General features: G+C 38.9%; 1 protein-coding gene across 1 annotated transcript; it reads right to left on the bottom strand.

The window, feature by feature from the left end:
* Nucleotides 1-45,990: 45,990 nt before the first annotated feature.
* On the bottom strand, nt 45,991-134,304 carry ENPP3 (ectonucleotide pyrophosphatase/phosphodiesterase 3). The gene is made up of 25 exons (XM_027551560.1): nt 134,150-134,304; nt 128,119-128,194; nt 113,404-113,526; nt 111,502-111,627; nt 107,803-107,863; nt 102,615-102,712; nt 96,836-96,915; nt 94,924-95,043; nt 94,273-94,382; nt 92,749-92,814; nt 92,038-92,110; nt 80,896-81,004; nt 79,442-79,570; nt 79,034-79,065; nt 77,837-77,964; nt 71,645-71,711; nt 70,459-70,546; nt 68,475-68,653; nt 66,531-66,582; nt 64,684-64,838; nt 57,939-58,074; nt 55,383-55,460; nt 54,618-54,750; nt 52,811-52,967; nt 45,991-46,327 (listed from the first exon to the last, which is right to left on the bottom strand). Exons 1-25 carry the CDS (start codon nt 134,225-134,227, stop codon nt 46,157-46,159), a joined length of 2,625 nt encoding a protein of 874 aa, XP_027407361.1. The 5' UTR covers nt 134,228-134,304; the 3' UTR covers nt 45,991-46,156.
* Between the last annotated feature and the right edge of the window lie 9,875 nt (nt 134,305-144,179).

The following is a 144,179-nucleotide window of genomic DNA, read 5'->3' as shown; positions in this document are numbered from 1 at the left end:
ACCGCCCCCAAATTAGTAGTGTAACTAAAAAGCTTGCTATACTGTGCTCACAATTCTTTAAGTTAGGAATTCAGAAACGTCAGAGCAAAAAGGCTAATCTTTGCTCCATAGTGTTTGAGGCCTCAGCTGGAAAGACATGAGGGCTGGGGTGACTAGACAGCTGGGGCCTGGAATCATCTGAAAATACTTTCATACATCAGTTATTAGCTGGCGGTTAGCTGGGACATCAGCTGAGCTACTGGCCAAAATGCATGTTTGTGCTCTGTCCACGTGGGGACCTGGGCTTCTTCAGAATACTGTGTCTGAGTTCTGAGAACAAACTTCCCGGAAAAGCCAGCTGGCAGTTACTGAATTGTATGACCTGGCTTCTAAATCATGTAATGTCACTTCGACATTAGGCACAAAGCCTACTCCATGTACTGCCTAAGAAGTCAGTACAAAGTTGCCCCTCTGTCTAATACAAAAGGTGCATTCCTAGAGGAAGCAACTCCCAAATGAAACAGGGAGTGGCAAAAACAGACCTTTGTAAAACTGTCAGTGTTCCAAAGCAGAATGAATGAAATCTAATGGATAATAATAATAAAAAAAAATAGCTTCAAGGAACAGAAACACAGACTTCACCTCAGAAGTAAGGTGTCAGTCACATTATACACACACACACACACAAACACACCTGCTCCCAGTTCCTAGTGATAAGAGCACTAAGAGTATCTCTTGTTTTAATATTTGGTCTTTGACCCTGGGCCAGAGACAGGGTTCCTAAAACCCTCGTAAATTCCAAAGGGATAAGAATACTAGGAGCGTCTTTTGTTCTAAACAGTTAACTCTGAGTGAGCTCCCGGATGGGGGCTTATCATCAGAAGGACCAAGCTGTGATTAGAAGCTCGAAATTTTCAGCCCTCCCCTCGTCACTTCTTCAGAAGGGAAAAGAGCTAGAGATGAAGTTAATAATTGATCAGGCCTAATGTGAGGAAGCTGCCATAAAAATCCCAATAGTACAAAGTTTAGGGAGCTTCTAGGTTAGTGAACTCATCCATTTTTCAGATGGCACCCCACCTCTGTGGGGACAGAAGTGCTCAGGATCCTCTCAGACCCTGCCTTATGTATTGCTTCATCTGGTTGGCTACCTGTACCTTTTATCCTATTTTTGATTAACTGGAAAACCTAAGTAAATATTTTCCCGAGTTCTGTGAACTGATGTAGCAAATTAATCTAACCCGAGGAGGGGGCCGTGGAATCTCCAGTTCATAGCTAAGTCAGACAGAGTTTGTGGATAACCTGGGGACCAATTACTTGCAATTGACATCAAAAGTGGGGGGATTGAGTCTTGTGGGACTCAGTCCTTAACCTGTGGGACCTGACATGGTCTCCAAATAGATAATGTCAAAAGTGAGTTAAATTGTAGGAGACCCAGCTGGTGTCACAGAATTGTATGATACAAGAAAACCCCATACACAACTGGTGTCATAAGTCTTGTAAGTGCAGCAGTGTGAGTGTAGAGGAAAACCCTAGGAGGATAAGTGTAGGCTTTTCCTACATGAACATACAACAGAGAAGAAGACACAGTGGGGAGACCATCATGTAAAGATGGAGGTTGGGGTTACACAACTGGAAGCCAAGAAACACCAGCAATTGCCAGGAGCCACCAGAAGGTTGGAAGAGGCAAGGAGCATCCTCCTTTAGAGCTTTCAAAGAGAGCATAGAGCTGCTGACACTGATTGCAGATTTATAGTCTCCCAGAGCCGCAAGACAGCACATTCTTATTGTTTTACATGCTAAGTAGCTTCAGTAGTCATGTCCAAGTCTTTGAAACCCCATGGACTATAACCTGTCAGGTGCCTCTGTCTATTGGATTCTCCAGGCAAAGAATACTGGAGTGGGTTGCCATTCCCTTCTCCAGATCTTCCAACCCAGGGATTGAACCCACATCTCTTATGCCTCCTGCATTGGCAGGTGGTATTCTTTACCACTAGTGCCACCTGGGAATCTCCCAAACTATCTAGTTTATGGAACTTGGTTACAGCAGCCCAGGAAACAAACACAGCAGTTTAGACCCTATATTTAGGTTTCTGAGCATTAAAGCTCACAACATCAGAGGAAAAATACAATTATTCATCCACCACCTTCAACTTTAGCTGGATCCTTAACATCAGTCAATGTACTTGAAGACATCTCTGGTGTATCAACTCCCTGCAGACCTCCTAAAGCAGCCCCCACTGCTCACTACCACATATAAACAGCAGCTGCAGTTGCAGTTATATAGTTATGACTTGTTTATGTTTGCAGTTGCCCAACCTCATCTGCCAGGCTCTTTCTGGCTTATGTAGGGGCCATCCTTTTAATTGGTCAGTAAATTAAATGTAGGCATGATAGAGACCACTACCTAGGAATCCTTTACGTCTTTAAGGGTCACACAAATTTCTGCCATTTCTCTAGCGATGTGAAATTGTTCTAGGTTCACTGTTTTGGCCAGCAGAGGCACTTTTAGAGGCTTGGACTGAGCCTTCCCACTATGCGATAGCTCTTACCAACGGGCCAAGGAATCCAAAGGAGCATTTGGATAAATGCCAAATCTGTCCACCCCAATTATACTTTCAGGGCCTGAGGGACTAAGCACTTGTCAATCCATGGGGTCCACACAAGACAGACATGAGCCAGAACTCTGTTTACCGCTAAGCCAACATGTGCCCCTAATTTAACTAGAGAGATCAGGATGAGGCCTCAGGTCTTTGACTTCAATATCAAGTCAGGTATTAGATTCAACAGTTCACAGAATGTCTGGGTGTATCCTTTTTCCAAGAGTATAATTACCTAGTAAATGGCTATAGACCCCTTTTGGAAAAGAACTGGAAAGAATCATCAATGCCTCTACCTGCTTTGGTATGGCAATGGTCCATCCTCATGGGGACACAGCCTGCCCTTGACTCAGTATGGTACAGGTCTGAAAACCAGCTCAGTTCTAGAAACTAGGTTAAGGATTGTGACATTTTATTGGGCTGTTGGCCCTCACCCTTCTAATTATCTATCCTGATTTTTTTTGTAGGTTACGTCGGACAATGCCCTTGTTGTCTGCCCAGCTGTCTTCCCCTAGGAACATCATGCTCCATTAACCTTCTTCATAGCTCTTGGTGGTTCAGGCTCTTCTACTTGCTACTCCTACAATGCTCTTCATTATGATAATCACATCTCCTTCGCTTCGGAAGGTTAAATTCCATCACATGGCTTCTGTTATCTCCATGACTTTCAGGGAGTCTAGTTCTGTAGAGCTACTCCTAACCTCTAGCCCTGGCCTTCAGAAGACAACATCACTGAGCCCCACAATAACACTGGTGCCCCCTCATCAAGTGCACCTATTGTGGGCTTGGTAAACTGCATTGTTTTGGGCCCTCCCACAGCTGGTAGGCTTTCTGGCCTTATATAGCATATCCATTCTGGCATGCCCTCTTCTGTGAGCCTCTTGACCCCCTGCTCAACCACTTACCAGGGAGTTTTGGAATTTCTACTTCAATAAGAGTGAGCCATTATTTCCCCAAAGTTTCTGAAGTCAATCCAGCAATATATTAGCATCATCCTCAGTGGACCCTCAGTTCAGTTCAGTTCAGTCGCTCAGTCGTGTCTGACCCTTTGTGACCCCATGAATTGCAGCACGCCAGACCTCCCTGTCCATCACCAATTCCCGGAGTCCACCCAAACCCATGTCCATTGAGTCAGTGATGCCATCCAGCCATCTCATCCTCTGTCATCCCCTTTTCCTCCTGCCCCCAATCCCTCCCAGCATCAGAGTCTTTTCCAATGAGTCAACTCTTTGCATGAGGTGGCCAAAGTACTGAAGTTTCAGCTTTAGCATCATTCCTTCCAAAGAACACCCAGGACTGATCTCCTTTAGGATGGACTGGTTGGATCTCCTGGCAGTCCAAGGGACTCTCAAGAGTCTTCTCCAACACCACAGTTCAAAAGCATCAATTCTTCAGCACTCAGCTTTCTTCACAGTCCAACTCTCACATCCATACATGACCACAGGAAAAACCATAGCCTTGACTAGACGGACCTTTGTTGGCAAAGTAATGTCTCTGCTTTTGAATATGCTATCTAAGTTGGTCATAACTTTCCTTCCAAGGAGTAAGCGTCTTTTAATTTCATGGCTGCAGTCACCATCTGCACTGATTTTGGACCAGCATTAAATCCTGTGTCAAGAGAGCGGGATCCCTGTATTGATAAACTTATATTTTATTATATCAAATATCATGCATTATATTCCATTTCACTTGATCTGGCATACTCCCAACAGTTCTCTCCTAGAGACTGCCTGCATACATTGACTAGATTCTATATTTCATCTGTTCAGTCCCTGTCCTTCCCTAGTGGGTCCAGCACCTCCCCAGCTGGATATCATGTCCCCAAGTCATGACTAGTTATCGGTCTTGCAGGCAGATAGCAGAGGAAGTGACTTCCTGGGGTGGACTTGTGTTTTCTCTCAAGGCCCTGATCAGCATCATCCTCAAGGTGGGAGTACTAGCCTTTAAAAAGAAAGAGTAAGGTGAATGTGATAGGGAGTTTGGGAAGGTCATGTGCACACTACTGTATTTAAAATGGATAACTAACAAGGACCTACTGGATAGCACATGGAACTCTACTCAATGTTATGTGCCAACCTGGAAGGACATAAGGTTTGAGGGGAGAAGGGATTCATGTATATGTATGGTCGAGTCACTTTCCTGTTCACCTGAAACTATCACAACATTGTTAACTGGCTATACCCCAATACAAAATAAAAAGTCCAAGGTTTGCCAAAAAAAAAGGAAGAGTGAGATCATTCTGTAGTCCTCTTTTCCATCAGAGAACAGGTAGTTTTGAAAGGTAGAAAGACAAATTCTTTTGGAGTGGCAGGCATGGACCCAAAGCAGAATGTAGACATATCATATCAAAAAATTGTTATTTAATCATTCTGATCATCTCTGCGAAGAGGATGAAACTACACATCACATTTTGAAGAAACAGAAGGAAAAGTCATTGCTGAGTCAGGATGCTTGTACTGTTGTCTAATTGCTAAGTCTCCTTAGCTGTTGTCTGACTCTTTTGCAACCCCATGGACAGCCCACCAGGCTCCTCTGTCCATGGAATTTTCCAGGCAAGAATACTGGAGTGGGTTGCCATTTCCTTCTCCAGGGGATCTTCCTGACCCAGAGATTGAACACCGGTCTCCTGCATTGGCAGGCAGACTCTTTACCACTGAGTCACCAGAGAAGCCCATGCCTATATTACTGCTTCAGTATTTCACATACTTTTTCATGATACCATTTCTACAATATGCTAAAGACATGCTAAGTACTTAGTTGTCCATCTGTTTATGTGGAGCCCAGAGTAGACACAAAAGCTATTAAAAATAATTGTTTCTCAGGATTTAACCTGTTTGGAAAATCTGCTTCCTGAATATATTTACTCATACAACTTCCTCTGTTAGTTGCAGATATTTTATTAAAAGATTTTTGTCTAGAGAAAGGGAAGGGGACATGTATGATTAGGTTGTGCCCAATATCCATGGATCTCAAGCAGACTGCACTCAAATATGATTGTTTTGAAGAGTCTGCAGCTGTTTTTAAAGGTGGTTAACATCATTTCGTGGTGAGAAAAGGCTTTGGAAATCAGAATATCTTTGTTGAAGTCCTCATTTCTCTAATGACTGGATGACCCTAGCGAAGTTATTTAACTTCTATCTGTTCTGGCTTCCACATTTTAAGAATGAGGGTAATAATACTATCTGATAACCTCAAAAAATGCTGTTTGAAATGTTAATTAAGATTCTGAACCTGAAACACTTTGTAAATTTTAAGGGACCTCTAGGGCCAGTGATACTGTTTCTGTTGTAATTACTATGGAGTAGTTACAAACCAAAGGTGAACTATTTATTCCTAAAGGGTGAATTTGTCTCTTTAGGGTTGGCAGTTTGTATCCTCTAAAATTCCTAAGATTTTACTTTTTTAGTTTCAAACTAAATAAGTATTGGCAAACATAACTTGTAAATATTGTATGTTTTAAATTAATGTTCATTTCTAATTTCATACCATGACTGTTTGAAAACAGCCTTTTTTTACTCTGAAAAAATATCTATGGGTTATAACCCCAGAGAAGGCAAACTGGTTTTTCTTAATTGTTTCAAAGGGCATTCTATCCCGAGGTGATAAAGTGTAAATTTGTAGACATGTTTGAGGATCCAAAGTAAATTTCTAAATATATAGAACTCTATGCAAAAAAACTATCCTTTTATTTCAAAGTAAAATTTGAGTTTAAATGTAAAAGTCACTGTGATTTAAAAAAAATAAAGTCTGTAGTGAGATAAATAGACATGCCTTTCCTCTGCCCTCCCCCAATTATAAAGAACTTCACTTCTAAAGACTTGTTTGCTGGTTAATATTACTTCTTTTTGACCCATCATGGACTATTCTTACTCCCTTGAGTCTGTAATTCCAAGATGACAGCAGTTTTCAGGTAATAAGCAACATGCAAATATCCTTTCATAAGGAAGATTGTGGATATTCCCTGATCCTCTTTCCCCTAACTTGATATCCCTTGTTGCCTTCTTTCCAAGGATGTTTTATTATTTAATTATATATATATATATATATATATATATATAAAATTAGACATAATAATACAAAGATATTATTATCATGAAAACCTAAAGATTTTGCTGACTTTCAGCTATTCTTTGGCTGAAAGAAGTAGTAGAAAAAAGTCTCTGAGAGCTAGCATCCTGTTAAAGAAACAGCATTTTGAAATGATTCTCCTACGTGTATAATCAGCTTACAATGGGAAATAAGCTCATTAAAAAATAATCACCTGGCTTGCAAAGCGTTCTGTTTCTAAATTTTCCACCAGTATTAGAACCGATCTATGCACAAGCTTCAAATTTGGAAACCATCCACTTTATTCCATAAATAGCAGGCAAACTAGAATGGAAGAAAGAAAATATGCTTATCAAATGGAATTATTCCAATTGACTGTTCCCCTTAATCAAGTCATTGGGATAACTGCCAAATTCATTCCCTTGGATGGATCTCACACACTCCTAATAGAACCAAAATGTCAGGAGGTTTTATAAAGTTGAACCCTCTGTAGAGAAGGAAAGTGGACAATTCCAGTAAGTCTCTACCTGCCAATCCCCACCTCCAAGCCTCAGGATAACCCCTGGCAAGATCACCCATACTTCAGACCAGAAATCTTCCATGGATTATATAAGACTACTTAAATATAATTTTACACTTGGAAAATCAAATAAAAATGATTATTCTGAAATTTTAAGTTATGTTTTGTTCATTTTATTCATTGGAAGGACTGATGCTGAAGCTGAAGCTCCGATACTTTGGCCACCTGATGTGAACAGACTCATAGGAAAAGACCCTGACGCTAGGAAGGATTGAAGGCAGAAGGAGAAGGGAATGACAGAGGATGAGTTGGTTGGATGGCATCACCGACTCAATGGACATGACTTTGAGCAAACTCCAGGAGATGGTGATGGACAGGGAAGCCTGGTGTGCTGCAGTCCATGGGGTCTCAAAGAGTCAGACATGACTGAGTGACTGAACAACAACAGTTGTTTACTTAAGGGTTTCCCTGGTGTCTCAGTGGTAAAGTATCTGCCTGCCAATAAATGCAAGAGACACAGTTTCGATCCCTGGAGTAGGAAATGGCAGTGCACTCCAGTATACTTGACTGGGAAATCCCATGCATGATAAGTCTGGAAAGCTACAGTCCATGGAGTCACAAAAGAGTCAGACCACTTAGCGACTAAACAACGACAACTTTGTTCATTTGTTTTTCAAGGGGGGCACAAATTTTAAAATGTTGGAACACTGTCCAGACATTTTCCTCTTTTCTGCTCTTTGTGAAAACTTGCATGACTCTCATGCCGGAGCTAAGATTTGTACTGACAGTAGGTGTCAAGGAGACCACTAGCTTCCCAGAGGGCAAAAAAGAGAAATCCAGCCTCCACCACTGCCCTAGCCCAAGGCACAAATGCCTGTGTCTGTTCTCAGCCTCACCTTCCTCAGTCAGCCTTCCTGTAGAAACTGTAAACCCAGTACCCAAGGATCACAGATGAAGCTTGAGTTGTGTGCCTGGAGAGTGAGCTGATGGAGCTCTGTGTGAGAGTTTGAACACAAGGAAGGTTGCTATCCCGGGTAGAGCAATTTTCTCCACACCAGTCTCCTGGGAGAGAAGTAGGGTGGAAGAAGAGAAGGGGAAGCCTGCCCCACATTTATCAATATAGGCTTGCTTATTGCTTTTTGCTAAGTAACCAAAGAAACCAGACTTCATTACTACAACTGGAAAGTATTTTTCATGATTAATGCTTGTTAGTCTCCAACTCTTGGAATACAGCTTTGTTGGTGAGAGTGCACTAATAGTTCTCAGAAAAGCCATGAGCAAATTTGAAATCACACGTACTGGAACAATCAAGAAATGTTGTGATGCTTACATTTTCTTATGGAGAAATAAAGATGAAAGTCAGAAAAAAAAAAAAAGAAAGTTTACCAGAGTAACCAATGGGAACTGGCCCCCAAAATGATGAATTGGCTAGCTTTCTATACCTAAGATTTACTAAATATTTATATTTCTTCTTGATCAGTGGTAATTCCAGAAAAGTGAAATCTCAAGCTTGTATGGTCTCTATATTCTCTAATTAAAAGTGTAATACCTACTCTACATGGATCAATCTTTCCAGGACCCTGAGGGTCCTCAGCCTTAGGAAGCAAAGATCTGGAGGTGTAAGCAAGGCTGACTGCATCTTATCTTTGTGTTCACTGACAAAGACTCTGATTTCAGAAACCAAAGCCTCCAGGTGCCAGCATCCACTACCAACCAGAAATGCTGAAATTACATATCGTGTTAGGAATGCCTTTGATTGGTTTTTATTTACCTATGTGTGCGCATGCATGCATGCATAGTCGCTTCATTCATATCCAACTCGTTGAGACCCTATGAACTGTAGCCTGTCAGGCTCGTCTGTCCATGGAATTTTCCAAGCAAGAATGCTGGAATGTGTTGCCATGCCCTCCTCCAGGGGATCTTACTGACCCAGGGATCGAACCTGCACCTCCTGTGTCTCCTGTATTCCAGCTCAGTTCAGTTCAGTTCAGTCGCTCAGTTGTGTCCAACTCTGTGACCCCGTGAACCGGGAAGTCCTTATTTACCTATATCTGTACTTTATTTATCAAAATGAAAATATAATTGAGAAGGATAAAAGAATATGTTTTATTTAGCTTTTATATCTTAATGGAGAAAGATCTATGACACTTCGGGAACTAGTTCTGATAGAAAAGGAAGCAAAAGAAGATGAGGGCTGCTGCCTCTAAGTTGCTTCAGTCATGTCTGACTCTGCGACCCCATGGACTGCAGCCTACCAGGCTCCTCCGTCCATGGGATTTTCCAGGCAAGAGTACTGGAGTGGGGTGCCATTGCCTTCTCCAAGATGAGGGCACTGAGCATCTAAAATTACTGTGGCAAATGAGGGTGCACACAGAGGGCACTATGGCCTCTGAAATCAGTGTGTGTATTTATTTGCAAGCCTCATTCTATTGAACCTATCCCTGCCAGCATTCTCCCTTTAGGATAGCATTATCCTAGATATCCAGATATTATCTGGATAAAAAAAAGACAGAAACTAGTAAGTAGATAAACCAAATTCCTGCATCTGATGAGGCAAGTGGAACAATTTCAAACATCCCTAGGTCAACAGGAACAAAAAACTCCAGGGTAAGTAGCCAGGCACCCCTGGAAAAGGTGTTACGGAGTGCACACATGGAAAAGCTCTAAGAATACACACAGCTTTGGCTTAAAATGATGATTATAATACGAAAGTACACAGGTTGCCCTGGTTTCTGCTGCCTTTTGATGTTCTCTCTGCTCTCCCGAGGGCTTCCCTGGTGGCTCAGATGGTAAAGTGTCTGTCTGCAATGCCGGAGACCGGGGTTCGATCCTTGGGTTGGGAAGATCCCCTGAAGAAGGAAATGGCAGCCCACTCCAGTATTCTTGCCTAGAAAATCCCATGAACGGCAGAGCCTGGTAGACTACTGTCCATGGGGTCACAAAGAGTCGGACACGACTGAGCGACTTCACTTCACTTCTGCTCTCCTACCATCCTAGGTTATCATGTCCACACTCTGACAGCCTGTCATATCCTCCAACCCCATGACCCTTGGGTTCCTGGATTGTTTTCAGGGTTCTGTTTTCAAAAAACTGTTCTCTTACTTAATATCAGTGACAAGTTGGCCCAGGAGTTGTCAGTAGACATCTAATCTACTTCTAATGTAGAGTTAGGAGGTCAGAAATGTGTTTAATCTCACCAGGCCCATCAGATCATCTCAGGCCCTTATTCTTCCCACCTCATGGTCAATCTTCCCACTTTGCTACCTATTTGAATCTCTCTGAATCTCTACTTTTACCATCACCACCACGATCAAGATCCTTACACCCTTTTTTATGGACACCCATCTATGTATAAGAGATATTGGGGGCCTGCTACATGGCCGGCACTGGGAATGTAGCAGTGACTTTAAGTGAGACAAATCCCTGCCTTCCTGTCACTTACAGTTTCATGGGGGGAGGCAGGCAGCACAGAAAATAAATACAATATCTAGTATACTAGTAAGTGGTCAAAACTATAGATAAAAATAAGCAAGGAGAGAGATGTGGCTGAAGTTTTAACCATAGTGGCCAGGAAAGTCCACACAGAGAAGGTGACAATTCAGTAAAGACTTGAAGGAGGAGAGGAAGAATACTTGGGGATGATTGTTGCAGGAAGCCACATGGCTACAGAAGTTGGTGGGGATTTGTTTGCTGTGGAGTTTTTAGTCAATTAATTCAAGATCAAAGGAAGTATACCGGAGGGCTCACAATCAGAGGCAGAGGCATTTTTCAGCCATGTCACTAAGAATATTGAGGTGAGATAATGACCCACAGAATATGGGAAAGGCAATGATGAATTCTGAAAGGACACAACCGGCTCTCATCCACTGCGAGGTGTCCCCAGTGTCTAAATCCCATCACAGTAATATTGCATACAATTTCTCTGTATTAAAAGCAACTATTTAGAATACTTCCTCTTTAATGAGATGCTGTGACAAGTATATATTCTTTATATGTATTACTCCATAAAAATGTCTGATATAATCTAGTATTATGCCATTTATAGATGAAAAAATTGATGCTTAGAAAGTTTCACTGTGTTGTTATGTGTCACTGCCAAAGGCACACATTTTCACTCACTCTGCAGAGGAAAGCATGGAGAACTAGTAAAATATACTCAGATCTTAGGAAGCAATATGTAGACTAGTGTCATTAGATCTATCTGTGATATTTAATCTAGTTTATTCCCTGATAGATATCTCTGAAGGATGAGGGATATACTCCTTTAAGAGCTGGGTGTAGCTCAGGAAAACTTAGGAAATCTTGGGCTGTTCAAATTTTACAGCCCCACTGATTGGCCTGAAATCCTTTAAAAATAGATACAGACAGGCTATCTCACTTTTTCCATATCTGACTCCAGTTTCAACCAAGAATGTCAGAATGGTGTGCTCCAGGAAAAATCATGGAAATAAGCTAAACGAACTGGGATACTCCCAGGTACCCCGTTGTCCTGCTGGAGCTCACGCAGCCCTGCTCCTCTGGGATTTAACTTCATCTTCCTCATCTAAGGATGAGAAATCCAGAAAGGTCTCCAAGAGATGGGGCAACTAGGAGAAATTCCTTTCTGCAACCTCAACAGAGAGAAGAGTGGCTCTGAGACTCCAGAAAAAGCTCCCCCGAGGACACTGGTGAATCCAAGGACACATTGTTTACTTTCCTCATGGCTGGGTCCCTCAGGAGCACAGAGTGCCAAGTATCCAAACTCCCATGGTTTCTGCATAAAGATTCTCCACCTATTTCTCCCCTACTGTTTCCCTATTCTCTTATTTCACGGCCAACTACTTGAATCCATCACATTTACATAAAGTAAATCTTTACAAGCTTGTACATTCTAGAATACTTCTGATTTACTTATTTGCAATTTCTGTGAATCTTATTAATGTTTTTCCTTGAAATACACTGTCATTTCAGACATGTCATCTCACTTGAAGAGAACAATTGATCATATACATGTATTTTTTAAATTATATACTTAGATATGTAAGCATTTAATATACATGTATTATTGTATAAACTATAATAGTCACATAGCCTGATGCCTCAAACTGTTTGAAATCTCACATTTAAGACAAATACAGTTTCTGATAAGATTATTTTTTTATTCTTGAATGAAAGTTGTAGATACAGCTAGTAAAATAGCACAGTAGTAAGATTTGAAATTTTTTTTTAATTTTTTTTCTCTTATTTCCAAATATTTGCAGATCAAAATCCCTCTCCTAAATTCATTCTTTTAACAAATATCAATTCATTCAACAAATACTTACTGGGTGGTTGAAATTTGCCTTGAAACCTATCACGTGCCAGGCACTAGGCTAAGCTATGGAAATAGCATGACTAAATGAGCATCAACAAAGGTGATCCCTGCCCTCCTGGAGTTTAGAGTCTAACGAAGGTGCTAATCAATTAATCACACCAATGGCATAAGTAAAAGCACATAAGGATTATGAGGGAAAGATCCAGAGTTCACCAACAATTCAAATCATTTATGTGGTAAATAACTTTTATCAATGAACTGTGCTGTGATGTGTATAAAGTGACTGAGAAGTACCCAAAGAGTTACTCGACTACTGCGTTTAGCTGTCTAATCAACGTCTGAAACTCTAGGTCAAAACTAGGCTCCTGTTTACTCCCTAACCTTTTCTGTTTTAGTTAATGTCAACTTTATCCTTTCAGTTGCTTGGGACAAATACTTTGGTGTCGTCTTGACTTTTCTTTCTACTTCAATCCTTGTGTCTAACCCTTTAGCAGATCTGTGCCTCTATTTTCAGAATATTAATACATGCAAAATCTGACCACTTATTCCCTCAACTGATCCCACTGACATCTGGACTGTCAGAATACAAGTGATAGTAAATCCAGCAACACCTCCTAAATGGCCTGCCTTCTATGTTTTCCCCATAAACAGTCTATTCTCAATATGGATGATGTAATGACCCTGATCAAAGTTAAGGCAGAATGTACCCTGCTTCTGCTTAAAACATTCCAGTGCCTCCTACTCACCCATTAAATTCACAGCCCTACATGGATCCTTGTCTCCCCTCTGACCTAACCTCCTGTGCCTCTGTTCCTCACTCCCTACACTTGAACATCCTGACCTCCTCGCCAGTCCTCAGATGGCCAGACTCATCCCTCTTCTCTCACTGCTCCCTCTGCCTGGAAATCCTCTCCTTGGAGATTTGCATGGCTCCCTCATCCCTCACCTTCAAATCTTGGCTCAAATGCAACCTTTCCAGTGAGATTCACTCTCTATTCACTCTCTGTTTTACATGGCAACCTGCCCTGGCCCACACTGCCTGGAATTCCTGATTCCTCTGACTCTGACTCCTTTTTTTTTTTGTCCCAGATCTTAGCACTTGTTAACATGGATATAACTTTATTTGAAATTAATACTGTTTCTTTTGTCTGTCTCTCCCATTAGAATCCAAAACTCAAAAGGGAAGGAAGTTTTGTCTTTTTTCACTGATATATCCTGAGTGGGGCTTCCCAGGTAAGCTCAGTGGTAAAGAAACCTCTAATGCAAGAGACTTAAGAGACATGGGTTCCATCCTGGGTCAGGAAGATCCCCTGGAGGAGGGCATGGCAATTCACTCCAGTATTTTTGCCTGGAGAATCCCATGAACGGAGGAGCCTGGCAGGCTACAGTCCATAGGGTCGCAAAGAGTTGGATGCGACTGAGTGACTGAGCATACACATATCCTAAGCATTTAGAACTGTGCCTGGCATTTGGTATACACACTCAATAAATATTTTTCAAATAGATAAATGGAAGTCAGTAGGCAAGGTCATGTAGTTGAAGAGTGGAGGCACTGAGGAAGCAAATCTGAGTTCTAACGCTGACTACATTTCCTGGTTAGATGAGTTACTACTTACTCTGAAGTTTCAGTTCCTCTTACTATAATAATGTAAAAATAGTGTCAATATAAAAATTATGTATGAGGCACTCAGTGTGACATGGGTTTTATAGGTATAGTAATGACCCAGATGTTCAAGCTAGATTTAGAAAAGGCAGAGGAACCAGAGATCAAATTGCCAACATCTGTGGATCATTGAAAAAGCAGGAGTTCTAGAAAAATATCTACTTCTGCTTTATTGACTAAGCCAAAGCCTTTGACTGTGTGGATCACAATAAACTGTGGAAAATTCTTAAAGAGATGAGAATACCAAACCACCTGACCTGCCTCTTGAGAAATCTGTATGCAGGTCAGGAAGCAACAGTTAGAACTGGACATGGAACAACAGACTGTTCAACAGTCTGTTGAACAACAGACAATAGGTTCCAAACAACGACAACAGGTTCCAAATAGGGAAAGGAGTACGTCAAGGCTGTATATTGTCACCCTGCTTATTTAACTTCTATGCAGAATACATCATGAGAACATTGGGCTGGAGGAAGCACAAACTGGAGTCAAGATTGCTGGGAGAAGTATCAATAACCTCAGACATGCAGATGACACCACCCTTATATCAGAAAGTGAAGAACTAGAAAGCCTCTTGATGAAAGAGGAGAGTGAAAAAGTTGGCTTAAAACTCAACGTTCAGAAAACTAAGATCATGGCATCTGGCCCCATCTCTTCAGGGCAAATAGATGGGGAAACAGTGGAGAAACAATGACAGACTTTATTTTGGGGGGCTTCAAAATCACTGCAGATGGTGACTGCAGCCATGAAATTAAAAGACATTTAGTCCTTGGAAGAAAAGTTATGACCAACCTAGACAATACACTAAAAAAGCAGAGACATTACTTTGCCAACAAAGGTCCATCTATGGTCAAAGCTATGGTTTTTCCTGTGGTCATGTATGGATGTGAGAGTTGGACTGTGAAGAAAGCTGAGTGCCGAAGAATTGATGCTTTTGAACTGTGGTGTTGGAGAAGACTCTTGAAAGTCCCTTGCACTGCAAGGAGATCCAACCAGTCCATCCTAAAGGAAATCAGTTCTGAATATTCATTGGAAGGACTGATGCTGAAGCTGAAACTCCAATACTTTTGCCACCTGATGCGAAGAGCTGACTCATTTGAAAAGACCCTGATGCTGGGAAAGATTGAAGGCAAGAGGAGAAGGGGATGCCAGAGGATGAGATGGTTGGATGGCATCACTGACTTGATGGACATGAGTTTGAGCAAACTCCAGGAGTTGGTGATGCACAGGGAGGCCTGGTGTGCTGCAGTCCATGAGGTAGCAAAGAGTTGGACACAACTGAGTAACTGAACTGACTGACTGAATGAATGACTGATTACAATATTTTTATTTGAAAACAATCAAGGCCCAAAAGACTTAGGAAAAAACTCTGACTTTCCCCCAACTGCCTAATGTAGCTAGAGGACCTACTCCAGGAAGGGGGCTGTCACCATGGTAATACTGTAGTCTGAACCAGGTGTGGTAGACATGGAAGATGTAATGAAGATGTAATGAAGCCTGTTTGTTAAATCTCTCTCTGTGGCTTATTGTCTCTGTAGGCCCAGCAAACATTTGTTTACCAAACATTTACTTCTCTATCTCCATGTGAATTTCCTTCTTCCCCTTTAAGGCCCCAAAACACTATCCCAGTATCCTCTTTTGTCTTTAGCTGAAGGCTTTCCTGGTGGCTCAGATGGCAAAGAATCTACCTATAATGCAGAAGACCTGGGTTCAATCCCTGGGTCGGGAAGATCCCTTGGAGAAGGAAGTGGCAACCCACTTCAGTATTCTTACCTGGAGAATTCCATGGACAGAGGAGCCTGATGGGTTACAGTCCATGGGGTCACAAAGAGTTGGACACAACTGAGTGACTAACACACACACATTTATTACGGGGATTTACCATTCTGGCAAACAAATTTGGTGGGTTTTTTTTTTGTTTTGTCTCTCCCAATATGCATGTTATTAAACTTTTGTTTGATTTTCTCCTGTTAATCTGTCTCATATCAATTTAATTCTTAGAGCAGCCAGAAGAAACTAGAAGGGTAGAGGAAGGTTTTTTCCATCCCAACCTAGGTAACAGCAGCAGAAAGACACACAGTATTTCTTAAGCCATAGGCACCTAAGGACAATATAATAGTCTCATGAATAGTATTCAAAGTTAAAAAACTAGAGAAAACACGCTTGTTTCTCATGGCACATAGTGAAATGTTAACGAATTATAGAGAGAAAGCAGGAACAAAAATTTTTTTGATTTTGTTTTTTGGCTTTTTTTTGGCCGGCGGGGGGAAAGAATGAAATTCAGACCAAGTTGTGGAACAGTGGGAAGACATAGACGCCTAAGACACGTGAGATTGTGAGATAAAAAGGAATGGTGCCCTGAACCAGTTTATCCCCAAAGTAAAGTTTCTCCAGGGAAACTGCTTTTAAGATTTCTGAGCCACTTCAAACAAGTTGAAATATATTTTCTGAGAGACAGAAGAGGACAATAAAGCTGCTTTAGTTGTGTGCATGCTCAGTTGCTCTGTTGTGTCTAAATTTGTGACCCCTTGGACTATAGCCTGCCAGGCTCCTCTCTCCATGGGATTCTCCAGGCAAGAATACTGGAATGGGTTGCCATTTCCTTCTCCAGGGGATCTTCCCAATCCAGGAATTGAACCCGTGTCTCCTGCACTGGCAGGCAAATTCTTTACCACTGTGCCACCTGGGAGTAAATCGCATAAGTTTGACTTGAAAACATATACGTTAAAAATCAGTCTGAAGGAGTAACAGAAGCCAAAATAATTCACGAAGTGCAAATTCATTAATTCATTCTAAAGTCACTTACTGAGTGTTTATCATGGTCTGGGCACTCAATAAATGTCTTTTTTTTTTTTCAGGTTTAAAAGTTATTTCATTTATTTGAAAAAGAGTTAAATTTTACTTACTAACAGACTTTAGGTAATCACTTATGGGTTTGGTTCATAGATCTATGAACTAAATGATCATCTATCTGTAAGAAATGAGTAGAGATGGAAGTTCATGTGTATATCAGAAAATCAACTTAAAGGCAAAGTCGGGATGAAGCGTTTCTATAGCACCCAAACCCATAAGTGAATAAATGTCTTTTGAATGAAAAAAAGAAAAATCCCCACCCTCATAAAAAACACTATTCTTTTTTTGGAAGCTGCTGAGTAAAGGCAATGCCATAATCAGAGCACAGCTGGATCTCCAAAAAGCATTTGACAAAGTCTTGCACAGGACACTAATAGTGGACTGAAGGGTGGAGTGTGTAGGGAGACTGTGACATGATGCAGTTCAGTAGCACCCTGAGTGAACCAGGAAACTGACTTTGATCTGTCTTGTGAGAGAAATCGTGCTCAGAGAGGATAGAAAGGCCACCTCCTGTGGAGGTCACCTCAGCTGGGTACTGAGTTCATTTTAAGCCACCACAACTGAAATGGAAGGAAATTGTTAATCCAAGGAAACTACAAAGATACTGAGGCAGGGGTGTGTGTGCTGTGCTTAGTCACTCAGTCACGTTCAACTCTTTGAGACCCCATGGATTATAGCCCGCCAGGCTCCCTTGTCCATGGGGATTCTCCAGGCAAGAATACTGGAGAGGATTGCCATGCCCTCCTCCAGGGGATCTTCTCGAGCCAGGGATCTAACCCAGGTTTCCTGCATTTCAGGCGGATTCTTTACTGTCTGAGCCACCAGGAAAGCCCCAAAATACTGGAGTGCCTAGCCTGTCCCTTCTCCAGGGGAACTTCCTGACCCAGGAATCCAACCGGGGCCTCCTGCTTTGCAGGTGGATTCTTTACCAGCTGAGCTACCAGGGCACAGCAACTCATATCTATAGGAGCAATTGAAAAGAAAATTTCAGGTGTTTGCCCTGAGAGAAAAGAGTGTTCAGGCACACATAATAGCTGCTTTATACTAGGGAGGGTGCTGCAGGGTGAATGGAATTGGAGGGGAAAAGCAGAACATTTGTGGCCCATCTCTGAGTCAGGCATTTCCCCGGGGCCTTATTCACTTAATCTTCATATTTAGCATTAAAGTGCCTGATCCCCGAGGCACACATGCAACTAACATCTCTTCCCAAGCATGTTGGGAATACTGAAAGTCATCACTTCTGTACATCCAGTCTCATCTTCCAGGGCTTTGAGTTACTGCTTTTGTAGTAACAGATTCTCATCGTCTGTAAAAGTTCCAAGCAGCTAAAGTCAGTGAAGATTCTAAACAGGGAAAAAAAGCAAACAAAAATAGCATTTTAGCCTGAAGGGCAAATGCTTAACCGAGAAGAGCTTCCCTGGTGGCTCAGTGGTAAAGAATCTGCTTGCCAAAGCAGGAGACCTAGGTGTGATCCCCAGGTGGGGAAGATCCCCTGGAGTAGGTAATGGCAACCCACTCCAGTATTTTTGCCTGGGAAATCCCATGGACAGAGGAGCTTGGTGGGCTACAGTCCATGGGGTAGCAAAGAATTGGACATGACTGAGCTATTAAACAAAACCAACAAAGGTAGAGAAACCACTCCAGCCATCAGAAGTGACTTTGGAATCTGAAAGGACAGAGCTTTTGTGTGCAGCCTAAAACATAACAGTAGCAGCCCAATCTCACAGAAAACTATAGACAGGTAGCCATGAGCCTGTGCCCAAGGAACTGTTGGCAGATTTCCTAAATGGGACTTTAAAACATGGAATCTGCTTTGAAAATGAGAAAAATCAGTATGCCTGGATGGGAAAGTCAGCTGAATTTCTCCAGTTCAATAAATATTTATTTCTCAATCAGGCTTCTATTCCTTTAAAAACCTTGCTTACCTTCAAATTCATTTTTGTTTATAGAAACCCTCCTAAATAGCAATGTTCACAGAAAAAGGAATCCTTTCAGGGAAAGCTCAAAATATATGAAAAGGTTCTTTGAAAGCTATCACATTTTGAAACTGACTTGCAATGAACTGCTGCCAGCTGCAGCGATCAGTTTAAGTAAATTCAATGGTTTTTCTTTATTTTTAGTATTTAATAGCTCATTTTTTCCTGCTATCTCAAATAACCTAAATATTCTGAGCTTTCTGGTATTCCCTTTACCAGGAAACTGACAGCATTAGAAGAAATATTCTTTTTCTCTGGTAATGTTCCCAGCAGATTTCTGCACCTCTGAAGTTCTGTGGTTAAAGAACATAGATTTATAAGCATACATTTTAAGAACTAGTCAAGAAAACAGACACCCAAAACATCACCTTCAGGCAATAGTAGTGCTGTTTGAAAGAGGATGCTTTGGGAATTTGGGGTTTGGGAATAGAAAGAAGTACTTTTACCTGAAGAAATAACTGCCTAGAAGGCTCCACCGGAGGAGGTGGGATGGTCACGTTCCCCAGTGGGAAGGATTCCGGTCATAAACTCACTCCAGTCTGACCTTCTATCACCTCTCAAACCAGAATCAGGACAATCCTGAACTCCCTCACAGCTATTCTTTGCTAATGCTGAGTTTATTAAATCCTCATTATATGCCAGGCATTTAAGGACACAATTAAATTTAATCCTCTTGGTCTTCCCTGGTGGCTCAGATGGTAAAGAATCTGTCTGCATTGCAGGAGACCCTGGTAGGATTCCTGGATCAGGAAGATCCCCTGAAGAAGGGATAGGCTACCCACTCCAGTATTCTTGGGCTTCCCTGGTGGTTCAGATGGTAAAGAATTTGCCTGCAATGTGGAAGACCTGGGTTCGATCCCTGGGTTGGGAAGATCCCCTGGAGAAGGGCATGGCAACTCACTCCAGTATTCTTGCATGGAGAATCCCCGTGGACAGAGGAGCCTGGTGGGTTCGACAGTGCATGAGGTCGAAAAGAGTCCAACTGAGTGACTAAGTACAGCACAGTGACCTCTTGAAATAAGTTCTGTTTTTACTCCCATTTCACAGAGAATGAGGCTTTGAAACTCTGCTTAAACAACTGGCTGGTCAGTGGTAACAGGCTCAGAGCCCTAATCCTTGACTGTTGCCCTAAAATGCCTCTCTCTGCCTAGTTTCTTCCACGTAGGCTGGGTCTTTGGACGCCTGAATCTAATCAGCAGTGTACTAATGAAAAGGAAAATTCCAGCCAGGCAGTGAGTTAGTGGAGCCTAGAATCTCTGACCATTAGAATCAAAAAGAACCCCTTGGCAAGAGGACCAGAGAATATCACATGTATGATCAGTCATTCCAGTGGGTTCACCCCCAGCCTTGGCTTGGGAGAAGAGTTCCAGGCTGGCTGCCTAAGCCCCGAGAAAAAGAATCAAATCTTCTTCTGTTCATTTTTATTTTTACTTTTTAGGTTTCTAGGCTTTGGGAATCTGCCAGAAAAAGCCTGTGAACAGCCTTAGGAGACCTGTTTGCAGCTCCCCCTGGGAGTTGTTAGCCAAGTTTCCAAATCCGCTCCTCATCAGTGAGACCTGTCCATTGGGAGTAGCTCAAAGATACTCTTTCAACCAAGATAATTAGCTTAGCAAAAGGGAGGCATTGTGGCTTGGAGAGCTCACCATTGATTACAGGTTGAGATAAAGATTGTTCTTTCCTTTTTCCCTCCTGAGACCTTGGATGGTAAAGCACTTTTGACCTTGTGCAGTAGAGATCATCTTTCCCATTGAGAATACTGTGGGGAGGAATGAGAGGGAGGTGGGGAGGAGTGCGTGTCCATTGTACCACTTCTTGGCTCTCCTGTTTTCCCCATCAGCCTTCACATAACCCACAGGCATGTGACGCTCAACGGTCACATCAGGGGAAAAACATGGCCTTCCTAAGGCCAATGACGGCCCTGAAGGGGTTCAGAATATGCCACCTCAAGGTATGCCTCTTTGACATACTGATGATTTTGAGTTGAAAGAGAAGCAGCAGGTACAGATGAGGCCCTCTGATCTTCTCTTTCTGTCTAAAAGCACAGCATAAAATTTCCCATGATGGAGGTGCCCACCCTGCACCAGGAGGAGAACATGCTCATCATCAGAGACTGATGTATCAACCAAACCTACTGAATTTTCTATTACAGGCTTCCTTGGTGACTCAGACAGCAAAGAATCTGCCTGCAGTGCAGGAGACCCGGGTATGCCCTCCGGGTCGGGAAGATCCCCTGAAGAAGGAAATGGCAACTTTACTCCAGTATTATTGCCTGGGGAATCCCATGGACAGAAGAGCCTAGTGGGCTACAGTCCATAGGGTCACAGAGTCAGACACAACTGTGTGAATAACACTTTCACTTCCATATTTTTTAACGGTCTCACAATTTGATGCCCTCCCCCAAATCCCTTTGTCTTATCACATTCCCACAATTTATCATTATTTATTTATTTTTTTGGCCATACCCCAAAGCATGAAACATTTTACTTCCCTGATCAGGGATTGAACCTGCATCTCCTGCTGTAGAAGTGCAGAGTCTTAACTGCTGGACTGCCAGGGAAGTCCCTGTCATTTTCCTTTTGAAGACACTCATGAACACATGAAAATATTAAATAAAATTTTTCTGCTTTTCTCCTGTGACTCTTTTATCAGTTTCAGTCCACAGACCCTAGGATGATAGAATAAAGCTTTTCTTCCCCTATAGCCCTCATGGAATGCATGGAAACATTTTCCCCCAAATAATTTGATGATATAAGCTAATCAAAGTGATAAAATGCCTCTTTGAAGTATTTTTATCCTTTTTTGCCTTTATGCATTCTATTTGTGATCAGTGAAGAAAGTTTAGATATATAGGTCAACAAAAAGAAAATAAGTAAAGTAACTCAAAATACCACTATCCAGAGATAATTATCATTAATAATTTTGTGCTGATTCTTCCAAGCCTTTTCTATTCAATATAGACATATATAAGTTAACTTTTTAAGAAAAGTGCGTCAAATTCTGCACATGGTTTTATAACTTGCTTTTAATTTAGCAATAGATCATTTCATATAAAAATTAAAATTTCTCTTATTTTACTGTCCTCCATATAGTTGAATAGACTTCCCAGGTGGCTCAGTGGTAAAGAATCTGCCTGCCAGTGCAAGAGACTCAGGAGACACAGGTTTGATCCCTGAGTTGGGAAGAACCCCTGGAGGAGGAAATACTCCAGTATTCTTGCCTGGAGAATCCCATGGACAGAGGAGCCTGGTGGGCTACAGTCCATGGAGTCGCAAAGAGTCTGATGTGACTAAGCAACTAACACTTTCACACTTCACAGTCCCAAGACAACCCCTTAGGAAGGTGCTGAGGCTTAGAAAGGCTAAGTGGCTTTTTGTGGGTACTCAGCTAGATAAACAGCAGAGGCAGGGCATAGTGCATGACTTCTACTTTCCTCCTCCATCCTAGCCATGTGCCCCCAGACACTGGCAGCAGACATTGAATCTAAGGAAGATGTAAGGGAGTGTGCTGCTACGTTAAAAGTTACAGATTGTTATATAGATATATAAACATTTAGATACACACAAACACAGGCACATACCACAATATTTAATGTATTTTTAATTCAACCATCTGGTGAACTCACCTTTGAAACTCAAAACCTGCCTCCCTATGTGTCTATCTATCCATCTATTTGGTCTCTGCCACTCAGATCTATTTTTTAAATTTCACCACATCACAAATCTTCTGGCTTCTTTTCTCTCTGTAGCTGACAGCGAAAGCTAAGGCCACCTTTCATTCATTTATATGTATATTCACCTATGTAAGTGAACCCGCTTGATGCCTTATACATGACTTACCAAAACGCCCGCAGTCTCTCAGCAGAAACACACACATACATAGGTGCACGTGTGCATACAGGCACACACCTGCACTCTGAGATCGTTTTCATTCCCTCTGGCTTCTCCAGCTTACAGAGGATATCTCAATTTTTTCACTTATTCACTAACACATTATATTAAGACATTTCAAGCATACACCAGGCCCCATATCCTAACCACCTAGCTTTCACAAATCTTAACAACTTTACCTTATTTTTTTCACTTTATTAAAGAAATACAACACTAAAAATACCATGGAAGCTCTCACATACCTCTCCTTGACCCTTTCTCTCTCCCTCACTAGAAGTAACCACTAACATGGACTACATTAAATGTGAATTACTGCTTTTATTACTTATATCAATGCTCTTTAATCTTTTGTATTCTTAAAATTTCCTTTAAATGGAATTCTGGAGTATTATTCTGAAGCATTCTTTGTTCTTTCAACATTGCTTTTGAGATTTTTCTATGCTGATCATGTAGTCATAGCTCACTGTAACTGCATTTTAGTAGGATTGTTGTATCATACACACGTTACTATTTGTTTATACTTGCCTTTTTATGAATATCCATGTCATTTAAAAAAATTTTAACTACAAGATCTCATCTCCTGCTCCTTCAGGAAAGCTAAGCCCCTCAGTCTAAGATGGGTAAACCCACCCAGGGCTGCTGCAGCACAGCTCACACCTTCACCACTCAGGTGTTGAGTTGTCTCTTACGTTTGGGCCCTAGGGACACACCGCTTAATTTTTGCAAGTTTGGCTACATATTTAAAGCATGTTTAGGGAATTTCCTGGCAATCCAGTGGCTAGGAGTCCACGCTTTCACTGCTTAGAGCCAAGGTTCAATCACTGGTCAAGGAACTAAGAACATGCAAGCTTCACGGCATGACTAAAAAAAAACAGACTAAAACAAAGCATGCTTGTTGTAACTTATTCAACATATCTAGGTGTTACTTAGCAATGATGTTGTCTGGTTAGCTTGTCCTTCTTATTGCCTAAAAGGAGAAGTCACATTTTTTCTCTTTAAAGTTCCCTTCTCTTTGATTCTCCACATTCTATTGCATGTCTTCCTCTCTGCTCCTCTTCCCCTTAAATATTCTGACCCCTTTATCACTCTAATGCGTGATCATTTCCACAGATAAAATTGAAAACAATGGGCTGATGACTCACAAATCAGGAACCTAGAGTTCTCTTCTTGAGTTACAGATCTTTATATCCAGTTTTGCTTTTGTTCATTCACTCAGTCGTGTCCAACTCTTTGCAACCCCATGGACTGCAGCAAGCCAGGCTTCCCTATCCATAGAATTCCATGTCCCATGTACATTTTGTAAAGAAACGCTTCAAGTATGATTGTGTGTGTTAGTTGCTCAGTCATGTCCGATTCTCTTTGCCACCCCATGGACTGTAGCCCGCCAGGCTTCTCCGTCTATAGAATTCTCCAGGCCATAAAACTGGAGTGGGTAGCCATTCCCTTCTTCTTCAGGGGATCTTCCTGACCCAGGGATCCAATTCAGGTCTCCTGCATTGCAGGCAGATTCTTAACTGTCTGAGGCACCAGGGAAGCCCTTCAGGTATGGTTCAGTTCAGTTCAGTCGCTCATTCGTGTCCAACTCTTTGCGACCCCATGAATCGCAGCACGCCAGGCCTCCCTGTCCATCACCAACTCCCGGAGTTCACTCAGACTCACGTCCATCGAGTCAGTGATGCCATCCAACCATCTCATCCTCTGTCATCCTCTTCTCCTCCTGCCCCCAATCCCTCCCAGCATCAGAGTCTTTTCCAATGAGTCAACTCTTCACATGAGGTGGCCAAAGTACTGGAGTTTCAGCTTTAGCATCATTCCTTCCAAAGAAATCCCAGATCTCCTTCAGAATGGACTGGTTGGATCTCCTTGCAGTCCAAGGGACTCTCAAGAGTCTTCTCCAACACCACAGTTCAAAAGCATCAATCCTGTATGGTTAAGTGGTTTTAAATAGTGCTTCTTAAAGGCAAACTTCCAGGCACCTGAAAAGAAAAAATTAGCCACATAAAAAGATTCAGCCCCTCAGTGATCCCACTGTTTTTGATAACCTCCATCTCAAAGTAAATTATCACAGATCATAGAGCAGAAATGAAAAAAAGCAAAATATTTTAAAAATGGGTGAAGATACCAAGAATATACATTCAGAGGAGAAACCCATATGTGTAAAATAAGACCCATTCTACTCTTTAATTATTATTCTTGCTCTTAGCTTCTCTTTTTTGCCACCCACCTTCTAGAACATCTGCTTGAATATCCTGGAAGAGTGAATCACCACGTGTATAGAAACCCAGGAGTGTTAGTTTCTTGGAAGTCTGGAAGGTGACTCATATTTCATAGAGTTTGCTTTAACAATTTCATTTGCAAAAAAGTTTTCATGTTTACCCAATGTACAGACTGTTTGTTATGAAATTTAAACATAGTAAAAGAATGCATTGCTTGCTAAAGCTAAAAAGTGTTATATACTTTTTGTAGCATGAGATATTTTCCCATCATCATGTTATCTCTATATTCATCATGAAGTTGTCGCTATGTTCATTTCTTAACCATAACTATCTCAGCATTGATTATGGCAATGCTGTGTTAACAAATATCTCGAAACATACAAGGTTCAAACACACAGACTTGAGTATTTGGGATGGACACGACTGAGCGACTTCACTTTCACTTTTCACTTTTATGTGTTGGAGAAGGAAATGGCAACCCACTCCAGTGTTCTTGCCTGGAGAATCCCAGGGACCGGGGAGCCTGGTGGGCTGCCGTCTGTGGGGTCGCACAGAGTCAGACACGACTGAAGTGACTTAGCAGCAGCAGCAAGCTCCTCCTTTGGAAATTCTAACACTTTCATATTTGAAAATGAATCAAGTATGAGGCAAGGAGATATAAAAAAGCCCTCCTCAGTGTTCAATGCAAAGAAATAGAGGAAAACAATAGAATGGGAAAGACTAGAGATCTTGTCAAGAAAATTAGAGATACCAAGGGAACATTTCATGCAAAGATGGGCTCAATAAAGGACAGAAATGGTAGGGACCCAACAGAAGCAGAAGATATTAAGAAGAGGGGGCAAGAATACAGAGAAGAACTGTACAAAAAAGATCTTCATGACCCAGATAATCACAATGGTGTGATCATTCACCTAGAGCCAGACATCCTGGAATGTGAAGTCAAGTGGGCCTTAGGAAGCATCATTATGAACAAAGCTAGTGGAGGTGATGAAATTCCAGCTGAGCTATTTCAAATCCTGAAAGATGATGCCGTGAAAGTGCTACACTCAATATGCCAGCAAATTTGGAAAACTCAGCAGTGGCCACAGGACTGGAAAAGGTCAGTTTTCATTCCAATCCCAAAGAAAGGCAATGCCGAAGAATGCTCAAACTACCGCACAATTGCACTCATCTCACGCGCTAGTAAAGTAATGCTCAAAATTCTCCAAGCCAGGCTTCAGCAATATGTGAACCGTGAACTTCCTGATGTTCAAGCTGGTTTTAGAAAAGGCAGAGGAACCAGAGATCAAATTGCCAACATCCGCTGGATCATGAAAAAAGCAAGAGAGTTCCAGAAAAACATCTATTTCTGCTTTATTGACTATGCCAAAGCCTTTGACTGTGTGGATCACAAGAAACTGTGGAAAATTGTGGAAGAGATGGGAATACCAGACCACCTGACCTGCCTCTTGAGAAACATGTATGCAGGTCAGGAAGCAACAGTTATTACTGGACATGGAACAACAGACTGGTTCCAAATAGGAAAAGGAGTTCATCAAGGCTGTATATTGTCACCCTGCTTATTTAACTTCTATGCAGAGTACATCATGAGAAACACTGGGCTGGAGGGAGCACAAGCTGGAATCAAGATTGCTGGGAGAAATATCAATAACCTCAGATATGCAGATGACACCACCCTATGGCAGAAAGTGAAGAAGAACTAGAGAGCCTCTTGATGAAAGTGAAAGAGGAGAGTGAAAAAGTTGGCTTAAAACTCAACAGTCAGAAAACGAAGATCATGGCAACTGGTCCCATCACTTCATGGCAAATAGGTGGGGAAACAGTGGAAATAGTGGCAGACTTTATTTTGGGGGGCTCCAAAATCACTGCAGATGGTGATTGCAGACATGAAGTTGAAAGACACTTACTCCTTGGAAGGAAAGTTATGACCAACCTAGAAAGCATATTGAAAGGCAGAGACATTACTTTGCCAACAAAAGTCCATCTAGTCAAGGCTATGGTTTTTCCAGTAGTCATGTATGGATGTGAGAGTTGGACTGTGAAGAAAGCTGAGCACCAAAGAATTGATGCTTTTGAACTGTGGTGTTTAAGAAGACTCTTGAGAGTCCCTTGGACTACAAGGAGATCCAACCATTCCATCCTAAAGGAAATCAGTCCTGGGTGTTCATTGGTAGGACTGATGTTGAAGCTGAAACTCCAGTACTTTGGCCACCTGATGCGAAGAGCTGACTCATTTGAAAAGATCCTGATGCTGGGAAAGTTTGAGGGCAGGAGGAGAAGGAGATGATAGAGGATGAGATGGTTGGATGGCATCACTGACTCAATGGACATGGGTTTGGGTGGTCTCCGGGAGTTGGTGATGGACAGGGAGACCTGGCGTGCTATAGTTCATGGGGTCACAAAGAGTCGGACACGACTGAGTGACTGAACTGAATGAAGATATTATCATATATTACAGTCCCAATTAACAAAGAGAGAATTCTTTGTATGTTGAATACTCCTGAATTCTCAGTGAATTAGGAGGTTTGGTTTTGTCTGAATTTCTTTGTATTCCTGAAGTCTCCTAGTGGAATTCTTCGACTTAGGCCATTTTCTGGGCAGCGAGGGTTATGGTGAGCACTACAACACAAGTGACAAGTAAGCTTACCTATTTAGTGTGCCATAGGCCATAAATAGGAGAAGGCAATGGCACCCCACTCCAGTACTCTTGCCTGGCAAATCCCATGACGGAGGAGCCTGGTAGGCTGCAGTCCATGGGGTCGCTAAGAGTTGGACACGACTGAGTGACTTCACTTTCACTTTTCACTTTCATGCATTGGAGAAGGAAGTGGCAACCCACTCCAGTGTTCTTGCCTGGAGAATCCCAGGGACGGGGGAGCCTGGTAGGCTGCCGTCTATGTGGTCGCACAGAGTCGAACACGACTGAAGCAACACAGCAACAGCAGAAGCAGCAGACCATAAAGAATTAGACTGCTCTTTGGAAAACTTCCAAAAGGGTTGCTTTCTACCCCTGAGAAGAGTCAAATGTTTCCACTTGTGTAAAATCACATTTATTTCATAGTATAGAAAGAGAAGTAATAAAACATTGTATGTAGAGCACTCAGCTCACATACAATAGGAGACAAATAATAATCAATATACAGAATACAGCCTAATACAAGCAGCACTAGAAGGATATGCAACCAGATATTAGCAGCCATTTGCTCTGCTTGGTAAAATTGCATGTATTATCTCTTTTACAGTGTTTATTTTGTATTGGAGTATAGCTGATTAACAATGTTGTGATAGTTTCAGGTGAACAGCAAAGGGACTCAGCCCTACATATACATGGATCCACTCTCCCCCAAACTTCCCTCGCATCCAAGCTGCCACATAACACTGAGCAGAGTTCCCTGTGCTATACGTAGGTTCTTGTTGGTTATCTTTTCTAAATATGGCAGTATCATGCATTATTTCTTTTGCTTGTCTGTATTTCTTTGTTTACATTTATAGATTTATAGACTTATAGGAGAAGGCAATGGCACCCCACTCCAGTACTCTTGCCTGGAAAATCCTATGGACGGAAGAGCCTGGTAGGCTGCAGTCCATGGGGTCGCTAAGAGTCGGACACGACTGAAGTGACTTAGCATTAGACATAACATTTATAGCATTTATAGATTTATAACAAGTAAAATTAAAGTCATTTTTAGTTTTTAAGATAATATTAAATTCAATGAAAGTGTTTATTAATTCATGTCCCTTTACACCTGGGGTTGCACAGAGTCAGACACGACTGAAGTGACTTAGCACCAGCAGCAGCAGCATTACACCTGAAGTTTCCCTGTTAACTGGATGGTCCAAAATACCCATTTGCAAAATGGCTCCTAATTCTCCACTCAGAGTTTAACAAGTGTTTACATTTTTATTAGCAACATGCAGATAGATTCATAAAGCATATATGAAAGAATGTACTTTCTCACCTAAGAAAGTAGTCCTTCTTTGCTTCAATATTTTAAGTTTAAGGAAAAGTATTAATAGCAGATAACCTAATAGTCATAATAACATTTTCAATAAAGAGATGAATCACTGCCTGAAAGTCTAAGTAACCCAGATATGCCTCAAATTCTGTGGTGGCTTCTGTTCTTACCCTGGGCCTACTCTGAAACTAAACTCAACTCTTTACTGCATTCCCCCAAAAATTCAACACTAAATTTCAATCATAAGTAATATTAATTTTACTGAAGATTTCTAGGGGAAATGAAGAAAGGAAATCACATATCAAAAAAAACTTGGCAAAATTTCATCTTCATTCCTTGCCCCCAACACTCCCTTCGGTTGTCTGTCAGTCAAAAAATCTACTCTACTGTCTTAAATCCAGCTTTTGGGTTGTTCCAAGCAATATCCTCCACCATCAAAAGCCCTTCCCACTGAAATAAAAAAACAGAACAATAACTACTTAGCACCAATTAAGTCCAGTTTGTGAGTGTTTTACGTTCCATTTCAGGCAGTTTATCAAAATATTCACCCAATAAACAGGTATGTATGTGTAGTGGTGATGAAGGTAGTGAAATTTTGTAGCTAAGAGAATATTTCCACCAGATGGATAAATATACAAAATCTTCATATATTCATAAACATATATGAGTAAATATACAATATGAAAGTCGATTCATATCGACTGCTCTCAGTCTGTCCTTGTCAGGCTTCTGACAAGAAAGAGCCAGCCAACCCTGGAGCCCTTGGTGACAGGACTGGGGCCCCTTGACTTAAGTTCCCTCTACGTGAGAGCCTTCTGTGTACCCTCTCAGAAAGCACATTCCAGTGGTTTCTGAGAACACATGGAGTCTCCCAATGTGAAGTGTTTTGTAAGAAAACTATCTTAGAAACCTAAAAAAGTTTTTTTGTCTATACTTGTACAACACACTTGGCTAATCAAGATGCATTTTTCATTGGAAAAACACAGCAAACTTTGACTTTCCTTTGACATTCACGTGTCCTATTAGTGTATAAACTATATATAACATGAAGTTAGGCCAACGTACCTTGATAGCTGCCATAAATCCAAATTCAAACTTTTTCCAACTATTTACACCATCACTCAGCAACCATTTAGTAATCGCCCAGTTACTGTTTCCAAGTATGTGGGCTCTGGCTTGTAAAGTCAGAGTGGGGAAAGAGGAAAACGCAGCCTACGAAGTTTCCATCAAAGAAGTCTAAACTCCAGACATGTCTTGAGTCACTCTGACTCTACTTAGTTAATGAAATTCTATGGAAACATTTTCTACTCGTTGGCAATACTAAAACCTCCAGACCACTGGTTTCCAGCCTTATGGTACGCTGTGCTGTTTTTCCCTAATTGCTTTTTGAAACATAAGCTTGTAATTCTTCCACTTTGATCCTTGCTGTTTTGGGTGGTTTCAAGTTTTATGCTCACATATTATGTAAGTTATTCTTATTTTCAAATAAAGACAATTACAATTTTAGATTTTAATAGCTGACTTTATCATTTGCTGCTGAGTCTCAAAATCTATGTTACTCACCCTGTCTGTGGTGGCCACAGTCCATGGTTACTCCAGACATACCTAATGAATATAACTTTCCTGTAACATATCTGTGAAGGAGGAGAGTATCTTAGCCCTGGATAGCCCCCAACTCCCTCTTTGCTTGTCCTCCCCCATCCCTGTTATCATCAACATCTTATCCTCCAAACTTTACCCACATCTCAATCATCTATCATTTCTTGAGAGCCTAGAAAAAATAAAGAATTGAGTGAGCTAATCTCTTAAGAATACATACAATTCAAAAGGGGCACAAAGATTCAGGTGAATTTAGCAAACCTCTGATTGGACTAGTTCAGATTCCAGAAGGAAAACATTTCCGGGCAGGGCCCTTAAAACCAGTTGGTTTCATCCTGTTGGCTACCATAGGCTCTTCCGAGGGGACATCACACTGGACTGAGGGCAGCATCTAAATTCTCTGAACCTCACTTGCTTCATCTGCACCTTCTCTCAGGGTTAAATAGAAGAATGGGATTGTGTAAACATAAATAAGTAATGTTTTAAGAATACATGTGAGAACTGGTGAAATCTGAATAAGATTGGGCTAGTTAACAGTATCATACAATGGCATTTCCTGGTTTTGATATTTCACCCTAGTCGTATAAGATGTTACCACTGGGAGAAGCTGGGTAAAGAATATACTGGACTCCTGTACTATTTTTTTAACTTCTTGTGAGTCTATAATTATTTCAAAATTAGTTTTTTTGTCTGTGAAAAAAAGTGAGAAAAGATTTTAAAGTCTTCCTAGAAAGGTACAATACATTCAAGGAATATTTAACTTTTACTTGTCTCATTTCCAGTATCTTTTATGTCCCTAAGTGCTGTGTGCATCATTTTAAAGTAATAACTACCTCCCCCATAAAACTCATTTAACAAGAAATATCTTTAATTCCCCCCAAATTTTTTTTTTTAACAACCATGTGATTTTTCTCTTTTGCTTATTCTGAGCACAAGCCATGATCCTGATTTGCCCAAATGTGGATACAGATGAAGTGGAGAAACCAATGTTTTGCATTCTTTTATCAAATACCAAAAGAAAGACTGATGTTTCGATGTTCAAATATAGGACTTTGCACAAAGACAACTAAACTTTTACCACAGGTTATTATTTGAGGAAACAATTATCTAAATTCCTTGATCTCCCCTTTAACATATTCAGGGACTGCTTTGACTGCCAAAACATAGAGTTTTCACTGAGGAAGTTTCAAAAGGAGAGAAGATGCTCCTTCTTGGTCTCAGTGGAATGCAGAAAGGAGGAGAAAAAGAAAGAGTGGAAGGAGCAGATGTATCAGTTTTTATATCTCTGACAGCCCAAAACGTATTAGGTTCATGAGGAAATAACATGGGGTAAAGGGGGATGGTCTTGCATTTGGAACTTGGGGAGGAAGCTATCCTGAGCCAATGCGGGGCTCAGTATAGACACTGAGCAGAGTGGTAGGCAGAGGGAACCCCTGAACTTAGCTTTTCTGAACTACTCAGATTCCCCGTGGCCTGAATCCTGAGCTCAGGGCTAGCCATGTAGGAGAGGAAATCCCACAATGGGGTAGAAGACGATTTCAGGGCCAGCCAGATAGAAGGAGGATGTGGTGAGAGACTCAGAGGCTGAGGTGGCTAAGCCAAATGAATGGACCTTGAGTTCACCACTGGTAGATTTCAAGTTTGGAGATGAATAGGTCAGTTTCGTGAAAGGCAGAAAAGAATTTACTGCCAAGGCCAGAAGTTGCCAGGCAGCATACACTCTTACAGAAATAGGAGGTCAGGAATCTCTTCCCATAAGGTCACAAACTCCACTTCTTCTTTCAAACCTGGACATCAACCAAGAGAGAAAAAGAGGGAAGATGCTATATGAGAGCTAAATATTTTCATCCTAGAGTTTCTGAACACTGTGTTTCCCAGATGGGCCTAGTGGTGAAGAATCTGCCTGCCAATGCAGGAGACACAAGGGACATAGGTTCGATCTCTGGGTAGGAAGATCCCCTGGAGTAGGAAAAGGCTACCCACTCCAGTATTTTTGTCTGGAAAATTTCATGGACAGAGGAGCCTGGCAGGTTACAGTCCATGGGACTGCAAAGAGCTGGACATTACTGAGCACACCGGCTTTAAACACGATTAGACTTTGGGTTACCCACTCCAGTGTTCTTGCCTGGAGAATTCCAGGGACGGGCAAGCCTGGTGGGCTGCCGTCTATGGGGTTGCACAGAGTCGGACACGACTGAAGCGACTTAGCAGCAGCAGCAGCAGACTTTGGGTTAATTTTTTTTCCCCCTATCAGCCAGGATATGATGACTCATCTGCACACCTGAATATAATATAGTTAGTTGTGAGTTAAATTTTTTTTAGTCTACTGTCCATGTCTCTTGTAAACTACAGACACTTTACAGGGTACCTGGGAAGCTAGAGAAAAGAAGAAAGATTAAAAGTGAGCAGAATTTGTTCTCTCTCAGATTCAAATATATGGCAGGACAAATCATATTATTACACCCTTACTTCTAAAGTCTAAGCATAGTTTAGTGTAGCCAAAGCTCTTAGCATTTTTCTAACACAAGCTTAAAAGGGCCAGAGAAGTTTAACTTAGCATTGATTGAGTCCTTATAAATAAAACATTGGTTGTTTGATGAGTAAGATTCATTTTCTTAAATTGCTAACAAGCATATAAGTAAATCATTGTGATAAATATATACACTAAAATTGCCTTAAAGACGATGCCAACAGAAGTTTTGAAGTTAAGATCCATCAGAACGGAACAAAGATCCTTTAGCCAGTCTTTCACCAACACTCTAGTTGACAGTGTAACTGAATCTTAATAATGTGTTTAATACTACCATCTATAGTGGTTAAAAGAATTATATTTTAAAATCTGCCATTGTTTTTCATGGTCATTAAAATGCATTTTTTTCCTACAGTCTCATTTTTAAGACTAAATTCTTTCACATTGGGATCCATAGGCTTGCTATAATTTTCAGAGCAAATATCAACCTATAAAAGAATCACTTTTCTAAGCATATTTCATGTGTTATATCATTTAATCCTTACAACAGGCATTAAATTATCCCATGTTATCAATAAAAATGAAGCACAGAGGTCTCACAATATGATACAAGAGTCCACTTTTAATGACTGTGCTGCACTTTTTCTTCCCTGTTCTTTTCCTAAAGCACTTGGCAGGTCTTTCCATGTAGTACCAGTTAATACAAATTGTCTTTGTTGTTCCACATTTACTAAAGTGTGTTCTTTAAAAAACTAGAACTATATGCATAGGCTGCTGGCACTTTTTATTTTAATTACAGTTAAAGTCTCTGTTTTAAATAAAACAAATCCTTGGAGCTTTGGTGTACTAATGGGAACTGTATATATTTCCAATGGACATAGCAGTGTTTAGTGCTTTCTAAACATATAGACCATGTTACAATGGAGCTTCCCAGGTCTATTAGTTTTCTCTAGAGAAATAGAACTATTGAGATATAAAATATATATATAATATATATGTAACATATATAATAAGATTTATTGATTTTAAGGATTCGGGTCACACAATTATAGAGGCTGGCAAGTCTAAAATCTGCAGAATGAGCCAATACCTGTGGAAGAACCAATATACAGTTCAAGTCTGAAGAGCTGATATTGTGGATGAAGTCTTAAGGCAGTCTTCTAAATTCCCTCTTGCTTGAGGACATCAGACTTTTGTACTATTCAGTCCATCAACTGATTGGATGAGGCCCACCACATTATGAAGAGTAGTCTGCTTTTCTCAAAGTCCATTGATTTAAATGGGTCAAAAACACCTTTACAGAAATACCCAGAATAGACTCAGGAAAGCTAATGCATAAAACTAACTGTCACACTTGCAGATTAGGATTCCACAGAAGTCACTTTAGAAAACATTGTCCTGGCTGGATTATCAACTCCTTAAAGGTAAGATGTGGGTCTTTAAATTTTTATAACCTTCAATTTCTTGATTAATTGATAGCAAAATATTGTAATAATGGTAAACGGAATGAACACTGTGCTTAGAATAAAAAAACACAGAGTCCAGTCTGACTCAGCATTCTAGTAACTGTGGTCTTGAGGAAACAATTCAACTTCTGCTCCCACCAGGCTTGTTATATGTGAACTGTAAGTAATCATAACTGTGAAAAGATATGTGAAAGGGTTTGGAACATACACTTATGAATTTAAAAATGTTTCATAAATTAAACAATTAAAACTCCATGACAAATGATAACTACATGACAATACCAAATTATATCTCTGAAAATCAATATACTTCATGGGTTTTTTTTTTGTTATTAATATTTATTCATCTTGCTTTTTAGCCAAAAATGAAACACTTCATGTTATTTTAGTGTTACCAAAAAGGGGTATGGGTTAAACCATATAAAATTGTCAATGTTTAGCAATTTTTGAGTTAAAAGAATGGCAATTTCCTTTGGTTTATCCTAATACCCAGGTGGGCTTCCCAGATGGCACTAGTGGCAAAGAACTGCCTGCCAATGTAAGAGACATACATCTTCCTGGGTTGGGAAGATCCCCTGGAAGAGGAAATGGCAACCCACTGCAGTATTCTTGCCTGGAAGAATTTCATAGACAAAGGAGCCTGGTGGGCTACTGTCCATGGCGTCGCAGTGAGTCAGACACCACTGAGCAACTCAGTATAGCACAGCACAATACTGTAATATGAATAGGTGGTAAATGCAGGTTATACTTGACGTTTGGCTCACAGACTTGTTATTGCTAACTGGAACTTGATAGACCCCATTCATTATTGTCTCTGCTTACAAGAAGGTTTTGTTCTGAGACAGAATGACTCAGATTATCAAAAAGAACCACAAGAAAAAAATTTTGATCACTTTTTTGAATTGGCTGCAACTTAAAAAAAAAAATCTCCTTTATCTAGTTTTTTATTCTTTTGTGTTATCTCAGAAAACAGTTTGAGAGGCCTGAGGGAACAAGAAACCTTTCTTAATAGTCATGCTGGCTTCCCATTGTTAATTGAAAAAGAAAAATTATTGGAGTATAGTTGCTTTACAATGTTGTGTTACCTACTGCTCCTTGAACACACCAGGCACATGACTTCACAGCTTCCCCCATCTATCTGCCTGCCTAATACCTCATCTCCCCCAAATCTCTATCAGATATCACTTTCTCAAGGAGGCTTACCCTAACCACCCTATTTATTACTTTTAGCAAACTATCCTCCACATTTTCACAACACATTGTCCTGGTCCTTTTTTATTCTGCTTTATTTTTTTCTTTTTATCTATAGCATTTATCTAACATATAATTTTTTTTCATTTAATTTTCTCATTTGTTGTATCTATTTTTTATTGTTTTTCTTCCTCTCTATAAACTTCTCAAGAGTAGGAATTTGTCGATTTTGTTCACTGATTATCTAAAGCCATGGAACAATGTCTGGAATCTAGCAGGAGCTCAATTAACATTAGTTGAATAAATAGGTTTGATGAGAAGACCCGAAATAGGCAGGACATGTGGTTAATGAATAGGAAAAAGTAGTTGTTTCCAGAATCAAGAGACAACAAGAGAGGAAGACATTTAGTATCAAAGTCATTGAATAAAGATTTGAGTCTAAATTTTTGTTCTTAATTTGTGGAAAACTCTGCTTACATGCTATAAGAGCATGAAGTCACAATCTGAGGGGATAATTGATAATGAAATCATCAGAATAAGCCCATTTTCTGAGATGAGATCCAGACAGATCAGGAGGTAATATATGAATCTATTGCCAAAGTCAGTTGACTGGAGTCACTGTGGACAATATTTCCGGTTTTTTCTGTATCCCAGAGTAACAGGATTAACCGTGCCATCTTCCTTTTCTTTTGCCCTTAAATTGCTAATGTGGCCATAACTTATAAAAATATTCTTGGGCCTAACCGGTGAATAAGGACTGTAATAGAGGCAGACCAAATTTAAAGATCAGGGCAACCACAAACCATGATGGAGATGCTATGAATGTGACTAACTCATTCTGGCAGGAAATATAGGAGTCAGCCCTCCAAATCACAGGGCAAAGGTCAATCTGGACACCAATTCACAAATTTGAGTCACTGAAATTGTACCTAACCCTAAGTGAAGCAGAAGCAATTGCCTGGTTCATTCAAAAAGAGTGTTTTCTGTACAATTGAGAGAGGGTGATGCTACCATGGTACAGCCTCAGTTGCATGTATTCTAGATCTGGAAACATATTAAACCCCTACAATGACTCTATGAGGTAGGTACTAAAAACTCCCCTTTTACAGAAGAGAAAACTAAGAAAGCTTTTCTTAGTTTAAGAAAGTTGTAGGTTTAAGAAAGCTGCTCCAGGCCACACAACTGGGAAACCAAAATTTAAACCTTGATGTCTGTAAATTAGGAACGCATGGTCTGTTATCAACTCAATACCACCTCATAACACAACGGAGAAGAGATTATTCCTTGGAAGACTATTATAAACAAACTTTGCAATAACACATTAAATAGAGAAGACACTGCAAATCATTAGGCAAAATATCTTAATTTTAGAAATAGGAAAAATTGTTTAAGGTCTTTGTTTATTCCTTGGAGATATAGAACATTATTTTTTATTGGGTCCCTGATGGTTCAGACAGTAAGGAATCTGCCTGCAATGCAGGAGACTCAGGTTCAATCCCTGGAGAAGGGAATGGCTACCCACTCAAGTATTCTTGCCTGGAGAACCCCATGGACAGAGGAGCCTGGTGGGCTACAGTCCACGGGATCACAAAAAGTCAGACACCACTAGCAAAGCACATACATTCTTTAGTGGAGTGAGCCATGTAAGATGGACTAGCTGGCCTCTTTAGATTTCTTCTACACCTATACATCTTTAATTTACACAGTGAGAAACATAGTATCCTAGAATAACAGAACCAGCCTAAGTCTGGTGTGGTAATTTACTAGTTGTTATTCAGCTATGTTTATAATGTGGATTTGGGACAATTCAGAATTACACGAATCTTCTGTCATTGGAAGGCTGAGGTTTGTTCCCGTCTGGAAGTTTGTGCGAGTGTGAGTCCACTGATTGAGGGAGTGATTGTGGTCTGCCAAGAGTCCTGTGTAAAAAGGAAGTAGTTTCTTCTAACAGCCTTGTTTGTGTTTTTGAAAACTGTTTCAGTTTATGTCCTGTCTCCATTCCCAGGCCCAGCCCTCTCAAAGTAAACAGATGACAAGCCCTGGTGGTAGAGAGTGGTGATGCAGGGGTGGGGATGGAGGTGGAGGAAGGAAAGAGATTTCCCTAGGGCAAGAAGATTTTAAAGGAACCCATATGTAGTTGGGAAATAACCTCAAGTGCCAAAACCAGATGGGATTTAAAAAATCAAGATCAGTCAAATCTGTAAGTGTAAATATAGGCTGCTAGAAACTTCATGTATTTATTCTAAATGATCAAACACCGGATATTCTTATACTAAACTCCAGCTAAACTAATGGCTAAAGATGAATTCTTGGCACATACATAGGTGCACCACCTCATCCTGTTTATCTCCACCCCTCTGTTTCTACTTGCCCAGAAAACTCACTTGTTTCTGATGTTGTATGGAAGAATAGACCCTGAGCTCCCTTAATTCAAACTATATCACTAAAAACTCTGAGAGGTTACAAAGAAGGAAAGAAAGAGAGAGAGAGGAAGGGAGAAAGAAAGAAATAAAAATAAGGAGGAAGAGAGAAAGGCATTGAGAAAATAAATTTCCAGAGTCTTAACTAAATCTGGAAAATTAGCCAAACTTTAAAATTTCCCTTCTTTCCAAGTCTGCTCCCAAGACCTTAGCTGACCCCACTTGAGTTAGAATGTTCTCTTCTGAAAACAAGAATTAATTGCAATCCTTGATTCAGTAACACTGGAACTCACAAAAAGGTCCCTCTTATATGCCTGTCTACCAAAATACATATAATTTAAAATAGCAGTAATATGAGGTTCCTCTATTTAAAAGCAAGCAATTCTGTAGTATTAAGGTATCAATTTTATACAAGGGACTTGTCAAAAATTTAGTTGTTCACGTTTCCATGTCAGTAGAATAAAAAGGGAAAGACAATTGCATCACCTGGGAGATGATATAGTTCTATTGTGCAAAAGTCAAAAAATAACTGGAAGACTTGGGGTGATAATTGGCCATGAATACTAACATGGATCCCGACTATATCCCCCTGCTGCTGCTGCTGCTGCTGCTGCTAAGTCGCCTCAGTCATGTCCGACTGTGCAACCCCATAGACGGCAGCCCACCAGGCTTTCCCGTCCCTGGGATTCTCCAGGCAAGAACACTGGAGTGGGTTGCCATTTCCTTCTCCAATGCATGAAAGTAAAAAGTGAAAGTGAAGTCGCTCAGTCGTGTCTGACTCTTAGCAACCACCTGGACTGCAGCCTACCAGGCTCCTCCGTCCATGGATTTTCCAGGCAAAAGTACTGGAGTGGGGTGCCATTGCCTTCTCCGCCTAAGGCTCCATTAATTCTCAGCTACACATTGTGGGTATCAATCTGTAAAATGTCAAGGCATTTATTGAAATACGAAGTAGCTATTTCCTGACTTACTCCAATCAGTTAAACTTTCTGTAGAAACTTTTAAAATCTTTAAAACCTAAGTATTTACCTGAAAGCTTTGAAATTCCCCTGAGGAAAAAAAATCTGATGCTGAACCAAAGTAATGTGGATTGACATTTCCCCAAATGCCATGTTCAAATACTACATTCAAAGGAAAGCTATGTCCAGGTGTCATGAATGAGTAGAGTTTGTTATAATCATTGGTTGATGTGACTATGTGTGATTTTAATGTATTTATAATATAGTTTATATGTAAATATAGTTTATATACAAAATAGTTATATATGTAGTTAAATAGTATATATATATATGCATGTAGTTTGGATAGTGTTACAATGAGTATGTGCTTTTTATGATTTAGAAAAAATAAATCTTTGCTTTTCTGATGGAGGAAAACTACATCTCTAAGTTCAGATTTTGATGTACCAATTTAGGAAATAAAGTTGTGCCAATATAGTACTTCTATTTAAAAAAAAAATAAAGCTGCCATATATATGCTTACCAACTTCGAGAAATTTTTACAGAAAGATACACTTTGAACAAAATTACATGTGGATTCTCTAATGGCTCCCCTGGTGGCTCAGGTGGTTAAGAACCTGCCTGCCATGCAGGAGACCCAGATTCAATCCCTGGGTCCATAACATCCCCTGGAGAACGGAATGGCAACCCACTCCAGTATTCTTGCCTGGAGAATCCCATGGACAGAGGAACCTGGCAAGCTACAGTCCAGAGGGTCGCAAAGAGTCAGACACTGACTGACTGTTAGTCAGACACTAACATATAACACATACTCGTGTGGATTAAGTTATTCACTGCAGTCTATTTGTAACTACAAAATATTGGAAACAATTAAAGGCTCTCACATTAAGGATTGACTTAATTAACTATGGTAGTCAACTGATCTTTGACAAAGGAGTGAATGCAATACAATGGAGCAAAGCTAGTGTTTTCAACAAATGGTGCTAGAACAAGTGAACATCCAAGTGCAAATAAAAAAAAAATTAATCTAGACAGAGACCTTACATCTTTCACAAAATCGGCTCCAGATAGATCATAGACATAAATGTAAAATACAAAATTATAAACTCCTAGCACAGAGCATAGCAGAAAACCGAGATGACCTTGGGTATGGTGTTCAGATACAACACCAAAGGCGTGATCCATGAAAGAATAATGTAACTATACTGAAGGGGGAAAAATTAATCCTAGTCATTTTGGGACACAGAATCTGATTATAAATTCTAAGTCTAGAGACACAAAGAACCGAAAACATTTCTTAAATTCTACTAAGTAGATTTTTTTCTCTCAATGGTATTGGTTAGCAATTCCTTTATTTCTTGTATCGTAAGATTGAGCAATGAATAAAAATACTGATGATGTTGGGAAACAAGTTTCTCACTATTGGAGAAGGAAGACACTATTATGAAATGAGGAGTTAGAAAGGACCATGTAGTACTGAATGGTTATTGAACTCATTGCATTTTATATGTATAATTATAATAAACATAAAGAAAGAGACACAGACAGAGATGTAGCTATAGATTGATTGTACTTTTGTTGACTAAAGAAGCCTAGATAAGTGATGCTCAAAAATTAATTAAGACACCAGCACTGAATAAATAGAACCAGAGCTCCTTGGAGAAATGGCTGATTTTAGAGTTAGCACAGGTCATACAAGATGAGCCTAAAACATTTATTTTTGCCAAAAAGTAAGGAGTTCTTGAAAAATAATGACGTGTTAAAAGGACATAAGAGCCTACTTATAGGCACTTACACAGGTCAAGTCTGAGGGCGATTTGAGCACCAAAATAAACAATGATTCAGTGTATTTTAATCAGTTGGAGTAAGAAAGAATCCATGAGTCTCTACAGATAAAAAAACAAATAAAAAATAAGAAGGGAACTCTTTTCCTTACAGTCAGATCAGATCAGATCAGTCACTCAGTCGTGTCCGACTCTTTGCGACCCCATGAATTGCAGCACGCCAGGCCTCCCTGTCCATCAACAACTCCCGGAATTCACTGACTCACTTCCATCGAGTCAGTGATGCCATCCAGCCATCTCATCCTCTGTCGTCCCCTTCTCTTCTTGCCCCTAATCCCTCCCAGCATCAGAGTCTTTTCCAGTGAATCAACTCTTCACATGAGGTGGCCAAAGTACTGGAGTTTCAGCTTTAGCATTCCTTCCAAAGAAATCCCAAGGCTGATCTCCTTCAGAATGGACTGGTTGGATCTCCTTGCAGTCCAAGAGACTCTCAACAGTCTTCTCCAACATCACAGTTCAAAAGTATCAATTCTTCGGCGCTCAGCCTTCTTCACAGTCCAACTCTCACATCCATACATGACCACAGGAAAAACCATAGCCTTGACTAGATGGACCTTTGTTGGCAAAGTAATGTCTCTGCTTTTGAATATGCTATCTAGGTTGGTCATAACTTTCCTTCCAAGGAGTGAGCGTCTTTTAATTTCATGGCTGCAGTCACCATCTGCACTGATTTGGGAGCCCAGAAAAATAAAGTCTGACACTGTTTCCACCGTTTCCCCATCTATTTCCCATGAAGTGATGGGACCAGATGCCGTGATCTTCGTTTTCTGAATGTTGAGCTTTAGGCCAACTTTTTCACTCTACACTTTTACCTTCATCAAGAGGCTTTTGAGTTCCTCTTCACCTTCTGCCATAAGGGTGGTGTCATCTGCATATCTGAGGTTATTGATATTTCTCCCGGCAATCTTGATTCCAGCTTGTGTTTCTTCCAGTCCAGCGTTTCTCATGATGTACTCTGCATAGAAGTTAAATAAGCAGGGTGACAATATACAGGCTTGATGTACTCCTTTTCCTATTTGTAACCAGTCTGTTGTTCCATGTCCAGTTCTAACTGTTGCTTCCTGACCTGCATACAAATTTCTCAAGAGGCAGATCAGGTGGTCTGGTATTCCCATCTCTTGAAGAATTTTCCACAGTCTATTGTGATCCACACAAAGGCTTTGGCATAGTCAATAAAGCAGAAATAGATGTTTTTCTGAAACTCTCTTGCTTTTTCCATGATCCAGCGGATGTTGGCAATTTGATCTCTGGTTCCTCTGCCTTTTCTAAAACCAGCTTGAACATCTGGAAGTTCACGGTTCACGTATTTCTGAAGCCTGGCTTGGAGAATTTGAGCATTACTTTACTAGCGTGTGAGATGAGTGCAATTGTGCCGTAGTCTGAGCATTCTTTGGCATTGCCTTTCTTTGGGATTGGAATGAAAATGGACCTTTTCCAGTCCTGTGGCCACTGCTGAGTTTTCCAAATTTGCTGGCATATTGAGTGTAGCACTTTCACAGCATCATCTTTCAGGATTTGGAATAGCTCAACTGGAATTCCATCACCTCCACTAGCTTTGTTCGTAGTGATGCTTTCTAAGGCCCACTTGACTTCACATTCTAGGATGTCTGGCTCTAGGTGAATGATCACACCATCGTGATTATTTGGGTCATGAAAGCCAATAAATATAGGTTGAATAATGGCAGTTTTTAAAATCACCCTTTGGAACTGTCATAGTAAAAACTGAATCAAGGAAGAATAATTATTGGATACTAAAGACAGGTAAAAATTTAATGAGAAACAGGATACTTCTGGTTCTCAACTATCTCACCACAAATAACTCCCAATTTACAAAGAGTAAACACTCTCTTTGCAGAAGGAAAACCTAGTGATCACCAACGTAACCACAGGACCAAATTTGGCCTGAGCAGTAATGGCAAAGTTGAACATCTTGTGCTCCCAGAAATGAAGCACTGAGCACGCTATCACTGAGGTAAAAAAAGTGAAAGTCACTCAGTCGTGTCCAACTCTCTGTGACTCCATACAGTCCATGGAATCTCCAGGCCAGAATACTAGAGTGGGTAGCCATTCCCTTTTCCAGGGGACTGTCCCAATCCAGGGATCGAACCCAGACCCAGGTCTCCCACATTGCAGGCAGATTCTTTACCTGCAGTTGAGCTACCAGGGAAGCCCACCACTGATGTAGCATTTGCCAAAAATACAAAACATTATGAGGAAATATAGACAAACCCAAATTGAGGAGCAGCCTACAAAATAAATCAACTCTCCAAAATGTTAACATTACTTGGTAGGGGCTGAGGAAATGTTGTACCAAAGAGGAAAGAAAACTTAATGCAATGCATGATTCTGTTTGGGGTGGGGGGAAGGGTGCGGTCACAGAAAATAAAATACTTTAAAGGACATAACTGAAGATGAGAAAAAAACTAGATTTGATCTGGAAATTAAAAAATGATATTGTATCATCATTAAACTTCCTGACTGTGGTTGTACGAATGTCCTTGATCTTAGGAGATAAACCCTGAACTTTTGCTGCATAAATGGGCATGATACTCCAATATACTCTCAGAAAGTTCAGGGGAAAAATTAAAGCTATCCATAAATATACATAGTGAGAATATTAACAATTAGTAAAGATGGGTGGAGGTTATACAGAGTTCTTTATGCTATTCTTACAACCTTTCTGTGTCTTTCAAATTCTTTCTAAATAAATATTTCTTTTAATGCAACTAACTGTTGCATTACAAACAAGTTCATTAGAAAAACTAGACTACACACTGAAAGTTATAAATTAGCAATTGTAAATATCCTGTAATTCCATAAATTGTTAACTCATTGTCTTTCTGTCAGAATGATTTTACACATACATGTATCTTTTTAATGATATAATGATACCAAAAAAAGTACATTACACAATCTCTGTGCAAAAATATGTGATTTTGTTTCTCTTTGTGAAATTTTTATTTCTGTGTTGAGTACCCATTTAATCTGATACCGAAAACAATTTGGTTACTTTAAGAGAAATTCAGAAGTAATGAGGGCATCCAGAGTTTAAATGCAGTTCAGCACTAAACTATCCTTCACTTGTCTTGCCGCAAAGTGGGGTCTAAATTCCAGGTGGTCTTATCTGGTTTACAGGCCACGGTGGGGCAGGGGACCACTGATTGGAGGAATTCTGTGTATATACAGGGCATCAACATTTTTGACTGACACTTAGCTGGAATAATTTCCATCTTTTTGTCTTGTCTTTCAGCCTCTCTATATTGTACATTTTAAATCCAACTCTTTATGTGGTGTTAATAAAAATCCAATGATCCTAAGCTAACATTTAACTTTTAGCTATAATTAATTCAGTTGAAGTCATAATAGTAATAGTCTGATTTTTTGAAGCTCAGGCCACAAGATTTTTTTGTCACCAACAAAGCCTGTGTCCCCTGGATGAACTGGTGTATATATATCAGAAATGAGTCTGGAACATTGCCAGTCTGCAAATCTTAAAATCTGACCAATACTATTACTTACCAAATGAATACTGGGATCTCTTTGCTTAATAATCACATTTAACAGCAAAATTCTGTAAAGTAATTATCCCCTTCAATGAAAAACAAATAAATTTTTAAAAATCACATTTTGAAAAATTAAAGACATACATATGTATAAAGTAAGTTTTTTTTTTTTAATTTTTGGCAATGTCAAAGGGCACAAAATAAAAATTTTATCTCCATCTCTCAGTATTAATTTGTGCCACCCTGGCTTAAGACATAAATCAAGGGTTGACAAATTGCAGTCCATGGACCAACTCTAGCCCCCATCTGTTTTTGTAAATAAAGTTTTAGTGAAACACAGTGACTCCAATTCCTTTTATGTATCATCTATGACCACTTCCTTGATGTATTAATAGAGTTGAGTAGTTGCAACATTCTGTATGGCCTAAAAACTTTTATTATCCAGCTCTTAAAGAGATTGGCTTAGACGGTAAAGAATCTGCCTGCAATGCAGGAGACACAAGTTCAACCCCTGGGTTGGGGAGATCCCCTGGAGAAGGAAATGGCAACCCACTCCAGTATTCTTGCCTGAAGAATCCCATGGACAGAGGAGCCTGGTGGGCTATAGTCCATGGGATCGCAAAGAGTTGGACACAACCAAGAGACTAACACTTTCACTTAAAGAGTTTTGCCAGTCCCTTAAAAATGATAGCATACTATACATTACTATTCTACCACTCTTTGCTCTTCATTTAACAACAGTCATACCGTCATCAATATATAGACCAACTTCTTTGTTTATAGCAGTGGAATCACATTCCATTGTTTGTTTAAATAAACTCCATAATTTGCTCACCTGGGCTTACCATTAGCTCACATGGTGCTAATGGTAAAATAAAGAACTCGCCTGTCAATGCAGGAAACATGAGATGCGAGTTCACTCCCTGGGTTGGGAAGATCCCCTGGAGTAGCAAATGGCAACCCATTCCAGTATTCATGCCTGGAGAATCCCATGGACAGAGGAGCCTGATGGGCTAGTCTATAGTGTCACAAACAGTCAGACACAACTGAAGCAACTTAGCATGCATGAACATAATTTGCTCAACAAGACTTTTAGGTTATTTTCTGGTCTTTGTATGGAGAAGGAAATGGCAAGCCACTCCAGTATTTTTGCTTGGGAAATCTCATGGACATAGGAGCCAGGAGGGCTACTGTCCATGAGGTCACAAGAGTTGGACATGACTTAACAACTTAACCATCACTACCACTTGGTCTTCGTAAAAGATGATACTTTCATGCATTTGTGCAAAGCATATCTGTTGGCACCACTTTTACAAATGAAATTATTGAATGAAGGCAATGTGTATTTTTTTATTTTAATACATACTGCCTGATTGCTAAGTGTAAAAAGTTTTATAACAAAACTGATGTAGAATTGATTTGGTTCGAAAGTGAGACCTACTTCTCGTACTCTGCTTTCTATTTAGATAATGTTGGGAAGAAAAAGATAGCCAAGGATTATAAATGAGATAATAAGGAAGGAATAATGTAGCACAGTGTGTGCAAACTGTGTAACTTTAAAACATTATATTTTTATAGAAATGAAAAAGAGACAGGAATAATTAAAATTACACAATACAGCTTTTAGTAGAGTTAAGGAAAATGGAACATTTTGTTTTATGGTCTTCAACGGGAAAAAAATCATTCACAATTTGCCCAAGTTGTTTTATATATTAAGTTAAATAACAGTTTCAAATACGGGCAAATACGTCTTTAGTTGCAAAATTTCAGAGACAGGCTGTGCTTTTTCCTGATAAAAGTCAAGTCCAGTAAGAAGTTCCACATCACGCACGCGGGCGGTATGTACATTGAATCTTTCTTCAACCCAAAGAGATTCTGATTTATTTTCCTGAAACAGAAAAGCGAAAGATTATTTCCCTGGAGCATGGATTTTCATTAACAGAAAATTCTTTTATTACTTAGAAGTTGTCCCTTTTTCCTGTGGTTTTTTTGTTTGCTTGTTTTTTTCTGAGGTATATTGACATGCATTATATTAGCTTAAAATGTCCAACTCATTGATTCGATATTTGTTATTATGGTTTTTATTGCCTTAAATCTTAATTTGATAGAGCTAAATTTTGGTGTATGTTAACATAAAAAGAAAAATGAAAGTACAAACTATACAATAGCAAATACAGACTGCCGTAAAGTAGAACCACTTTTATATTTACTTCAGATATAACTTTTTTAAAGAAATGAAACATTAAAGATGAAGTCAAGTCTTACTCAGAGGAAATCATTGTCATGAGTCAATGTGAATCCAGTCTGTGTTTTTTTAACTTTTACTGAACATCAATATAAAATATATAGCATTGATTTATGTTTTCAAACTTATATAAATGATATAAATGAGATTCTATATTTTTTCATTCAATTTTATGTTTGTAATCTATTCATAGTGAAATATCTAAATCTAGTTAAATCATCTATTTTTAGCTATGGTTTGTGGCAGCTCAGTTAATATTTTCATTGACATATTGATAGTATTTTTGGCATTATAAATAATAGTGTCATGAATAAATTGGCACATGTCTTCTATGTTTAAGAACATGAGTTTCTAGGATATATAAATGAAATTGCTGGGTCATAGAGTATATGCAACTTTAATTTTACTAAACAGTAAACCTAGCACTCCTCAAAGAGTCGGACACGACTGAGCGACTAAACTGAACTGAACTGAACACTCCTCAAAGTGCATATAACAATTTACACTTCCACTGACAGGGGAGGATAATCCCCATTTCTGCATATCCTTGCCAAACCATGTTGCAAAATAGTGCTTTATCCATATTTAAAGTTTATTACTCTGAGTATTATTGAGTGTCTTTTCAGATATTTCTTGGCCATTTGACTTTCAGTAGGTTTTTAACTAAATATAAAAAATAGCATATTGAAAAAATTATAAATAGCATAGTAAAAAAATTTTACCATAAATACTGTACATATATATATATATATATATATATATATGGGTTAGTTCAATAATTTGGAGCCATGGATTGCTATGAAATTCCTTATTCTTTATTTTTGACTTTGCTGACAGTCATATGAAGTTGCTAAATTTCTAGCTATTTTTTAAAGTAAGAAAGTTTACAGGTTCGCTAATTAGATGAGTCTGCATGGATAACTTTCAATTAACTTTAGCATACTTGTTCACTTGTTTTTTAAATATGCAAGTTTAAAATAGGCAGCTACTATTTGAGCCAGAGGAAGTATAAGAGGAAATCACTGTTTCAAAACTCTAAAGTATTTTTCCAGGTAAGATTCATGAGATGAGTTATTGTTTGTTAAATAATTATGTGATGTGCTAATTTTAACTTATATTTCTAATGGGAATCAAATTCAGTCTTTTCTTCCTGCCTTCACTCTTTAGGGCTTCCCCCATAGCTCAATTTGTAAAGAATCTGCCTGTAATGCAGGAGACCCTGGTTCGATTCCTAGATCAAGAAGATCCCCTGGAGAAGCGAAAGGCTACCCAGTCCAGTATTCTGGCCTGGAGAATTCATGGACTGTATAATCCATGGGGTGGCAAAGAGTCAGACATGACTGAACGAATTTCATTTCACTTTCTCACATTTTAGCGACATTGAATGGTTTTGATCACTTTTCCCATAAAGTTTTCTCCCATTTGGCTTTTATTGTTCTATTTTCTCCTGGCTTATTTGGTATCCATCTAACTGAATGTTTAGTGAACACGTGACAATCTTTTGTAAAACTGCAAAGAAATGATCTTAAAGAACAACCTAATTATATCTAGGCAGGGGTAATACTCAAGCTATTTCATATCAGATAGTTGACCAGCACCAACCAATCTGAACAGAATTCAGCTATAGACAACTGCTCTAGCTGTACCAATGCATCCCAAAGGAATAGAAGCCTGTGTATATTGAGTTTCTATGAACCATATTTAAATATATGCTTTTGATCATTTATATAATCCATTTATTAATCTGTATGTATTACACCTATTACATAAATAGAAATATTGTATACACCCCAAATAAAACTTAATTTGTAAGTTTTTTGAGGTGATATCAGTTTCAGTGTTTTTCTCCCCTAACTGCTTCCTTATTCACTTATAGTCTGGTCATTGCTGGCATCACACTAATGAAACCATCTACATGAGGATGACCTAATTTACTGGAATTTTTGTAGCCCTTTCGCTTAGCTGTTCTGAAAGTCCCTTCTTTATCTTTCATAGCTCGCTCCCTTATTCAATGACGCCTTCTGTTTCCTCAGCTTACTTCAGTTGTTTGCCCTCCTGGAAGAACAGACATCTGATCTTTGGGCCTCCTCTCTCTACTTCCTTCTATTTGGCAATTTCCTTTCACTCCTGTGATTTAATACAAAATCTATCTCTATAATTCTGATCTCCTCTAAGTTCCATACCTGTATTGTCTTATCCCCAATTCTATTTACAGTACAATTGTATACCCCCGATTACATTTCCAGGCTTCCCTGGTAGCTCAGATGGTAAAAAATCTGCCTACAATGCAGGAGACCTTGGTTCGATCCCTGGGTCAGAAAGATCCCCGAGAGAAGAGAATGGCAACCCACTCCAGTATTTGGCCTGGAGAAGTCCATGGACAGAGAAGCCTGGCAGGCTACAGTCCACAGGATTGTGAAGAGCTGGACATGCGTGAACTACTAAGCACACACACAATTACATTTCCAACATATACTAAGTTAAAACACAGATAGTCACGTGGACTTACAGCAACATTCTCATTTATCTGACAGGAATTTAATAATACAAAGTTAAGGGGAAAAAGAAAAAGAAGGAAGAGGGAAGAAATGACGGAAAAACAAAGGAAGAAAAGAAATAAGAATCAAGTTCTCTACATCAAGTGTGAGGTGGAATTGTGACTCTACCATTTCTACAAATGGTGTCAGTTGCCTCAAACCTCTTGCAGTGTGAGTACCTCCACAGACTCAGTGATTAGAATATTTTAAAATGCAGAATTTTCATATAGTATGACCCTTAAAGCAAGCTATTTCACAATTGCACAATTAAAGCACAATTACTTGTTCTAATACTAGTAGAAGTGTTGGCGAATTCTACATCACTCAAACAGTAAAGAATCTCTCTGCAATTCAGGAGACCCAGGTTCTATCCCTGGGTCAGGAAGATCCTCTGGAGAAGAGAATGGCAACCCACTCCAGTATTCTTGCCTGGAGAATTCCATGGACAGATGAACCTGGTGGGCAACAGTCTATGGGGTTACAAACAGTCAGACATAACTGAGTGACTAACACTTTAACTTTCTTTCCAAGGTATAGCTTGTGTAGGTACTCTACTTTCTTGGTGATTTGATTCTATGTGATTTTATCTGTATACAAGATTTCACTTTATATTGACTTTACAATGTAAGTCCTTCATGAAATGTGATTTATTTATAATGACCCCCATTTGCTTACTGTTTATTGAGAATTTTTAGGAGTCTATATGAAATATTTAATTTTCACAACAACTTCATTAGGGGGTGAATTGTTTCATACATTTGAGGAAAGTGACACTCAGCTGTTTCCCCAAAGAGGCCAAATCAGTAAATGAACTCAGATATTCAACTCCAAAACCCAGGCATTGGCATTCTATTCTCTACTGTAGCCTCTTAGGTATTCAACTAGTTTCTCGATTGAAGGACCACAAACAACAAATTTATCCCTCACAAAACAACTGATCATTTTCTGTATTTCTTGGCCAGTCACACCTAAATTTTCAGTTACCTGACTTTATCGTCCTGTCTCTTCCCTCCTTCATATCAAATTGACAGTCACATGTATCAATGTCACAGCCTCTCTTATAATCATAGCTTGTTTCATATTCATCATATTACGTCTCATAGTTCTGTTTATCCAACCTCATGCCCTGATTACTATCCTGTCAATTCTTTAAAATCTTGGAATATGTCCCGCTTAATGGTCTTCATGTCTTAGTCAATAGAAATGATGCCTTATTAATTTTGAGACCGTCTCCCCTGTGGATGCACAGGAAAAGCTTTGTACCATTTGTGCTTCACCTTGAAGTGTAGGTGGAATTTTTAGCAGATAGCGAAGAAAGGCATTCTAGAAGAGAGAAGCTCATGAGCAAGGACATGGAGGTAGGGAAACCTGAGCGCTGGTCAAGTAATTTCAAGAACTTCAGTTGGCCTGGAACTTGGGTCTGCAAAGTCAACTGAGGGTAAATTGGGAAAAGCCTTAAGTACAGGCTGAGGGATTTTTGCTGTTTTTGTACAGTACTTTTATTCAGGGTAGATAGATAAGCAAAGTTTGCGGATGAGAAAATACTCGTAATGAAAAGCTAAATTTTAAGATGAGGAACTTGGTCGTAGTATACAGAGGTAAAGGTGAAAAGGACAGGAGACAATGAAACTACTTAAAATTCATTTTCAAAAGGTCCTAATAGAAGGTAATAAGGGCCTAAATCAGGGATAGCAAATAATTTCTTCTTTGCACACCCATTATGAGTGGCTACCTGGAACCTCTATGATAAAGAACTATTTATTCCTGATTGAGTGGAAAAGAGTATCACACCAAGAGTATCAGTCACCAAAGTCTGCCACTAGAAGAGGAAGTGCATAATAGCAGCTTCCCCTTGTCTCAACTAAATAAACTTCTGACAAGACAAATAGGAAGAGTTTCAACTATACAACATCTCCTGATAGCTTCTTGTTTGGAAACTCTTCATGGTTCTAGGACTGTGAGTGATCCATTGCTTAGCCTCTGACCTTTGCCCTCCATTTCTAGTCAGTGAAAGCAACCATCAAACACTCAAGTTCAAATCCTATCTTCAAGACTCAACTAGAATGTTGCTTTCCTTACCAGAAAGTATTTTTCCTTTGAGATCCTACAACAATTTTACCTGTCCCTCTTTGTGCCACTTACTTTTCTTTTCTCTGTTTGACTAGGCTTCTCAGTGCTAGACTATGAGCCTTTTTTTTTTTTTTTTTGCTATAATTCATGTCTGATTTTTTTGTGTATTGCCCAGAGTACACAGCATGGTGAGGGCAGTTAACGTGCTCAATACCTGAAAGAATAGAGAGGAATCTCAACCTGGCTTAGAATTTAAGCTTTAATCCATCCGTAATAGCCCATGGGATTTTCCATGTGAACGCCCATTTCTACAAATCAGATGTGCCTACTCTTAATTATCCTACCTACCTGCCAAAATAGTTCTCATTCCTAACTTCCCTTTTTCCTAATTGTCTACATTTAAAATCTCGAATTCAGCTTTGACTCTCCATTTTCCTTTGGCTCTTGCATCCAGGCAGTTACCAAGTCCCTCCCTTCATTATCTCCATGGAAAAGTCTTTCTAATCTTTTCACTCTGTTCAAATGATGCCCATCTTTTAGGGCCTTACTTCCATCTCAGTTTATGTAACCATTATTGATTATTCCAGCTAGATGTGTTTCAAATTTGAAACATATAACAGTATTTGGCAATGAATCCTAACTTTGTAGTGTCTCTTACTTTCTAATTTTTAAAATAATTCTTATATGATCAAGTAACCCATTAGTGTGTCTGCATCTCATTTACATATATAATTTACATATCAAAGTTATATATGAACTCCTTGAGGGCAGAGACAATATATTCCTCCCTGGTGCATTCTAAAACGTATCTGTCATGATACTGTGCAGTTACAAGGTATTCAATATATTTGTTGAATGACTTCAGTAAAGACCAATTACCAGGATGGATATTTTTTCTATGAAGAACATATATGAAGTCAAAGTAAATATTTACATGTAATTTGCCTTGATCCACAAGATTTTGAAGTGGCCTAATACATGATATTAAACAAGGAATGTCATTTGAACCAACTTATTTTGTAAATATATGTATATATTTAGGAAAAAGTATATAAATACATAATATATATATATATTTTTGGACCTCACGTTTCAAGTTGATGGGATTTTTATATTTACATAGTCACTTGAGAAGCATTAATTTCGTGCCAACATTGGGACAGAACCTTAAGGTATGCATTCAGAATAAAAGATTAATAAGCTACAACCCTTCCCTTATTAGTGAATGTGAGTAAAATATATCTAAACAAAATATATATGACAAGCATAGATAAACACATGTTCATGTAAGCATATGAATGTTTACATTAATATTTAAATATTCATGTTTAAATTAATGTTAATTACATAGAGATCAGTAGTCTAAGGGAAAGTTCAAAAATGAGGTCACATTTAGTACAACTCTAACCTAGGAAACACCTAAAATATGTACGGTAGTCAGAACCACTTTCTGAAAGGCCAGGTGAGCTCTGATGAATCATTTTCTCTGGGCCCAGGGCCTCTCTGGGGGCATACTCACGGGACAACTTTCCACATTGGTAGGTCGATGAGGGATGACAAAGGGTAAGACGTCCAACCACCCAGTGCAGGCATCAGGGGTTTGGCTCTGGTTTTTACAACTAGTCAACACCACGAAGTAGTGCGTTGGGATGGGAACACTGGTGTTGACTGCATAGCTAAAAGCATAATTGAAAACATTTGATGTTATTATACTTTTGCTTCTGAAGATTATGTGTCTATATATATATATATATTTTTTTTTTTAAGAAACACCAAGGTAAAATTATAGCTAAAGAAAGTAAATAAATAGAAAATATAAAATCTTATCACACATTTTTAAGCCTTATTGAGCCAGAATCAAGATTTACAGAAGTCCAAGCTTGGTCATTCTATCATGGAAAATATTAGAACACAAAGAAAAGCAAGAGCATGATATTCTGCCTCCTAGTTTTGTTGACTTTATACTTTCTAGTGACATTTCCTAATAGAGCAGGGGCTGGGTATGAAGGATCTGGGATTCCAAGACTAGCTGCACACTTCTACTAGACATTAGATGTGTACTAATCCTCTAATATTCTATGACTTTCTAAGTTTCCTCAACTTTAACACGGAGGTGATCCTGTGGTACCATTTTCACAGCATAGACAGGGATAAATTCATACAGCTGATCTGACAGTCCTTTAGTCTCAGATAATAAATATAAAAGTGCCTTTAAAAGTTTCAAGTGCAAAATAAAGGTAAGCTATTAGTGTGAGTCCACTAAAAGGAAAATGAACTGGTATAAGTACAGTATAACTGGTATAACTATGTTACTGTGATTTAGAATCAGAGCTAGACTGCCTGGGTTCTGGCTTCACTACTTAGCTGTGGAACTTACACAAGTTTCTTAACCTCTCTGTGCTTCAGTTTCTTTTTCTAAATGGGAGCTAATGGAATCTAACATGAGGATCTTTCTCAGATTAAATAAAGTATCTGTAAATGCTTAGAAGCATACCTAGCATGGAGTAAAGTGCTATCAAAGCATTTGCTAGAATTATTAAATGGAGAAAGACAGGATCAATAAACACTGACATAAGGACAAGGCAAACAAAATTTAAAAGGTGACAAGCTTAATTAGTGGTCATAAATGTTATCTTATCAGAAGGTATAAGTAGAGATCATTGCTTTACATAGTCTAGGCTTAGACATTACCATAGCTTAGTACAGTCTATTTTGATAATAGAAAAATCATGGATGACACTTCAACTCCTGTTCCTGTGTCCTGGATTCAGGAGTAATTCCTAGCAATCTATATGACCAGGTTTAGTACAGAAATATACAGCTTAGTTTACAAAGATAGTTGTAAATATAAAGTTTATAAAGATAAACAGGACTAGTTTTCTACAGGACACCTATAATCTCTCCTGTGAGATACTTTCATGAATCATCCACTATTTGAACTATTGGGCAATATTTTGAATAGTCACTTCTTGATTGTTTTTATTTATTGCTTAACTGGTTCTCTACTTTCTGATAGCACAGTGAGCATTCCCTACTTCCTTAGCTGCGACAAAACTGTTTTCCTTTCTCATTAGTTTAGAAATTTTCCAAATAAAAAATTTGATAAACCTTTCCTGGACATTATTTTCTTTGCCTGTTGGTTTAAGTCTTTACCATATAAAATTTTGTGAAGTCTTTGATAGACTAGTTGAAAATAGTCAATAATTATATCTCTACATAAATATGTTATATAATAGAATACTGAGTTTTAATTTAAAATATTTAGGTTTCCCCTTATGATACCCTATTGCTAAATCAAAATGTCCATTTGGTTTCAAATTACTTACTCTGCAATTTCATCTGGAGCATCAAAATGGCCATCATAATCATAATCAAATACTGGTCCACTAACCACATTGACTCCATTTCTTTCCATGGCATATTTTACAAGAAGAACACTATGGAAGTAATTCCACATGGCTAAAAATAAAGGAATAAAGTGCTTAAAATATCTACCTTTATTGAACACGGAAATATTTTCTGTTATAAACAGGTACATTTAAATAGCATCCAATTCTACTTCGATACTTGTCAGTGGTCATTGAGGAATTCTGCAAACAGTCTGAGCAGAAAAACTAAACAGCCACATCCATGGTAGGTTTTGTTGTTGATATAGTTGCAGTCTTGAAATTATAGTTAAATATGTCTCCAAAGGACTTCCTAGGGCTGAATTGCTTTGGAGACAGTATTAAACAATAGTCAGAACGTATATACTGCTTTTTTAATTATGACTCAGGACGAACACATTTCATTTACTTATGGTGAGTATTAGAAAAATTTTATTTTGTATAGAAATAATACATTTGCATTATTACATACGATTGTATATATATAAATACAAATGTGTACAATTTTTTAAGGTTTTATTTTGTAATTATCTCTTTTAATTAATTCTTTTGTGAAAAGAATATAAGTTATATATCCTTCCTGTTTCTATATCTAAAACATAAGAACAAAATGACTAATAACAGAAACAAATTTCAGTTAAGGATGTGTCTAGTTCATAAGAGTTCGAAGAGTCACTAAAATTAATAATCTAAGTATATACTTACTTTTGAATGCTTCATACATAGGGACCAAATTACTTGTAATTAAAGCATCATATTGACTATTGGAAGTTCTATTATTTGCTGCAAAACAAATAAATCTTGTTAACTCCAGCTACAAAAGAAAATATAGCATTCTATATAATAGGCCTATTATTATTACATATTAATGTAACTTTATTAACACACAAAACACAGAGTCACAAAGCACTCTCTGGTAGACGTCATTCATAATTCAAGCAGTCTTATGCATCTGATACCTTGCAGACAGTTGGTGACCCTCAAGAAGATATGTCCATGTCCTATCGTCCCATCACCTCAGAAGGTGATAGGTAGGAAAATAGTGTCTTCACAAATGTAATTAAATTAAGGCTTCAAGATAAGATTATACTGAATTTACAAAGAAAGTGAACATTTTAGTTGCTCACTTGTGCCCAACTCTTTGGGACCCACGGATTGTAGCCCACCAGGCTCCTCTGTCCATGGAATTCCCCAGGCAATAGTACTGGAGTAGATTGCATTTCCTTCTCCAGGGGATCTTCCCGACCCAAGGATTGAACCCTGGTCTGCTGCCTTGCAGCCAGATTCTTTACCAGCTGAGCCACCAGAGAAGCCCTTTAGTGACTGGTATCCTTATAAAGAAAAGGAGGGTTGAAAAGAGGAGAGATTTGGAGGAGAAGGCCATGTGAAGATGGAGGCAGAGACTGACTGATTTAGCTCCAAGCCAAGTAACACCTGGAGCCCCCAGATGCTGGAAGACCTAAAGAAGGATCCTCCCCTAGATTCTCTCCCGGGAAGAGAATGTGGCCCTGTTGACACCCTGATTTCAGACTTCTGGCCTCTAGAACTTTGAAAGAATAAATAAAGCTCTGTTGCTTTAAGCCATTGAGTCTGTGGATAATTTGTTACACCAGTTTCTAAAGCAAATATAATACTGATAGGAAAGCATCATTATTGAATATACATAAGATAATAATGCTGTGATAAATAACTATTCCAAAATAAAATTTTCTTAAGAAAGAGAGTTTTAACTCAAGGAAGACTGCTGACAGCACCACAAATGATTGGCTTTGAAGACTCACGGACATGACGTCTAGCAGAGTGTGTGCTGGGTGTGTGTACTCTGGACCCAGACTCCTGGGGTTGGAATCCCAGCTCTGCTGCCCACAGCTGATCCACTTGGGCAATATGCTATGTCCCTCTGTGCTTCATTTGTCTCATAGCATCTCTCACTGAAATATTGAGAGGATTTAAATTCCTGCAAGCCTATGAGTGTTTCTTATAACACTATTTACATTTAAACTGCACTTGGCTACCTTAACTAATACTCTATTGAAAGGCCAATATATGGGCACCGAAAGGCAAAGAGAAGCAAGAGATTTTGGCTTTTTTCTTTAAGATTTCACATGCTGTTCACAGTCCTCAGATCCTCTATGACTTTTCTACTTTTTAAATTAAACTCTGAAAGTTGGAAAGTCAATAAACATTATCTTCTTTTCAGAGAAAAATAAGAATTTGCCCAGAATGGAACTGCTAACAGAATTTGTAATGGAAAATTAGAAGGGAGTTTCATTCTAGCCTTAATATTTTTTGAGACAAGCTGTTTAGCTTTTAATTTTATTTCCTTATCAAGGCAAACATTTATAAATCAACCAGTATCTTAAGGCTTAACAGACACTATTTTAAGGCTGAATTTAAAAATTTTTGTTGATCAAATGTTGCAACTATTTAAGATTTGTCCTAGGGTTTACATACATTTGATGAAGCTCTAATTGTCTCTAGAGATTGTAGTAAGATACATCAGTTTATTATCCTACTTCTGCTAGGAATTTTACATCAATGTGATACTTGCTTTCATTGAGCCTTTTCTCCTCCACTGTAAGCTTCAGAATCTCTGAATTATAAATCTCTAAAGTAACCTCTTTGGTTATGGCTTCCAGAAAACCGAAGCCAAATATCTGGAGAAAACCCTTTCCCAGAAGTTAAAATTGTTGAAAATCTCTTGAGTAAATTAAGGAAATGACAACCCTTGCTGAACAGAGAAGAGATTTGAGTTTTATAAAAATCACACTAGCTTTTGCATGTTCCCAAGAGAAAAGCTTTCTGAAAAAATATTTCAAGTTCATTCAGCTGCTTAATCCACAGTTTAAAGCTGTTGGGTATACAGCGTGAGCAAAAGGCCCAAATTCCAGGCTAATTTGTCTTCATACGCACAGCTGCATTCTCCATGCAAGCCTTAGCTTGGCCAGTCATCAGGAGAAAAAATTGTTTTTATAGATGCTTGTGTCCTTCTCCAAAGAGACTTCAGTTTTAAAATTAAACTTAAACCTGCCGAACTCTCTGAACATCTGGGCCAGATCAGAGCTGATGTGTGGTTCCCACTGCAAAATTTATTAGTTTTTATTATAGCTCCAGGCTGACCCACAACCACTGGAAGCCTCCTGGGCAGCTAGTTTAGCCCAAGCAGGTAGTTTTGGTGGGGAGCATATGTTTAAGGCACATGCCCACATCCAGCTGATGAGGGCTTTCTAAGCTGCTGCTCTAAAAAAGAGTTATACAAACCAGGAGGATAGAGGAAGCCGTGGGTGATATTCTTGTCTGCTAAAGAGAAGGAACAATTCTGGCTCTCAGAAGGAGCCACCCTGACATCAGCCCGCAGACAGTCTGAGACAGTGGGAGGAAGAGGCGATGTGTCTCCCTGTTGAAAGAAAGAAGAGAAGAAAAAAAATGACGCCCACGTGTGGCTCACCCATCCCCTTATATGGTTTGTAACTTCCCTAGAATGTTTTTCATTTAACCTTTTCCTATTTTCTTAGTGAATCAGGTCTACGCAAGCGATGGAAATGGATGTCTTCAGCAATGTTTTCTTCTGTGGTTCCCTTCTGGTTAGGGACACAGGGAGGGCAAATCAAATACACTTTGGAAAGGATTATTTGCAGAATAAAACCTGAACTGAGTACAGAGAAGTAATGAGAGCTACTGCTAAAAATCCAAATCCTTTTTGGGATCTAACTTTTAGGTGGTAATTTATATTGTGCTTGCAATTAAAAATTTAAAATAAATATAAACAATTTATTTTAAAAATATAGATAGAATTAAGAATAGTATTCTTCAATTGAACAAGAACTTCTAGTTAACCTAAGATTAACTTAAAGAAGCTATAGTTGTATGAATTTACTTAATTGGGAACTTTAATAAATTTGTAGCTATGCTTTATTGATTATGAAATATAAGAATTTTTTTAAATTTTCTTTGCAACTTTATTTAGAGAATAACACAATAATTTATTTACTAGCAGGTATCCTCTAAATGTGCCACCTAAGTACTTAAGGTGATATAGTATTATATAATCATATTTTTATTAGCAAAAAATTATGAGTATATAAACATTTTGCTATTCATTTAAATTTTTCAGAGATTTTTATTCATAAGCTCTCTATTGCCCACTGCATACTTATTTTTTAAAAAATTATTTTGCAATTTATAAAAGAGAAGATTAAATTAAATTAGAATGCTCTTCCTCTATTCACTATATTGTGTTAAAAGCAAAAATTAGCTATGGTGTCTAACGAGGGGGTTGCAAGAGGTGGACACAACTCAGTGACTAAATCACGACTACCTCTAAAACATATGTGGTGATTATTTTATAATATAGGCATATATCAAATCATCACATTGTACACATTGTAAACTTACACAATGTTATATGTCAATTATATCTCAATAAAGTTGGGGGGAAATAAATAAAATGCACAAGATCAGTTAACAAAGGAAAAGGCAAGTTACACTGTGTGCTATCCCCAAGATGAGATATAGAGCAGATAGGAGATGATGAGGGGAAGGACAGGTGGAGAACATACTGCAGTACTCCAGTTGGAAAAAACCATACAGAAGCTGAGTAATTTCTCAACTCGATTGTACACAAACATTTATCTTTGCTTCCTTCTGAAATCCTACTAAAAGAACAGTAATGATAAAGACACATAAGAGGTGATAAAATCTTTTCAGAAACAGGAAGTTAAAGAAACATATTTGTTTACTACTGTAACCTTGACTTGGTAAACCAGTGAACATTGAAAACCAAGAGCCTGTGGTTGGGGAAAGCCCAAAGAAGCTGATTCTTACTGTAGAACACCAGAAGCGTAGAGCTTGGGAGTCTCCTAACGACAGGGGATGTGTGTAAATTTGGAAAGAAGAGGATAGATTGAAAGTCTGTAAAAGAGGCCAGACAGAATGTTTGCTCACTGGAGAGGTTGAACCAGAAGGACAACCAGGCCAAAGCACACCTACACAGCAATGGAATTAAATTTAAAAATCTATGTACTGAACGGTAAGATTCCCTCCAGTCTCATCATCCCTGTATATGTTGATTCAGATTAGAAGTGTCCTTTCTTTGGAAAACAAACCAGCCTGAAAATAAAGTTAGATACAATTGAGAGTCTCCAACAAGATGTCTGGTCCTTCTAATTAATCTATAATGAAGCCTATCAGCTGGCAAGCCCCAGCCCTGTAGCTTGGTGTCTCACCATTAAAATGTGAGCTGACAGCCAAGGACAATCAGATATATTCAATGGGGTTGGGAAGAGAAACCAAGAAGAAAAACAGACAATGCTGAGAGTAGAAGAAAACTCTCTTCTTAGATAGATGAGTGTATATATGTTATCATAAAGAAAGAGCAGAAAGCATTTTAAAAGGAAAGAGATAACAGAAAGAGCTCTTGGGATTTAAAAATATGACAGCAGAAATAAAATTTTCAGTAAGCTCTAGAAAATGAAATTGCAGCTATTTCTCAAAAAGTGAATTAAAAACAAGAGATAGAAGAAAGGGAGAAGCATATAAAAACATTAGAAGTCTAATATCTTATTAATTTTGAAGAAAACATATTTCTAAAATTCTAAAGCTATTCCATAATTATGCATATTATTTAGAATAAAAACATTTTGAGATGCACATTTGAGATGAAGCCTCAAATATATTTCTTCCTTTATTAGGAAGCTCCTCAGTGATATAACCACCAATACAAGGAGCAGATTAAGAAATATGAAGGTATTTGTTTTAGATACAGTATATCCACTCTCACCATTTATTTCATTGTCCTTCTGGTGATGGATACTAGAATGCTAAAAGCATTTGTTCATATTCTTTCAAAAACATATAATGAACAATTCTGAATGACCAGTTTTCTTTACTTGGTAGAAAGGGGCACATAAAGATGTAGGGACTTCCCTGGTGGTTCAATGGTTAAGACTTCATGCTTCCATTGCAGGGGGCAGAGGTTCAATTTCTGGTCAGGGAAGTTCTGCATGCCACTAGGTATGGTCAAAAAAAAGATGTTACAAAGTGAGAGAACCAGGGAGACTTACAGCTAAACCAGTAAACCATATAGACACCCAGGATATTGTGAGTTGATGTTTCATCCTGCCACCTTTTCTGAGTTCCTTAGAGTTTTTTTAAGTCAGAGGATAGAAAGTCAGGAAAACAATAAATAGAACTCAGACACTGAGATGAAATCTGAACTCTTTAGCTCTCAAAATTCTTCAAGGGAAGTAGATGATGAACACAGACAGGAAAGTAAGATACTTTCATTTCTAGTCGGGCATGAATACAAAGCAGAACTTAAAAAGGGATAAAATTATTTTTATTGAAATTATAAACTCTCCTTATCTGTAGGCTGAATGTCAAAGCTAAAACATATTTTAGGAAGATGGAAGAACTGCTGTCTTGCTTTATGGTAAGAATAACAATTATACACATTTTAAAATTATTTTTCTGGTCTTGTTTTTTTTTTTTCTATAGGGAAAAATACTTATTACAGTTCAAAAAAAATCTTTTGCAATACACAACAATGTCCCTAGTTTTTAAAGACTCACAACATATTTGGGTCACAATTTATAATATCAGTGCTAACAAGCTTTAGAAACAAAAAAGGCTTTGTAAAAATTCCATCATTGGAAATATATACATATGTATACACATGTATGTGTGTATATGTATATATATATATATGTATATGTGTGTGTGTATATATATATATATATATATATATATATATATATATATCTCCTTTACCCTATATATAGGCAGGGGAAGATATCTTTCAAACTGTGCTAGATTTTCTTCTCTAAAAAAGCCTTTTGACTTCATATTCAATTTCTGAATTCTATATGCTAAATAATAATTGTAATTCTTGCTATTATTTTAAATTTTCTACCTAGCAACAAAGAAAAACAAACACTTTACATCTTCCTACTGAGGAAGCACAGAAGCAAAATCCTTATACAGTCTGAGCAACCTTAACAGTTTTGAAACAATTGCTCTAGGACCTTGATTTCAAATCACAACTACTTCCCCAAAACTCTTCTGAGATAATAATAACAATTAGAAAACCCACCAAAGCCACAGAAAAACAAAAGCTCCATAAAACTTAAAAACACAAGCCAATTGGGTCCACGCTCCAAAAAGTGCTTATTTAAAGTCTGATTTTTAAAACACAGAGCTGATTTACAACATTTTTTATGTGAATCTCAAAACATCCTTGTATGTAATTATCTTGAACCACAACATACTAACAGAGTAATTTCTGAATTAGAAAGCAGAAAATTGCTAGAATTCCATCCTGTCACATGGAGGGAGAAATACACAAGAAGTTCTGTGGTACCAGTGAAAGGACAGGAACTTTGGGTAACAAAGACGCTCGTTTTAAAACAATAACAAAAAAAGAATTGTACTGAACTCCTAGTCTGAGCCCACTTAAAATCTCTCTGCCTCTGGTTTCCGCTAAAGCTCATATAAATTCAGGAATGCAAGACAGCAGGGGAAAGTATTAGAAACATAAACATTCTCCTTACCACCACATAATCCCAGGTACCTAGATTTTTCAAAAGAAAACTGACTAATAAAACTGGCCATGAACATATTGCCCCTCTCAAAATCAAAAACAACAGAAATTATTTTAAGGAATGAATAACTTCATATTTGTTTCATAATATGCTTCACAGTATGTTCACTGTATGAAAATCACAAATAAATGAACACTGTGCCTATTAAGAAATTGATGTCACCATTAACCATACATATGAACTCAGGCAACTTTGTGAAATATTTGCCCATATTGGAAAACAACATGAGTGCTTGTCTACCACTGGCCACAATTAAACCATTGTCAGCAGGAGAGTTGGCGTTGAGGACACATAAAGCCTTAATTATTTGTGGGAAAATATGCTTATTTTTCTCCAAAAATCTTGAATTGGAACAAGAAGAGTAAATAAACTGGATACCACCAATCGCTTCCTTTCCATAAAAAGAGATGGAATATCTGAACCCTTAGCAAGAACAGTAATAGTAGGGGTTTGTCATCAGAGTCTTTGTATCTAAAATACCAATTTTCTCTACAAAAATAGCTTCCTGATTATTTATCTTTCTGGTTGGGAGTCTGGTTGGAAATACTGCTTTCTCTTTAGCTCTTTAAAAATAATGGTTGGGATTAATTTATCCAGTGTATTCACTCAGTAAACATTTACTGGGCAGCTGTATGGTCCTGGGGAATGCTTTAAATAAAACCATTTCTGCCATGAATGAGTGCTTGGGTTAATTTTTGGCAGATTGATTTTTGCTTTTATTTATTTTTTCCTAATTATTAATGAAGTTCAATTGCTTGGTCCATATCTTTTGCCCATTTATTAAGTACAATGCTTGTGATTCTCTTGTTTATTGGCAGAAATTTACTGCCTGTTCTGGATCCTAATTACTATTCTGTATACTCATCACTTATTTCTTATGGTGGTGGTTTAGTCACTAAGTTAGGTCCAACTGTTTGTGACCCCATGGACTGTAGCCTGCCAGGCTCCTCTGTCCATGGGATTTCCTAGGCAAGAATACTGGAGTGGTTGCCATTTCCTTCTCCTGTTATGGTCATCATTTGTTTCTTATATGCAATGCAAATCCATCCATAACTTAGTTTTTTGCCACACATTAATGTAAATTAATCAATTTCCTTTGAATTATTTTAGTTTTTGTTGTTATTCTATGTACTACGAATTCCTTCCTTATCCTAAGGCCATAGACATATACACAAGAGAAAATATGGGTTTGCTGTTCACATCTGGGTCTAGAATTTCACCAGTAATTTAATTTTGTATATGATGTCAAGTAAGGAGCTGAGATTTTTTTTTTTCTTATGGAAGCCAATTGTCCCAGTGACATTAATTGAAAAGGAGTTTGCCAAATAGTAAAAAAGAAAAGAGGATTTAAACCATTGGATTCTCAACTTCAATCTGGAGAGGTCTGACTCCTATTATATTCATATAACTCTAGCCTGACTTCTTAGAGTGCTAAACCCTATAGGAGAAAATTACCTCTTAATCACATTATGTTTATTGTACCTACCCAGGTATACAACAGATAGTATAGTATTTTAAAGTCATCAAATAAATAACAAAACCTTTTATAAATAAATTACCATCACCTCTTAGGCACACCCACCAATACTTGGGAAATACCAAGTGAAACGTGTGCCTCTGTACTTCCTGTTGCTTTTCTTTGAAATCTTTTTTCTGTCTGCCATACCAGTTGGCCAACTGGCCTGTAAACACTCTGCTTTCTTCAAGCAAAACACCAAGTATCCCTCTTTTGCACTCATGTAGCACCTGCAAGAACTTGTAAGTAAAACCTGGGACACTGTCTTACAAGTCACAGGCCCAGGGGACTCCTTTAGGTCTCTCTGCTGGAAATCAAAATCCAGCATTTAAAATGTCAAAGAACTACAAATTGGGTCATTTGTAGTGATGTGGATGAAACTAGAGTCTGTCAAACACAGTAAAGTAAGTTAGAAAGAGAAAAACGAATATCATATCTTAACACATATGTGGAATCTAGAAGAATGAAACTGAAGAACCTGTTTGCAGGGCAGGGATAGAGAGAGACGCAGATGTAGAGAACAGGCTTGTGGACCCAGCAGGGGAAGGAGAGGGTGGCATGAATTGAGAAGGTAGCACTGACACATATACACTACCATGTGTAAAACAGGCAGCTAGTTGGAAGCTCAACTAGACAGGAAGCTCAGCCCAGTGCTCTCTGATGAACGAGAGGGGTGGGATGTGGGGGCTGGGCAGGAGGTTCAAGAAGCAAGGGATGTATGTACACATATGGCTGATTCACATTGTGGTACAGCAGAAACTAACACAACGTTGTAAAGCAATTATAGTCCAATATAAAAAATAAATTAAAAAATAGTATCACTCTGAAAGAAAAACCAAACAAACTACAATTTCTTTCCAGCCTCTGTGGACCAACGGACACAAGGACTTACTGGTTTAGGGACCGTATATGAGCTCCAAAGCGGCATCCTGAGAGTTTTGTCAAATCCACTGACATATTCCCTGTGATAAAGGAGACAGGGCTCCTTGTTCTTCTGTATAAGCCTGGGCCTCCCAAATGGCAAATTTAGTTTCTCTGTTGCTGTTACTAAAATAAAAATAACATAAAATAAAAATGTGAAATTAGCAAATGTTTCTATTGCACAGCCTGGCTCTGAGCTCTTGGCTTAGATGGTGAAGAATCTGCCTGCAATGCAGGAAACCCAGGTTCAATATCGAAGATACCCAGGAGAAGGGAATGGCAACCCAATGCAGTAAATAATTGTTGCCTGGAGAATTCCACGGGCAGAGGAGCCTGTCTATGGGGTCTATGCATACAAACCACCTATCTCTGATGGATTACTATTTTCCAGGTACTCTGGACATGACTAAGTGACTTCACTCTCACTTTTCACTTTCATGCATTGGATAAGGAAATGGCAACCCACTCCAGTATTCTTGCCTGGAGAATCCCAGGGATGGGGGAGCCTGGTGGGCTTCCGTCTATGGGGTCGCACAGAGTCAGACACAACTGAAGTGACTTAGCAGCAGCAGCTGGTAACTCTTTTACTTATTTAACCTCTTTGCATCTAACAACAACCCAATGAGGTAGGTGTTATTATTCCATTCTACAAATTATGAAACTAAGGCTTAGATAAATTACTTAACTAAACAGCTTACAGTTCACAAGACATATTTGAAGAGATAAAACCTTAAAAGCACATACTTATAACAAAGATTAATTACTGTACTTATTGTCCTAGGAAAGAAATTGGAATTTTATTAAAAGTATGTCCTAATGTATTTATTCTTTTTTGTTTGCCATTATAATCTAGATTTCATCAAGCACTGATGGCTAAAAATCCTGCAAAGTATTTATGCCATGGAATAACAGTAGATTATAAGAAGATCATCAAAATAGCCAACATATTTACTGAACTTTTACTGTGTGAAAAGCACTGTTCTAAGTACAAACATATGTTAACTCATTTAATCTTCGTAACAGGTCTAAAAATAGCTATTTCCATTTTACAAATGACAAAAACAGACCTAGAGAGTTTGGTACAAGAATACTTAAAAGATAACATGTTGATAATAGTTAATAATACAGTATTTCGCATTTGAAACTGACTGAAAGCAATCTTTTAAAACCCTCATTACACGAAAAACAATTATAACTGTGTATGGGGACAGATGTTAAATAGACTTATTGTGATGGTCATTTCACAATAAATACAAATATCAAATCATTATATTGTATACCTGAAACTACTATAATGTTATATATCAATTATATCACAATTAAAAAAATTTTTAAGTAAAAAATAAAAGGGATAACAGTTAATAATTACATTACTTCAGACCAGACACTTCTAAATTCTTCCTACTCATCCGCTCTTTTAATCTTACAGTTACATGAGATGAGTACTATTTTTATAGATGAGAAGTCTGAGATACAGAGAGGATAAGTGATCTGGCCCAGGTTACACAGCTGGCAAGCCGTAGACACAGGACTTAAAGCCAGGCAATCTGTCTTTTCCCATCTAAAAAAGTGAATAGAGGACTGTAGGTGATGCACAGCCATTTCAAGGAGGCTGTCCCATCCTTGGAACCAGTGTAACTACTGCATGCTTGTGATGCTGTGATTAGATTTGTGGCATTTTTCCCTCCTGTGTACTGACAATGAAATCTTCATGGTCAAAAGAGACTGTAAGCTTATTTCAGAGAAGCCCAAAAAAGACAGCATGGTGTTTTGTTAGGGCTAAACAACAAAGATTTAATATAGTTTCCACTGACTTACTTTCATCTTGGGTGAGATCTAGCATTTGATTCACACGTTCAAGGTCAGAATTCTGCAAGATAATGTGGGAGATGGGGAAGAAGTGAATCAAAGTAACAACATATGTTTTACAAGGTATCAAGACTATTTCTGTAGTAATCGCATAAATGTTTTACTACTGAACAAAAAAGTCAAACCCCACTCCAGTACTCTTGCCTGGAAAGTCCCATGGATGGAGGAGCCTGGTAGGCTGCAGTCCATGGGGTCGCTAAAAGTCGGACACGACTGAGCGCCTTCACTTTCACTTTTCACTTTCATGCATTGGAGAAGGAAATGGCAACCCACTCCAGTGTTCTTGCCTGGAGAATCCCAGGGACGGGGGAGCCTGGTGGGCTGCCATCTGTGGGGTTGCACAGAGTTGGACATGACTGAAGTGACTTAGCAGCAGCAGCAGCAACTTGAGTTTAAATTCCAGTTCTTTCACTAACTTAAAGATACGGAGATATTACTACTTGCAAGAATATATTTTTTGTGTGGGAAGTTGCAAAGAAAAAATTGATAAGGCTGATCATTTTGACTATGACTGGAATCAACTACTAAGCTGGGATGACAACATCCCAGGGCTTCTTAGGTTTTAATATATGTGCATGCAACTCCCTTGAGGGTCTTGCTTCAATGCAAATTTTGGTTCGGTGTACACCTGAGCTCAGTAGGGCCTGAGATTCTGAATCTCCAATCAGCTTGCAAGTGAAGCAGATGTTGATCCTGGGACCACACTTTGAGCAGGAAGGGACCTTCCTTACAGAGAACTTGTGTTTTCCAGTCAGATAGACTGAGCTTCTGTGACATTGGACAATTCACCTAACTTTTCAGAGTCCTCTTTATTTCTAAAGAGGGGAATAAAACACCTGCTTCATAGCATTTCTTATCATTACTTTAAATAGTAGTTCTACTGAGGTTATCTGGAGCAGTAGGAAACCCACACCCTTACTCTGATCTTCAGTGTAGATTAGATTTTTTGCAGGAAGCTTAGATTTTTGTCCCTTTAAATCATTTTTGGTTGGTAATTTATTTATGCCTTTATTTCTGTGATATAATGTTATTTTGAGGATTAGAGAATGGAAAGTCTTCCCTGTCCCCTGAATGTAAGAAACAATTCTTCCCTGAGGCAGCAACTGATTACTTAGCTTTACAACCACCCTTGGAACTTGGCATCAAGTGTACCTTGACATTAGTTTGAGCTTGATAGACTCCTGGTAACTGCACTCCAGTTCCATTCTGAAATCCCAGTCCCACCCATGTGCTCCAATTCCTACAGAGGTGTAGGGGTTTTCTCCTTGTATTTTGAGTTCCTGTTCTGATTGCTAGCCTTTGGGAGACCCCTCTTAGCACTGGAATCTCACCTTGATGGGGGTCTCCAGGAATCTGAAATCCTACTCCTGAACTAACTTTGGCACTTAACCTCTAAAAAGACCTTCCCAGTGCTGACTGTCAACCAGTGTCCAAGCATTGATCAAATACCTCCCACTGAAAACGCTAGACTTCCTGCTGATCAGATGACATACCACCTATTCTAGTGGGTGTGTCTGATGCTAGATCTCAGTCCTTGGCCCCTCTAGATATTATTGTTCTGAAATAACCAAGTTTGACCATATGATTCTTAAGCTTTAGGAGAGGTAGTTTATGAGGGAAATCAAAGAGAGCCCCAGGATTCCACTGTTTCGAATGATCAGGGATAGATAGCCCACCATGGAGTAACAATTGCCAAATAGTGCTTTCCAGTTTACAAAACATACTCAAAAACTTAATCTTGCAATGTAGTTCTTATTTCCAGATAAAGTTCAGAGAAACCACATACTCATTTAGTAAATATCTGAGCTAAATTAGAAACCTGGTTGTTAGCTACCCTGGTTATAGATGAGCTTGCCCTTTACACTCTTATGGATCCATAAAGTTATTACTTACAGTTTGTAGTCTGGAGCATGAACATCCTAGAGTATCTGTGGGCAATGGAACAGTAAAGCCACAAACAGAAAACTTTGACAATTCCTCTGCATGGGATGGTTCATAAAAAGGGACCTTCAGAAGATGGTTTAAACTACCATGGGTACCGTTGTTTGGTGCTGGTTGAATGTGTAGCAGATCTGTTTAAAAAGTAAATTAAAGGAGTTTTAAATTAGAAGGCAGCAACATCTATGCAGAAGATGATAGAAAGCAAACACCTGCTATTTATTTCTTTAATAAATTCTGCTGTATATGCCGTTTGGTTTACCAGCTTTCCCTTTCCTTCTCAATTTACCTACCTCATCTTTCTAGAAAATAGAAGCAGTTGCTCTAAATGAGCCACAGGAATATTCATTAACTGTTTCTGTTCCTCCAGAGAAAAGTATCTTTGCTTAAATGGTCACTTTATGCCTTAAGCATATCATGGTTTTCTAGCATAAAAAGCTCTGAGAAGGCAATGGCACCCCACTCCAGTACTCTTGCCTGGAGAATCCCAGGGACGGGGGAGCCTGGTGGGCTGCCATCTATGGGGTCGCACAGAGTCGGACACGACTGAAGCAACTTAGCAGCAGCAGCAGCAGCAGCATAAAAAGCTATACTTTCAGTAAGAACAATTTTGTGTGCTTAGTCGCTCAGTTGGGTCCAACTCTTTGCGACCCCATGGACGGCAGCCCATCAGGCTCCTCTGTCCATGAGATTCTCCAGGCAAGAATATTGGAGTGAGTTGCCATTTCCTTCTCCAGGGGATGTTCCTGACCCAGGGATTGAACCCAGATTGAATCTTCATTGCAGGCGGATTCCTTAACTTCTGAGCCACCCTTTCAGTAAAAACAAGTTTAAAGAAGTTAAATAATTTATAATATTACTTATAGTATATTTACTTAGTTATAGGAAAGTTCTCTAAGTACAGATACTTTTAAAGTAATAAACTGGTGAACTCTGCTTAAAATAATTTTCCCTATAAAAACAGAACATACAAATCTTGCACCAACATACCCTTGTACATGGCTCCTGCTGAGGCCCCCAAAGAGATCTCTCCTAGAACTGCCATCCTCTCTTTTTCCTTTTAAACCCTCCCTAAAAAGGGCCAGCAGCCCTGACCACAAACTCAGCCTTGGGAACCAAGACTTTAAGTTGTTAAGGCTACAACACATTCTTTTTAAATGGATAGTCTTTGGTATCTAAGTCACATTCAATTACCACAAGCCAGTGGCAAGATTAATAAGAGTGACAATTGGGAGCAAATTTGTTAACGAATTCCTAAAGTGAAAGGTGAAATTGCAGCTTGTTCATTGTCTTGCTAAGTGGTGCGTAGTCTGAGGTAAGCATACCAGCAGGAAGGTGGGTTAGATTCCCCAAACTCTAGTTCTTTAAGGTTTTTAACATTGAGTGTAATAAGTGCTGATCCACCAGGACTTTTTTTTACCTCCTTTTATTCCAGAAGCTTTCTGTCTGTAATCACAAGAAAATACTTCTGTTTTTAGGTGTGCTATTTCTGTTTTGAGAAGTTCGAAGTGTAATTTTATTTATCTAATCTCTATCAAATTTTCATATAGTAACTAACAGAAAAGTTGGTCTCCCAAGGTCTGTTGTTGTTTAGCCACTCAATCGTGTCTGACTCTTGTGACCTCATGGACTGTAGCCCGCCAGGCTCCTCTGTCCATGGGATTCTCCAGGCAAGAATACCGGAGCGGGTTGCCATTTCCTTCTCCACTCCCAAGGTCTAGTGTTTATCATTACTTAAAAAAACCTCACACTTATAGCTGAATAATTCTGATTAATAAATATTTCTCCCTCGTCTTTTTCTACTTTCTGTCTTCTTAAGGCAGAGCATCTACTTCTAGGATATCACCTAGAAGTGATATCAGCATATCACCAACTTCAAAATTCATATTTTTGAAACTCAATTCATATTTGATTATTGAATTTATATAGATATACTTACCACATAATAGGTTATAGACTTCAATATTGTCAAATGGTTCAACTTCAGTCTTCTGTTTAAAACTGGGTCCATGTGCCAAAAAGATAGCCTAGGCATTAAAAGTCCAGTTATTAAATGCCATGTAAACTCAAAAACAGACAAGAGATATGATTTAACAACTCTTCTATTCATATCTTATTGCTCTGTAAGGAATGCTTTCCATACTTTTTTTTTGCTGTATGTTTTTTTATTATTGAAGTATAGTTGCTGTACAATATTATATAAGTTACAGGTGTACAATGGAGTGATCACAATTTTTCAATATTCTATTTATAGTTGTGATAAATATTGGCTGCTTTCCAGATTTGAAAATGATTTTTGCATCATTTCTACCTATGATATTGTACTAAGTGCAATCAAGTATAATCTATACTGTGTTTATTTCTAAATCCACCTACTTCCATAGCATCTCCTATGTCAACAAACCAGGATAATACAAGTATTAGTGGACAATTAATGCCAGCACAGTTCTACAATATCTGGATGATAGAAATTTATCACCAAATCATATATTCTTTTATACTCCTTTCATATCATCATTCATATATATTACTACTACATGACAAAAAATGTTGAAATTTCTAAGCACTGAATTTTTGTACAACTTATATTTGCTCACTGATTTCTCAAATACATCTCTCATTTACTTTTAGGATAAAGAGACCTAAATATTTTTATTTATGTTTAGCTGATTTTGTGTGTTAGTCACTCAGTCATGTCCAACTCTTTGTGACCCCGTGGATTGTAGCCTGCCAGGCTCCTCTGTCCATGGGATTCTCCAGGCAAGAATATGGAAATGGGTTGCCATTTCCTGCTCTAATTAAAGGTAACTTAATTACATTATGTCTAACAGATCTAATTGTTTTAGAATATAAATAACTAGGAGAACAGAATCAAACATGGGTAAGCCATTATTTTCAGGTGACAAGAATACAAATATACACATATATATTTTCCCAAGATAATCAGCAAAGCATATTGCTTTGTTATGCCAATTGTCTATATCCACCTGTTAGAATGAAAACTTCACGAGGGCAGAGGTCTTTATCTGTGTTGTTCACAAATGTATTCAAGAGTCCTAAACATTGTCTGCCACAAAGTAGGTGCTCAATAAATATTTGTTTTAAAAAAGGCAATAAGTTGTTACCTCCATGCTCTTAAACTCATTGTCATAACCATGGTTGCCTCCTCCACAGTATGAATATGCTCTATTCCTATAAAAAAATATATTATTACACTGTGATCAGTCTATTTTGATATGAGACCTTATTGCAAACTGAGCTTTCTAGGTTTTGACGTGGTTTCTGCTTTTATATAAGTAAAATTTTCTGTCAACAATAGCGTAAACATATTTATTTTCATGCTCAAATTCACAGCCACAGAGGAACAAAGAGAATGGTAGGAAAGAAGGAAGGAGAATTCCAGCATCTATAAATAGAATTTAAAAATGTTTGACTCTTAAACATTAAGAGAAAGATAAACAAAGTCACATATTTTTATAAAATTTGTCTTCAGGCTTACTTGAGTGTTTACACAGCCATGTCTGTGTGATTAAGATTAATTTCATTAATATATTTCTTTAAGCATTTCAGTACTTTAAAAATATATCTTTGGAACTGGGGGGAAATATCAATTTTATGGCTGGTATGCCTAGGGAAATAATATGAAAATATGGATAGAGAAAACTCAGGGTAAGTTCATTATAACATTTGAGCAGGAAAAGCCAGTATATTCTTTAAATTCAGAGTTTATATTTAACTTTTGGGATTTTCTTCCATAGGAGGTTGTTCTATTACTTGAAAGACTTTTAAAAGTCAATTCATTTGTATTTTGCTTACATTTTCACATTTTAATCTTTGAATTGAGCAATATTAGCAATTTTATTGGAAAAGGCAATGGCACCCCACTCTAGTACTCTTGCCTGGAAAATCCCATGGATGGAGGAGCCTGGTAGGCTTCAGACCATAGGGTCGGGAAGAGTCGGACACGACTGAGCAACTTCACTTTCACTTTTCCCTTTCATGCATTGGAGAAGGAAATGGCAACCCACTCCAGTGTTCTTGCCTGGAGAATCCCAGGGATGGGGGAGCCTGGTGGGCCGCCGTCTACGGGGTCACACAGAGTCGGACACGACTGAAGTGACTTAGCAGCAGCAATTTTATATGCAGTTTTCATACTTGAAAATAAAATAGTGATAAATGAACCTAAATTATTTAAAGCAGTAAAGAATGAGATGAATGGCATCACCGATTTAACGGACATGAACTTGGGTAAACTCTGGGAGATATCGAGGGACAGGGAAGCCTGGTGAGCTGCAGTTCATGGGGTTGCAAAGAGACACAACTTAGCGACTGAACAACAACAATTTTATACTGGTTCAAATTAAGTGTGCATGTTGAATTGCTTTAGTCATGTCTGACTCTGTGACCCTATGGACTGTAGCCTGACAGGCTCCTCTCTCCATGAGCTTCTCCAGGCAAGAATACTGGAGTGGGTTGCCGTGCCCTCCTCCAGGGGATCTTCCTGACCCAGGTATTGAACCCTGGTCTCATTATGTCTCCTGCACTGGCAGGTGGGTTCTTTACTACCAGCACCACCTGCAAAGCCCTCAAAGTAGGCCCCCAAGGGAAAATGTCAACTGTATCCAAACTTGGGCTTTAAAAGACTTCTCCCCATGCAAAGAGTCGGACACGACTGAGCGACTGAACTGAACTGAACTGAACCCCATGGGCAAACACACACACACACATTCACTCACATACACAGTGTTTTGGTTATTTACATTGTAGCCTTAAGAACAGGCTTTAATTTAGTGTCTTAAAAATACTCAACTTTTTAAAAATTCATAACTGATTCTCACTCATTTTACATAAAAAATAAAAATAATCACAAAATAAAAAATAAATCTTAATTCTAATTCTATTAAAATTATGTCATCTTAATTCTAATAATTAGAAATAAAAATTAAAATTAATGTCATCTAATTCTAATAAAATTGTTGGTAGAAGGTAAAACTTGTTTTAAAAAATATTTTTATCCTTATTGAATAAATATTTGGTTTTCCTAAGATTATTGGAACTATTTGATTGAGGTGAATTCAGTTTTAAATTCTGTGTGGCAAGTTAGAGTATTCATGAATGAAAGAAAGAAAAGGTCTTTTGAACCAAGTCATTGATAAAATTTTCTAAAATTGATCCTTTATTTATTTTTCTGTTTTCAGAAAAAAAAAAAATCTAGTTTTTGTTTGTTTGTTTTTATAGTCCCAACTCCTAATCCAACTCCATTAGAAAAACATTAGTATTACAAAACTGCATTTGGAAGCAAAAGACAAAAATAGTGTTTGAAAAACTCTATTTTCTATGGTTTTCCAAATGAAAACTTTAGAAATTTGTTCTCCTAATTACTCATGTTCAAGTGTTCCAAACACTAATTTGGCTCTGGAAATTACATATGGAAAAACGGAAGCTGGCACTTGGGTGATTTTATCTTTCAAAATTTAGCTCAAATTCCAAGTACTATCTAAAATCTCTTGGAGCAAATTCTCTTTTCTCTTCTCTGTGTTTAATTAACAAAGTCAAAATCAAGGCCCCATTTCTCTGCCACAGCTGGATAACAACAAAGATGGACACTGAGCAAGACCTCTCCTGATACCCAATTAGTTACCAAGTCCTATCTTCCTCTGCCATATCTGTCACTTTCCCTTCGCTTTTCTTTTCTGTTCTCACTGTTCTGTGCTATGATGGATCTGACCTGAACTGGTTATCCTGACTCTGAACTTCAGAATCTTCCATATAACACACACATACACACACACACCCAAATGTATTTAACACTATATACCCCTGCTGGAAATGGAAACACATGTTTTAATGAGTACAAATGTGAGACAGAATAAAGTGAGCCAGTAACTTCCTGGAAAATCTAAGTCGTAAGTTCACCATACATATTTGCCCAATAGTGTGCTAAGTGACTAGTTTTACCATCCCCCACGGCTCCATAGCTTCCCTTGGGGCTGTCATCATGCTGAAGAATGGGTTATGACCTGTGGTGGCTCAGGTAGTAAAGCATTTGCCTGCAATGCAAGAGACTTTGGTAGGGTCTCTGGGTCAGGAAGATCCTCTGGAGAAGGGAATGGCTACCCACTCCAGTTTTCTTGCCTGGAGAATTCCATGGACAGAGGAGCCTGGTGGGCTACAGTCCATGGGGTCACAAAGAGTCAGACATGACAGAGCACTAACACTTTCACTTTTCTAACTGGCCTCCATGCTACTCACTTGACCATCCTCCTCCATAGGGCAGCTGGAGTGAGCTCTCTGAAATGCAAATCCCAATCTATTCACCTTGAGCCACCTTCTATCTCCGAGTGGTCTCCTACTTTCTTCACAAAGTCACATTCCTTAGTCATGACAAATAAGGCCCTTTGTGCAGAGGTCAGCTTTACTCACTAGGCGCTCTAGAAATATGGATCTACTTTGAACTGATGGAGTCTGATCCTTCTGCCTGGAAACCTGACACTATCTTTCTACCTTCCTTTGCCCCAGAGCTCCTACTGGCTTTAAAAAAAAAAAAAAAGTACTCCACTCCTCTGAGCTGAGCAATCAGAGAAAGAAACACCTCTGAGAAGTCACAAGCTGCCAGTGCTCAAGGCTTGGCAAGCAGATGAGTGCCTTCCAGCAAGGAAACTGGGTCCTTCTCCTCCTGTAAACACAGCCTGTCAAGGCTTGTTGAGCTGAGCAAGGGTTAGATTTCCCCTCTCACTCATCTTCTGGGCTGAGTGTCTCTGTAAAATGCTCAGATTGACAACTGCCTGGGCAAACCTGCCTATGTCACAGCATGTAGCCTAACCCATCCTGAGTCTTCAAAACCCAGAGCAGAAGTCAGGCCCTCCAGAAAGTGTTCTCTGACATTCTCTGGCATTTGTACCCGCAGTGTGAAATCACTCTTTTTGTTTCCTTGTGCCTTGTCCTTGATCCCATTGCAACAGTTGCTACACCTGATTATAACTGTTGCCATCCTCTCTGCCTGGGTGACTATCCTTAGTGGGGACTGTGTCTATCTCCACTGTGAGAAAGGTGCCTGGACTTACTGATGATTTGTCAGTTTCCATTCATAAAATAAAAAGCTATTATTCATGTTATCTAAAAGGGAACTTTAACATTACTTCAACTAGTTTCAAATAACTGCTAAGTCGCTTCAGTTGTGTCCGACTCTGTGAGACCCCATAGACGGCAGCCCACCAGGACCCGCCGTTCCTGGGATTCTCCAGGCAAGAACCCTGGAGTGGGTTGCCATTTCCTCCTCCAATGCAGGAAAGTGAAACGTGAAAGTGAAGTCGTTCAGTCGTGTCCGACTCCTAGCAACCCCATGGACTGCAGCCTACCAGGCTCCTCCGTCCATGGGACTTTCCAGGCAAGAGTACTGGAGTGGGTTGCCATTGTCTTCTTCAAATAACTGGGTTCCTCCAAAGTAGTAAAATCTAAAACATTTTTAAAAGGGCAAAACAAGTAGGAGAAGGAGGAACATAGATTATATTAAATGATGAAATTTGCTATAATTTTCAAAAATGGAATCTAATCTACTCATCAAATATTGAACATTATAACTAAAGATGACGTATTTTAACTTAGAAAACAGGTAGCCTGAGCTTCATGTGTTAAGAGCTGGAGATAGAATAACCCCAAGATCTAATCAGGTGAGACTTTCCTGTTGCTCTGGTTAGGGCTGTGGTCAACAATTCCTCTGATGTAAGTTAGTTTACTTTGTGTTCACATAGCAAGAGAATAGCAAAACCAGGTTCATGATGTGTTGCAGCTGAGAAAATGAAGCCTTGGCATATTAATATGTCCAAGTTCTCACAACTTGAACTCTGGGGCTGCTGCTCTGTTTACATCTCACTGCTTGCTAGTAAATGTACAAAGCTCACAATTTGCGACTGAGTAATAAAGACTGAAAGCCAGAGGTATTACCGTGGCTGGACTCTCCTCCCAGAGCCCATAGTCCATGCTGTCAAACCCATGGGCACTTTCTCATGTTGGACTATTGGTCTCCTAATTCATATCCTTATACCATTTGATCTCATATCCTTAACAGTAAATATTTGGAGAACTCACATTTATATATTACAAACCCACACTACTAAAAACTTATAATATAACAGAAGTAAAGCTTAATCATGTTCATATATTTTAATCTTTTTTTTTTTTTTTTAGAGAATGCTGTCCTAAGCCACAGGACAGCTCTCTGAGCCGAAGGTGCTCCAACTTCAAGAAGAAAGGCTAGTGCCATCTAGTGGCTTTATGTTAAACTGCACTCTCTCTGGCCAAGTGGTGCTCTGCTTGGCTTTCCTGTTACCTCAGAGGATAGACTCTAGTACATCTTCAGTTCCTCATTCTGTACACATTTATATTAGAGCCCAACTTCTTCTCTTCCTTCATCTCCTCTTCCTTTATTAAACATATCTTTCAGCTACGGTATTTTCCTTTATTTTCCTCTGTATTATGTAACATACAAATAAGATAGGCCAGAAAACATAATATGAACCTGATTCCACGTATATCCACTTATACATATGGGAAAAATGCTGTAATAAAATACAAAAAGTAGGGAATGTGAGATAGGGAATGTAAACTACCAGATAGGGTGTATTTATTTGTGTACTGGCTTATTATCAGACTTCTCCACTTGACGAGGAGGGATGGAATGATTTCTGTATCCCAAAAGCCTAGAACAAGGTTTGGTACACACAGAGAAAGCACAAATAAAATTTTGCTGAATCAATTAATTAGTTTGTTATTTGGGGATGGAATTATGGTTTATATTTTCTTAAAACAGACATATTTTGCAGATGTTCAATGATCAATGTGAATCACAATTCTAACTAGAAAAAAAAAAGTTGTAACTAATTGGTTAGCTTGGCCTTACAGACATAAGCATGCTCTTTCAGAGAAACCACAAAGATGACAAAGATCTTAGAGAGCCATCTAATCATTTACTCATTACCAGCCTGTGAGACAACTAATATCATTTTTATATCCTGTCTGCCACCTAACAGAGACCACAGTGGAGACTGAGAACATGCTGGTACCAATAGTCTCTGGAACAATTGATAAATAGTCAGCCTTCTTCCTCATTCTTATCTACATTGTGAAGATTAGGATGCTAAGGCTGGCAACCTAGTAACAGTCATTTCATATACAGAAGTGCTAGATAGCATATAAAAGATCAAGAAATTATCATGCCCAGGAAGATTCATGTGATTATAATAACAGGATAAGGTCAAGGAAATTTATTATGAAAGATGATTGTTAAAAGTATTATGAGAAAAATTAGACACACAAACCTCACAGCCTGCCACTGTCGATCCACCAAAAGATTGACTTTGTCAATTCTGACATTTTTGGCAAAATGTAGGCGTTTTGGCAAATCAGGACTCAAATAGGGCTTGAAATGCTGATCAGGTTTTCGGCACTGAAAAAGAGGTAAATTATTTCTTCATGACACCTATAAAATGGGAAAACTATGCATAAATGTAATGGATTTCCAAATCTCTTTGCACCTCTGGGATTATTAGGCATTTGCCCTTCCTCATCTCACCAACAGGACTTCTTAAGGGAAAACAGTGTGTGGATTTAGAGTCTGTATATTAAAAATTCACTACACCGCCCCTCCATCAGCATGGCTACACTACAGGTAAACCCTCACTAGCAGGGGTAAGAGGACCCCTCATGCTTATTCAAGATCAGGATATTAGGTGTAAGAGAAAAAAGGAGTGATTAACATAAAGGCATTTCTGCTTAAGCAGTCATTCCTACTTCAAATTTGCAGTGTGTCCCAGGTTATAGTAACTATTCTTTCCCTAGTGTTTCTTATCTTCAATCACTCGCATTTTATTCTGTTTTTACTATAATTGCATATTACCTATATGTAAATAAATCTAGCCCCACCCCAAGCAATGGTAAACTTATAAATCCATATAAATAGATATATATTTGCAAATATACTTTAAACACAGAATTATTAAAACCACTACACACTCTCCAGAATTGGTGAACTTCACCTTGAAAAATCCCAATTGCTTTGAGCTATCTAGAATTTGCCCTGCTTTTACAACCTGAGATGCAAGAGCCAATTAAAAGCAGTTTCAATTATATTTAAAGAAATGACTGCTCTTAACTGTATAAAAAGATCTATAAAATCCATGATTTGCTATTTCCTGATATTAAATCATACAAAAAATGTGAAAAATGGTGTTGCCCAAAACTCAGTAGCCTAGATCCTTTGAATGAAACATCAGCCCATTCAATTTAGAAGTCAGTGAAACTGGTACCAAAACAAATTTCCTACAGTGGTGTCAATTTCAAAACAAAAACAGCTAAAGTAAAAGCAACTGACAGGAATATAAAAAATTGTTGACTGAGGTTTAAGAAATAAATTACAAATGGTTTGGACTAGAAAATATAGAATACAATTTTCTTGAAACCCAGATTAAAGACATTGCATTAATCTAAATATATGTATTAGGAGGCAGTATACTTACACTGAGGTTCCTAACAATTTCTTCAGAATTAACTGTTTGAAAAGAAAAACAAATAAGTCATTACAATTGAAACTTGACAACTATAAAATTAAATAATTCAGGTGAATTGACATAGCTTATTAATGACTATGATCTGATACAATTAAATAAAAAGTATTTTAAGCAAAGAATTATTTTAGTATTTAAGAATGGAGTGGAATATATTTTAACCTAACAATATTAGATATTACCATAGACTTTATCAACAGACTGTATTTAAACATGGGAGTTTCTTATTTACTTCTGTGCGGTCTTCCCAAGAAGTCAGAAGAGGGGGCCTGGTAATACCTGAATTCTCAGAAATAGGGGCCTATATTATTTGCTTTTAGTTTTACCATTATTCTTCTATTTGGGCATCTTCACACTCACAGGTAAAAAAATCCTGAGGTATGTTACGAGTCCTGATGCGGGGGGCGGGTCCTTCAAACATGTAGAAGTTTATACTGGAAAAATAATCAGCCATGTATTCCAGTTTGTCACAATAGGTCTGATCCATTCCTGAATTAAAAAAAAAAAATGTCCACTGACTGTATAAGATGGTAACAATTGATTATCTCTGATCAGGTCAAACAGCAGATATTTTATGTTACATATATCAAACCAAGATTTTGAGAAGCTTTACAGTTTACCCAATCACTTCATTCTAAATGGCAGGCTTTGGAAGTCTTGGTAGTAGAAGAGAAGAATCAGGTTTATAAGAAAGAATGGATAGGAATTATAAACAGATCACCTGTTCAATGTAGATCAGTTAATTTTGAAAAAGAATGTTCTCTATAGAGAGCTAATTTATAAAATTTGATTTGTACATAAGGCAAGATGAAATACTTTCATCCAAAGTATAGCATACATTTTTATAAAACAATAAAATAAGTAGGAGAACAAAGTTTAAAGAATATTTATTTTTCATAAGGGACTTATTTAAATATATATGAGCAGCATATATTCCTAAAAAGATTTGTAGTTAACTCTTTTTTTTATTTGAAGATTTTTCAGACTCAGTCCATACTTTTCCTTGTATTATTTTTATTTACTTCATTATTTGTATGTTTTATAATTTCTTTTAACAAGATATGTATTAAAACATTTCCCTTAACTTTAGAGCAATTAGAAACTCTTTAATTACTATGTTTCACATCATCTTGATGTCCTAAGATATAAACAGAAGTTCTATAGACATGCTCCTTTTCATCTTATTGTCCCTCTAGGCCACCCCATCCAGAAAAGATCTACCTCTCCCTTATGTACTTCCTCACACACCATATCGAGGAAACTTCTCAGCATTGAGTTAGCACTTTAAAAATATTTGTTGAATGAATGAGTACTTTAAAAATGAGGTTGCAGAGGGCGTGGCAGCATCTCACCTCCTTACACATTCAAGTTAACTGAAATGGAAAGCTAACCTCAAGTTGAGAAATGTGGAGTGCTAGGACTTTAGAGAAGTCTATTCACGTGATTCAGAAAAAATACGCAGGACATCGTAAAGCTAGCCAACACAGTCAATTGAAGCCAATCTATAGGAAAGAATCATTTACTGAAAAAAGAGGCACTTTTTGTGATTGAATAACAGCCCAACTGTATCCCTATAGAGCTCTAACTCCATCTTTACAGAAAATGAAATGTATGGATACAGTTTTCAGAATGACTGCTAGAATAATTGAACTTAAAGTATAAATTTTAGTCCTCTAGTCACAGCCTACCATTCTTAGTGCATTCAAGAGCTTCTAGGTCTAGAAATACAGACTCTAAAATTCCTTATTATATTTGTGTGCTCCCCAAAGTGATAAGATAGAATCAATGATAAAATATGATTTAAAAAAGCATACCATGGTCAGCCAAAAGGATTATATTGACACAATTGACTAAGTTTCTCTGCTTTAGGCCTTCCATTAACAATCCAAAAGTTTTATCTACCAACTGTAAGGCTTCAATTACCTAAAAAGAAAAAAAAAATTGAAGTTAAGATTGTCTTCATGAATTGAGGCTTAATTAATTAAATTATTATCTAACGGAGTAAAAATTAAATACATTTCCTTCTCTGAAATTGTTGGATTTTGAATAGGATATCAGAGCCCAGCACCCATGCTACATGTACAAAAGACCAATTCCTTATATTCCTATAGACAAAAAAAAATTAAGGCATTTTCTATAAGACAGAAGACTAGGCAATAAATATCTGAGAAAAAGTATTCAACATCAACAAACATTATTCAACTGAAAATATTTTCCTGATTGTGTCCAATGCTGGGTAGTAGAGTTGGTAGACACTTCCATAGGAGCCCAAATGGTTGCACGTGTTCTAGAAGACTGTGTGACAATGTCTAGCCAGAGAGTTGGAAAGGGGTGTAAGTTGTAACCTAATAATACTGTTCCTGGGTGTTTATCTGAAGTAAACAGAGTGCAAATGGAGATTTACACGCAAGGCCAGTCATCACATTATTTATTTACAATTTAAATACAAGAAAAAAAATTATGCCACATCCTTCAGTGGGCATACTCAATAGCCACTAAAAAAAAAAAAAAAAAAAACATAGGAAGACAATCACAATACAATGTTACATAGAAAATGTTAAAATCAAACTGTATACACACTCATACATATTGCATAATGCAATTTTGTTTTAAAACATGTTTAGTGTTTCATAGTAAAAGCACACGAACAGAAAACCAAGATAAAATATCAGATCAGAACAGATCAGTCGCTCAATCGTGTCCGACTCTTCGCGACCCCGTGAATCGCAGCCCACCAGGCTTCCCTGTCCATCACCAACTCCCAGAGTTCACTCAGACTCACGTCCACCAAGTCAGTGATGCCACCCAGCTATCTCATCCTCTGTCGTCCCCTTCTGCTCCTGCCCCCAATACCTCCCAGCATCAGAGTCTTTTCCAATGAGTCAACTCTTCACATGAGGTGGCCAAAGTACTGGAGTTTCAGCTTTAGCATCATTCCTTCCAAAGAAATCCCAGGGCTGATCTCCTTCAGAATGCACTGGTTGGATCTCCTTGCAGTCCAAGGGACTCAAGAGAGTCTTCTCCAACACCACAGTTTAAAAGCATCAATTCTTCGGCGGTCAGCCTTCTTCACAGTCCAACTCTCACATCCATACATGACCACAGGAAAAACCATAGCCTTGACTTGACGAACCTTTGTTGGCAAAGTAATGTCTCTGCTTTTGAATATGCTATCTAGGTTGGTCATCACTTTCCTTTCAAGGAGTAAGCGTCTTTTAATTTCATGGCTGCAGTCACCATCTGCACTGATTTGGGAGCCCAGAAAAATGAAGTCTGACACTGTTTCCACTATTTCCCCATCTATTTCCCATGAAGTGGTGGGACCAGATGCCATGATCTTCGTTTTCTGAATGTTGAGCTTTAAGCCAACTTTTTCACTCTCCACTTTCACTTTCATCAAGAGGCTTTTGAGTTCCTCTTCACTTTCTGCCATAAGGGTGGTGTCATCTGCATATCTGAGGTTATTGATATTTCTCCCGGCAATCTTGATTCCAGCTTGTGTTTCTTCCAGTCCAGTGTTTCTCATGATGTACTCTGCATAGAAGTTAAATAAGCAGGGTGACAATATACACCCTTGACGTACTCCTTTTCCTATTTGTAACCAGTCTGTTGTTCCATGTCCATTTCTAACTGTTGCTTGCTGACATGCATACAGATTTCTTAAGAGGCAGATCAGGTGGTCTAGTATTCCCATCTCTTTCAGAATTTTCCACAGTTGATTGTGATCCACACAGTCAAAGGCTTTGGCATAGTCAATACAGCAGAAATAGATGTTTCTCTGGAACTCTCTTGCTTTTTCGATGATCCAGCGGATGTTGGCAATTTGATCTCTGGTTCCTCTGCCTTTTCTAAAACCAGCTTGAACATCAGGAAGTTCACGGTTCACATATTGCTGAAGCCTGGCTTGGAGAATTTTGAGCATTCCTTTACTAGCGTGTGAGATAACTGCAATTGTGCAGTAGTTTGAGCATTCTTTGGCATTTCCTTTCTTTGGGATTGGAATGAGAACTGACCTTTTCCAGTCCTGTGGCCACTGCTGAGTTTTCCAAATTTGCTGGCATACTGAGTGCAGCACTTTCACAGCATCATCTTTCAGGATTTGAAAGAGCTCAGCTGGAATTCCATCACCTCCACTAGCTTTGTTCGTAGTGATGCTTTCTAAGGCCCACTTGACTTCACATTCCAGGATGTCTGGCTCTAGGTCAGTGATCACACCATCGTGATTATCTGGGTCATGAAGATCTTTTTTGTACAGTTCTTCTGTGTATTCTTGCCATCTCTTCTTAATATCTTCTGCTTCTGTTAGGTCCATACCATTTCTGTCCTTTATCGAGCCCATCTTTGCATGAAACGTTCCTTTGGTATCTCTGATTTTCTTGAAGGGATCTCTAGTCTTTCCCATTCTGTGGTTTTCCTCTATTTCTTTGCATTGATCACTGAAGAAGGCTTTGCTATTCTTTGGAACTCTGTATTCAGATGTTTATATCTTTCCTTTTCTCCTTTGCTTTTTGCTTCTCTTCTTTTCACAGCTATTTATAAGGCCTCCCCAGACGGCCATTTTCCTTTTTTGCATTTCTTTTCCATGGGGATGGTCTTGATCCCTGTCTCCTGTACAATGTCACAAACCTCAGTCCATAGTTCATCAGGCACTCTATCTATCAGATCTAGGCCCTTAAATCTATTTCTCACTTCCACTGTATAATCATAATAGCAAGGTACTATTAACAGTGGTTGTCTCTGAATAGTGAATTGGAGTTCATTTTTATTTTGATTGTATTCTTTCATGATTTTAGATTTTTTCTACACTTTATAAATATAGTATATTGAATTGACTTAAGATTTAAGTGAATAAATTTTTAACTAACATGACTTCATTATTTTTTTCAGTAAATAGAATGTATAATAGCAATGGATTGGGAAACTGATTGCATTTTTTTTTTTTTTTGAGAAAGAATTTTACAAGCCAATTACTATTAGTGCACTATCTAATGAAATTCTCTAAGTAAATATTCATGGATGGTGCTATTGGAATTTCCAGTTATAGAGACCAGGAAACTTGAGGTTTAACTTAAAGATCTAGAACAAGTTAATGTTTCTCCATCTGTTTTGCCTCTTCTTAAATTTCACATGAGGCTTAGTCTTAATCCTTCTGTTCTCCTGCTTCACTCTTTCTTTCTTTAGGACATCTCCTCTTCTATGACTGTCTATATGCTGCTAAGCAGTCTGATCTTCATCTCCTTTGAGCTCTAAATCCACATTCGCAGTTGCCTTCTGGACATCTCCATTTAGACATCACAGGCATCCCAATTACAAAATAATGTCTTCTAAGAAGATCCCCTTCCGTGGCCTTACTGGAATGAACCTGCCTGCTTATGCTAGAAATCTGAAACTCTCCTACCCCATCACCTGTCTCACACAAAGTCATATGAAGTCTATCTCTTAATCTCAAACACATCTTCTTCTATCCACAATGGCTATCACTATCATGGTCCAAGTCACTACCATCTCTTTCTTGAAATGTTGCAAAGTCTAACTCATCTCTCCCTACTTTCCCTTGCTTCCTCTAACCCATTCCTCTTACACAGTAAAAGTGGTATTTAAATTCACATAGATCTGATTAGGTCCTTCCCTGATTAAAATGCTTCAATATTTTCATTGCATATTTTATGGCCTAGAAGAACTTGCAAGATTTGGTGCCTGCCTCCTGTTATAGGTTTTCCCTTAGCCCTCTCCCCTAGTTCATAGTGCTCCAGACATTAGTGGGAGATGGTTCTCCTTCGGCATCCACACAGCACCTGGCATAGAGCAGTACATGGTAGGAGGTAGCTGCTATTATTATTTTTACCATCATCATATTGTCTAGCCACCTATCCATTTGTCTGTCCATCCATTGCTCATTTTATGTTTTCTTCTAATGTGCTCAGCTCCTCCCTTAATCAGGCCGTTTGTAAACTTTTTTTCCCTTTTGTTATTCAGAGAACGTTCTAACCAGCCTTAACCCAGACTACGTTAACCCCTCAAGATCTCTCAGGAAATCCTGATCTGTTCCTTTGAAGTACTTGTCCAAATTATACTCAAAATTTATTTGGATACTGAACCAGAGTGCTGTATAGAAGAAAAAGGTATGGTGCCTAATGTCAGCCATAGGGATCAGACAAATGCAGATTAGAGCTGTTGTTTAGTTGTTAAGTCATGTCTGACTCTTTGTGACCCCATGGACTATAGCCCACCAGGCTCCTCAGTCCATGGAATTTTCCAGGCAAGAATACTGGAATAGGTTGCCATTTCCTACTCCAGGAGATCTTCCTGACTCAGGGATAGAATCCGTGTCTCTTGCATTGTCAGGTGGGTTCTTTACCACTGAGCCACCTTGGAAGCCTCAGATTAGAGTATCTCTCTCAAATCAAATCAAACATGGATAACAATTAAAATGGAAAAGAAGAAATGGTGAATATGTTTTAGATAGTTACTAAGCCTCTTGGAGAGCACAAACAACCTTGTGCTCATCAGGACCCAGGAGAAAGGAGCAGTGATCCCACAAGAGACTGATCCAGACTTGCCTGTGAGTGTCCAGGAGACTCCAGGAGAGGTGTGGGTCGGAGGTGGCCTGATGCAGGGTTGGGGGCACTGAGTGTAGCAGTGCTGCATGCGACCTTTTGAAAGAGGTCACCATTATCTTCATTACCTCCACCATAGTTTGGCCCCAGGTAAATAAGAGGGAGGGAACACAGCCCCACCCATCAACAGAAAATTTGATTAAAGATTTACTGAGCATGGCCCAGTCAATGCAAAGAAATAGAGGAAAACAACAGAATGGGAAAGGCTAGAGATCTCTTCAAGAAAATCAGATACCAAGGGAACATTTCATGCAAGGATGGGCTCGATAAAGGACAGAAATGGTATGGACCTAACAGAAGCAGAAGATATTAAGAAGAGATGGCAAGAATACACAGAAGAACTGTACAAAAAAGATCTTCATGACCCAGATAATCACGATGGTGTGATCACTGACCTAGAGCCAGACATCCTGGAATGTGAAGTCAAGTGGGCCTTAGAAAGCATCACTACGAACAAAGCTAGTGGAGGTGATGGAATTCCAGTTGAGCTCTTTCAAATCCTGAAAGATGATGCTGTGAAAGTGCTGCACTCAATATCCCAGCAAATTTGGAAAATTCAGCAGTGGCCTCAGGACTGGAAAAGGTCAGTTTTCATTCCAATCCCAAAGAAAGGAAATGCCAAAGAATGCTCAAACTACTGCACAATTGCAGTTATCTCACATGCTAGTAAAGGAATGCTCAAAATTCTCCAAGTCAGGCTTCAGCAATATGTGAACCGTGAACTTCCTGATGTTCAAGCTGGTTTTAGAAAAGGCAGAGGAACCAGAGATCAAATTGCCAACATCCACTGGATCATGGAAAAAGCAAGAGAGTTCCAGAAAAACATCTATTTCTGCTGTATTGACTATGCCAAAGCCTTTGACTGTGTGGATCACAATCAACTGTGGAAAATTCTGAAAGAGATGGGAATACCAGAACACCTGATCTGCCTCTTGAGAAATTTGTATGCATGTCAGGAAGCAACAGTTAGAAATGGACATGGAACAACAGACTGGTTCCAAATAGGAAAAGGAGTTTGTCAAGGCTGTATATTGTCACCCTGCTTATTTAACTTCTATGCAGAGTACATCATGAGAAACGCTGGACTGGAAGAAACACAAGCTGGAATCAAGATTGCCAGGAGAAATATCAATAACCTCAGATATGCAGATGACACCACCCTTATGGCAGAAAGTGAAGAGGAACTCAAAAGCCTCTTGATGAAAGTGAAAGTGGAGAGTGAAAAAGTTGGCTTAAAGCTCAACATTCAGAAAACGAAGATCATGGCATCCGGTCCCATCACTTCATGGGAAATAGATGGGGAAACAGTGGAAACAGTGTCAGACTTTATTTTTCTGGGCTTCAAAATCAGTGTAGATGGTGACTGCAGCCATGAAATTAAAAGACGCTTACTCCTTGAAAGGAAAGTGATGACCAACCTAGATAGCATATTCAAAAGCAGAGACATTACTTTGCCAACAAAGGTTCGTCTAGTCAAGGCTATGGTTTTTCCTGTGGTCATGTATGGATGTGAGAGTTGGACTGTGAAGAAGGCTGAGAGCTGAAGAATTGATGCTTTTGAACTGTGGTGTTGGAGAAGACTCTCTTGAGTCCCTTGGACTGCAAGGAGATCCAACCAGTCCATTCTGAAGGAGATCAGCCCTGGGATTTCTTTGGAAGGAATGATGCTAAAGCTGAAACTCCAGTACTTTGGCCACCTCATGTGAAGAGTTGACTCATTGGAAAAGACTCTGATGCTGGGAGGTATTGGGGGCAGGAGCAGAAGGGGACGACAGAGGATGAGATGGCTGGATGGCATCACTGACTCGATGGACGTGAATCTGGGTGAACTCTGGGAGTTGGTGATGGACAGGGAGGCCTGGCGTGCTGCGATTCATGGGGTCGCAAAGAGTCAGACACGACTGAGCAACTGAACTGAACTGAACTGAGCATGGCCCTGAGCATCAGAACAACAACAAATTTCCCCTTCAATCAGTCTCTGCCATCAGGAAGCTTCCATAAGCCTCTTTCCTTCTCCATCAGAATGCAGACAGACCGAAAACCACAATCACAGAAAACTAAGCAATCTGATCACATGGACCACAGCTTTGTCTAACTCAATGAAACTAGGAGTCATGCTGTGTAGGGCCACTCAAGACAGATGGGTCATGGTAGAGTGTTCTGACAAAACATGGTCCACTGGAGAAGGGAATGGCAAACAACTTCAGAATTCTTGTCTTGTGAACCCCATGAATAGTATGAAAAAGCAAAAAGATAGGACACTGAAAGATGAACTCCCCAGGTTTGTAAGTGCCCAATATGCTGGAGATCAGTGGAGAAAAAACTCCAGAAAGAATGAAGAGACAGAGCCAAAGTGAAAACAACACCCAGTTGTGGATGTGACTGGTGATGCAAGTAAAGTCTGATGCTGTAAAGAACAATATTTTATAGACACCTGGAATGTTAGGTCCATGAATCAAGGCAAGTTGGAAGTGGTCAAACAGGAGATGGCAAAAGTAACATCAATATTTCAGGAATCAGTGAACTAAAATGGACTGGAATGGGCGAATTTAACTCAGATGACCATTATATCTACTACTGTGGGCAAGAATCCCTTAGAAGAAACAGAGTAGCCATCATAGTCAACAAAAGAGTCTGAAATGCAGTACTTGGATGCAATCTCAAAAATGACAGAATGATATCTGTTAGTTTCCAAGGCAAACCATTCAATATCACAGTAATCCAAGCCTATGCCCCGACCAGTAATGATGAAGAAGCTGAATTTGAATGGTTCTATGAAGACTTGCAAGACCTTCTAGAGCTAACACCCAAAAAAGATGTCCTTTTCATTATAGGGGACTGGAATGCAAAAGTACAAAGTCAAGAATACCTGGAGTAACAGGAAAATTTGGCCTTGGAGTACGGAATGAAGCAGGGCAAAGGCTAATAGAGTTTTGCCAAGAGAATGCACTGGTCATAGCAAACACCCTCTTCCACCAACACAAGAGAAGACTCTACACATGGACATCACCAGATGGTCAATACCGAAATCAGATTGATTATATTCTTTGCAGCCGAAGATGGAGAAGCTCTAGATAGTCAGTGAAAACAAGATAGGGAGCTGACTGTGCCTCAGATCATGAACTCCTTATTGTCAAATTCAGACTGAAATTGAAGAAAGTAGGGAAAACCACTAGACAATTCAGGTATGACCTAAATCAAATCCCTTATGATTTTACAGTGGAAATGAGAAATAGATTCAAGGGATTAGATTTGATAGAGAACCTGAAGAACTATGGACGGATGTTCATAACAGTGTAGAGGAGGCAGGGATCAAGACCATCCCCAAGGAAAAGAAATGCAAAAAAGCAAAATGGTTGTCTGAGGAGGCCTTACAAATAGCTGTGAAAAGAAGAGAAGTGAAAGGCATAAGAGAAAAGGAAAGATATACCCATTTGAATGAAGAGTTCTAAAGAATAGCACGGAGAGATAAGAAAGCCTTCTTCAGTGATCAGTGCAAAGAAATAAAGGAAAACAATAGAATGAGAAAGACTAGACATCTCTTTAAGAAAATTAGAGATACCAAGGGAACATTTCCTACAAAGATGGGCACAATAAAGGACAGAAATGGTAGGGACCTAACAGAAGCAGAAGATATTAAGAAGAGGTGGCAAGAATTCACAGAAGAACTATACAAAAAAAGATCTTCACGACCCAGATAATCATGATGGTGTGATCACTCACCTAGAGCCAGACATCCTGGAATGTGAAGTTAAGTGGGCCTTAGGAAGCATCACTACAAACAAAGCTAGTGGAGGTGATGGAATTCCAGTTGAGCTATTTCAAATCCTAAAAGATGATGCTGTGAAAGTGCTGTGCTCAATATGCCAGCAAATGTGGAAAACTCAACAGTGGCCACAGGACTGGAAAAGATCAGTTTTCATTTCAATCCCAAAGAAAGGCAATGCCAAATAATCCTCAAACTAGCACACAATTGTACTCATCTCACACGCTAGTAAAGTAATGTACTTCAACAGTACATGAACTGTGAACATCCTAATGTTCAAGTTGGATTTAGAAAAAGCAGAAGAACCAGAGATCAAATTGCCAACATCTGCTGGATCATTGAAAAAGCAGGAGAGTTCCAGAAAAACATCTACTTCTGCTTTATTGACTACCCCAAAGCCTTTGACTGTGGGGATCACAATAAACTGTAGAAAATTCTGGAAGAGATGGGAATACCAGACCACCTGACCTGCCTCCTGAGAAATCTGTATTCAGGTCAGGAAGCAACAGTTATAAGTGGATATAGAACAATAGACTGGTTCCAAATAGGGAAAGGAGTACGTCAAGGCTGTATATTGTCATCCTGCTTATTTAACTTCTATGCAGAGTACATCATGAAAAATGCTGGGTTGGATAAAGCACAAGCTGGAATCAAGATTTCAGGAGAAATATCAATAACCTCAGATATGCAGATGACACCACCCTTATGGCAGAAAGCGAGGAAGAACTAGAAAGCCTTTTGATGAAAGTGAAAGAGGAGAGTGAAAAAGTTGGCTTAAAACTCAACATTCAGAAAATGAAGATCATGGCATCCGGTCCCATCACTTCATGGGAAATAGATGGGGAAACAGTGGAAACAGTGACAGACTTTATTTTGGGGGGCTCCAAGATCACTGCAGATGGTACTGCAGCCATGAAATTAAAAGATGCTTGCTCCTTGGAAGGAAAGTTATGGCTAACCTAGACAGCATATTAAAAAGCAGAGACATTACTTTGCCAACAAAGGTCTATCTAGTTTAAGCTGTGGTTTTTCCAGTAGTCCTGTATGGATGTGAAAGTTGGACTATCAAGAAAGCTGAGTGCCAAAGAATCAATGCTTTTGAGCTGTGGTATTGCAGAGGACTCTTAAAAGTCCCTTGGACTTCAAGGAGATCCAACCAATCCATCCTAAGGGAAATCAGTTCTGAATATTCTTTGGAAGGACTGATGTCGAAACTGAAACTCTAATACTTTGGCTACCTGATGTGAAGAACTGAGTCATTTGAAAAGAGCCTGATGCTGGGAAAGATTGAAGGCAGGAAGAGAAGGGGACATCAGAGGATGAGATGGTTGGGTGGCATCACTGATTCAATGAACATGAGCTTGAGTAAACCCCTGGAGTTTGTGATGGACAGGGAAGCCTGGTGTGCTACAGTTCATGGGGTCACAAAGGGTCAGACTCAACTGAGGGACGGAACTGAACTGAACTGAAGCCATTCACTCTTAGAATAACCTGATTAAGTTTTGAATTCTGTGAGTCAAGGGTGGCATTGAAATATAAAAGGTGACTAATGGGTTCCATGGGCTTTCCTGTTGGCTCAGTGGTAAAGAATCTGTCAGGCCAGGTAGGAGCTGCAACAAATGTGGATTCAATCCCTGGGTCAGGAAGAGACCCTGGAGTAGGAAATGGCAACCCACTCTACTCTTCTTGCCTGGGAAATCCCATGGACAGAGGAGCCTGGTGAGCTACAGTCCATGAGGTCGCAAAAGAGTCAGACACAGCTGAGCAACTAAAAAAAACAATGGGTTCAAAGTGGTCAGACTTGAGCGCGGCTTATATTAGAAATCACTTTGATTTAATGAGAAGGAAAAAGAGGGTTATTTCTAACCAGCAGCTAAGTCACACTAGCAAAATAAACACACTTGCATTCCAACTAAGGACAACCTTGATGTGATTCTCCGTGGGGTAGGGAGACACCATGCTCACGGGACCTTTACCCCTTTACATTGTGTCTAGGACAATGCAGCCTCGAGTGGGTTTTAGAAGAGAATCAGCTTGTTTAAAAAATCATACTTAAGGACTATATTTCTGTAGTAAGTACAAAATGGTTTAGATAATGAAGAGACAAGTATTGAAGAGTCTACTTTAATTGTAATGGGGGTTTAGACAGGGAATTACTCTTCCTGGTCAGTAATATATTGTCTATATGAATTCTAGGGAACTGTGGTTTGATTGACAGCTGGATAGTCCACAATGGACTTCCAGGTGACATGGCTTGAAATGGGGTGCATTAACATATTGACACACAGGATCTAGCCTTGATGTTCTTGTTACATGAAGTAACAACACAGCATCTAAGTATTCAATAAATGTTATCAAATTAATCAAGATGTGGTTAATAAGACAGATATTCTTTTCAGACTTTTAACTATTTTGTGGCTAATAAAGCAGATATTTTTTTATATTTTTAACTGTTTTTATATCTTCATATATATATCACATACACTTGTACTCAGTGGAAATTAAAGAATAGCATTTCATGTTGTGGGTGAAGTTCAGATGAGTTTACCTTTATTTAAAAAAGAAAAACTTACTCCGGCACTGACTGGTCCATAATTGTGTCCTTGAGAATCAGGTTCTTCCACGTATATGGTGTAAAAATCAGGTCTAGGGTAAAATCGAAACGGAGAGAGACATTATCCATTTGGAATAGAGGTACCTGTTGGATCTGGCAGACTTGTGGATCTGGAACTTTGTGGCAGCTTCCTCCTCTTTTCCTCTGGTCTTGCCTTGTCTTCCTGGAGAAGGCAATGGCTACCCACTCCAGTATTCTGGCCTGGAGAATTCCATGGACTGTATAGTCCATGGGGTCAAAAGAGTCAGACACAACTGGGTGACTTCCCCTTTCACCTCCTTCTCTTCATCCAGGCCCAGTGGTTCCACTTGGCCTTGGCAGGAACAGTGGTCCAGCAGGAAATAAACAAGACCTTCCAGGGTGTAAGCACTGGTCTGACTCAGTTCTGAAAAATCTGTCCTGTTCTTGCTGTTAAGGCCTCTCTTGATGTGCTTCAGCCTTTGTGTTTCCTGGTTTATGACTTTTACCGACCCTTTGTTCTGCCACACAAGTTCTTTCTTTAAATGCCTAGTTATAGGAATAATTCTTGAAAAATGCCCAGAAAAAGGAAATGCCAAGTTTTATTTTGTTTTTTTTCCCCCCAAAATAGTCATTTAAAGTCAAGAAATACTTTCACTTTATTCCCACAGATATCCTGCTGAGCCAGCACTTCCCTGACACTAAGTATTACCTTTCAGCTTTGGGTAGGTCCAGCCACTTTAACAATGTAAAGATCCTCTCTTCATATGTGACACTTCTGAAATGAAAAGTAAAAATAACTTTAAAAAATTCATCGACTCAAGGAGAACTTCATTATATTCCTACTCAAGAAGGCAGATTGATATTTTCGGATGCTTCTTTTGTGTTCTTATACTATAAGAACACTGAAAGGGATTTAATATTACTCGAACAGATTCCTGTTTTCAACACCTGTACAGAGATACTTGTGCCTTGATATAGATTGTGTATTGCTTTCTTTCCTTCTCATTCATCTCTCCTTCACTGTTACTCCAATTAAAATAAAATTGTTTTACATTAGTTACTATTCATCCATTCAATTTGCTTATTTTTGTTCACTTCATTCATTTGTGCAGTTCTGTGTACTATCTATTGTCAGCCATAATTTTGTTCCTTTTAAGTGGAACTTATCAGTGAGAAAACCAAAGATGCCTTCCTTCCTAGAGGTCATATTTGAGTTGAGGAAGAGAAACAATAAATAGGCCTTTGGTTGTCATTCAGTCGCTAAGTTGTGTCAGACTCTTTGTGACCCCATGAACACCAGGCTTCGTGACCCCAGGAACACAGGGAAGCACACCAGGCTTCCCTGTCCTTCACTATCTCCCTAAGTTTGCTCAAACTCATGTCCATTGAGTCAGTGATGCCCATAAATAAATTACATAGTGTATTAAAAGGTGATAAATGCTATGGGGAAAAAAGGAAGACGAGAACCAGAATAAGGGACACTGGAGAAACTCAAGTGGGAGGATTTGAATTTGAAATCTTAGTGTGATCAGGCTAAGACAGTATTGATAAGGTAGTTTTTGAGCAACAGCCAGAAGGAGGTGAGGGAGCAGGCTATGCAGATAAATGAAGTCAGATTATATTGGGCAGAGGAACAGCCTTCTCAGAGGCCCTGCAGTGGAAGCAAGCTTGGTGTCCTGATGTACTGGGGTCACCAAAAAGGTCAGTATGGCTTGAGAAGGGTGAAAGAATGGAAAATAGTAGGAAAGGAGTCTAAGAGGCAAGGGGATAGCAGGGCTCATACCAACCAGGGCTTGTTGGCTTTATTCTGTATGAAACTGAGAGCCTTGAAAGTGAGGGGTGCAAAACAGTGTCGTATTCAGACTTGTTTTTTTAAAATAATTATTCTGGCTGATGAATTGAGAATAGATTACAGGAAACAGACATAGAAAGAGGGAGATATGTCAAAAAGCAACTGAGGTGATACAGGCAAAAGAGGAGGACAGCTCAAACCAGAGTTAGTGCTAGAAGTAATCAAAAATTCTCAGACTGCATATAGCTTGAATTAGAGGCACAAGCATTTACTGACAAACTGGATAAGGGATGTAAGAGGGAGGAATCAACATTGATTTCAAGATTTTTGGCCCAAATAACTGGAAAAATAAAATTACCATTATGATCAAGACCAAAAAACAAACAAAAAATTCAAATCATTCCTGCCTAGATGGGATTACATTTGCAGGTGTTTTCCTACCTGTTGTAAATCTTATATATGGAAGGAAAGGTGCCATTTATAGCTACATCCGATCCTGGCCAAAAGTAAGTACCAACTTTTAAACCTTGATACATTGCTGTCAGCCAGATCTATAAGAAGAGAAATTTCAAATAAGTGGAGGTCAAGAAAATAATCAGTTTGAGTAGAAATGGCACTATTTATGAGAAACTGAACAATATTAAACCATTGAAAAATGTATTTAATTATTAAAAGGTGTTTAAATTGTTTTGAATTTGTCCTTGCAGCAGTTTTAAAAAGTTATTATCTAGGTATCCACTTCAAAAATCAAAAAACATAGGAAGGCAATAAGAAAGATCATTTTTCAAATTGGTAAAATTGTACAGTTCTTCTCTCCTTTTTAAAGATTTATAAAATATAATGAGTTAAAAAGTTAACAGATAAGCTTTCTGAGTAACTTCCAGGTTGATATATTTATAATTCAACATCCAAGTCTCAAGGCAACTTAGGTGAACAATTATATACATTGAAAAGATTCAAATCATAATTATAAATAGTGCTGAAACACCTTCCCACCCTTAGCCCTGAGAAATTAAAAAGACAACATAAAACTCAGAGTGGAGAGAGAAGAGTGATCCATTGTCATGTGGGGAAATGGAGAATGACACATACTGGTTGCCCCTGCCACCAAGCTGGGTTATCTTTCTCCTTTGAAGAAAGTGAAAAATTCTTGTTGAGGTTTATATCATACATATTATTGTCAATGATGCCATGTGATTCTGGATATAACCCCTAAAATGATAATTTCAGAAAAAAAGATTTAAGATAAAATAATACATTAACAAAACATGCATTTAAATTGAAATAGCATAAGACCTGTAACTCTTATTGAAAAGAAGTCATATACCTTTCAATATAAAACCCCTAGATCTGAACCCAAATACCAAATACATATATTACTATTACATATACACCAGTTCCACCATGGTCTATAGCTGCAAACGAATGATGTTAGGAAGATGATTTGTGTTGATGGTTTTAATTTCACTCTTGTGTTATTAATAACTGCTAATTATAGATTCTATATTACAATAATGATTAGACACTGGTTTACTGGCAATAAGAGCAAGATACTTGTTACATAGAAGCTATTAAGTATCAGATGTTGTCCAATGGGTTAAAATGTGTTATCAGCACTCTAGAAGGAAGCCTGTCAAGTCTCTGTGCTTCTCCCTGTCATTCATCCATCAATCCAGTCATTCATTTAATCTGGTCACAAAGACTCATTCAATCATTCCACACATTTTCACTGAATGTCTATGATACCATAGGCAATTATAACTACATTTAGATAGACTTTTAGGGTCATTATTTCAGAACATTACTATGTATATGAATATGGATACATGCACATATATAGAATATTAATAGCACTTATGCATAATCCCTTATTTATATAGACATATGGTGGTACTAGTGGTAAAAAAAAATTCCACCTGCCAATGCAAAAGATATAAGAGATGTGGGTTCAATCTTGAGTGAGGAAGATCCCCTGGAGTAGAAAATGGCAACCCACTCTAGTATTCTTGCCTGGAAAATTCCACGGATAGAGGAGCCTGGCAGGCTGCAGTCCATGGTGTTGCAAAAGAGTTGGACATGACTTAGCGACTAAACAACAACATACGTATATATGTATGAGCACACACACATATATGTATTATATATTATGTATGTAGACTTATGTGTGTGTGTGTGTGTGTGTGTGTGCGCACTGTGCGTGCCCTCAGTTGCTCAGTCGTGAGACCTGGGTTTGATCCCTGGGTCAAGAAGATCCTCTGGAGAAGGGAATGGCAACCCACTCCAGTATTCTTGCTTGGGAAATCCCATGGACAGAGGAGCCAGGGGGTCTACAGTCCATGGGGTTGCAAAGAGTCACACACGATTGAGCAACTAACACACAGTAATAAAAGACTAAATGCAAAGTAGTAAAAATATAATATTCTTTGGCAAGAAAGGTTGAGGCATAGGACTCCTTAAGATGTGCCCTGAATCTATAAATATTAAAAAACTTAATCTTCCTTTGAGTTCTTTCACGTACGTCTTCTCGTACACTGAGGAGAATTCATTGCTTTATTTGCTTTATTTAAAGAGATATAGCCAGTTTGAATTCAACTATGAAACAAGAGACTTCACCAAATTAAATATAATTTTTAAAACTAGATAGGAAAGAGATTCTCCACATCAAAGTGGCTGTCTTCATACATAGCCTACCATTCCCACAGACCTTCAGATAAATGGGGGCTAATCGAAAGATCAGAGTAGAGGGTATTTCCCATGTTCCAGAGGCTATCCTGGCCTGTCACAGAGATAAATGAGCTGAGCACTAGGACACTCATTCATAGATAACTTCTCATAGCCCTGGATTGGCCTCATACTCAGACATTCCTTCCCAGCCTGAATTAAGCTGTGATCGCTACCACACGTGATCCTGAATCTGTGGCTTGGCCAGCTCCTGCCTCAGCATGTCTGGTGTGGTCAGTCCCTTCGGGGGTCTGTCAGCCTTGCCACTGGATGAAGCACTTACCGTGACAATGGTATAATGATTTGGGAAGGTTTTGGTCGGATAGGCAGGTCTCAGGTATTGTGAATGAACTCCACATGTTTCTGCAACAAAGGATAGTGGGAAATTAAGACGTTGTTTCTTCCTCAGAAGTTGTTTGAATAACTAAAAATATGAACATGAAAGTTTCCCAGAGAAATAGAAAACTAACTAGGGGGTGAATTGCAGATAGAAAGAGGTTAAAATGCTGATGCTTAAAATTCCTCTCAAGGAATGACAGTTTTCAGGAGAGGAGAGTGCTAAGTCAAGGATCAGGAAAATTTTTCTGTGAAGAGCCAGATAATAAATAAATAGGCTTTGAGCAAATGGCATGGCTCTGTTATAACAAAACTGTATTTGTAGACATCAAGACAAAGACATTTCATGTAATTTCTTTTGTGTGGCACAAGGCATTCTTTTTTTTCCCAGCCATTTAAGAATGAAAACAATTCTTAGCATCAGCAGACCATACGGAAATAAGCAGAGTGGGTCAGATTTGGCCCACAGACCCAGATTGCTGACACCTGAGCTTAAAAGACCCTAAACTTTTAACACCGTGCCAGTTGTATTTGCGTTTGCTGTTCCTCTCTTTCTGACCTGGCTCATTAAAGTAAAATTTTCTATATAATATTTGCTTCCCAATATAGCAAAAGCCAATACAACTGTCTAGATAACTGAAAAGGAATTTGACTTGTGTGAATGCATAAGCCCATGCCACGTAGTAATGTTTACAAAATTAACTTTCCACCTTATTATTTTCAGTACAGTTTCCATTTGATCAGTGAAGTTTCCTGTGCTCTGTTTTCCGCAAAGCATGGCATTAATTTTGCTTTCAGTTATTTTGTTGTTTTCATCTGTGCAATAACCTTGCTCAAGAAAGTCAGAACCACTAAGGCACATTACTATTTCCTCTGCAAGAGTGACGTATGAGACATTTTCTGTACCAAAATTCTATCACCTCTAATTCTAAAAGAGAACTTCACCACGAGAGATTCTATTTAGGTTAAAACAAAAGGTGCAAATGATTGTTGTCCAGAAAGCAACAAACTTTGCATCTGCAAATAATAAAGTTTTTCTCAAATAGGCTTGGAGTTGGTCTCCTTCCCAGCCAGGAAACCAGTATTTCCAATATGATCCAGGAATTTCCTCCTTCAGAATCTTCTTGGATCCAATATTAAGTCTACTAAATAGGACTCTGGTGGGAATGGTGAGGGTTGAAAGGTGGAGGGAAAGGAGCTTAAAAAAAAAAACAAAAAAACACTACATTTCTAGCAAGTGCCCCAAGTGGTTCTGATGTACTTGAACCTGAAGCTTGCTCTAGGTCATAATGTATAATCAAAGATTAAAATAACCATTTTTCTTTTTTAGTCAATATCACCAACAAATAAACCTTGTCCTCAAATAGACAAAGATATATTTAATATGTTATGAAATCATATGATAAGAAAAATAAAATGAGATCTAATCTACTGACATAATTAGAAGAATTTAAGTGGAGAAGACAATCATACAATAAAGAGAGATAAAAGGTTTCTGCTTTTATTTCCCTGAAGCATGTATAATGTGTTCAAATTCTTAAATGTGTCTAAAGGCACAGAGCATAAGATAAAAAGCAACCTAAGTCACCAGTGATATAAAAACATGACACTTTTCTAGTCTTAAACAGGACATCTACAGATCTGTGGACTATCTACAGATTCAAGCTACCATTTTTGACCACCTGCCTTTGAACAAGAGCTATTAGAGAACAGCTCATCATAAGCAAGACCTACCATCATTTCTTCCTGATCTTAGTCATTTAAATTATGACTGAACAGGATAATTTTGGAAGGACGCACAATAAATTAATAAGAATAGTTGCTTCTGTAGAGAAAAAGTAGGAAGATCAGGAAAGAATCTGTTGTAACTTTCAATATCATTTTTTAAAGTTTATTATTTGCATATTTTGTTCCTTAAAAAACATCTTTTTAAAAAGAAAGTAAACCAAAAATTTGAAAACATATATGGAATAAATATATACCCATAGTAACTATAAACTATAAGAAGGAATAGAAGACTGAACTGATGAGGAGATAAAATAGCTGAAGAATGTACAGATGCAGCAAAAGCACTTCAAGGAAAGGAGTCCATAGCAGTAAACAGCTACATTGAAAAAAGAAGAAATTTCGAACAAACAACCTCATTTTATACCTTAAGGAACTAGAAAAAGAACAAGCAAACTCCAAAGTCAGCGAAAAAGAAAAAAACAATAATGCTTATAGCAGAAATAAGTGAAACAGAGAAGAGAAAAGCAATTTTAAAAATCAACAAAATTAAAGTAGGTTTTTTGAAAAGATAAAATTGACAAAACTTTAGCTACATTAGGAAAAAGAGAAGACTCCAGTAAAGTCAAAAGCCAACACTACAGAAATAAAAAGGATTATAAGAGACTATTATGAACAAATGTAAAGAGTCTCCCCACAATACAGGAGCCCTGGGGTTCAATCCCTGGGTCGGGAAGATCCCCTGGAGAAGGAAACGGTAACCCATTCCAGTATGCTTGCCTGGAAAATTCCATGGACAGAGGAGCCTGGTGGGCTACACAGTTGATGGGGTCACAAAGAGTTGACACGACTGAGTGACTAACACTTCCAATGCTTCTCTAGTCTGAATTATGAAGAAATAGAAAATCTGAACCGACCAATAACAAGTAATGGAAAACTTCCTAACAGAAAAGCCCAAGATGGCTTCACAAGTTAATTTTACCTAATATTTAAAGAAGCCTATCCTTTCTCCAGAGGATCTTCCTGACCCAGGAATCGAACTGGGGCTCCTGTATTTCAGGCAGATTCTTTACCAACTAAACTATCAGGAAAGCCCTTTAAAGATGGATTAATGCCAATATTTAAAGAAGGAAAGTGAAAAGTGAAAGTGAAATTTGCTCAGTCGTATCCAACTCTTTGTCCATCCCATGGGCTATACAATCCATGGAATTCTCCAGGCCAAAATACTAGAGAGGGTAGCCTTTCCAGGGGATCTTCCCAACCCAGGGATCAAACCCAGGTCTCCCACATTGCGGGTGGATTCTTTACCAACTGAGCCACCAGGGAAGCCCAAGAATACTAGAGTGGGTAGCCTATCCTTTCTTTGGGGGATCTTCCTGACACAGGAATAAAACCGGGGTCTCCTGCATCACAGGCAGATTATTTACCAGCTGAGCTATCAAGGAAGCCCTTTAAAGAAGGATTAATGCCAGTTCTCAAACTTTGCCAAAAACAACAAAGAGGAGAGAATACGCTAAGATTCATTTTATGAGATTAACATTACCCTGATGCCAAAGCCAGATAAGGATACTAAAGAAAAAGAAAATTACAGGCCAATACCTTCATGAATTTAGAGCAAAAAAATTCAACAAAATACTAGTAAGACAAATTCAACAGCACATTATAAGGATCATACACCAAAGTCAAGTGAGATTTATCCCTGAGACATAAGCATGGTTACTACTAGTCTTCTCATAACCCGTTTCACATCTAACTTTCCAAGAAATCTGACTTCCAGTTCAAGACAAATTACTTCTATCTCACTTGATAGTTTGCTGATCCTGGACCTTCTTTTGTCTGTTCTCATCCACATTGAGACAAGAAAATGTTCTCACTAGAGTCCATGACCCTTTGGTAGTCACTGGTATAGCTCATGGCACTGTGGTATTAGACCATGCTCAGTCTCCAGGCAGTTTGATGGGACACTGGAGATGAAGTCCTAGCCTTCCTTAAAGTGATGCCTTCTGTCACATACCTCATCTCAAGCCTACCATTCTCTGGAGGTCCTAATCCTAACTCTTTTACCACACCTACTCTTAATTGGGCCTCCTAGAAATGAAGAGCCCATTTTGCCTTGGTGATGTCTTCACACATTAAAGAGACTATTAAACTATTACAAAATAGTTTAAATCTTCAAAAGGGAAGACTCTCAATGGCCCAATATTTCACTGGTGTCCTTTCCAACTTTCTGTGGGATGAACAAATCAAATAATTCCACTTCTAAAGAGGTTTGGTTCAGCCTGGTTAGATAAATTCCCTTTGGGACCCAGGTTTTGCTATCTAGACTACTAGAGGAAATGCAGATAAGGAAATAGAAACTGAGTGTTGTTAATTACTTTCCAGGACACAGTGACTCAGCAGCAAGTGACAAATCCTGAATTTGGAGCCAGTTCTGTCAGAGACCCAACCTCTTAATCTGTTACCTTAAGATCTGCCTCAAAGAGTGAGGAGGAGGCTGCAGAGACAAAGCCCTTTGTGTTGCAGGGGGAAGTAATTTATCTTTCTACAGTCAAGGAATGTTAGTGCTGGAATTAGCAGTAGAAATAATTATGTCTAATTCTCTCATTTTCATACTGTAAAATTTTCATACTGCTCTGGGAGTTGGTGATGGACAGGGAAGCCTGGCATGCTGCAGTCCCTGGGGTTGAAAAGAGTCAGACATGACTGAGCAACTGAATTGAATCCTCTCATTTTACAAATGATGAATCTAAGGTCCAGAAAAGGTGATCAGCTTAGAGTCAAACAGCTTTAAAAAAAAATAATTTGGAGGAAAATAAAACTGTCATAAAATTTGAGGACCATGGAGGTAAAAGAGGGCCTAACAAAAGGAGGAAATAAGAGAAGAATTGCAGAGCACTGAACAGTGTGGGCCCTGGAGCCAACCCTCTGATATTTCTTAGCTTTATGTCCTTGGTTGTTCTATTCCTCTTTTTTTTTTAATTTTTATTTTATAATGGAGTATAGTTTATTTACAATGTTGTATTAGTTTCAAGTGTACAGCAAAGTGACTCAGTTGCACATGTATCTGTTCTCTTTCAGATTTTTTTCCCATATATAGTTTATTACTCCATTCCTCTTTATTATTAACTTTATAAAATTGTGCCCTAACACAGAAGTACAACATCATGATAAAGATGGCAATAAAAATGACAATTATAGTAATAACTTAAAACCATCCAAGGTACACTATGTATATAATCTAGTGGTATTTCTATTAGGTGGGAAGTGAACATTTTACAGATGTAGAGACTGGGGCACCAACAGGGGAAGTAAGCTTGCTAGTAAGAGGTGGAGCCAGGTTCCAGGCATCTTGATTCCAGAACTGGACAGAAATACTGGACTTTTCACCTATGGTTGTTGTTGTTTGGTTGCTGTGTCCAACTCTTTGTGACCCCATGACTGTAGTCCACCAGGTTCCTCTGCCTATGGGATTTCCCAAACAAGAATACTGGAGTGGAATGCCATTGCCTTCTCCAGGGGATCTTCCCAAACCAGGGTTCAAACTCGCATCTCTTGCATTGGCAGGCAGATTCTTTACCACTGAGCCACCAGGGAAGCCCCTTCACTTATGGGAGCCTTGGTATATGCTGGTCTGTCTGGTCTCCTCAGGTTCCTTCAGGTTCCTATTCTTACTGGTCATATTCACCTTGCTAAAACCCAGAACCTAGATATGACAGGCACCATTTTTGATACATTATCTAGGAACAGATTTTCATAGAGCAAAAGTTATATTCAATTACAAAACAAACCAAAATAAACAAAAGGGTGAGCATGCTGCAAAAAAAGAAGGAGGAGCCAACAAGTGTAAAATAGATATCATAAGTGAAGTCATCAAAACTCTTGAGAGGACCTGGGCTGAGACAAATCACTAACATTAAAGGTTAAAAAGAAAGCTGCACTATTTAGAGATTAACTAACTAGTTAATCTGTCATCCATACACATCTGATTGTAGGAGGCTTACTCAGTTTATTGATGTTAGGTACTAGAGTACTCCATGTCTGTAAATATTCAGCTCTAAATCCATCCATGGAAAACAAAATAACAGGTGGCAGGTCAAACCTGAAAATGAAAAACAAAAATTTAGACCAGTATTTTGATTTTTTCAAAAAGACTCTTTTCTGTACTACTTACAATTCTCTAAATTTGAGAATGCTAAGAAAGTACGTCAGAAATAGTTCTAAGTTTTCCTTTTTCTTTTTAAATATTATTTCCCTTTATAATCAGTGTTTCCAGTACATTGTTAATCCATATAAAAATGTACAATATTTTTTTTAAGGTGTTACATAAATTATCTGCGCCTTTCAACTTGGGAATCTACCTTCTTTTGAGTTCTAGAGTTTAAACAGTTTTGCCTAACTTTATTTCCATTTGCTCCTTGTCACTGGCTATCTGTGACACCCAAGTATACCATGTAAGAAATTTGTCTAGCCCTGAGCATTTACAATGAACAGGCAATGAGTGGAGAAGAAAAATCAGGGGCTTCAGCCTCAGCAAGACTTGAAATCTATTCTCTTCACTAACAAAACATCAACAGAAATGGAATTCTATATTGTAGACCTTTCACAATTCTGGCTTTGGCTAAAGATCCAAAAGCAATGATTCCTGAGTTCAATGCTCACACTCAAAATTATATGTTATAATTATTCTACCACTTTTTGGATACAACTATTGTTATTGTGATATGGAATTCTTGAACCCTGAAACTTATGTTTTATTGTTCTGAAGTTCTACATTTTTGAACTTTCAGGATATTAGTATTAACTTCCAAAGCATTACAATCTTATTTTAGATGAGTATGTAAGTTAGAATAATGAAAGTTAACTTTGGGTTATAGCCAGTGACTATCTTTTTTTCCATCTAATATTTTTTCACTTCTAAAATTGTATTTGTATTTTATACACACACAATTAAAGATGTATAGCTTCATAATTCTTTTCCATACTGAACGCCACTGTGTAGCCATCACCCAGATCACAAAACAGAATATTACTTAGAATCTTTCCCTCATGCTCTCATCTAGTCAAAAACTTCTGCAAACCACACCTCACTAAGATGATCAATGTCTTGACTTCTAACAGCATAAATTAGCTGTGTCTATTTTCGTACTTAGATTTATACACAACAGAATCATACAGTGTGTATTCCACTGTGTCTAGCTGCTTTTACTTAACATTATGCTTGAGGTCCATCCATAATTTTGCCTATGGTTGTAGATCATTCATTCTCATGGCTGTCTAGAAGTCCAGTGAATGAATAAACCACAACTGATTCATCCTGTTGATGGACATTTGAATACTTTCCAGTTTAGGGCTATTATGAATAACAGCTATGAACACAGTAACTTTGTTTTGAATTCTAAACACAGTGCATGCAAATAAGAATGGCAAAGAAATTTTCAACTCTGTGCTCAAGCAGTTTATCTATACTTTTGAATAAGAATATGTGTTTCCAAGGAATTTGGTTACAATACGTCTTTAAAAATTCTGACAAATGCCCAGTATTATCATAAAGAAAATTTTGAATGCTGTTATCAGCTAAAAACAAAAATAATTTCAGTTTCTCTCAATATATTTGAGTAGAGCTAAAAAAATAAATTAGCATAGCCATCTATTTGCAAATTATAAAGGAAATTGTGAGGAGAGTCTGGACGATGTCCATTTGGTTTCCCAGAATATGCATTTACTGAAGAGTAACCCATTTAACAAATATCTGAGATGGGCTTTGCGTTAGATGGGCTTCCCCGATAGCTCAGCTGGTAAAGTATCCACCTGCCATGTGGGAGACCTGAGTTCAATCCCTGGGGTGAGAAGATCCCTTGGAGAAGGGAAAGGCTACCCACTCCAGTGTTCTAGACTGGAGAATTCAAGGACTGTATAGTCCATGGAGTCGCAAAGAGTCAGACACGACTGAGCCACTTTCACTTCATTTCACTTGTGCTAAAAAAGTGAAAGTGAAAGTTAAGTCACTCAGTCCTGTCCAACTCTTTTGCAACCCCATGGACTACAGCCCACCAGGCTGCCCCATCCATGGGATTTTCCAGACAGGAGTACTGGAGTGGGTTCCCATTTCCTTCTCCAGGGGATCTTTCCAACCCAGGGATTGAACCCTGGTCTCCTGCATTGCAAGCAGAGGCTTTACCATCTGAGTCTCCAGGGAACTTATCACCTGTGCTAGATACTGAGAATAAAGGAATTAAGGAATTATAGCCTTTAACTGTGTGTGTGTGTTTAGTCACTCAGTTGTGTCTGACTCTTGAGACCCCATGGACTGTAGCACACCAGGCTCCTCTGTCTGGCTTCTCCAGGCACGAATACTGTCATGGGTTGCCATTCTCTTCTCCAGGGGATCTTCTCAACTCAGGGATCAAATCCAGTCTCCTGGATTGCAAGCAGATTCTTTATCATCTGAGCCACCAGAGAAGCCCTTATCTAGCGGATGAAATTAAGAAGTAAACAGAAGTGATCAAGGACTAGATTTAGGTACAGGATGCTATTCAAGTACATAGGTTCAGTCTTGGTAAGGTGAGAGTAGGCTCTCCAGAGGGTATGACATGTGAACTGACCCCTAAAGAACAAACAGAAATGATATGAAAAGAGAAAGGGACCAATGTTTCACTCAGATAAAATACACTGTGCAAAAGCCCATGTGAGATAAACAATGCATACAATAACATTTATGAGTCTCAGAAACATTGGGTTAAGCAAACAATAAAAGAAAACAAAAGACAGACTTAAAAGGATATATGGTATGAGTGTATTTACATAAAATTCTAAAACATGAATCTATGGTGATGAACAATATGAAAAGATATGACACTGAAAGATGAACTCCCCAGGTAGGTAGGTGCCCAATATGCTACTGGAGAACAGTGCAGAAATAACTTCAGAAAGAATGAAGAGACAGAGCTAAAGTGAAAACAACACCCAGCTGTGGATTTCTGATGCTGTAAAGAACAATATTGCATAGGAACCTGATCTATGAATAATGGTAAATTGAAAGTGGTCAAACAGGAGATGGCAAGAGTGAATATTGACATTTTAGGAATCAGTGAACTAAAATGGACTGGAAGGGGCTAATTTAACTCAGATGACCATTATATCTACTACTGTGGGCAAGAATCCCTTAGAAGAAATGGAGTAGCCCTCATAATCAACATAAGAGTCCAAAATGTAGTACTTGGATGCAATCTCAAAAAAAAACAGAATGATCTCTGTTAGTTTCCAAGGCAAATCATTCAATATCACAGTAATCCAAGTCTATGCCCTGACCAGTAATGCTGAAGAAACTGAAGTTGGATGGTTCTATGAAGACTTACAAGACTTTCTAAAACTAACACCCAAAAAAGACATCCTTTTCATTTCAGGGGACTGGAATGCAAAAGTAGAAATCAAGAGATACCTGGAGTAACAGGCAAGTTTGACCTTGGAGTACAAAATGAAGCAGGGCAAAGGCTAATAGACTTTTGCCAAGAGAATGCACTGATTACAGAAAACACCCTCTTCCAACAACACAGGGATGACTCTACACATGGACATCACCAGATGGTCAATACCGAAGTCAGATTGATTATATTCTTTGAAGCCAAAGACAGAGAAGCTGTATACAATCAGCAAAAATTATAGTGCTGGAGAAGACCTCTGAGAGTCCCTTGGATTGTAAGGAAATCAAAACAGTCAATCGTAAAGGAAATCAGTCTTTAATATTCATTGGAAGGACTGATGCTGAAGCTGAAACTCCAATACTTTGGCCACCTGATGTGAAGAGCTGACTCATTGGAAAAGCCCCTGATGCTGGGAAAGACTGAAGGCAGAAGGAGAAGGGGACGACAGAGTGTGAGATGGTTGGATGGCATCACTGACTTGATGGACATGAATTTGAACAGGCTCCAGAAGTTGATGATGGACGAGGAAGCCTGGTGTGCTGCAGTCCATGGGGTCGTAAAGAGTCAGACATGACTGAGTGACTGAACTGAACTGAACTGAACTGATGGTGATGAAAATCAGAACAGAGACATCTTTCTGGGGACATGGAAATATTCTATATATTGGAAATATTCTATATCTGTGGATTACACAGGTTTCTGACTTTCTAAAAATTATACTTAAGCATGAATACTTCAATGAACAAGAACTACATCTCAAAAAATAAGAACGGAAAATTTGGACTGTTTACAGTGTGTAGAAAACAATCATCCAGGAATTTAAGTGACATATTGCAATTTGTGTTCAGTTCAGTTCAGTTGCTCAGTTGTGTCTGACTCTTTGTGACCCCATGGACTGCAGCATGCCAGGCCTCCCTGTCCATCACCAACTCCTGGAGTTTAGTCACAGGCAAGGACCCCAACTCAAGTCTTTTATTTTTAATTCTAAATTCTTTACTCTTCTACCTAGAAACTTCTGAAGAGGGTAGCTGGATCTGGTATAAACCAAAGTAACATGATATACAAATATACACATTATCCACACACATTTTTTTAAATGAAGTAATATTATCTAAAAATGTCTCCATCAATTCTTTCTATAGCCTGATAGTGTTTTCTCTTTTTGTCTCACTATCATGTTCCCACTGCTTGGGTGGGAAGAGTGAAGCAGATGAAGGGCAGAAAGGAATACCAGAGGCAAAGGGGAAATCCACCTTGACTGCGAGGGGACATGGGGCATACTTCCAGGGCTGGACCAAGTCCTGGGAAGGTGGGGTGAGGTGTGATGTCTCCTGTGTTCCTCACCCATGCCCATCTGACAGAGTTTTCCTCATCCATTCTCCAAGGTCCACCTTTCACAGTGAGGCCTTCCATGGACAATTCTCTTCCCTTTCCCTCAGTGAGAATAAATCTGAAGGGCCAGGATGACAATGGAAAAAGAGTTTGGGCTAACCTCATTTAGATCTAAATTCTAGTTCTGATTTTTATAGGACCTTGGGATGTTACTACAAATACTTCATTGTTGTAAGATAATAACTTAATACAAGTTGCTTTGTAAACAATAAAGCAAACCAAAGTGCGTTGTGAGTTGGGAGCCACAAGAAATCTAATCTTTTGTTAACTGTTTTGTTTTCAAATGTAAACATGGTGGAGGAAATTTCATCCTGCCTTAACTACATTTCCATGTGCATCTATTAAAGGAGGATAAACACGGCCATGTCCGTCTCACCCTTCTGGGCACTGAGGCTGCTGGGCTGTGCTGCAATCTTCATCCACCCATGAGGTTTCTCCTGAAAAGCATAAGATCAACATCTTTAGACAAGAAAAGAGAAACCAACACTCAATGGATATGATCTTTCCAAATGACTTAATTCATGCTACTCCAATGACAAAATTCATACAGAACGTGTTAAATACTAGTTCACATGTTGGCAAGGTCAGTGCCTGTAGCAATTTGCACAGGTCAGTAATCTATACTAACAGTATCAAGAAGCCCATCTTTACCAAGAAAACAAAGGGAATTCTTTTAGCTGGAAAGGGACAATTTCTTCTTTCTTTTATTTTTTTTTTCTCCAAATAATGTTTTTTCCCTGAAAGACAATGCTTTCCCAACCACTAGGGGAAAATGAGTTTAATAAATGAAAGTGTTAATCACTCAATCGTGTCTGGCTCTTTGCAACCCCATGGACTGTAGTCCACCAGGTTCCTCTGTCCATGGGGTTTCCCAGGAAAGAATACAGGAATGAGTCACCACTCCCTTCTCCAGGGGATCTTCCCGACCCAGGGATCAAACCTGGGTCTCCTGCACTGAGCTACCAGGGGCCCTTTAATTGACATAGGTATATAGTCTAAAGAAAAATGAAAAGAAAACATGAATAAAGGAGAAATAACCAAGGAGAATAATTGATATTGATATTAAATGGGAAAGATTGAACAAATTTTTAAGATCATAACTTAAAAATTCTCACTCCATGGATGCTTCTGTTTATGGAACATTTCAACTCATTAATGAAGTAGAAATGATCTAATATGAATGCCATCATTTGCAACTCCTAATGGACTATAGTCCATGGGGTCACAAAGAGTTGGACACAACTTAGCAACTCAGCACACATGCAATGAATCTGTGCAATCATCATACATGCCTAACATGACCAAAATAACCCCAAACAGACAGATATGCCTCTTGATGGAAGTAACACCACTAAGTGTGAAGGATACATGATAGACAGATAGGTAGACACTTGAATCTGAACAGTCCTCTAGTTCTAACTACCAGTTTGCAGGAAATATGGGAGAAGACAAAATGCTTAAGTCACAGAAGATCCGATCTACAAATCCCAGACTGGAAAATTCTACAGAATAAATGACTCTATTTATCCAACATGTAAATTGCATGAGAGGAAGTAAAGGAAGGGAAAACCTACTTTTAAAGGACTCGAAATATATCAGCCAATTGAAATGTCTGAAATCTCTTTGTATCCTACTTGAAATAAATATTTTTTAATATCATGAAACAGAAAAATCTGAACACAGATTAGATATTTGTTGATAATATTATAATTACTGAAGACATTTTTAGATATATTGATGGTACTCTAATTTTGTTAAATGTTCATCTTTTTTTAGATACATGCTAAAAATATTTATAGATGAATGATACTAACATTAGGATTTCCTTTGATGTAATCTAAAATTTTCACAGATAGGTTGGGGGTATTTTATTAAGAAAAAACTCCAAAACTTGAAAATGAGCAAAAGGATAACTGATAATTAGACTTCATTTTAATGTCATGCTGGTAATTATTATAATCTTAAAAGCCCCGCTCTGGATTGTCTGATTGCCTAAAAGTATATACCTTTATCTAGCTTATCTTTTACTATTTATTTTATACCTTAGTAAGGATAGCATTTTGGAGGAGGAAATGGCAACCCATTCCAGTGTGCTATGGACAGCGGAGCCTAGTGGAGTCTGGTGGGCTAAAGTTTGTGGGGTCACAAAGAGTCGGACAGGATTGAGTGACTGAGTACACACACAAGGATTCATTTAAGCAGTAGAAAACTAATAACAGTGTAACTGATTCTTGTCTGATAGCAGGTAAATTGTCCTGTAACAAAGCAAGCCATTTGTGTCCCACCAAACATTATATCTTTAGTGATATTGTTCCAACATTCTTTCAGTTCTGTGTATACTTAGTCTCTGCTCCTCTGAACCAGCTTAACACTCCAGTTGGTTATCTCCTTAATGAGTTAATGACTTTTTGATATATTTGCTTTGTATTTATTAGAGTTATATTTTTATCTTTTTTAAGTTATTTCTGGAAAGTGTTTGATATGGTTTAAATTTTCTGTGACATTCTTTTTTATTTTATTTATTTTTTAAATAAATTTATTTATTTCAATTGGAGGCTAATTACTTTACAATATTGTATGTAGAGTCATATTTTGATCTTTTTGAAAATTTCACTGTGTCAGCATGAGACAAGATTGGTCATGAGTTGATCATTGCTGAAGAAAGGTGACGGACCTATGGGAAAAACATACTGTTCTCTTCCATCTACACATTAGAAATTAATCTTTTTTTTCAAAATTCTAAACTTAAAATATAAAAGTAACTAGTTGGTTTCTTGCACACAAATTATTCAAATTCCCTCCAGCTCCTGCCTAGAGACACAATTTTGGCAAGAATCATTTACATCTGTAAAGTGCTGAATTCTTAGAGTGAGAAAACATTTACTTTTGTTTAAAAAATAAACTGAAATGATTCAGGGAACACCATCAAAGTAATTAATTAGTGGTAATGGTAAACTTCACCATTGCCTGTAACAATTGCTTTTGTTTTTGCTAAATTTAAGAAATACTGTGCAATGAATTCAGTGAGAAAATGTACCACATGACCAGAGAATCATTATTGAGATAAAAAGTTAAGAGTTATAAAATTAGGGTAGAAGGCCGGAGACTACAAAGGTCAGAGGCAGTATGGTCAGTGAATTTATTAGAGAAACAAGCAAACTGGAAACTATACTTGCTTTGTGAATTTAGATGGATTTTTAATGACACAATATTCTCTGTTAAGTACCAATTATTATTTAAAAACAGACTTACCATTTAGCACTTTTACTTTCCTTTCTGATTGCCCTTCTTAGCTGATTTTCAATTATATTTTGCATAAAAACTGATTTGTCCATTAGTGCAAAACCTATTTTCTACTAAGGGATAATAATGTTTCTACTATAACATTTTCTTCCTATTTAAAAAAAATCAAAATTCAATTTAATCTCTTTTTTGTCTAAAGATATTACACATGTTGATTATGAGAAAAGGGTTGACAGCATTTGCTTCAGCAAAACTTGAAGCAATTTTGTTGCTAAATGTATGTGTGCATTTTTCTTAAGTCTCATCAGATATTCAGAGAGATTGGTGATTTTTTTTTTAATCTGCACCCCTAAAGTAGCAATGCAAGTGAAATCAGGCATTGATAAACCTGGAATCTCATCTTGGCTCTGCATGACCTCTCGCCAGTCCTAAATCAGCCCTTAAACCAATGACTTAGGACATAGTTGTCTCAACAATCCTATTGGTTTAACCAACTACTATTTGGGCCAGAGAATCTCGTTTGCGATGTTTTAACTTTAGGATCTGCCATCCCATGTTTCAAACCACAAGGATGTCTACCATAGTCATCAGGCTGAAAAAGAGCTTGCTCTATAGACAACATGGAACATTGAGTTTTTTCTTCTATGATATCTATGCTATGAGCTCCCTTTCTCTACCATACACAAAACACATTTCTTCTCACAGTAAACACATTGAGTCTTTTATTCCACACAGAGTGGCTAAAAATTCTTTGACTGGTTTTAATATTTGCAGCCTAGGCCAGCTCTAGGGTCACTGAACTCATGGAAGCAAAGGGGCAACACCTGCTTACCTTGGCAAACACTCTTATAGTCAGCACAACAGTCTTTCCTCTGTAAACAGTCATCTGAGCAAGAGCAAAGGCTGGATTCCAATCTGGTCTCCCCACAGCGAAATTTATTGCATGTCCATATTTGAGCTGAAGAATTACACAATTCAGTTTTGAGCATACAACTTATTTTAAGCATCCAATACCAAAAATATAAACTTTATGCATTTCTTCTTGTATTATCATACAGTCAAATTCTTAGTTTATCTGCATCCACAAATGAAAATACATAAAACAAATAAGGGGCAATCCACCACTTTTCCTCTTTTGGCATGGGTGGCAGAGAGGAATGTAGCTTTACAAGCTGTGGTTCTGGTCTACCTATCTACCTACCTATCAGGTACACTTCTGAGTTTGCAGAAACTGAACACCTGTCTTATTCCCACACAAGGATAGAAGAACTACCAGCCTTGAGTGACCATTGCCACCCAGGAGCAGCCTGCCTGGCCTGATCTGAGGACCGACATCAAGGAAGAGGCAGTGACAACAGAAGTAACAATAACATGGTCAGGTCTGTAAGAACACAGGCAGCCAGGGTACATTCCAGCTGACAGTGAAAGAATGGTAGATCAGCTCCCCAACGTGCCTCTGGTATTTTTCCAAGATAGGCACTTAATGTGAGATCAGTTTGAGTAAATCTAGAGGAGATTGCTTCCTAAAGGGCCACCTGCCAGGAAATGGTGATTGGCATTAATGTCAGCCCTATGATCAGACAAATGCATTGGCTAGGTGACAGCTGTATGTTTCAGTCATGCAGCATTCTTCATTCTTCATTATATATTATGTACTTAGAAAGAAAAGATTTTTAATAATGAATTAAAGGGAATACAGAGCTTATCCATACTGGGTTATCCTCTACCTCGAGCCCTTTTCAGAATAATGTAAGAAGCTCTACTGTCCTAGTCTTCAATATCATTAAACCACTAGACACACTGCCACCGCTTTCCTTGACTTCCTAGAAAATTAGATATCGCAAACTAAGCTGTCTCTTCCACCTCAAGAACAATGTTTCTCCCAATTAAAATAAATAAATTAAAAAAAAAGAACAATGTTTCTCAAGGTGTGTTCTATGGAGCACTGGCATCAGAATCACCAAGAATCACCAGCTTTCTATAGGAGTCTTATGCTCTCCAAGAACCACTAAAAATGAAATTAAATAAGATGACAAGCCATAGGAAAACTTGCCTTTGAAATGTGTATAATTTGACAGTATTTTATCTGCTGGAGACTGTTATTCCTCAACCTCAACTAAACAAAATGTGAATTCTATCTTTAGAATACTAAAAAGAGGACAGGCTAATGCTAGATCCTGAATACAAGGTGTTATGGGCTGAATTGTGTCCCTTCCCAAAAATGCTGAAGTCTTAACTCTCTTCCCCCATGACTACAAATGTGACCTTATTTGGAAAAGGTTCTTTGCAGACAAATTAAAATGAGGTCATTAGTGTGGGTCCCAACCCAGTGTGGCTGGTATTCTTCTTGTAACAAGAGGAAATTTAGACGTGAACACATGCAGAGGGAAGACTGTGAAGAAACGGGGAGATGGTCATCTGGAGATAAGGGCAGATTTTTGAGTTTTGCTGCCACAAGCCAAGGAACACCGAGGATAGCCAGCAACTTACCAAAACCTAGAAAGAGGCAAGGAACAGATTCTCCCTCACAATCTTGGAATGAACCAACCCTGCCAACACTTAGAATGTGGACTTCTAGTTTCCAGAATTTCTGTGGCTTAAACCACTCAGTATGTGGGACTTTGTTATGTCAGTCCAAGCAAACTATTAACACACAAGTGTCTGGCAAGTATTTGCATATGCATTAATGATCACACAACCAACATGCTAATAAACTTGCTCTCAGAGTTCGTACTTGATTGCACACAGGTGTCTTCAAAGTCCCAGCAGCAGTCGCCTCGGCCTTTACATCCCGAATCACACCGGCAGCCCTCTAGTCCTCTATGTGAAGCATCAAAGCATTTTTTTCTGCAGCTGCCTGTAGGGTGAAGGGATAAGGCAATCAGTGCTCAGCAGTTATCCAAAGTCTCAAAGTTTGATGGTGGAAGCACAAGAAGTACCCAGCACAGATTAGGACAGAAAAATAGATAAGTTTTATTGCATTACCTGACTCATGAGTGCAAAGCGATAAATAATGAGTAATACAATAATAATTGGCTTTTCCCCAGGACTCCAGAGAAGTCCCAGACTCAAAGACACCAGGGGCCATTAGGAGAGGGTAGGAGGGACAAACAGAGGCTAAATGTAGTGAAATTGGTTGAAAGTCTGGACCCCATCTCCCACTTCAGAATAGAAGGCTCATAATTTGGAAGAAAGTGGGAGGAGTTGCTTTCATCACAGAGGCAGCAGACATGGAGGATAGCCACAATGACAAAAAAAGGATGAACAAGTCTTACTCTTCAATGGAACAGATGGTCACCAGACTTTTGAGTACAGCAAGATAGCATCCAACATGAAGGATCAGGACAAACAAGAGAAAAAGGGAAAAATTTTGAAGAGGAAATAATGCAAGGAGTAGAAGAGTAAATTGTTACCCTGTATATTGTCACCCTGTTTATTTAACTTCTATGCAGAGTACATCATGAGAAACGCTGGACTGGAAGAAACACAAGCTGGAATCAAGATTGCCAGGAGAAATATCAATAACCTCAGATATGCAGATGACACCACCCTTATGGCAGAAAGTGAAGAGAAACTAAAAAGCCTCTTGATGAAGGTGAAAGTGGAGAGTGAAAAAGTTGGCTTAAAGCTCAACATTCAGAAAACGAAGATCATGGCATCCGGTCCCATCACTTCATGGGAAATAGATGGGGAAACAGTGGAAACAGTGTCAGACTTTATTTTTCTGGGCTCCCAAATCAGTGCAGATGGTGACTGCAGCCATGAAATTAAAAGACGCTTACTCCTTGGAAGGAAAGTTATGACCAACCTAGATAGCATATTCAAAAGCAGAGACATTACTTTGCCAACTAAGGTTCGTCTAGTCAAGGCTATGGTTTTTCCTGTGGTTATATATGGATGTGAGAGTTGGACTGTGAAGAAGGCTGAGCGCTGAAGAATTGATGCTTTTGAACTGTGGTGTTGGAGAAGACTCTCTTGAGTCCCTTGGACTGCAAGGAGATCCAACCAGTGCATTCTGAAGGAGATCAGCCCTGGGATTTCTTTGGATGGAATGATGCTAAAGTTGAAACTCCAGTACTTTGGCCACCTGATGCGAAGAGTTGACTCATTGGAAAAGACTCTGATGCTGGGAGAGATTGGGGGCAGGAGGAGAAGGGGACGACAGAGGATGAGATGGCTGGATGGCATCACTGACTCGATGGACGTGAGTCTGAGTGAACTCCAGGAGTTGGTGATGGACAGAGAGGCCTGGCATGCTGCAATTCATGGGGTCACAAAGAGTCGGACACAACTGAGCGACTGATCTGATTCTGATTCTGAGAAGAGTTAAACACACACACACACAATTGATTGAGATGCTCAGAAAAGATATCACATTCATTAAATAAGAAGAAAACTAATTTTAAAAAGGCAAATCATGTTCAGGGTGCTCTTGGAAATAAAAAAAAAAAAGTGAGAGCAGTAATGAAAAATTCAGTGGCGGGGTGTGGTAGGCAGGATTATGGCTCTCAGGAAGGTTCCCTCCCCTAATCCTTGAGACTATGAATACATCACCTTACATGGTAAAGGGGCTTTGCAGATGTAATTGAGGCTACTATTTAGTTGACCCTGAAACAGGGAGGTAGTACTGAAAAGTGAAAACAAAGAAAATAAAAATGATATTGTTAAAGAAATCGTAGTAAAATTTCCCAGAATTGAAGAGCAAACATTATTACATCAAAATTATTCACCAAATTTTCGCAGCAAAACTCATACCAAGGGATCAACAGGATTAGAGAGATCTGGAAAGCTCCCAGAGAAAGAGCAGGAGAAATATATAAAGGATCTTAAGTCAGAATGATATCAGAAAAGCAACACTGGGAGAAGCATAGGTCAAATGACATGTTGCTGCTGCTGCTGCTAAGTCGCTTCAGTTGTGTCCAACTCTGTGCGACCCCATAGACGGCAGCCCACCAGGCTCCCCCGTCCCTGGGATTCTCCAGGCAAGAACACTGGAGTGGGTTGCCATTTCCCTCTCCAATGCATGAAAGTGAAAAGTGAAAACGAAGTCGCTCAGTTGTGTCTGACTCTTAGCGACCCCATGGACTACAGCCTACCAGGCTCCTCCATCCATGGGATTTTCCAGGCAAGAGTACTGGAGTGGGGTGCCATTGCCTTCTCCAATGACACCCCACTCCAATGTTGGATACATGCAATAAGTAGATAGGTGCATAAGAATAGGTGCATGCATAGCAATTAGATAGCAACAAAGGTTAGTGAGAAAGTAAGGGGAAATTTTTATATACCATTTACATAAAATGTCTTTACATTTTTACATTCATTCTGCTCCTTTGAAACATTTTCTGCACTTGACTTTCAGGACACAGCAATCACCTGGATTCCCTCCCACATTCCTATCCACTCTTTCCTAGTCTTCTTCCTTCATCTTCCAATCCTTTAAGGCTGGCATACCCTGGTCACATTGCTTTAAATCCCACATATGATGCTGGTATTCACCGTGTTGTATGTGCAGTCAGAACTTCCCTGAATGCCAGCCTTATATATCCAACTACCTTTTGACTTTTCTACTTGGACATCTGGTAGATACTTCAAATTTCATGTATCCAAAACTGAGTTTCTGATTATTCCTCCCAAACCAACTCCTTCTATAGTCTTATCCAATCTCAATTATGGAAATTCCATATCAGGAGTTCATGCTGAAATCCTGAGGTCATTCTTGACTATTCTATTTCTTACTCCATATTCAACCTGTTGAAACAGTATATCTACTACATCAAAAGATCTCCAGATCCAAATACTTCTTCCCATTTACAATGCTACCACCCTGGTCCAAGACATATGGCTCTTCTATATCATTGCAATAATTTTCTAACTTGTCTCTCTACTTCTAGTATCACTCGGGCATTTATTCAGCAGCATGAGTGATCACACAGAAAAGCAAACAGGGGGTGGTCCTAAGATGGTGGAGGAATAGGACAGGGAGACCACTTTCTCCCCTACAAATTCATCAAAAGAACATTTGAACACTGAGTAAATTCCACAAAACAACTTCTGAATGCCAGCAAAGGACATCAGGCACCCAGAAAAGCAGCCCATTGTCTTCAAAAGGAGGTAGGAAAAAATATAAAAGATAAAAAGAGAGACAAAAGAGGTAAGGACGGAGCTCTGTCCTGGGAAGGGAGTCTTAAAAACGAGAGAAGTTTCCAAACACCAGGAAACACTCTCACTGCTGAGTCTGTGCCGAGCCTTGGAACCACAGAAGGCAACATAACTGGGAGGAAAATAAATAAATAATTAAAACCCACAGATTATGAGCCCAGCGGTAACTCCCCCAGCTGAGAAGCAGCACAGACGCCTGCATTCACCACTAGGAAGTGGGGGCTGGGCAGGGAGGCACGGCTGCACTACTTAGAGTAAGGATTGGGCCTGAATGCCCCGAGGGCAATCTGAGAGAACTAATTTGGGATAGCAAACGAGATGGTGGGATAACTACCACGCGAAAAGCCCTAACCTAAGACACCACCAGGCCCGCTCACAGAACAAAGGACTGACTTAAATCCCATGGGCGGAGGAGCCTGGTAGGCTGCAGTCCATGGGGTCGCTGAGTCGGACACGACTGAGCGACTTCACTTTCACTTTTCACTTTCATGCATTGGAGAAGGAAATGGCAACCCACTCCAGTGCTCTTGCCTGGAGAATCCTAAGGACGGGGGAACCTGGTGGGCTGCCGTCTATGGGGTCGCACAGAGTCAGACATGACTGAAGCAACTTGGAAGCAGCAGCAGAGCTATGTGAAAAGCCTTAACCTAAGACACCGTCAGGCCCACTCACAGAACAAAGGACTGAGCAGAGCTAGCCTGGCCTATCCCCCTGCCTGGTGACAGGCAGGCAAGGGCAGCCAGAGCTGGAAGAGGGCAATCGCAGCCCCAGAGAGGCATTATCTACCAAACTGCAAGCAGGCTTCATTGCTAACCAAGACTTCCTGAGATTCTGGATGGTCAACATCCGTTGAGAAGGTGCCCCAGTTGCACACCCAGAAAACCAAGCAGCAGGGATGGGGGAGGCGATAAGTCGCAGCAACCGCGCTGGCCAAACACCTGGTCACCTGAGCTGCTTGGACCCGGGAAGGGCACAAAACGCAGACCCAACCGAGTCTGCACGTCTGGGGACTACCCAAGTACCTGAACCTGAGTGGCTTAGACCTGGGAAGCACATACAACCTAGGGCCGGCCTCAGACGGTTCCAGGCCAAGAAACCTAAAGCCTAAGCGGTGTAGATAGGGAAAGCACACATGCGGTGAGCAGGGGCAAACCCAGTGTGGCAGAGACACTGTGAGCACACACTAGTGTTATTCATTTGCAGCGTCCCTCCCTCCCCACAGCACGACTGAACAAGTGAGCCTAAAAAAGTGTCCACCACCACTCCCTTGTGTCAGGGCAGAAATTAGACACTGAAGAGACCAGCAACCAGAAGAAGCTAAATCAGAGGGAACCTCCTTGGAAGTGACAGGTGCAATAGATTAAAACCCTGTAGTTAGTACTGACTACATAGGAAGGGGCCTATAGATCTTGAGAAATATAAGCCGGACCAAAGAACTATCCGAAAATGAACTGACCCCACGCTGCCCACAACAACACCAGAGAAAGCCCTAGATATATTTTTGCTATTTTTACTATCATTCTTTAATTTTTTCTTTAATTTTTTAAAATTTTAAGTCCTCTATTACTCCTTTAATTTTCATTTTTATAACCTACTATTACTTTGCAACAACCCACTCCAGTACTCTTGCCTGGAAAATCTCATGGGCAGAGGAGCTTGGTGGGCTGCAGTCCATGGGGTCGCTAAGAGTCGGACACGACTGAGCAACTTCACTTTCACTTTTCACTTTCATGCATTGGAGAAGGAAATGGCAACCCACTCCAGTGTTCTTGCCTGGAGAATCCCAGGGATGGCGGAGCCTGGTGGGCTGCCATCTATGGGGTTGCACAGAGTCAGACACGACTGAAGCGACTTAGCATTACTTTGCAAAAAAAAAAAAAAGAGAGAGAGAGAGACCATATTTTTTAAAGCAAACTTCATATATATATATATATATATATATATATATATAAAATAATTCTTGTGACTTTGTTTTCTTTTTTTTTTTTTCTTTAATATTGTATTTTTGAAAATCCAACTTCTACTCCAGATTTTTAATCTTTGCTTTTTGGTATTTGTTATCAATTTTGTACCTTTAAGAACCCAATTTTCAGTACCCATTTTTACTTGGGAGTGAGATTACTGGCTTGACTGCTCTCTCCCGCTTTGGACTCTCCTTTTTCTCCACCAGGTCACCTCTATCTCCTCCCTCCCCCTTCTCTTCTCTATCCAACTCTGTGAATCTCTTTGTGTCTTCCGGACTGTGGAGAACACTTAGGGAACTGATTACTGACTGGATCTGTCTCCTTTTGCTTCCCCCCTTTTATCCTCCTGGCCATCTCAGTCTCCTTCCTTCCTCTTCTCTTCTCTGTGTAACTCCATGAACATCTCTGAGGGATCCAGACTGTGGAGAGCACATAGGGAAGTGATTGCTGACTAGCTTGCTCACTCCTCTTTTGATTCCACCTCATCTCATCCTGATCAGCTCTATCTCCCTCCTCCCTCTTCTCTTCTCCATGTAACTCTGTGTACCTCTCCTGGTGTCCCTTAATGTGGAGAAACTTTTCATCATTCAGCTCAGTTGAGTCGCTCAGTCGTGTCTGACTCTTTGCAACCCCATGAATCGCAGCACGCCAGGCCTCCCTGTCCATCAACAACTCCCGGAGTTCACTCAAACTCACGTCCATCAAGTTGGTGATGCCATCCAGCCATCTCATCCTTTGTTGTCCCCTTCTCCTCCTGCCCCCAATCCCTCCCAGCATCAGAGTCTTTTCCAATGAGTCAAGTCTTCACATGAGGTGGCCAAAGTACTGGAGTTTCAGCTTTAGCGTCACTCCTTCCAAAGAACATCCAGGACTGATCTCCTTTAGAATGGACTGATTGGATCTCCTTGCAGTCCAAGGGACTCTCAAGAGTCTTCTCCAACACCACAGTTCAAAAGCATCAATTCTTTGGCGCTCAGCTTTCTTCACAGTCCAACTCTCAAATCCATACATGACTACTGGAAAAACCATAGCCTTGACTAGACAGATCTTTGTTGGCAAAGTAATGTCTCTGCTTTTGAATATGCTATCTAGGTTGGTCATAACTTTCCTTCCAAGGAGTAAGTGTCTTTTAATTTCATGGATGCAATCACCATTAACCTTGATGTTTTATCACCGGTGCTGTATAGATGGAGAAATCTTGAGACTACTGTAAAAATAAGACTGAAAACCAGAAGCAGGAGGCTTAAGTCCAAATCCTGAGAACACCAGAGAACTCCTAACTCCAGGGAACATTAATAGACAGGAGCTCATCAAATGCTTCCATACCTACACTGAAACCAAGAACCACCCAAGGGCCAACAAGTTCCAGAGCAAGACATACCACACAAATTCTCCAGCAACACAGGAACATAGCACTGAGCTTCAATATACAGGCTGCCCAAAGTCACTCCAAGCCCATTGACATCTCATAACTCATTACTGGACACTTCATTGCACTCCAAAGAGAAGAAACCCAACTCCACCCACCAGAATGCTGACACAAGCTTCCCTAAGCAGGAAAACTTGACAAGCCACCTGTACAACCCCACCCACAACGAGGAAACTCCACAATAAAGAGAACTCCACAAACTGCCATAATACAGAAAGGCCACCCCAAACACAGCAATATAAGCAAGATGAAGAGACAGAGGAATACCCAGCAGGTAAAGGAACAGGATAAATGCCCACCAAACCAAACAAAAGAGGAAGAGATAGGGAATCTACCTGATAAAGAATTCCAAATAATGATAGCAAAAATGATCCAAAATCTTGAAACCAAAATGGAATCACAGGTAAACAGCCTGGAAACAAGGATTGAGAAAATACAAGAATGGTTTAACAAGGACCTAGAAGAAGAAAAAAGAGTCAATATATAATGAATAATGCAATAAATAATATCAAAAACACTGAAGGGAACCAACAGTAGAATAACGGAGGCAGAAGATAGGATTAGTGAGGTAGAAGATAGAATGGTAGAAATAAATGAATCAGAGAGGATAAAAGAAAAACGAATTAAAAGAAATAAGGACAATCTCAGAGACCTCTGGGACAATGTGAAACGCCCCAACATTCGAATCATAGGAGTCTCAGAAGAAGAAGACAAAAAGAAAGACCATGAGAAAATATTTGAGGAGATAATAGTTGAAAACTTCCCTAAAATGGGGAAGGAAATAATCACCCAAGTCCAAGAAACCCAGAGAGTCCCAAACAGGATAAACCCAAGGTGAAACACCCCAAGACACATATTAATCAATTAACAAACACAAAGAAAAAATATTAAAAGCAGCAAGGGAAAAACAACAAATAACACACAAGGGGATTCCCATAAGGATAACAGCTGATCTTTCAATAGAAACTCTTCAGGCCAGGAGGCAATGGCAGGACATAGTTAAAGTGATGAAAGAAAATAACCTACAGCCCAGATTACTGTATCAAGAAAGGATCTCATTCAAATATGAAGGAGAAATCAAAAGCTTTACAGACAAACAAAAGCTGAGAGAATTCAGCACCACCAAACTAGCTGTCCAACAAATGCTAAAGGATCTTCTCTAGACAGGAAACACAAAAAGAGTGTATAAACTCCAACCCAAAACAATAAAGAAAATGGCAACGGGATCATACTTATCAATAATTACCTTAAACATAAATGGGTTGAATGCCCCAACCAAAAGACAAAGACTGACTGAATGGATACAAAAACAAGACCCCTATATATGTTGTCTACAAGAGACCTACCTCAAAACAAGGGACACATACAGACTGAAAGTGAAGGGCTGGAAAAAGATATTCCATGCAAATAGAGACCAAAAGAAAGCAGAAGTAGCAATACTCATATTAGATAAAATAGACTAAAACAAAGGCTGTTAAAAGATACAAAGAAGGACACTACATAATGATCAAAGGATCAATCCAAGAAGAAGATATAACTATTATAAATATATATGCACCCAGCATAGGAGCACCTCAATATGTAAGACAAATGCTAACAAGTATGAAAGGAGAAATTAACAATAACACAATAATAGTGGGAGACTTTAATGCCCCAGTCACACCTGGATAGATCAACTAAACAGAAAATTAACAAGGAAACACAAACTTTAAATGATACAATAGACCTGTTAGACCTAATTGATATCTATAGGACATTTCACCCCAAAACAATGAATTTCACCTTTTTCTCAAGCGCACACAGAATCTTCTCCAGGAGAGATCACATCCTAGGCCATAAATCTAGCCTTGGTAAATTCAAAAAAATTGAAATCATTCCAAGCATCTTTTCTGACCACAATGCAGTAAGATTAGATCTCAACTACAGGAGAAAAACTATTAAAAATTCCAACATATAGAGGCTGAACAACACACTGCTGAATAACCAACAAATCACAGAAGAAATCAAAATATGCATAGAAATGAATGAAAATGAAAACACAACAACCCAAAACCTGTGGGACACTGTAAAAGCAGTGCTAAGGGGAAGGTTCATAGCAATATAGGCACACCTCAAGAAACAAGAAAAAAAGTCAAATAAATAACCTAACTCTACACCTAAAGCAACTAGAAAAGGAAGAAATGAAGAACCCCAGGGTTAGTAGAAGGAAAGAAATCTTAAAAATTAGGTCAGAAATAAATGCAAAAGAAACAAAAGAGACTATAGCAAAAATCAACAAAGCCAAAAGCTGGTTCTTTGAAAGGATAAATAAAATTGACAAACCATTAATAAGACTCATCAAGAAACAAAAGGAGAAAAATCAAATCAATAAAATTAGAAATGAAAATGGAGAGATCACAACAGACAACACAGAAATACAAAGGATCATAATAGACTACTATCAGCAATTATATGTCAATAAAATGGACAACTTGGAAGAAATGGACAAATTCTTAGAAAAGTACAACTTTCCAAAACTGAACCAGGAAGAAATAGAAAATCTTAACAGACCTATCACAAGCACAGAAATTAAAACTGTAATCAGAAATCTTCCAGCAAACAAAAGCCCAGGTCCAGACGGCTTCACAGCTGAATTCTACCAAAAATTTAGAGAAGAGCTAACACCTATCCTACTCAAACTCTTCCAGAAAATTGCAGAGGAAGGTAAACTTCCAAACTCATTCTATGAAGCCACCATCACCCTAGTACCCAAACCAGACAAAGATGCCACAAAAAAAAAAAAAAAAACTACAGGCCAATATCACTGATGAACATAGATGTAAAAATCCTTAACAAAATTCTAGCAATCAGAATCCAACAACACATTGAAAAGATCATACATCATGACCAAGTGGGCTTTATCCCAGGGATGCAAGTATTCTTCAATATCCACAAATCAATGTAATACACCACATTAACAAATTGAAAAATAAAAGCCATATGATTATCTCAATAGATGCAGAGAAAGCCTTTGAAAAAATTCAACATCCATTTATGATAAAAACTCTCCAGAAAGCAGGAATAGAAGGAACATACCTCAACACAATAAAAGCTCTATGTGACAAACCCACAGCACATATTGTCCTTGATGGTGAAAAATTGAAAGCATTTCCCCTAAAGTCAGGAACAAGACAAGGGTGTCCACTTTCACCACTACTATTCAACATAGTTTTGGAAGTTTTGGCCACAGCAATAGGAGAAGAAAAAGAAATAAAAGGAATCTAAATTGGAAAAGAAGAAATAAAACTCTCACTGTTTGCAGATGACATGATCCTCTACATAGAAAACCCTAAAGACTCCACAGAAAATAACTAGAGCTAATCAATGAATATAGTAAAGTTGCAGTATATAAACTCAACACACAGAAATCCCTTGCATTCCTATACACTAATAATGAGAAAATAGAAAGAGAAATTAAGAGGAAAATTCCACTCACCATTGCAACAAAAAGAATAAAATACTTAGGGATATATCTACCTAAAGAAACAAAGACCTATATATATAAAACTATAAAACACTGGTGAAAGAAATCAAAAAGGACACTAATAGATGGGGAAATATACCATGTTCATGGATTGGAAGAATCAGTATAGTGAAAATGAGTATACTACCCAAAGCAATCTATAGATTCAATGCAATCCCTATCAAGCTACCAACAGTATTTTTCACAGAGCTAGAACAAATAATTTCACAATTTGTATGGAAATACAAAAAGCCTCGAATAGCCAAAGCAATCTTGAGAAAGAAGAATGGAACTGGAGGAATCAACCTGCCTGATTTCAGGCTCTACTAAAAAGGCACAGTCATCAAGACGGTATGGTACTGGCACAAAGACAGAAATATAGATCAATGGAACAAAATAGAAAGCCCAGAGATAAACCCACACACCTATTGACACCTTATCTTTGACAAAGGAAGCAAGAATATACAATAGAGAAAAGACAATCTCTTTAACAAGTGGTGCTGGGAAAACTGGTCAACCACTTGTAAAAGAATGAAACTAGAACACTTTCTAACACCATACACAAAAATAAACTCAAAATGGATTATAGATCTAAACATAAGACCAGAAACTATAGAACTCCTAGAGGAGAACATAGGCAAAACACTCTCCGACATACATCACAGCAGGATCCTCTATGACCCGCCTCCCAGAATATTGAAAATAAAAGCAAAAATAAACAAATGGGACCTAATTAAAATTAAAAGCTTCTGCACAACAAAGGAAACTGTAACCAAGGTGAAAAGACAGCCTTCAGAATGGGAGAAAAAAATAGCAAATGAAGCAACTGACAAACAACTAATCTCAAAAATATATAAGCAACTCCTGCATCTCAATTCCAGAAAAATAAACGATCCAATCAAAAAATGGGCCAAAGAACTAAACAGACATTTCTCCAAAGAAGACATACAGATGGCTAAAAAAACACATGAAAAGATGCTCAACATCACTCATCAGAGAAATGCAAATCAAAATCACAATGAGGTACCATTTCACACCAGAATAGCTGTGATCCAAAAGTCTACAAGCAATAAATGCTGGAGAAGGTGTAGAGAAAAGGTAACCCTCTTACACTGTTGGTGAGAATGCAAACTAGTACAGCCACTATGGAGAACAGTATGGAGATTCCTTAAAAAACTGGAAATAGAACTGCCATATGACCCAGAAATCCCACTGCTGGGCATACACACCAAGGAAACCAGAATTGAAAGAGACACGTGTACCCCAATGTTCATCACAGCACTGTTTATAATAGCCAGGACATGGAAGCAACCTAGATGTCCATCAGCAAATGAATGGATAAGAAAGCTGTGGTACATATACACAATGGAGTATTACTCAGCCATTAAAAAGAATACATTTGAATCAGTTCTAATGAGGTAGATGAAACTGGAGCCCATTATACAGAGTGAAGTAAGCCAGAAAGAAAAACACCAATACAGTATACTAACACATATATATGGAATTTAGAAAGATGGTAACAATAACCCTGCATGAGAGACAGCAAAAGAGATACAGATGTATAGAACAGTCTTTTGGACTCTGTGGGAGAGGGCGAGGGTGGGATGATTTGGGAGAATGGCGTTGAAACATGTATAACATCATATGTGAAATGAAAATAAATAAATAATAATAATTAAAAAAATACAAGCCTTTTAAAACTAAAAAAAGAAAAGAAAAGAAAAGCAAACAACAGCATGTCATTCCTTTACTCAAAACCTCCAATCAATCCCCATCACACTCAATGAAAGCTGAAGCCCATATTTTGACCTACCAACCCCTCTATGATCTGACTTTTCTTTGGTTGATCTCATTTTATGACTACCCTCCCTCTGGTCCTCTTAGTTCTAGCTCACTGATCTCCTGTTATTCTTTAAATAGAACATGCCAAGCAAGAACAGCACTTGCTATTTTCTCTTGCCTAAAACGTTCTTTGTCAAAATATCCTTGTTTCTTCCCCACTTCCTTTAGCTCTTTACTCAAAAGTTATTATATACTTCTTACCTGCCCTGACTCTATATTTCATGTTCCCCTTTTCAGTTTTATTTATTCCTTAGCACTTTCTCTATCATAGTATATATAATATATATTGCATATTTTTTCCTGTCTGTATTCCATGCTAGAATGTAAACTCTTTGAAGGATTTTAGTCTGTTTCTTATATCACTATATCCCCAGTAATTATAATAGCACTGAGTACAGAGTCAGTGCTTATTTGTTGAAAACAAGTAAAAAAAGGATGTGCACAAAAGATAAAATTGTCATTCAAACTAGAAAAACTAGTTTAAAAACTCGCACTTGGAAAAAATACTGCCTACGAAAAGTAGGTCAATTAGAGCAGAGAACGGTGAAAATGATCAAGAGTTGGGGATTATGAATCAAGAGTTGTGGTGTAAGAATGAGGGGGTGACTATGTTAAGGATGCTGGAAAAGAGGGATCAGTGTTAAACGCCAATCCCCTGGGCAAGAGAGTGAAGGGAAGGATGGCATATAAGCCCTGAGGGACCGAGATGAAAGGAAGAGAATGAGGAACAATGACTCTGGGGAGCCTGTCAATAGCTGTAAAGAATGGATGGAAAGAGCTGGATTAATTGGAGATTTTGTTCAGAGATTCCTATTGCCTTTTGCAATTAAGTTATGTGATTTTTGGGAGCAAATAACCAAGAATTGATGCCCACTTGTATGCACTAACATCAGAATAATACCACCAAAATGTCCTGCCAACATTTGCTAAATCTAGGACCAGTACTGCAGCTCAGAAACACAGCAACAAAATGACCAGAAAAGATAGGCATTTTCCAGTCAATGCCCATCTCTCAGTTCCACTGTATTCCCATGTGACACTAGGGGAACTGCATGTCTGTAAATTAACTGAAAACATATTGGAAAATTGCCAGTTAACATCACCAAGGGTCTCCCAATGAAGAAGCAATAAGACTTTCTCCATTGGAGTCAAATTAGAAGCTGATCAACCAAATTAAAAAAGGAGAATAAATTATCTAACATTGGATCTCATACTGAGAGATTCATTTCCTAGGCAGGTTGATAAAAAGTCTAGGGGTCCCCAAGGATAGAGGGGTCTGGAGTGCTCAAGGAGGAAGAAAGGACAAACTTCTTTCCCCTCTACATTCCTCAGGATTATATAACAATAATGTATCCTGCTTGAGGACAGTCTCTGGAAAAAACCTTCTGGCTAATCCTATTATCTTAAAATGTAAATTATAGGAGTAGGTCTAGTGAGGTCTTAACCTCCAGAGATTCTTTTGATTCACTGTAATAACTAATTAGAGAGTATATAATTCCATTGCTAACACTAGCAAGGGGGTGCTCTTTCTGCCCTCTTCTGATGCCTATGTCAGAAGCTTTCTCTATCTCCTTTATACTTTTTTTTTAAAGAAATAAAAATTTAACCCACCACAGGTATACATGTGTTCCCCATCCTGAACCCTCCTCCCTCTTCCCTCCCCATACCATCCCTCTGGGTTGTCCCAGTGCACCAGCCCCAAGCATCCAGTTTTTATACTTTAAGAAAACTTTATTGCACAAAGCTCTGAGCGAACAAGCCTCATCTCTGGCCCAGGATTGAATTGTCCTCCGGAAGCCAAGAATCCCAACGTCTTTTCATGTGTCAGCAACAACCTTTCAATACTTTCCCTGAATAAAAGTGTCTAAACAATACATAGCAAGATTATAGTAAATGCACATAAAGTGCATTTATAGAGTCACTTATAAATGGTTTATTTACTCTTACATACTAATAGGATATGGCAAAAGACGTGTGAGGTGTTTTGATATTTTGAGCCACGAATCTCCTATTTTTTCTTTGCTTCTTATGACAACAACAACAATAATAATAATAATAATAATTGTGAAGCTCTTACTGTGCACTCTATTTCAGGAAAGTGGCACTGCCTAACCAAGAAATAACGAGATTTCAAAGATAGGGTAATATTAACGTGATGTCAAGTACAAATGTGGTGGCTAGAGGTCCTGGGAGTGGAGCAACTAAGACTTTCAAGGCCGAGTTTATCATCTGGTATTAATGATACAGTAGGAGTAGGGGGAGAAGGAACCTTTGATCCAGTTACCAAAGTCCTCTAGAAAGGTGATGAAAAGTAAGTGGGGAAAAACTGGAATGATATGAACCTCAAAGAAGAAGGGAGATGAGGTCAAAGGGAAAAGTCCAGAAGTGGAAATGAATAGTGCTAACCACAGGAAAATGGGGTGTGGGAGAAAGAGGAGCCTAGCAGGGGGAGAGCTATATGCAGGAGAGAGGAGGCAAGTCCAAGTTCTAACAGTGAAGGTGAGGAGAAAGAAGAAGGAAAAAAATATTCTGAGGAAATGCTGAGGAGTGTACCTTGCTCTTCTTGTTGTCTGAGTCCAGCCACCAGGCCTAATGCAAGTGACACAGCCACCAACAAAATTAGAAGAACCTGTTATAAAATTTTTAAAAATGTGATCTTTACAATTTCATTAAAATATACAAAAAACCAGATACCCTGTCTCCCCCAGTGATTGTTATAGGAGCACAGTATGCTAGCTTTTCATGATACCAGAATTTTAAAATACCATTGATTACAGATTTTAAATTAAAATACATTAGTCCCAGTTGGTTTAACCCCAAACTGAGTTAAAGTAAAAACGAAACCAAGGGGGCCAATTATCTTTACACATTTTCCTTTCTTAGCTAGATACATGTTTGGAGATCATTTATTTAAATGATTCATTTACTTTAGTCACTCAGTCCTGTCCAACTCTTTGCAGTCCCATGGACTATAGCCTACCAGGCTCCTCTTTTCAAGGAATTCTACAAGCAAGAATATTGGAGTAGGTTGCCATTCCCTTCTCCAGAGGATTTTCCCAACTCAGGAATCAAACCCTGTTCTCCTGCATTGTGGGTAGTTTCTTTACCTTTGAGCCACAAAGGAAGCCTTATTTATTTAAAAGTATCCCAAAACTCTGAAATCATGAACTACCTCATTTCCAGGAAACAGGGTTTTTGATTGTGAGAAAATAGTGAAGATATTTCAGTCCAGTTCAGTTCAGTCGCTCAGTCGTGTCCGACTCTTTGCAACCCCATGAACCACAGCATGCCAGGCCTCCCTGTCCATCACCAACTCCCAGAGTCCACCCAAATCCATGTCCATTGAGTCAGTGATGCCATCCAACCATCTTATCCTCTGTCGTCCCCTTCTCCTCCTGCCCTCAATCTTTCCCAGCATCAGGGTCTTTTCCAATGAGTCAGCTCTTCGCATCAGGTGGCCACAGTATTGGAGTTTCAGCTTCAACATCAGTCCTTCCAATGAACACCCAGGACTGATCTCCTTTAGGATGGACTGATTGGATCTCCTTGCAGTCCAAGGGACTCTCAAGAGTCTTCTCCAACACCACAATTCAAAAGCATCAGTTCTTCTGTGCTCAGCTTTCTTTATAGTCCAACTCTCACATCCATACATGACCATTGGAAAAACCATAGCCTTGACTAGATGGACCTTTGTTGGCAAAGTAATGTCTCTGCTTTTGAATATGCTATCTAGGTTGGTCATAACTTTCCTTCCAAGGAGTAAGCGTCTTTTAATTTCATGGCTGCAGTCACCATCAGCAGTGATTTTGGAGCCCAGAAAAATAAGATCAGCCACTGTTTCCCCTGTTTCCCCATCTATTTCCCATGAAGTGAGGGATTGGGGGCAGGAGGAGAAAGGGACAACGGAGGATGAGATGGCTGGATGGCATCACCGAATTGATGGACGTGAATTTGAGTGAACTCCAGGAGTTGGTGATGGACAGGGAGGCCTGGTGTGCTGCGATTCATGGGGTCGCAAAGAGTCAGACACGACTGAGCAACTGAACTGAACTGAACTGAAGTGATGGGACTCGATGCCATGATCTTAAAAAGTTTTCTGAAAGTTGAGCTTTAAGCCAACTTTTTTACTCTCCTCTGAAGATATTTAACATATAAAAATATAATCTCCAAACAATTAACTACCAAGTTACCTGCTTTGATCTACAAAGCAAAAAAATGTTTTAGGGTAATCTGGAAGTCATTGACTAAAGATTGTGTATATAATCGTTATCACCATGCTGACAAAGCTCTTCAGTGTAATGGACTTTATCCTGTGACTGAAATTAAACTGATATAAATTAAAGAGAATTCTTTTCACTGACCTCTTTCCCCATCAAGTCCAATGATAAGTATCCTGGATGATAGAGCTTGAACACACTGTTTACTTAAGTAATTAATTAGGTACACAGATTACTTATGTCAACTACAAAATGGCATCCCTGGTGGCTCAGACAATGAAGAATCTGCTTTTTGGGGAAGATTCCCCTGGAGAAGGAAATAGCAGCCCACTCCAGCGTTCTTGCCTGGAGAATTTCATGGACAGAGGAACCTGATGGACTACAGTCCACAGGAATCACAAAGACTGAGCAACTAACACTTATACTTTTGCAAACTGGCACTTGCCAAAAGTATTGCCAGTGACTAAACGACAAGGGCATGTGCCATCTGACTCTGGGAGGGTGAACCCTGTGCTGCTGCAGCTGTTGATCTTTAACACCCCGTGAAGGAGTTCAGGGCGTAGTGAGGCACTCCGTGCTCCAGGGAATCTGGTGGAACAGGTCTTTAGATAGCTAGATATTTTCAGAAACTGATTTTCAGAAACACAATTCCAATCCCTGCATCTCTTCATATTTAGAAAAACACTAAATCTCTTCGTGATGAGATGAGTGCCTTATGACTAACAGAAAATCTTTTGTAAAATGAGTGCTTAATAGCACTGGACTTCTCCTTCCATTCATGAAGGTGAAAGAGGAGAGTGAAAAAGCTGGCTTAAACTCAACATTCAAAAAACTAGGATCATGACATCTGGCCCCATCACTTCATGGCAAATAGATGGGGGAAAAGTGGAAACAGGGAGAGATTTTATTTTCTTGGGCTCCAAAATCACTGCAGATGGTGACTGCAGCCATGAAATTAAAGGATGCTTGCTCCTTAGAAGAAAAGCTATGACAAACCCAGACAGCATATTAAAAAGCAGAGACATTACATTGCTGACAAAAGTCCACACAGTCAAAGCTATGCTTTTTCCAGTAGTCATGTATGGATGTGAGAGTTGGACCATAAAGAAGGCTGAGTGCTCAAAAATTGATGCTTTCAAACAGTGATGCTGGAGAAGACCCTTGAAGAATCCCTTGGACAGCAAGGAACTCAAACCAGTCAATCCTTAAGAAAATCAGCCCTGAATATTCATTGGAAGGACTGATGCTGAAGCTGAAGCTCCAATACTTCGGCCATCTGATGCAAAGCACAGACTCATTGGAAAAGACCCTGACGCTGGAGAAGATTGAGGACAGGAGAAGGGGGCAACAGAAGATGAGATGGTGGATGGTATCACCAACTCAAACTCAGACATGAGTTTGAGAAAACTCAGAGAGATGAAGAAGGACAAGAAAGCCTGGCGTGCTGCAGTACATGGGGTAGCAAAGAGTTAGACTTGACTGAGTGACTGAATAACAACAACCCCCTTCACCAAAATCTTTTATATTGACTTTCCCCCACTGCCTCTTTTGGAGCTATCTCTCAGAGCTATCTGAGGTTCTTTCTACTGGGCTGCATCCCTCATTTTGTACCAAATAAAACTTACCTTGCAACTTTCAAGTTGTGTATTTTTTAAGGAAAAAAAATTAGGAAAATATTTTATAATGCCAATGAAATTTGTTATTTTTTTTAAATCGCTTTAATGAAAGAAAAAAGCCAGTATCAAAATTTGCTTTCGATAATAAAGACCCTACATAAGGTATAGATTTGTTTGTTTGTTTGCCTTCTGGAAATCAACTAAAAATTAACACATCTAACTTTTAAAATGGAAGTGAATTCAAGGATGGGGAAACGTGTTAAATACTATGAAAATAATTCTCATATGAAGTTTCAAAGTTAGCCCAAGGTCAGTGACCTCCAACAGGTGTTCATTCAGTAGAGAAGCTGAAGCATAAAAGTGAACATAAACAGTTATTAAATAACACCATTAGCACTTTTCCCCTTATTTTCATTCTCAAAAGCCACAGATTTAGATTAAGCCTAAAAATGTTACAAAGCAAAAATGCACTGGGAAACTTTCCTATGATGAACCTCACGAGTCAGAGTCAGCTACATTTCAGTTTACACCTTATATTTGGTTCTTTCACCATTCAAACTTGCTAGAAAAATAAGCAACATCTAGCTGTTTTTGTTGTTACTATAAGACTATCAGTCATGTCTGACTGTTTGTGACCCCATGGACTGTAGCCTGCCAGGCTCCTTTGTCAATGAGATTCTCCAGGCAAAAATACTGGAATGGGTTGCCACTTCCTCTTCTAGGGGATCTTCTGGACCCAGGGATTGAACCCAAGTCTCCTGTATCTCCTGTACTGGCAGGTGAATTCTTTACCACTGAGCCACCTGGGAAGCCTCAAGGGTAAGAAGGTTCATTTTCAATCTTGTATTATCATGACTCTAACTACGTAACTCTGAATAAGTTTCTTGATATTAAGGTACAAATATATCTTAAACTATCTTATGCTATCTACAAATTGTAGAGGGGAGTACTCTGAACTCCAAAAATTACCGAGAAACCAACATTTGATTTTAGCTTGACTGAATAAAGAATGCTAGAAATACAGATCGGAAAAGGCAATGGCACCCCACTCCAGTACTCTTGCCTGGAAAATCCCATGGACAGAGGAGCCTGGTAGGCTGCAGTCCATGGGGTCGCTGAGGGTCGGACACGACTGAGCGACTTTACTTTCACTTTTCACTTTTATGCACTGGAGAAGGAAATGGCAACCCACTCCAGTGTTCTTGCCTGGAGAATCCCAGGGACGGGGGCGCCTGGTGGGCTGCCGTCTATGGGGTCGCACAGAGTCGAACACAACTGAAGTGACACAGCAGCAGCAGCAGCAGCAAAAACACAGATATATTTAAAATTTCTTAATACAACTTTTACTAAAATCTAGAAATAGTAGGGTTGGAACTATGATTTTAAAATATTGAGCTTCTATTTATGTGTACTGATAAACCATTAAAAGTATACAAAGTAGGGAAATATATGATGAACAAGATTTGCTCTCAAGGAATTGATAATTCCCTGAATTTATAAGATAGGATAAGTATGATAAATGGCATAAGAGCTAAAAGTTCCCAGAATAACAAATGCCAAAATTCCCAGAAGAAAAAAAAAAAGGAATATCTTGAGAGTTCCCTTAGTTATAGTTATTGAGCTCAATACTTACACACATTGTTTCACTTACACCTCCAAACAATGTTTGCATGAAAGAGAGAATGGTGATGGCATTAAGTAAAGTTGGGAATCTAGGAGAAAACTGCAGCGCGATAGTTGTGAGAAAATCATGCAAATGATTTTGACTATAAGGTAGATGCTGGAGGAAGGGCAAGCAGGCACTTTCTAATTTAGGACTGAAACTCAGTCAGAGGTGAGAACTAGCGGCTTATGCGGAATTCTTGGTGGAGAATACACTCTTAAATCCATGAATAAGGTTAGAGTCCTTAAAGAAAAGATCTTCACACAGTGTTTGGTGAAATGCCCAAAGAGAAGAAAGATAAATAAACAAATAATTCAGATAAGGAGAAAAGTGATAAAAACAGGAATTTCAATGTCATCATGAAAGCAAGGGGAGAGAATTCAAAGTGAGAAATTACTCCACAGTATCTGTGTACTGTTGTTATGGAAACTTAGCAGGGAGAAGGACAGGGGAGAAGGATTGACTTTTGAGGAAGCAACTTCAGTGCAGCAAAAAAAAAAAAAAAAAAAAAACCAAACCTAGAGAATAAAAAATGGTTGGCTGGTGAGAAAACTGAGGCATTGAAGAGAGTCGGAAGTTTGATGGTAAAAGGAAAAGAAAATGTAATAAAATCAAGGAATGTTTTTGTTTTAGGCCAGGGAAGATCTTACGGAACAAAAGAACAAGGAAGAGAAAACAGGCAAAAGAGTCCATCCCTAGGAGTGAAGTTAAATGGCACAAAATCAAGAATTGAAAAAAGAAGACACTGATTTTAATTCCTCACCCTCTGGTCTTAACATACTGATGCACAAAGGTGACTTGGGAGATAATTATAATTATAATCATGGTAAAATCAGTGCTGCTAAGTATTTTGCCACAGATCCCAGTTTTTTAGATTGACCGAATATTAATTTGTTGCTATGCAAATTTCTTATATGCAAAATGTGATTTAAATCCTTCACTTTGCGTTAGAGCTGTCATCAGGGATAAAACTGAACAGTTACTGAAAACTTCATATTTAAATTGCAACGCAAACAAATACAATCCTGGAGTCATACCCCTACCTTTTGCCACAAACTACAAAGGTGAAAATATTAAAATGTACTTACAATACAAATTATTTTGTACTTCTTAACAGTATTTCTCTTAACAGGTTCTTCTGTTGATAAATTCAGTGTAGATTGCATTGTTCTGTTAGCTAGATAAACCTGTTCTACCAGAAGACAGTGGACCGATTTCCTTTTTCTAGTCTGGCAAAGAGAAACTGCACGAATTACATCACTGTGACTGGCTTTTAAATGTTTGGAAAGAGCATAGCTCTTTAATGATTGGATAGTTAAGACGGGAAAAAAAGCTGTAATAACAATAGTGTCATGAGATGAAAGTTCATTTCCTGTACACTGTAGACAACTGTTCTGTTTGTCCTTTGAAAAAATCTAATTCAGGGTCTTGTAGATTTCTTTCCATGGACCACAATGAACTACCAGGTCTTTAGAAATTCAGAAATGCACAAAACCATATTTGAATATCTTTGGCAAATGGTTCTCTGTACTGGGTAAACTTAGAATTGCCCAAAGTAGCTCTTTAATTTTAATTTTTAAATTATGAAGCCTAGGCTCCACATTGATTGAATTAAAATCTTCTGGAGTTTTGACAAAGGAAGCAGTGTATTTAAATATCCTTCCTAGTGATTTTTTTTTTTAATGTAGCCAAGATTAGTCTAAACACTTTGCTTTGAGTCCTATATGCACTTTTGAATTCTCTCCTGAAAACATTCACTCTGGATTCTAATCAAACTTGCCAATTGTACATGTGTGCATGCTAAGTCGCTTCAGTTTTGTCCAATTCTGTGCAACCCTAGGGACCATAACCCTTCAGGCTCCTCTGTCCCTATGATTCTCCAGGCAAGAATACTAGAGTGGTTGCCATGCCTTTCTCCAGGGGATCTTCCTGACCCAGGTGTAGAACCCCTGTCTCTTATGTCTCCTGCATTGGCAGGCAGGTTCTTTACAACTGATGCCACCTGGGAAGCCCCTACAGGACTTGAGGGACTTGGTCATCTGCTCAGATACCTTGGTGAGTGATCTCTCAGAAGTAGGATTCTGCCAGGTTTCTTAGATTCCCATAGCAAGGTATTTTGTCGTTATTGTTATGCTATGACATACTGATTATATAAAAGAAAGATTAAGCCTACATCACAATTTGTCTCAAAAGCAGGATATTCCTAGGACTTATGTGCTGCTGCTGCATCACTTCAGTCGTGTCCGACTCTGTGTGACCCCATAGACGGCAGCCAACCAGGCTTCCCCTCCCTGGGATTCTCCAGGCAAGAACACTGGAGTGGGTTGCCATTTCCTTCTCCAATGCATGAAAGTGAAAAGTGAAAGTGAAGTCGTTCAGTCGTGTCCGACTCTAGCGACCCCATGAACTGCAGCCTTCCAGGCTCCTCCGTCCATGTGATTTTCTAGGCAAAAGTACTGGAGTGGGGTGTCATCGCCTTCTCCGAGGACTTATGTACTCACCTAATAATATAAGTCTTTGTTTTTTTTCTGGGTTTCTGGGGCTTCCCTGGTGGCTTAATCGGTAAAGAATCTGCCTGCAATGCAGGAGACCTGAGTTCGATCCCTGGGTTGGGAAGATTCCCTGGAGGAGGGCACAGTAAGCCATAGTAAGTATTCTTGCCTGGGAAATGCCATGGACAGAGGAACCTGGCAGGCTGCAGTCCGTGGTGTCGCAAGGAGTTGGACACGACTGAGTGACTGAGCACATTTGCACTTAAGACTATCTAGTCTCTTTGAGTCTGGTTCTCAGTGCTCCCACATTTATCTTCCTCTCTGTTATAGTTGGCTTTGTATGTCAGCTTGGCTAGGTTATGGTAACCAGTTGTTTAATCTCCCACACTGCCAGAACACCCATTCTCCCTTCTTCCTCTCATTTCCCAAGCCCCTTCAACCTTGAGAACACAAGAAAAGACCAGACAAGGAAGCCAGGAGACCTCTGATAAAGTCTTACGTCTGTTTCAAAGTAAAGGACTCAGCATTGGATTCTTCATTTTGTAAGTTGATCTCAGATTATCTCCATGCTAATAACTGTCAGATGTTATAATGGAGAAATATCTTAGGTCTTCAGAGCTTGACGGAAGTAAGCCTCAGAGAATCTACCTGGGGCATGTACAGATGTGTACAGTAGAGATATTGGCATTGCCTAACCTCTAGTCATATTTTCTGTTATAACATTTCCCCTAACTGAATCCTAAGCTCCAACCTCTTTTGAGTCTCTCAAGTCCTGGAAACTTCCTAACAGTTCTCCTAAGCACTGGACATCAGCCAAATCCACATCTTCCATGCAGTTTAGACTTTGGACTAGACTGGAGATTAAAGTCCTGTGTCATCTGAACCTGCACTAACTTACTTGAATCTTGTTTCTGTGCAGGCGTGCCGGCTTAGTCGTATCTGACTCTTTGCACCCCATGGACTGTAGCCCACCAGGCTTCTCTGTCCGTGGAACTGGAAGTCTCACTATTCTTGCTCCCTTCATTTTAGAATAATCTCCACCTTCTGGATTATGAAAACTTCACTCTGTATGTTCTAATGCTTAGAATCCTTGTGCTCTAGAAGGCAGCTACCATTACATCCCCCACCAATCATAAATAATTTTTAAATTTTACAAGGTCCCTGCATGCACAGAATTCTGGGAATTTTCTAAAATCACAGTAAGCCCCCTGGTCAATGTGTTGGGAAAGCCCCAGGGGCCTGCCAACATCAACTGCCCTTCCTGGTTCTCCCACCTGAGCTTGGGTGGCAGTTGGACAAGCAGGACTGGGAAGGTTCAGAGAAACTAGGTACACTGAGTGCAGTGGAGGGGAGGTTTATATTAGACTCAGGTCAGCAACAGGAAAAGTCTCCCATCAAGACAGGGAGACTTCAAATAAAATAATAGCAGGGATGGATGGGTAGGTGGCCAAATTCAAGGAGGGCTTATTATTAAAAAAGGCAGGAAAAGGCTAACCACATAGGCAAATGGGTTTAGGAAGCACAGATGCTAGCTTGCCCTTGGCAAGTGGAGTTCTAAAACTGGAGCTGAATCTAGAACAAGCTGTCCAGGTGGGAGTGGTGTTAGCAATGCCAAGCCAGGGCTAAGAGACAGCAGCATATAGGAAGTGACAGGTAAAATCTCACCATGGACTATAGGACCCAAGTTCTTGAAACAGAAATGTTAATATAGTGACTGGGTTACTAGATATCCAAAAAAAATGACGGAAAAAGTAGAATCCATTCTCGTGGACAGATAGTATTTTACATACCTATGTGTATGATAAATTGCTTTTCAAGATGAAATACATAAAATCTCATGAAGAGTCAGCACAGATGAATACTGGAGATGAGAGTGAAAGTGTAGTTGCTCAGTTGTGTCCAACTGTGACCCCACAGACTGTAGCCCCTAGGCTCTTCTGTCCATGGAACTCTCCAAGCAAGAATATTGGAGTGGGTAGCCAATTTCTTCTCCAAGGAATCTTCCTGACCCAGGGATTGAACCCAGGTATCCTGCATGGTATGCAAATTCTTTACCATCTGAGTGACCAGGTAGAACAATTCTGAACCTCAATTAAATAAAATATTATCCCCCAACCCAAGAGGGGAAAAGCTCTATTTTATTTTCAATTGTATCAATAAAAATTTGTGAACTTTGTTTCCTCTTTTACTATATAAGTGCACACATCTTTGATTTCATGCATATACCTACATAATACCTTTGGTTATGCATCTTGGACTACAAAGCTTAAAATATTCACTAACTGGTCCTCTGCAGTTCCAAAGTCTGGCACTAATGTACTTAACCATAGAAACCCATCATTTGAATAATTATATTCATAGTCTTATCAATTTATTTCACAGTGAATAACTAAAAAACTAAAGTTTTAAATTCTGGACAACACAATAAACACTCTCGGTCTGAGTTAAAGTACCATTTGAATCAAAGCCTCTATAATCAGATAAAATGATCCAGGACATGAGGTTTTTACATGGCAGAATAGGCTATAAAGATCAGAATTCTTCAGTCTGTAAAATCTATGTGGTATGATTAAAAGAATAGTAAGTTTGGAGTCAAAAATTATTTTGTGGCAAAAGAAAGAAGAAATGAAAAGGTTTGAATTGGAGAAATTGAAATGTGAGTCTGTTGGAAATGAAATTCCAAGGCTGGATTTGGAGGCTGAGAGTAATAGGATAAAAGATTTGCTTTGGGAATATTTTCCTGGTTCTAGAGAATTAAATGGACCAGAGTGAGGAGAGATTAAGACAGAAAGGCCAGGTAGGTATAGCTGTCACAGACCCAGTGAGATGAAGTCAGAGGAAGGCTATGGAAATGAATAATATGTGTTGGGTTTCAGAAATATGAAGGCTGAGCTTCGGGACTGATTCTAAACCCAGGTCACCCAAAGAAGAGTGGGATCATGAGCAGAGAGAGGGCTATCAGGACAGGAGGCTAGTTCTCTGGAAAGATGACAAGCTAGGTTTTAGACCTAACAAAGTTGAGTTATTTATAGAACACATATTGAAATCTTCAGCATCAAAAGTAAAGAAAAATATCTTTTAAAAAGAAGGGTAAAAATGCCTCTACTGTATTTTTTTTAATATTACTTTATAATAAATAGTGTGTGCATCTCAGTCACTCAGTCGTGTCCAACTCTGTGACCCCATGGATTGCTGCTCACAGGGTTCCTCTATCCATGGAATTTTCCAAGCAAGAATACTGGAGTGGGTTGTCATTTCTTTCTCCAGGGGATCTTCACCTGCATTAACCCAGGGATTAAACCTGCATCTACTGCAATGGCAGGCAGATTCTTTACCACTGGGCCATCTGGGAAGCCCCATATAATAAATATTATAACACAAAGAATCTCTGTAAGATAGCCAATATTGATACTTATGACACATATAAGTTTTCTGTGGCTTTGTAGCAAAGTAGGCCACATAATTTGCTAGCAAATTTTAGGCCACAGTATCATAAACTTAGTGGCCTAAAACAACAGATTTATTATTTTACAGTCCTCTTGGTTTAAAGTTCAAATGGGCTAAGGTCAAGATGTCAGATGGGCTGGATTCCTTTCTGGAGCCTCCAGGGGACAAGCTGTTTTATTGCCTTTTCTAGCTTTCAGGAGCCACCTACACTCCTTGGGTCCTGTTTCTCCACTTTCTAGTCCAGAAACTTTGCATCTTCCTGACCTTTCTTCCTTAGTTATATCTCCTATTGACTCTTCTCTTCAATTTACCTCTTCTGCTGTGAAGGGCCCTTGGATTACACTGGTCCTACCCAGATAATCCAGGATAGCCTCCTTATTTGAGAGTTTGCAGATTAGCAATCTTAATTCCACCTGTAAATTTTATTTCTCTTTGCTGTGTAATTTAACGTATCTTCAAGGGCTGGGAATTAGGACATTGACATTCTGCCTACCATAGGCAAAATACTTTTATACTTTGATGAAATAAAATGTATGTTTTAAGGCAGCACAAGAAAAAAGTAAATCTAAAATTCTCTCTCTGTGCTTTTTTGGACCTCCTCCCTCCCTAATGTGCAGTATTTATCTGCATACATATCAACAGAGCTCCTCAAAGAGGGGGATCCCTGCTTCAACATGAAGGTCAGTTTTTTTTTTTTTTTCTTTATTCTGATGCTAGCACTGTAACTTCTTAAAGAATAACCTTCTTTCTCAGCTCTGTAGGGGTCATTGTGAATTCCTGCTCACTATGTATCCTTGGTGAACATTCTGATGTTTTACAGTCTCTCAGTCATACCCAACTCATTGCAACCATATGGACTGCAGCACGCCAGGCTTCCCTGTCCTTCACCATCTCCCAGAGTTTGTTCAAAATCATGTCCATTGAGTCAGTGATACCATCGAACCATATTGTCTCTGTCATCCCCTTCTCCTCCTGCCCTCAAACTTTCCCAGCATCAGGGTCTTTTCCAATGAGTCGACTCTTCCCATCAGATGGCCAAAGTATTGGAGCTTCATCTTAAGCATCAATCTTTCCAATGAATATTCAGAGTTGATTTCCTTTAGGATTGACTGGTTTGATAGCCTTGCAATCCAAGGAACTCTCAAGTGTCTTCTCCAGCACCACATTTTGATGTATGATCCTTTGTCTTGAAAATGTATATAGCTGTGTCTTTAGTTTCTAACAGGCAGAACAGTTCTCAGAGCTGCCCAGCTTATAATCCTCAGTTTGGCTCAAATAAAATTCCCTTTTTTTACTTTCTTTACTTGATAGGTAATTTCGTTTTTGTCAACACTTTCTTGGCATAGTCGGCAGAACATCAAAAATACCCACAGAAGACACCTGGAGTCCACCCTGCGCCAGTGCTTGGTCCCAGCATGGGCCATTTGAGTCCTACCCTCTTCTTGGTATTCCTCAAGCGCTTTGGTGAGTTCTTCTGATATCTGAACATCATTGCTTTAAATGTCCTGAATTGTACTCTAGCTGTTTTTCTTGGGATTTGGAGTCTTAAGAGGCTGCCAGTACATTTCCTAGGCAGGGACCTAGGAGTGTCTTTGGAGTGAACTGGCTGACTGCCCTTTCATAAATTTGCTTTAGGGATTACATTGAATTTAGGTGCAATGGGGTGGGAGGTAGGAGAGAGGTTCAAGAAGAAGGGGATATATGATTACCTATGATTGATTCATGCTGATATAGGGCAGAAACATATATAATGTTGTAAAAATAAACTTAAATGCATAAATAATGAATGAATTTTAATTTTAAAGGTGAAATGATGTAAAACTGTAACTTGGTTTACTTCTCTGTTGAGAAGACTAAGTTTTCTTGAAATATTCATCTGCTTTTGGTAACAGATTTATAAACCCTCTTTACCAGTAACTTTTCTCACTTGCCTTTTAAATCTTATTGTCATTTTGTTTGTATGAATAAGCATGGCTTCACACTGACATGATCCACCTTGGCCAAATGTTTAAAACCTTTTGTTCTCCTGACAATCTTTCTAAAATCAAATTCATGACATCCTTTTGGCCTCCAGCTAACTTCAGGATGTTTCAGAGGGCTCCTGTTTATCCCAAAGAAAGACATTAAGCTAATTTAACTTATCTGGTATATAAAATTACATGGGGAACACTGTCAAATGAGTAATAATACATTTTCTTAAGTTGTATAGATAAATATTATCAATATAAAGCCTCTAGAAATCATATGAAGTTGCTAAAATTTGAAGAGTTCTGGTATATTGTCAGTGCTAATACTAGTTATTATATTAAAATATTGTATGTCACAGAAATTGCAATTTCCTTAATAATTCCCTTGTAGTCAGGTCTTTCTAGTTGAGCTATTTCAAATCCTGAAAGATGATGCTGTGAAAGTGCTGCACTCAATATGCCAGCAAATTTGGAAAACTCAGCAGTGGCCACAGGACTGGAAAAGGTCAGTTTTCATTCCAATCCCAAAGAAAGGCAATGCCAAAGAATCCTCAAACTACCACACAATTACACTCATCTCACACAGTAGTAAACGAATGCTCAAAATTCCCCAAGCCAGACTTCAGAAATACATGAGCCATGAACTTCCAAACGTTCAAGCTGGTTTCAGAAAAGGCAGAGGAACCAGAGATCAAATTGTCAACATTCGCTGGATCATTGAAAAAGCAAGAGAGTCCCAGAAAAACATCTATTTCTGCTTTATTGACTATGCCAAAGCCTTTGACTGTGTGGATCACAATAAATTGTGGAAAATTCTGAAAGAGATGGGAATACCAGATCACCTGACGTGCCTCTTGAGAAACCTATATGCAGGTCAGGAAGCAACAGTCAGAACTGGACATGGAACAACAGACTGGTTCCAAATAGGAAAAGGAGTACGTCAAGGCTGTATATTGTCACCCTGCTTATTTAATTTCTATGCAGAGTACATTATGAGAAACATTGGACTGGAAGAAACACAAGCTGGAATCAAGATTGCCAGGAGAAATATCAATAACTTCAGATATGCAGATGACACCACCCTTATGGCAGAAAGCGAAGAGGAACTAAAAAGCCTCTTGATGAAAGTAAAAGAGGAGAGTGAAAAAGTTGGCTTAAAGCTCAACATTCCAAAAATGAAGATCATGGCATCTGGTGCCATCACTTCATGGGAAATAGATGGGGAAACAGTGGAAACAGTGTCAGACTTTATTTTGGGGGGCTCCAAAATCACTGCAGATGGTGATTGCAGCCATGAAATTAAAAGATACTTACTCCTTGGAAGGAAAGTTATGACCAACTTAGATAGCATATTCAAAAGCGGAGACATTACTTTGCCAACAAAGGTCCATCTAGTCAAGGCTATGGTTTTTCCAGTGGTCATGTATGGATGTGAAAGTTGAACTGTGAAGAAAGCTGAGCAATGAAGAATTGATGCTTTTGAACTGTGCTGTTGGAGAAGACTCTTGAGAGTCCCTTGGACTGCAAGGAGATCCAACCAGTCGATCCTAAAGGAGATCTGTGTTCTTTGGAAGGAATGATACTAAAGCTCCAGTACTTTGGCCACCTCATGTGAAGAGTTGACTCATTGGAGAAGACTCTGATGCTGGGAGGGATTGGGGGCAGGAGGAGAAGGGGACGACAGAGGATGAGATGGCTGGATGGCATCACCAACTTGATGGATGTGAGTTTGAGTGAACTCTGGGAGTTGGTGATGGACAGTTATGCCTGGCGTGCTGCAATTCATGGGGTCACAAAGAGTTGGACATGACTGAGTGACTGAACTGAACTAAGTCAGGTCTTTAACCATGCTTTTCAATTCTTTGGCATTTATAGACAGTTACTGTCTTACTCTGATGCTTGTGGATGACTTGTTTTCATGCTCCAAAACTAAATTAGACTTGGTAGCAGGTATGAGGGTTATTTCAGATGGAATACTAAAGAAATAAGAACAGGGTTTCCTTTAACTGCTTGTATCTTACACTCAGTTGAGTCTCTTCTAAACTCTACCACATTCAGCACAATTCTGTAAGCCAGAATTCTGTATATTGTCACCTTGCTTATTTGACTTATACTTAGAGTACATCATGAGAAATGCTGGGCTGGATGAAGCCCAAACTGGAATCAAGATTGCTGGGAGAAATATCAATAACCTCAGTTATGCAGACGACACCACAATTATGGCAGAAAGTTAAGACCTAAAGAGCCTCTTGATGAAAGTGAAAAAGTTGGCTTAAAATTCAACATTCAGAAAACTAAGGTCATGGCATCTGGTCCCATCACTTCATGGCAAATAGATGGGAAATAGTGGAAACAGTGACAGACTTAATTTTGGGGGGCTCCAAAATGACTGCAGATGGTGACTGTAGCCATGAAATTAAAAGATGCTTGATCCTTGGAAGTTATAGACAGCGTATTAAAAAGCAGAGACGTTACTTTGCCAACAAAGGTCTATCTAGTCAAGGCTATGGTTTTTCCAGCAGTCATGTATGGATGTGAGAGGTGGACTATAAAGAAAGCTGAGCACCAGAGAATTGATGCTTTTGAACTGTGGTGTTGGAGAAGACTCTTGAGAGTCCCTTGGACTGCAAGGAGATCCAACCAGTCCATGCTTAAGGAAATCAGTCCTGAGTGTTCATTGGAAGGACTGATGTTGAAGCTGAAATTCCAATACTTTGGCCACCTTATATAGAAAAACTGACTCATTTAAAAAGTCCCTGATGCTGGGAAAGATTGAAGACAGGAGGAGAAGGCGACGATAGAGGATGAGATTCTTGGATGGCATCATGAATTCAGTGGACACGAGTCTGAGTATACTTTGGGAGTGAGTGATGGACAGGGAGGCCTGGCGTGCTGTGGTACATGGGATCGAAAAGTGTTGAACAAGACTAAGAGACTGAACTTAACCGAACTAAACTGACGCTTTTATGAAAATGCTTGTAGATGACATGCCTTAATGCTCCAAAACTAAATTAGACTTGGTAGCAAGTAGAGGGTTATTTCAGAAAGAATACTAAAGAAATAAGAACAGGGTTTCCTTTAACTACTTATATCCCACACTCAGTCGAGAGCTTCTAAACTCTACCACATTCAGCACAATTCTGTAAGCCAACAAACTTCCCATGAACTAAGGCTGCCTTCTGCCCTTAATATCACCTTGTGGATATAATGAC

The sequence above is a fragment of the Bos indicus x Bos taurus genome, chromosome 9 (assembly GCF_003369695.1).
Source record: "Bos indicus x Bos taurus breed Angus x Brahman F1 hybrid chromosome 9, Bos_hybrid_MaternalHap_v2.0, whole genome shotgun sequence".
Lineage (NCBI taxonomy): Eukaryota > Metazoa > Chordata > Mammalia > Artiodactyla > Bovidae > Bos > Bos indicus x Bos taurus.
Note: the sequence above shows the minus strand (reverse complement) of the source record. Positions and strands in the feature narration are given on the sequence as shown.

Bases quoted from the DNA above. Each gene is read 5' to 3' on its own strand.
- ENPP3 (XM_027551560.1), bottom strand. From the start codon at position 134,227: ATGCAATCTACACTGAATTTATCAACAGAAGAACCTGTTAAGAGAAAT. The intron at 95,044-96,835 runs GTAAGTGCTTCA...TTATCATTTTAG, and splicing joins ATCATTATACCATTGTCACG to GGGTTATATCCAGAATCACA. The intron at 54,751-55,382 runs GTAAGTATATAC...CTTTATTTTTAG, and splicing joins TATGTATGAAGCATTCAAAA to CCATGTGGAATTACTTCCAT.